This window comes from Ascidiella aspersa, chromosome 3 (assembly GCF_963924565.1).
Source record: "Ascidiella aspersa chromosome 3, kaAscAspe10.2, whole genome shotgun sequence".
Classification (NCBI taxonomy): Eukaryota; Metazoa; Chordata; class Ascidiacea; order Phlebobranchia; family Ascidiidae; genus Ascidiella; species Ascidiella aspersa.
The window spans coordinates 21,855,023-21,972,426 of NC_139449.1; the positions used below are offsets into that span (position 1 = coordinate 21,855,023).

General features: G+C 36.7%; 13 protein-coding genes and 1 non-coding gene across 15 annotated transcripts; 9 read left to right on the top strand and 5 right to left on the bottom strand.

The window, feature by feature from the left end:
* Nucleotides 1-3,912: 3,912 nt before the first annotated feature.
* LOC146160819 (glycine receptor subunit alpha-3-like) lies at nucleotides 3,913-9,047 on the top strand. Its single transcript, XM_083385025.1, has 10 exons — nucleotides 3,913-3,985; nucleotides 4,950-5,017; nucleotides 6,543-6,704; nucleotides 6,958-7,102; nucleotides 7,244-7,381; nucleotides 7,668-7,882; nucleotides 8,028-8,177; nucleotides 8,434-8,553; nucleotides 8,793-8,930; nucleotides 8,994-9,047. Exons 2-10 carry the CDS (start codon nucleotides 5,015-5,017, stop codon nucleotides 9,045-9,047), a joined length of 1,125 nt encoding a protein of 374 aa, XP_083241151.1. The 5' UTR covers nucleotides 3,913-3,985; nucleotides 4,950-5,014.
* A 1,659-nt stretch (nucleotides 9,048-10,706) lies between these two features.
* Nucleotides 10,707-17,876, top strand: LOC146160820 (glycine receptor subunit alpha-4-like). Its single transcript, XM_083385454.1, has 11 exons — nucleotides 10,707-10,849; nucleotides 11,022-11,130; nucleotides 12,076-12,196; nucleotides 12,339-12,406; nucleotides 12,891-13,052; nucleotides 13,512-13,656; nucleotides 14,063-14,200; nucleotides 14,763-14,977; nucleotides 15,605-15,754; nucleotides 16,118-16,252; nucleotides 17,303-17,876. Exons 1-11 carry the CDS (start codon nucleotides 10,794-10,796, stop codon nucleotides 17,369-17,371), a joined length of 1,368 nt encoding a protein of 455 aa, XP_083241580.1. The 5' UTR covers nucleotides 10,707-10,793; the 3' UTR covers nucleotides 17,372-17,876.
* Nucleotides 17,877-23,843: 5,967 nt separating this feature from the next.
* Nucleotides 23,844-29,072, top strand: LOC146160821 (glycine receptor subunit alpha-3-like). Its single transcript, XM_083385027.1, has 10 exons — nucleotides 23,844-23,899; nucleotides 24,127-24,250; nucleotides 24,324-24,444; nucleotides 25,010-25,077; nucleotides 25,157-25,318; nucleotides 25,409-25,553; nucleotides 26,027-26,164; nucleotides 26,469-26,683; nucleotides 28,411-28,560; nucleotides 29,007-29,072. Exons 1-10 carry the CDS (start codon nucleotides 23,844-23,846, stop codon nucleotides 29,070-29,072), a joined length of 1,245 nt encoding a protein of 414 aa, XP_083241153.1.
* A 4,425-nt stretch (nucleotides 29,073-33,497) lies between these two features.
* LOC146160822 (deoxyribose-phosphate aldolase-like) lies at nucleotides 33,498-34,724 on the top strand. Of its 2 annotated transcripts, XM_083383491.1 has the most exons (3): nucleotides 33,498-33,942; nucleotides 34,009-34,262; nucleotides 34,392-34,724. In XM_083383491.1, exons 1-3 carry the CDS (start codon nucleotides 33,693-33,695, stop codon nucleotides 34,710-34,712), a joined length of 825 nt encoding a protein of 274 aa, XP_083239617.1. In that variant the 5' UTR covers nucleotides 33,498-33,692; the 3' UTR covers nucleotides 34,713-34,724. The 2 variants fall into 2 exon arrangements, with proteins under 2 accessions (XP_083239617.1, XP_083239616.1); XM_083383490.1 differs by having other exon boundaries at nucleotides 33,503-33,942; nucleotides 34,009-34,724.
* Nucleotides 34,725-34,961: 237 nt separating this feature from the next.
* LOC146160823 (glutathione S-transferase C-terminal domain-containing protein-like) lies at nucleotides 34,962-38,993 on the top strand. The gene is made up of 7 exons (XM_083383489.1): nucleotides 34,962-35,976; nucleotides 36,106-36,253; nucleotides 36,496-36,612; nucleotides 36,676-36,830; nucleotides 36,901-37,053; nucleotides 37,130-37,233; nucleotides 37,305-38,993. The coding sequence occupies exons 1-7, from the start codon at nucleotides 34,964-34,966 to the stop codon at nucleotides 37,436-37,438; spliced, it is 1,824 nt and encodes a 607-aa protein (XP_083239615.1). The 5' UTR covers nucleotides 34,962-34,963; the 3' UTR covers nucleotides 37,439-38,993.
* LOC146160824 (aminoacyl tRNA synthase complex-interacting multifunctional protein 1-like) lies at nucleotides 37,442-39,970 on the bottom strand. Its single transcript, XM_083383492.1, has 6 exons — nucleotides 39,764-39,970; nucleotides 38,853-38,974; nucleotides 38,380-38,509; nucleotides 38,028-38,230; nucleotides 37,790-37,958; nucleotides 37,442-37,709 (listed from the first exon to the last, which is right to left on the bottom strand). Exons 1-6 carry the CDS (start codon nucleotides 39,900-39,902, stop codon nucleotides 37,543-37,545), a joined length of 930 nt encoding a protein of 309 aa, XP_083239618.1. The 5' UTR covers nucleotides 39,903-39,970; the 3' UTR covers nucleotides 37,442-37,542.
* A 7,708-nt stretch (nucleotides 39,971-47,678) lies between these two features.
* On the bottom strand, nucleotides 47,679-63,828 carry LOC146160825 (uncharacterized). The gene is made up of 12 exons (XM_083385028.1): nucleotides 63,613-63,828; nucleotides 60,482-60,552; nucleotides 59,020-59,228; nucleotides 57,682-57,807; nucleotides 55,571-57,001; nucleotides 54,616-55,439; nucleotides 53,117-53,328; nucleotides 52,371-52,506; nucleotides 51,335-51,472; nucleotides 50,146-50,289; nucleotides 48,803-48,957; nucleotides 47,679-48,192 (listed from the first exon to the last, which is right to left on the bottom strand). The coding sequence occupies exons 1-12, from the start codon at nucleotides 63,826-63,828 to the stop codon at nucleotides 47,994-47,996; spliced, it is 3,861 nt and encodes a 1,286-aa protein (XP_083241154.1). The 3' UTR covers nucleotides 47,679-47,993.
* Nucleotides 63,829-65,972: 2,144 nt separating this feature from the next.
* Nucleotides 65,973-73,478, bottom strand: LOC146160826 (septin-11-like). The gene is made up of 12 exons (XM_083384440.1): nucleotides 73,371-73,478; nucleotides 72,169-72,352; nucleotides 71,916-71,969; nucleotides 71,627-71,760; nucleotides 71,409-71,497; nucleotides 70,650-70,767; nucleotides 70,264-70,353; nucleotides 70,077-70,173; nucleotides 69,781-69,949; nucleotides 69,405-69,537; nucleotides 67,727-67,843; nucleotides 65,973-67,458 (listed from the first exon to the last, which is right to left on the bottom strand). The coding sequence occupies exons 1-12, from the start codon at nucleotides 73,428-73,430 to the stop codon at nucleotides 67,387-67,389; spliced, it is 1,317 nt and encodes a 438-aa protein (XP_083240566.1). The 5' UTR covers nucleotides 73,431-73,478; the 3' UTR covers nucleotides 65,973-67,386.
* Nucleotides 72,497-72,571, bottom strand: Trnaa-ggc (transfer RNA alanine (anticodon GGC)). The gene has a single exon. It is a non-coding gene; the product is annotated as a tRNA-Ala (tRNA).
* A 4,555-nt stretch (nucleotides 73,479-78,033) lies between the features above and the next one.
* LOC146160828 (dolichyl-phosphate beta-glucosyltransferase-like) lies at nucleotides 78,034-80,943 on the top strand. Its single transcript, XM_083384332.1, has 7 exons — nucleotides 78,034-78,174; nucleotides 78,427-78,542; nucleotides 78,604-78,696; nucleotides 79,219-79,332; nucleotides 79,690-79,901; nucleotides 80,034-80,119; nucleotides 80,358-80,943. Exons 1-7 carry the CDS (start codon nucleotides 78,039-78,041, stop codon nucleotides 80,465-80,467), a joined length of 867 nt encoding a protein of 288 aa, XP_083240458.1. The 5' UTR covers nucleotides 78,034-78,038; the 3' UTR covers nucleotides 80,468-80,943.
* Nucleotides 80,944-85,266: 4,323 nt separating this feature from the next.
* On the top strand, nucleotides 85,267-87,203 carry LOC146160829 (uncharacterized). Its single transcript, XM_083385640.1, has 5 exons — nucleotides 85,267-85,425; nucleotides 85,917-85,993; nucleotides 86,275-86,411; nucleotides 86,548-86,659; nucleotides 86,993-87,203. Exons 1-5 carry the CDS (start codon nucleotides 85,371-85,373, stop codon nucleotides 87,104-87,106), a joined length of 495 nt encoding a protein of 164 aa, XP_083241766.1. The 5' UTR covers nucleotides 85,267-85,370; the 3' UTR covers nucleotides 87,107-87,203.
* Nucleotides 87,204-95,702: 8,499 nt separating this feature from the next.
* Nucleotides 95,703-99,367, top strand: LOC146160830 (solute carrier family 49 member 4 homolog). The gene is made up of 11 exons (XM_083384529.1): nucleotides 95,703-95,828; nucleotides 96,611-96,779; nucleotides 96,871-97,045; nucleotides 97,112-97,251; nucleotides 97,771-97,903; nucleotides 97,973-98,108; nucleotides 98,191-98,322; nucleotides 98,392-98,459; nucleotides 98,624-98,757; nucleotides 98,887-99,066; nucleotides 99,125-99,367. Exons 1-11 carry the CDS (start codon nucleotides 95,775-95,777, stop codon nucleotides 99,235-99,237), a joined length of 1,434 nt encoding a protein of 477 aa, XP_083240655.1. The 5' UTR covers nucleotides 95,703-95,774; the 3' UTR covers nucleotides 99,238-99,367.
* Nucleotides 99,368-103,096: 3,729 nt separating this feature from the next.
* Nucleotides 103,097-105,249, bottom strand: LOC146160831 (large ribosomal subunit protein uL1-like). The gene is made up of 6 exons (XM_083383564.1): nucleotides 105,182-105,249; nucleotides 104,800-104,952; nucleotides 104,124-104,272; nucleotides 103,634-103,764; nucleotides 103,429-103,557; nucleotides 103,097-103,216 (listed from the first exon to the last, which is right to left on the bottom strand). The coding sequence occupies exons 1-6, from the start codon at nucleotides 105,184-105,186 to the stop codon at nucleotides 103,133-103,135; spliced, it is 651 nt and encodes a 216-aa protein (XP_083239690.1). The 5' UTR covers nucleotides 105,187-105,249; the 3' UTR covers nucleotides 103,097-103,132.
* A 919-nt stretch (nucleotides 105,250-106,168) lies between these two features.
* Nucleotides 106,169-109,472, top strand: LOC146160832 (cytochrome c oxidase subunit FA4-like). The gene is made up of 4 exons (XM_083385511.1): nucleotides 106,169-106,278; nucleotides 106,593-106,681; nucleotides 107,841-107,904; nucleotides 109,219-109,472. Exons 1-4 carry the CDS (start codon nucleotides 106,222-106,224, stop codon nucleotides 109,330-109,332), a joined length of 324 nt encoding a protein of 107 aa, XP_083241637.1. The 5' UTR covers nucleotides 106,169-106,221; the 3' UTR covers nucleotides 109,333-109,472.
* The last annotated feature ends 7,932 nt before the right edge of the window (nucleotides 109,473-117,404 follow it).

Here is a 117,404-nt window from a genome sequence, read left to right on the forward strand (position 1 = left end):
GTCTATGGACTTTGGAGAGATCGTAACCAGGGAGTCGAACCGGAACCGAACCGGAACTTTATGAACCGGTTTTGGGTCAATTTTATCCGAACCGTAACCGAACCCGAACCGGTTTTTATAAGATTTTAAGGAGCCGAACCGGAACTGAACCGAATAATTTGAAAGTACCTGAACCTTAACCGAACCCGAACCTGTAAATAAAAGCGGTTCGCTCCTGCATGACGTCACAACTTCTATTTTACAGAGTCAAGTTACGCCATATTCGAAATTTTATGAAAAAATATGAATATTGAATGAAAAAATCGTTGATTTTTTATTTTTTTAGTATTTCAATAATGAGTTGCTGTTTTTTTAATACATCACGTAACTTAGATTAAATGACTTACAATTCAAACATTATTCTCTACATTTATCGACCCACATTTTGAGATTTAATGCAAATTATATTGTATCTGAACCGGAACTTTATGAACCGGTTTTGAAATAGCGATGGTCGAACCGGAGCTGAACCGGAACTTTTAAATTCCTCCGAACCGAAACCGGAACTGAACCGGATTCCGAAAAAATTCTTGAACCCGAACCGAACCTGAACCGGAAAAGTCAAACGGTTCGACTCCCTGATCGTAACACGCATCAATGTTTATATGAAAAATTATCAAGCAGAACAAAATACATTTAGCTTAGGTTTAGGCTTGCCATACGTCAGAATTTTCCCTGACATGTCAGGGAATTCGTGTTAAAATCAGGGAGTCGAACCGTTTGACTTTTCCGGTTAAGGTTCGGTTCGGGTTCAAGGATTTTTTCGGAATCCGGTTTAGTTCCGGTTTCGGTTCGAAGGAATTTAAAAGTTTCCGTTCAACTCCGGTTCAACCATAGTTATTTCAAAACCGGTTCATAAAGTTACGGTTCAGATACAATTAATATAGTTTGCGTTAAATCTCAAAATGTGGTTCGATAAATGTAGAGAATAATCTTTGAATTGTAAGTCATTTAATCTAAGTTACGTGATGGATTAAAAAAGCAGCAACTGAATATTGAAATATCTAAAAAATAAAAAATCAACAATTTTTTCATTCAATATTCATCTTTTTTCATAAAATTTCGAGCATGGCGTAACTTGACTCTGTAAAATAGATGTTGTGACGTCATGCAGGAGCGAACCGCTTTTATTTACAGGTTCGGGTTCGGTTAAGGTTCAAGTACTTTCAAATTATTCGGTTCAGTTCCGGTTAGGCTCCTTAAAATCTTGTAAAAACCGGTTCAGGTTCGGTTACGGTTCGGAAAAAATTGACCCAAACCGGTTCATAAAGTTCCGGTTCGGTTCCGGTTCGACTCCCTGGTTAAAATCTGCTTATATTCCAGGATTTGCTGTGTGAAATATATCGCCAATATTTCCCAATATCAAAAACGATATTTGTTACAACCAAAATGTGTTTAAATCTTTGTATTGTTATAAATAGCTCAAATATCATAGAATAGAGAGTAACTCGCGAGTGCAAATACTGTTCATTGTTTGCAAATAGTGTTTATTGTTACGTCACACACCACCAAGTTTATGGTTTTTCAATCATTTTGTTTACGCTTTTGAAGAGTTTTTGCGTGAGAAACTTTTACCCAGCTTGGTTTTTCATTTTTGTACTACAAGTTGAATGATGGCAAAACCTGAACAAGCAAGATTATATATTTTTCTTTATCAGATACAAATAGTTATCCATGTTTAGGAAATGGTAGAATTTGAATGGGAAGCAGAATATTTTGTTTGCAACCCAGGCACACAAACCTCAGTTTCACACAAAAGCAGCGCGAATATAAAATCGCTCATCAGTTTTGATAAACATAATAAAAATGTGTAAAGGAAAACGTTATGTCTGGCCGGGTTTGTTGAAATCGGATCAGTCAGAATGCATCATGCGTTTTATCGCACAATGCGAAGTAAAATTTGGACAACCTAAACTATATACAAAGGCATGTTTCACGCAGCTCGCCAATGTTTTTCATCTTTTAATATAAAAAATACGCTACGTTTTAACATAACTTTTTGACGTCATTCCTGAGTTTTTTTAGGTCCCTGATCTGGACTTCCAATGAAACCGCGGTAAATTTGTCCAGGATTAGCGTTTCAAAATATGGCAACGCACCCTACGTTAATGGTAATGCTAAAAAACTTTTTCACGCTACGGTTAACATAAGCGGCCGACAGATTTTAATTAATAACAGATAAAGGAAATTTTTTTACGGGGGACAAAATGACAAATATAAAACGTTGCGGAGGGCCGTATTCCAAAAAATGTCGAACATATAGACAATATAAGTTGTTATTGTTTTTACAGAAAAGGCCATAACTACGGTAGCATTGTTTTCATAGGGTGGTAGAACTCAGCGACAAATCCAGCATTTTTGTTGAAGTTGGTCATGGAATTTTTTTTAAATCCTTAATTTACGTTGTAATGTACAGGAAAACCAAAACTTAACATTGCTATTAGAACTCAAGACATATGTGTATCAGAAATTGTGTTCAATAATTTTAAAAATAAACGTCACAGATTATTACAAAGAAGCTTGACAAAATCGGTAGCAATAGCAAAACGTTTAGCACATGCTATACGTGACATAGATATAAAGGTTATATATGTACATAGTCTACAGGAAAGAATCGTTTAAAACCAGAAATTTAAATAAATAACCGAGATTTATATAAATATTTCCCGGAAACAGGGACAATTATGTTTGCCTAGACTTGTTAGCTGCTCGATAACTTTGGTTAAAAACTGTAATCGTTTGTGTTTTTTTTTCTTACTAATTCAAACCCAACGTTTCATAAGGCGAAGTTAAATCATTTCAATAAGTATTTTTGTTTGGTTTATTGTTGATAAACGTATGCTTCGACGTAAATATTGTAACCAAATCGATGCAACCTGTCCTAGTTCGAACTCTCTTGATGATGTCCAGAATTACGCAACACAATGTGTCACTATATGCCGAAGTTTAGCACTCTTTCTCTACCTAAATCAAAGGGAAGAGGTCTCTGTGGTGCAATGACCATTGATCTGGTCAATGAGTAGTTGCAGTCCGCGATAATTAGGTAAGCACGCGGTCATTCGAACACTCCCCTTTCAGGCCAATTAATGTTTTTCATCGTCTTGATATTGACTAGTATTCCCAACAACGTAATTGTCTTGGTCACAATGGCCTACAAAAGGCAACACCCGTCGCATTGCTTCCTCACTTTTGTTGCATTCAGAGTTGTTTAACAAAGCTAACTGTGGAATTACAGGAACATGAATTGTTATCTACGTGCTTTAACTTTGCTCTTGCTTGTCAACACCGACCGCTTAACAAGGTAAGTTGCTCGAATGGCTTGTTGTTCGGATTTGTCAGTTGATTAACAAAGCAAAAGTTTTACGCGCATTTTAAAGAGAAAAGTAAGGGCCAAGCAGGCCACTTACCGGAGCATTTAGAGGGAAACACTAATGGTTGCCATCATCTACCAAGGAAATAATAATTGCAAAGTTTTACGACTAAAATTGTTTATGTTCTTAGTTATATTGACCGCATGGGATCTTCAGGAAATCATTGGAAATCCCAAGACATTTCGGTTTACAACGACCTTTCTTTTATGTTTTACCTCATTTTACAGTGGTTATCGGTATGCAAAAGACAAAGCGCCCACCAGCCACCGCCCATCCGACACCTTCAAATATCCGCAATCGTTAACAAGTCAAAAACAAGCCGCAAATAACCTGGACTCGGGCTTCTACCATGCGTATGAAGTGTGTCTACCTCGCAGTATTAAAAACATTTTTGCTGTTTATTATTTTACTATTTGATTATTGTATCCCAAAACACTGTTTTTATTAGGATGACGTTGAACAACCGCGACAACCATCGCGTAATCGGGCGGTCAGCACAGAAGAAGAGAAAGCCACGTACTTTCTGGACAATCTCTTCAACGGTTACGATCAGCGAATTCGACCCCACCACAAGAGTAAGTTGTTGTCTAGAATAGTGCTTGAATCAAGGACGTTTACAGAGATTCCCGCATATTTATCATGTTCTATTTGAAATTTGGTCCAGTAAAGATAGATTATTAAATCACCTGCCTTTGATGAAATGTTGTTAAAAAAAACAAAAAAAACAATACTTTAAAAAAACAAATTTTGCTTTTTTAGAAGCAGGATTTTAATACATTCGCTTGGTTGTTGTTATTCGTCGGCATTACACGTTCGTTTTTTTTTTTTTGCTTATTTTAAAAGTGTTCGGCAATTTTTTTGTTGGGGCACAAATTGCTCTTTCAAGAGCTATTGAAGGCCAACTACGTGAAACGAATAATACCAAAAAGTTACGTCATAAAACACTTAATCTTTAGAAATCTGCGTGTAATGCGAGAAATTTATAGTATCATTTAATAAAAAAATAGATTTCTAACGCTTATACCGTAAGTCACACGGCGCAACATAGCCTACCATAGCATGCATATCGTCTTTGCACTTAAACGATGTAATAAGGTATAGTTTTTTTGGGGGGTTCATAGCACTGTGGCCCTATGAAGCACTAATGAGCAAAAATAAAATTACAAAATCTCAGAACACCATATTTAAAAATACAGTACGCAGTGAATGTGCTGCACCACGCGCCCAACACCTACATGACAAAACTGCAATATCACAAAATTGCCCGCGGCTCACTAAAAATAGCTCAAAGACCCACATTATGGTCGCGGCCCACTGTTTGCCGACCACATAGGAACGGATTTTATCAACAATAACAATATAATCCAATTGTTTTTGTATCGCTTTCTAGTCTGCGTTGACCACAACTAAAAAAAAACAATTTTACCAAGATCTAGGTAGCCTACTGTATGCTTATTTGCATCAATAAAAATATTACAGGCATTAAACAGGGTATTATCGCATTTACGTCTGACAAAAAATATTTATTTTTTTATCAAGGGCGACCGGTCAACGTCACAGTGAGCATTTACGTCAACAGCTTTGGGTCCATTGCCGAAACCACAATGGTGAGTGAGCGTACCTTTGGAACAGAACTACACTTTAGGTTAGGCCGTCATTTATTTTTCAGTTGGAATTAGTTAAGCAATAAAATTATCGTCCTGCCACAAACCAAACAAAATATTTTACTTTTCCTGTTTGAAGAGACGACCTTAATATGGTACTACACGAAGTTTTGTATGAGTAAAAACAAGATTCACATAAAATACATCGTTATGTCTACGTTTTCCTTTAAACTTTTTTTTGAATTGTAAATTATAAAATAATTTTCAAGCATCGTTTTACGAACTCCTTCCAAATAGAGCAGTGCTTCCCAACCTTTTTGTTCGCGTGACCACCTTTTCAGTTTTCAAAGCTTACGCGACCCCCAAACTTGGCGTATTTCACATAAACCAGATTGCAATCGTATGTAATTTGGAAAAATGTTCACATTGCTAGACCGATTGTTCCCAAAATTTGGCAAGAACGTCCGGATTTACTCCAGAAGTATATGCACAGTTAAATGAAGTTGCCGATTAGGCCTCCATTGATCCAACAACGACTTATCCCAAAGAAGAAAAATGTGATACGTACTTATGACGTAACAAGAAAAAAAAAATTGACTGTGGCAAACTCGCTAAGTAACTTGAACGAAACAAGAAGGGTTGATTTACAAGTTTTTTTTCAATTCTAAACTAAAGTAATTTAATAAAGATATATAAAATATATACAGGTATTCTTTAATTTTTGTAGAATCTCGTATAAAAAAGTATAGAAAAGAATGTTGTTACAGAGAATTTAAATGTGTGTAAATGTTGTTACAAAGGAGTTATCCAATGCCTCAAAACGGTTATTTGGTGGTTGAATGACCAAGGTTCCTATTTATGGCATTTGACTCGAGCTTCGACCATCCATTGCAAACGATAGTATTTAATACAATTGGTTGACTGGCGGTGTTCTTGCTCACTGCTATAGTTACTGCTAAAGTTTTAGTTATATATTTTTTTCCTTTTTTCGTTTGACCTATAATATTTTCGTTTGACTTATAATATACCTGACAACGTCTTGTGACCCCAGGTTGGGAACCAGTGAACTAGAGAGCTCGTTTACAAACCCACATCCAGCAATTATATAGTTGTATAAAAAGCGTAGGCCGGTTTTGCGTTTATTTTCGTCTACTCGATTTAACTATGAAACTTAAACTGTAATACCGTAAAAACAAATGAAAACATTTTGTCGTGCAAACCATTAATTAAAAGGCAGCAAATTGCAGACCGTCCCAGGCGACATAATTATGATTACCTTTTAAATTCACCTCTTTTTCAAATGAAAAATTTTGTCGAAACAGTCTAATATCGCCACCTGCTGTTCGAGTAATTATACGATTTATATCTTAAAAAAAATACGTTTCTATTTTTTAAGAAATATTTTTGTTTGTATGGTTAACGTGAAAAAGTTGATTAAACGTGGAAAAGTTATTTTTACAGAATACTTCCCACAGGTTTGTTGAGCCCTGTTCAATCGATACGCTATGTATTTGTACAAAATTCGCAGGACTACCGTATGAATATATTTCTCCGGTGTCTCTGGAACGACCCGCGATTGGCATTTGATGATTATGAGGAGGACACTATCGCCCTTCACCCTTCCATGCTGCAGGAGATATGGAGGCCAGACATCTTCTTTGCCAACGAAAAGCACGCTAGTTTCCACAAGGTACGCATGTTGTTTTAATTGCGACCTTAACTGGAAAACCCCATCTAAAAGTATATATGTCAATTAAAAAAAGAAACGTCCAATGTAATTTGTAAAACGAGGCTAATCCCCGTATATTTTTTTAAACCTATTAAATCTTAAAAGTAGTCCTTTTACCAGTAATATAATTTGAGTTGCAAGGTTTGTCGCAAAGATAAGAATACAGAAGTTTTTACCAAGCTTGATAATATATATGTGATTACCTCTATTAAAGGTGACGACCGAAAACAAATTTCTGCGAATTTACAAGAATGGTAACATCTACTCGAGTATTCGGTTGACTTTGACCTTGGCCTGTGCCATGCATTTGCACAATTTTCCAATGGACATACAGAGGTGCAAGATGCAGCTGGAGAGTTGTAAGGATTTGTTTAGTCTGCCCACAGTTTTTAATTATTACTTTTTCAGACTCAATATATTGATCTTTGTGCTGATTAGTATTGATTTATGTTCATTTGAACTTACCTACATTCCCACTTATGCATAATTTATTATTTCAGTTGGATACGATATGAAAGATTTAGCGTTCCAATGGAGAAATGATACTGTCCCGGTTCAGCTTCCGGAGAGTTTAACCTTGCCACAATTTAAGATACTCGGTTACAAGCTTCGATCCTGCTCCAAAGTTTACCAAACTGGTAGGGATTAGTCCGGTGGTTAAAAGTCCTTAACTTCTAATGGGGGTCAAGTTTGTTTACAAAGGCATTTTGGGGTGTACGTAAACTTTTGGTAACTAACAAAATAGCCGCAACAATTCCAAAAAGGCACCAACCCAATAGTGATCAAGACAGTCCTATTCGTATTAAAGATTAATAAAATAATTGTGAAATTTATGAACCGTCGGGGTTTTTGCGTTCGTTTGATATTTTCAGAAGGCGTATTTTTCGTCTAAAAATGTTTTTGCCTTAAAAAAACACATTCTAGGCTCTTTCACGTGTATCGAGGTCACATTCATTCTAAAGCGCGAGATGGGATACTACATGATCCAGACGTACGTTCCTTCCACACTTATCGTGATCCTCTCTTGGGTTGCCTTCTGGATCAACATGGACGCCGCACCCGCCAGGACCGCTCTCGGCATCACAACAGTACTCACCATGACAACACAGAGTTCCGGAGCAAGAGCGTCTCTACCAAAGGTTTGCTAGTTAATAAGAACATAAAACAAAGGCTCTATAAAGCACAAAGTATCGCGATTTAACTTTAATAATTGACCCTTAAATATAAAAAAAAACTTTTTCTATGTCTTTTTGAAATTCTTTCCATCTTTTCCATAAATTTCAGGTGTCCTACGTGAAAGCCATCGACGTTTGGATGGCGGTCTGTCTGCTTTTCGTCTTTGCAGCTCTGCTCGAGTTTGCGATGGTCAACTTCCTTTCTCGTCAGCATAAGAGACTGCTCAACGTTCGACGAAGTTGGCTGATGAAGCAAAGGGTAAGAGCTTTTTTCCCTTTTAACACAAAAATAAAAATAATTTAAAAAACAGGAAGTCGAAAACGTACACTCATGAAAATGTAAATACAGATACGGGAACTTATTTCGGAAGGCCAATTGTTGTTGAATTGTCGTTTTTTTTGTTTTTTGTAACTAACTTACCTGTTTCAAATAGCAAGATAAGTAAAATAAAAAGTTTTTTTGTTAGGCTTACTTTTTGGTCGAAAACGAGTTTTAACACCCTAATATACTATAGATTCTGCGAAATCGATCTGCATCGCGTATTGACGTTCAAAACGTACCCGAAGAACCAACAGTTACAGAAGGCGAAGATACAATGGACACCTACCACGTTGTTGGCCGAGTGCCCTACAGGGTAGGCTTATTTCTTGTTATCCATTACCTGCCTACCATTTCGACTTATCCAAACAGAAACTTTCTACTCTGTCATGGTTAAAGTTAACTAAACTGCAGCTGAACTGCAATTCTTAAAAACATAAATTTTTAACAAAGCGATAAACATTTTTTTGTACACATAACGAACGTTTACATCATTCCTACAACTGTAACTACGTTCTTTTTTGAAATTCATAATTCATTCGTGTTTACTGCCAGGAAGAAAAAACTTCAGGAAAAAACAAAAACCTTGCAGATCAGTACCGACGTAAGGCTCAATGGATTGACGCATGCTCGAGGGTTTTATTTCCTTCGACTTTCATTATTTTTAATATATTTTACTGGACGACTTACAAGGTATGCTAAATATGTCTGGACCAAAGAAAACATATAATTATATATTTAATTATTTTGTTTCAGTTGAAAAACAACATCGAAGAAGAGTATATGGAGGGCGCTATTCCATTTGGCTAAGCTTTGCTTACAGTGCAATACTTTTAAGGCCAAACGTGAAGCCATGTCGTGTAGTAGTAATGCGTTCTTGGAAAATAAACAGCTAACTTTTTACCATCAGTCTGCGACACTGGACTGAAAGGTTACACTTTAAACGTGCAATACAGTATAAAATACAATTACCAGTCGATTAATTTGCAGTTTCTTCCTATAATTACATTCATATTCGACTAATTAATCCTAAAAATATTCTTTATCGGGCCTTATAGTTTTTACTGGAGATACCACAATGCTTCATCGATTTATATAAGATGTAATTAAGTAATCTAAGCCTAAAACTTAAACAAAGCTTGCCGTGGCCCAAAACGCTAAGCCAGTACGCATCGATTGGAGGTTAAGAAAGCATAAAAGGGTGTCCAGCAACACACCCGGTCCGGTAATTAAAAGCTTAGGGAGATTTAATTCGCCTGTGGAGATTCTTTTATCTGCAGCTTTATTGCATGCCTTTGGAAGGTCAAAGTAAAAGAGCGTATTGGACAAACAAACTTTTACGTGCAAGTGCCACTTTCTAAATTTTATCTTAGAAACAACAGTAGCGTTTATTTAGTAAAAATGTGTAATTGTGTGGCAGGTCAAAACACTTTAATATTTGTTATTCGTTTCAATATTAGCGGTTCGTAAAATAAATGATTAATTAAGACATACATTTATGTAGTGCGTCACCTTATACTGATCTACAGCGCAGGAGACTATGTAAAGTTTGTAAACAAAGCTCATATCAGATATAAAGCATTAGTTCCTTAAAACTCTATTTGACTTTCAATAGTGACCAACATTACAGTAGAACAAAACGTCAAGCTAAGCGTTAAGGGTAAAGTTAGTGATCAGATCGCTCGAAAATTGTTTCATGACGTAGAGATAAGTAACAACAACTGTGGAGCAGACAATTTATCGTAATACTAGAACGACCTAAAGGAAAACATATCTGTAAAAAAAACAAAAAGCCAATTTGAAGTATGCCGCTGTGACAAAGTTGTTGGATTAGTTTTTGACAAAACGGCGTAACAATTTTTTTCAAAATACATTTTGCCTTTCTGATAACCGCTAAAGTCTTGTTATTAAATTACGTGAAAATGGTATTTCATTTGAAGTCGGGAGGTTTTAATAACTTGTAGTTTTAACTACCTCTGATTTAACTAAAAATGTTTATAGCTTAAATATTTTATTATTACGTGGCATGTAAGCTAATGTACACAGCATTATATGGTTCAGCTAGAGATTGATTTCTTGAGTCCGTCACTGCTTTACAACGTCAGAGAAACCGAGAACAAGAGCTACAAACGCGTCACAAAAATAAAGCTTTCGTTGGGTGTTATCAGATTTCGCGTCTTTTCCGTGCCCGAAGAAAGCCAGTTTAAGTTCTGTTGAAACTGGCAATTTGCTAGGAAGCTTAATAAGACAATAAAACTCACGAAATCGTCTAATTATTTTTAATGGCCGAAATATTTGGCCTGAACTGGCGTTATTAAATGAATATTAAAGAGTTTGCGAGTTGCAATCTTGCGCGCGCCTTAGATTACAGCTTACAGAAGCGTTAACCGGCCAGAGAGACTGAAAAAAGTATTTGAGAGAAAGCTCTGTCATTAATATCTCCGTGGAGATGCCGTTGAAGATACTCCGATTAACATATGGTTGCTATTGACGTCTCAGGCTATTTAGTATAGATGTAAATTGTGGACTTAGCCTTGCGTCTGCTGTTTGCGCACAATGAGTCGACACATTTGCACAATTCTCTTGATGTTCAGCATCATCGGTTTGACACAGTAAGTTACTTTTGGTATAGCATAGCCGCAACTACAGGTATAGTTTTGAAATTTTGCTTGCTTAGTTTTTGTCCATTCAAAAAAGTCGACGAACGTACATTTATATGATAAGTGCAATATTCCGTCGAAATAAACCTTACATTTTGTGTTACACTTCCAAACAACGTTTTAGAGGTTCTCAGCATTCGAGTGACCAGCCCCCTGTCAGTCAGCGCCCTTCGTACACCCTCAGCAATTTACAAACCCTAATCAGTGAGGGAAAGGGTCCAAATAAGACTGAAGCAAGTATACTTTGTTTAGCTCAATGGTTGGAGTGAGTAGTAAGACACAGTAAAAATATAAACGCCCATACAGTAGTAGCTAGCATTTTTTTCATCTAAAGGTAAAAACGAATAACGCTATATTCGAAATGTTCGAAATGCTATGTAGCTCTGTTTGGGTTTTGATATTCTTACTACGTATACTTTTTTAAGTATATGTTAATACTGAACCGTGACTATATAACCTTGGTTGTTATTGTTGTTTAAGTATAATAATGCTTTTGCTGTTTTAATGGAAGTGTTCTAGATTTGTAGAGGCAATGTGATAAATAAGTTAGGAGGAATACACTTTCGTAAATTGTGGGGAAAATATGTCAACACCCCTTTTTGTAAGAATAGCAACCTAATGCCTCGAGCGATTAACTGGCACAAACAATTTTCCGTACCCGAAACCGTAAATCCTAAACCAGTGGTTCTTAAACTTTTTGAGACACACCCCCCTTTTACAGTTTTACCAAAACTCACGCCCACCTTGTTTCAAAATCGAAAAACATAAAGCAGAACACCAATTTATTTCCAGGTATGTTGCATCAATGCGAGGGATGTAACTGTTTTTTGGATACCAAATGTTTAATTCGAGTATTAGTAGCAGGGAAATATCACTTCGCCTTACTGTTTAGTCATAATTCATACAGAGTTTGTCAGTTTCTCGCGACCCCCAATGTGAACCTCACACGCCCCACAAGAGGGGCGCGCCCCCCAGTTTAAGAACCACTGTCCTAAACAAACAAGGTAACAAATGAAATAAGCCATAATGTTTTATGTATAAACTTGATTCAGAAGGTTTATAAAAATAAGCCGCATGTATGCATCCGCCAAAATTGGCGCTAGCCCTGGTAAAGATGCTCACTTCTTGAATTAGAAAAGAATAGTGTATAAATTCTATATCCGCGTATTTTATTATAGTCCAATGCCAAGGATTCTGTTCATAAGCATGCAAACTTTACATCAGCGGAAGAGAAGGCAACACATTTTCTTAACAACCTCTTTAACAACTACGATTGGCGGATCAGACCTTACCACAAAAGTAAGCCGAAACAAGATACATGCTGGATTTTTTTCCATCGCTAATACATTTAATATTCGATCTAAAAGTTTGTAAATATTGACTTTCTTTTTTAACTTCTTGGTCTATATTTGTGTAAAATTAATAATTTTTATTTTATTAGAAAAGCCGGTTAACGTCACAATTAGCATTTTCGTAAACAGCTTCGGATCAATCACTGAGACCACAATGGTGAGCGCAAGTTCGTTTAAATCACTGTTAATTAACAGCGGCTGTTAAGTTCCATTTCCCTATGCGCTGTAATGTAGGCAACTTGGCTGCAACATAAAATGACATTGTGGTCTTAATTTGAATTAGGATCCCTGATATGCCTTTTCTCCACACAGATTATATTTTGAGATGCTTAGAAAGTAACAAGTTAAGTAAATTAATACCGTAGGTTCATTGTGCATGTGCAAATTCACGATGCTTGTTCACTATTACTAAAGTGACTTCTGCTGGTTATATGTGCCATTCACTTTACGAAACATTGGTTGCATGGGTTGACAATTGTTTGGCATTTCCCGGCTCGACTTCCTTTCGTTTTGAGCTGCAAGGCAGGGTTTGATATTGACTAATTTAAAGTTAAATATATTTTTTTAAATCAAGTGCGTTGCAAACTAACATTCCCATGAGGGTCACATATAATAACGAAATTGGTTTTACTGCCCAATAGGATTATCGGCTGAACATTTTTCTTCGGAGTATGTGGAACGATCCACGTTTGACATTCGACGAAGGTGATGAAGACGCGATCGCACTTCATCCGTCAATGTTGGAAAATATGTGGAATCCCGACATATTTTTCGCGAACGAAAAGAAGGCTATATTTCATAAGGTTTGACAATAGAAACATACCTTTGTCTGTAGAGAAATGGGCAGTGGATGTTATAAAAATCATTTCATCATGCCACATATAGCCTGTGACAAAATCGCATAAAGCCGTTTAAGTAACATCTTCGGTCAAGTACTTTTGGCACAAAATATTTCAATGAGGCAAGTCATAGGCTGCTGCATTCTAGAATGAGTTAAGTCGTGAGTCGAATTTACGGGTACGAGACACACAAAATTTTGCTCAATTCCGATACGTCTATTTAAAACTTTATGTTTTTAAAATAAATTGACAGTTTGTTACGATACGCGAAATGCTGGCTACGAGAAATAAAGGTAATTTGAGCCTGTCAAAGTAGGTTTCCTAGAAAATGTAAACTTTTCAATTATTCTCTTTTGGTAGTTAACACTTTTTTATTTCACTACAGCCCACTTTAACTTTCTTATAATAAATATGTATTTTCAGGTAACAACGGACAACAAGCTATTAAGGCTCTATAAGAACGGCGATGTGCATTCGAGTATGAGATTGACATTGACACTTGACTGTGCCATGCATTTGCAAAACTTTCCAATGGACATACAGACGTGTCAAATGCAACTTGAAAGTTGTACGTTGTCGTTGAATCAACTTTCGAATCTTGCGGTTATTTTATTCGATAATAACTCAATGACCTTGTCTTGGGCTACAAATCATTAATTTTCCCTAAGGGGTTGAATGTTCTACGTAACAGCATTAACTTGTGACGTAGTTTAATCCCGCGTAGGCATAAAAATACCCTTTAAAGACATTGAGGTAGGCACGAAACCAAGACAGTGCATATGGTAATCAATTTCTTTAAAATATAATTAGGAATAATTATAAGTAATGGCAAATGACCTAAAGTATTGTTTACAGCAAACAAAAATTTAGCGGTTTGCTCGTAGTGAATGATACCCTTGGCCAGAATTCCTTAATTTACGCTGCCCACGAATTGGCCTTTTTGCGATGCTGTCATTTATTATTCATTTGCGCAGTTGGCTACAGCATGCAGGATTTGACGTTTCGGTGGAAAAACGATACTTTTCCCGTTCAGCTGGCGAAGTCCATAACTTTACCGCAGTTTAAAATTTTGGGCTACAAGCTTCAATCGTGCACAAAGACTTATGACACAGGTAAGGCAAATGCGTTAAACAAAACTAGTCCAAAAGGTTGACATTTAAGCGTCCTACAACAAAAACAGTAGTAGCGACAAAGTGATGTTGAATGCTGAATCAAACGAATATTTAAATCACAAAAATTAAATCTTTCCATGCAGACCGAATCGTTTTTTGTAAATTCATTTTTGTACGTTTTTTCGTATGTTTAAACTCGTGTAGATTTGGGGGATGTTTTTCGCACCACTGTCGTTTTGCGCTTCGCACGAATATTTACTGCTTTGTAAATATAAATAAAACTTCGAGACTACATACGATAAAATTCGATAGGCTATAAAGCACGGTGTGAGACTCTCTCAAAAATAATCTAGTTAATGCTTCGTGCATATCGCGACTAACGTCTTACCATATACATGGCCATTGTATCTTACGTAACAGTAGTTTTTCAGTAAAGTTAAGGCATCGATGACACCCCACAACTTATTTTCCCAATTCAGTGAGTATTAATCATGTGTCACGTCTTGTTCTCAATTAAACGCTTTGTCAATTTAATCTCAATAAACGTAATTTTTTAACACAGGTCGTTTCTCTTGTATCGAGGTTACCTTTATGCTAAAGCGCGAGATGGGCTACTACATTATCCAGACGTATTTACCCTCAACATTTATCGTTATCCTTTCCTGGGTTGCCTTTTGGATCAATATGGACTCGGCACCGGCCAGAACCGCCCTTGGCATCACCACAGTGCTCACCATGACAACGCACAGCACTGGAGCAAACGCATCATTACCAAAGGTATAAGATCGTCCCTCGGAGATAGGGGTGTCCGATAATATCGGATTGGAGCCGATACCCGATGTCGAGTGTTAGTATCGGTACTATGATTCGATAATAGGATGTTGTCAGTGCCAGTCCAATACAAAATTAATAAGAAATGTCAGCTATAATTTACGATTCAACGCAGCTAAAATAAATTAAAAAAAGTAGATTAATAACTCGTGGTAACTATCAACCTCTCAAAGTCACAGTAATTTGTGGCATAATAATATAAAATAAATATCTTTGATGAACGTTTCAACTTCTACTTTGTTCTTGTTTGAGCATAGTAACGTCATTTGGTATCGTATCGGATCGCAATATACAGTCATTTCAACTATACCCATGTATCAATTTAATTATGTATGATCCCCAATACACAAGAAAGTCTGCACTGATTTAAAATAGAAAAATAAAGCGAAAAATTTTATTACATCGTTGTCTCACAGCACGGGCCGCGGGCCACACGCTGTCCATGCCCGGTTTTAAATACATTTACTAGTGCTATATAAATTGCTGAAAATCAAACGGGCAATCTACATAAGAGGCAAATTATCTGTGAAGGATTTGACATTTTTATAATTTCCTCCTATTTAATCTTTTCAGGTGTCCTACGTGAAAGCCATCGACGTTTGGATGGCGGTCTGCCTACTTTTTGTCTTTGCAGCTCTGCTCGAGTTTGCGATGGTCAACTTCCTATCTCGCCGTCAAAAACGTCTGGTGACAGTTCGCACAAGTTTTCGAAGAAAACAACGGGTAAAATTTATGGATCTCAAAAATGGTTTTATTTGCGTTTGAAACTTGAGAGTACTATTGGCTCTCAACGAAGTATAACGTTATTATATACTAGCGAGAAGTATACCGGTACTTAACAACTACGTTTATTTACATTACAACAACAAAGACAATTGCATGTGAAAAACGCAACGCTGAAATAACAAAAAAAATGTAAACATAAAAACATTTTTTAATGCTTCGATTTAAATTGTTTTGCATAAATGAACGAAGGACTACAATGCGGCGTGAGAAAATTCTATCTTGCCTTGAGTTTAGTTAATGTAATTTGCTACCGAGTCCATTATGTTTGACAGGTAAAAATAAACTGTTTGGTTTACACAGGAAGAAACCCCAACAGATGAAAGCAGTCTCGGACATCAATATCGACGCAAAGCCCAGTGGATTGATAGATGTTCGAGGATAGCCTTCCCCACTACTTTCCTTCTTTTCAACATATTCTACTGGACATATTACAAGGTTCGGGTAACATCTACTTTAGCGCACACAATGCAAGCAGTGTTATTTACAAAATGCAGAAAATGCAATAGCAAGTGTGGGCTACTTATTAGGATGTAATGTGAATTTATGAGTTACCCTAAAATGTGAACTACATCAGTCGGCGACCCAACCAAATCAAACGGCGACCCAATTTTGGGTCACGACCCTTTGACTTGGGAAGCACTGAACTAGATTAGCAACTAAATTTATCTCGTTTTCCTCGAAATAAACCAAAACAAAACGCATGTTTTCTGTAGGCTAATTAGACCCATTTTCAAATGCAAAAAATCCTAGGTCCCTAATAATAGTTGTATTATAATATAATTCCTAAACCACATGTTTTAACAAAAGAAACAGATAAAATTTATTACGGCCCGCCGAGCCTTTTCAGATTTTGACTCAAGCCAACGCCTATAGGAAAAGTTTGCCGAGCTCTATAATATATAATCAACTTGAGGGTCGCGTAGGTTTTTGAAAACTGGAAAGGGGTTCGCGACCATGAAAAGCTTGGGAACCACGTTTCTAGAGAAACATGCTTGCTGACTTGGTTACGTGTTTGAAAGTAATACAAGTTGCATTGGAAGTTATTTACTGCTAGCTGGCGATCTGCAACGCGAATCCAGTATTCTGTTTGTAATTTCAATATTATATCACGAAATGTCATCAGCAAACGATTATATTTAAACAATTTACTATATTCGGCCCAAATTGTAGGTAATTGCCATAAAACAATGCTATATGTACATTTGACACATGGTTACCACTACAAAGCAAAACGAGTTTTTGTAGTTGTTGTTTGCTTTTTCAGGGTAATAAAAGTCAGTTGAGGATATTCCTTGATGTTTGTTCTTGGTTAGTTTTTGAAAAAAATTGTTAAATCGTTTACAAATATGGTGTTCAATTTACAAAATGCTATCTATGTACTAAGGTCCGCATTTGACACGACAAAGGTCTAGCTGAGGGCTTCATGTTAAAACAGTTCTGCGGTGTATAATAAAAATATGCTAACAGCATTTTATTACGTTGCAGTTGCAGAACAAGATCGAAGAGAAACATATGGATGGAGCATTTCCGTTTGGGACTAGCGGAGAACTTTAAAACAGAGGGATTTTGTATTAATGCATCTTGATATAGTAGTAAAAAAAAGTAAAAAAGTGGTATTAAATACGAAGTGTTGGACATTCCTAATCCACAGAATGGGCGAAGCGACATTTGTAAAATGATGGTAACATTGTAAAGTATAATCTGTTTTAAGAAAACAAATGATTTAAGAAAAAAATTATACCTAGGCTACTTCTGAAGTTTGGTCACAAATTGTCCTTCTCGCTTCATTTATTTTCTACGGAAACCATTGCTAACTATTTCTTGAGTAATCATTTAACGATATGTTTTTGATCATACATTCACGTTCCGCTCAAAAATGACATGAAATAAAATATCTTCTTCTTTTACAATAAGGATTATGTGACCCACGAAGCCCTTGCCGCCAGCGAATAGCTATCATATAAATATTGCAAAAGCTTTTTTTTAATAAATATGTAGTAGGGTGAAAATCAGTTGCAATTGTTAAATAACTCTATTCATCCAATTGTGTTGATGTTTTTAGTATTGCATTAACATTAAACACTCTTTTCGCTGGTTTTACTATAACGTGAAATTTTTTATTTCTTAGATCTTTAAAAACGTAAACAACATTACAATCGGTTTATATTTAAAAATGGCTTAAAAACGTATGCCACAGTTGTGTGTCTTACAAATGGAAAGTATCTGGACAAAGAGCAACATCCCATCAGAGAAAACAAAGCACGTTGCAACGTTTTGTTGTCTCTACAACAATATTAAAGATAAAAAAGAGTTCAGGTTTCCAACCGAAAATGGTAACAAGAGTTCCCTTACCTATAGTGATCCAAACAAAGCCACAAAGGTTATAAAAAGATCTAAAAGGTAGGGGAAAGCGGGGCAAAACGGACCCCTACCTTTTCTCGTTAACGAAAATTGCCACCGTCAATATTTGTTTACTGAACAGTGACTATCGTCGAAAAAACGTTTGTGGCTAAAAATTAGGCAGATTCGATTTTGCACAAACCTGGAAGGGTAGAAAATGTATTTGGGGGATATGGACATAAGGATAGCGCAGTAAAATGATGCCTTTGTTACTAAAGTTCAAGTAAAGATAAAGTTATTTTTTTGCTAAATAATAAGGTAAGGGTCTGTTTATTAGTACGAAAAACAGTTGTCGCTCTAAAAAAAATCAGGTGTTTATGCTATTGATAGTGTTGGGGCAAAACGGACCCCCAAGCGGGGCAAAACGGACCCCTCACAAGTTAATCCGTCATTACTAGCCTAAAACTGCACTTTTTTTATTTTTTTATTTGTCTTTCAGTAAGACATTTTGGAAATTGAATAAAATTAAAGAATAAATCATTATTTTATATGTTTAGATCAGTTTGACCGGAAGGCCAAACAATCAGAAATTTTACCAATATCTGTTAAAAAAGCTCGATTGCTATTTGTTTTAATACTTATGAGTTGGTATACATTAAGATAAATATAAGGCAGTTTTTGCCTATTTATAACCATTTAACTTCACGTTGTAAGGTAACTTGTGACAAATATCTCTGAAAAGTTTTACGCGCCACTTAAACACATATCCTTGATCCGGCATTTTCACACAACAAGGCAATTAAATTATATTTTATTAGTGGGGTCCGTTTTGCCCCGCCAGGGGTCTGTTTTGCCCCGTGAAAAAATCGACAACAAAAGTTAATTTATTCCGAAGGTATGCTTCTTTCAGTTGTTTTTTTTAGCATAGGAGTAACTTACAGTAAAACCTTTCAGTTGATACCCTATTCATCAAAAAATATTTTGTTAAACTCAAAATATAGCATTTATCCCTTACGGGGTCCGTTTTGCCCCGCCTTCCCCTATGTAAATTTATTGTTCAGCCGCAAGTATCTCACCAATGCACGGTTGAATAAATAATCTGATTTGAAATAAGTTCTGCTGTGTTTTGTTCTAAACCAGTGTTTCCCAACCTTTTTGACACTAGTGCCCCCTTGGGATCAATATTATTTCATATCGCCCCCCTCATATTGCTTTACAGTAAAGTATTATAATAATCGTTGCCTAACATCATAATGTCTTCACTTTCGTTTCGATAAGCTGTCAGTCTTATTTTAGGTTGTCTAACATACATTCACTATAGGAATTTATGGATACATTAATTCACCAGGTTATATAATTACCAGGAAAAACTCAACTTTCTGCACCAATACTTTAAATCAGGGGTCGGTAACCTTTTTTGTCACGGGAACCAATCAAACTCAAAAAGGTATCTGTGGGCCGCACAAAATGTAAACTAAGAATTGCGTTATTGGAATGTTAGAACAACTGTGAATCAGGCGGAACTCAGATTTTTTTCATTCATGCTACTAATGAAAAGTGTTATAAAACTAGTTTGAGGAAACGTGATAACCTTAGTGTTTATAGATAGTGTAATTCAGTGTTTGTTAAGCTGTTTAAGTCCTGGCGAGCGAAGCGAGCGCGATATTTTTGGTGTATACAAACATTTATTTTATTTCGTGCTAGTATTCACTACATTGCCGAAAAAATAAAAAAAAATGTAAAAAAATACATGTCTTACGTTTTACGTTTTCCGTTTGTCCACAACGGTAAAAAGGCGCTAATTTATTGCAAAGACAGCATCAAAACGTAAACAAACTGGACGTAGTAAGATCATTCGAAAAAAAAAAAAAAAAATTTTGCCCGTACTCAGTTAAAATAGTCAAAAAGTATTTGAAATGGACTCGTTTCTAGTTGTCAAAGAGGTGGCGGGCCGTAAGTTGGCGACCCCTGCTTTAAATATACAAACATGTTGCCGCGTATAAAACTCTGAACGCAACAACAACCAACAACTTTGCATAAGAAAGTCAATTATTACGTAACAATGGTCGGAAAACTACTACATGTTCGCAGTACGAAAATTGCCATTTAAGGTTAAAAGTTACCTACAGTCCTGTTTGTTACTATTGTTATGTAAACTTTTTATAAAATTTAGCCTATAAGTACTTTTATGTAACGCTCCCTTATGTGCATTCAGCGCCCCCCAAATTAGAAACAGACCCAAAACGGGCGGTACCGCCCACGTTGGGAACCTCTGTTCTAAACCTATTTTACAGTTTTTTCATTGATAAAAAAATGATTGGGCCACAGAATTTTTTTGCAACGTAAATGGGCTACGAAAGAAAAAAATATTATACAATACAGTCCAGGTGTAAACCGAAGCTGTAGTAAATAGAGTAAGAAAAGAAAGAACAACTATAATGAAATCGCAAAGACTGGAGCAAGAACAACGCCAAGAAGTCGCAAATAAATAATAAGGTCACGCAAAAGGTAGGTTACGTAAAAATAATAAAAACGAAATATCTAGGTCCTAGAATTACTTATAATAGTGGGTGTTATAATATGCTAAATATTGATGATAGCTCATATTTTGTTTAGCCTAATATCCTCTTGAAAATCCAGATGGGCCATTTCGGGTTGTGCAACGAACTCTACATTGTGACAGTCGTATATGGTGAGTTGTCTTTCCAGTAGACTACTTTGATGTTTGACGCAATGTCGTGAGAGGGCAGCTTGGTCATTTTTGTCTGAAATGTCTTACTTTTCCTAATGGTTTCTATGTGCAGTCCATCTAGTCGGATTTTTGTTGTTGTTTGACCGACATACTAGTTTCTTCATAAATCACATGTGACGACATAAATTGTTCAGTTAGCGCACGTAAGGTTACGTTAAAATCTGATGTATCCTTGTGGGGTGTAGAGCTGTTTAGAGGAGTTTGCCATTAAAATTTTGTATTTTCAAACATGCCATACAAAGCACATTTTCCACATGGGCCCGACTTCCATCATCAATATTTTGGCTATTTAACGCTAAAAGTCGAATAATTTATAAGGATTAATCCGAGTGTTAGTGTGTTTTTTTATACGTGAAAGTTGATGTAGGTACTAATTCCCTTTCTTTAGCCAACAGCCTTAGTATGTTTGGAAACTGGGAGGGCCAAACTGATATATGCTCTGTTGTTCTTTTTTATTTTTTTTTTCGGTGAACCGAAACGTTCTTTACAGGAACTAGCCTTCCGAAAGATATATCGACCATATTTTTAGGAAAACCTGATTGGTTCGCTTTTGAAAAAAGTCTGGATAATATTTCTGTTGTAAAACCTGGTGTATGATTATCTATTAATCAAATTCAGCACATCAATAAACTCTAACTGACCTTTGTTTGGTTGGTAGAAAATTTGTCTAAACACCAATGACATTCTAAATCTTCCACCATTTTTTATCAACTGTTTATTTGTGATAACCAAACAATTTATAATGAATCGTTTACAGATTTCTCTTATTTTTAGTAAGTTTGGCAATAAACGCACGATGTAGTCACTAGTGCATAGCAATGTTTGCCAAGCATACCGAATTGTTACTGTCTCCTGTCACGATACCTTCCGTTTAAAATAGCAGTTCTTATTCCAGTATTGTGCATTCAAGAAAACACATGGCCAATTCTACAATTGTGGATCTTGCTCTAGATGGGAGTGGTGAGTGGTGTTTCAATGCACAAGCGAGTGACCGCTTTACAAGTATACGAATTACATTTTGATAAAGCGTTTTTACGGCAGCCGCTACAATAATTAATGGTTGAGTGGCTATATTTCTTTTGTAATTCTTTTACGATTTTCGTTGTTTCAAGTGTCGACCTCCATCAAGTAGTTGCCTGCTATCTTTACAATACTCATTTATGATCTGCCATGCAAAACTTTTGGCTCACTGGTTTAAGGGAGTGCTTAACAAATGCCGTAAACCTTGAAGTGACGTTTCCAGCTGATTGTAGCAGTCGGACAGATATTTCACGCACGCATGTAGAAAGTATGTTTTCCTCGGACAATTTATGTGTTTTAAATAACAGGTAAGCATAAGCGGGTGTTGCACTAGCAAAATATTTTGCCGAAGGCCCAGTTGCATGCTGATATATACCATTTTTACCCTAAAATTGACCTTAATTTCAGTTGTACGAAGGATTTGTCATCAATGTTGCCAGCTTTGTGTAGTGTTTTCACCATCTCCTCACATCTACGGCGAACCATGTGCTTCTCCACTTGTATTTTCGCCAATTACAGTTTCTAAAAAACAAGTAGCCTTTTCTCAAAAACAAGTAGCCTGCTTTTTGAATATATATGCGAGGTCGTCCTAATCCACAATATGGAAAACTTCATAAAACAGCTCTACATCCCACAAGGAAATATCAAGACTTGAACGAATCTACGTAGCGACATGTATAAAAACCAGTATGACAGTTCAACAAAATATAAATTTTCGACCAGATGGACTGCACATAGAAACCAATGGGAATAGAAACCAAATTGACACGTCAGGCAATAATAACTAAGCTGCATAGTAATATACTAGAAAGAATAGCCCCCACCCCAAAATATCGTAAAAAAAGTATGTATCCTGACAGTAAAACATAATGTTTAATTTTAAACCATCTAGTAAAATCGCAGTATCAGACGTGTGTTTACAAAACACACGTATTTTGAAAAATATATCTTTTACTTTTTTAGTTTTACTTCATTATAAGCAGCTGTCAATGGTTTCGCATTCCATAAAAATCCAACCATTTATTTTATAGATATTGTGTTTGGGTTCACAAATGTTCTATTGCCCCAGCGAAGCCCATGTCCGAGCTCCCTTTAAACGTTCTCTAAGTTAATAGCATTATCCTGGTCTCGTATAAATCTATCAAAAGCACTTCCACGAACACGCTTGTGTTGCGGCCAGCGTATTGTTGGTATTTGGCTGTCTACCGTGTAATGGCGAAACGGTAACTAATTGCCATTCGCAATGCACAGTTGACGTTCTACTGTAGAGCATCAACTCATCGCTCATTTTATGGAAAACGTCTGTATAGGTAGTAGGTAGTATGTGTGTACTACATTATTTATATAAAATACCCATTTGATATATCATTATATATATATATAAGCTCAGCTTTCACGTTACTATTGGTGTCTAATTGGTAAAGATGAGTTTAAATTCAGGGGCTCGTATGGAAATTAGGTTCTACGAGGACAGCTGTATTGCAAATAAAGATTTGCGACTTTATGTATATTTTAAATGTTTGATCAAAATTTGTACGTTATAAATCAAGTTATTTATCACGCAAAACTATTACGCGTTCTCAACTTGACTCGTGTTTTGCTGTTCAGCCGTACGAAATAATTAATAAACCAAGTTACAAATGTGTGTTGATTTGCAAAATATCATAATCCATAGCCGTGGGCGGGCATCAGGCAAAATAGTTAATTTCGTGTAAGCACGCTTCAATTTGTTGCGCCTTCGATACCGGCTGAATAATTTATTTTCACTGTTGGCACTAAATCAATTGCATTACAACTGTAATGTTTTATACGCTCTTACTGGTAAATTCGTACGGTAACGTCCGCTAGTATTTTACTGTTGACAATGTTTATGTAAGGGCAAATACGTCGACCATAACTAAAGTGTTGTGCAAGATGATTCGGAATATTTTAGCAGTGCTTGTGCTAATCAACCTCAACTACCTGACATGGTAAGTAGACCCGACTTTGCAAAGTCGCCTTACTTATTAGAAAGAGCAAAGCAATGGGGTGAATTTATGTAGTATGAATAAATAATAAATATATGCATCGAACATATATGCTATATAATGTACAACTTATGTGCAACTATCTTAGAAAACGTTGTCTTGACCTCCATGTTTGTATTGTTTTCGTGCCAAGTTACCTTTAACGTTCACACCTTACCTATACGTTTTAGGGTGCTTTCAAATTATACTACCAAGGGAACCACAACGCCGCCTGCCACCAGCAACACGCAGAAGTTGCCCCAAGGGGGGACTGCGGCTGATAAACTTGTGGCAAGCTTTCAAGAGGATTTCATTGTATGACTGTTCATCGTTTCCATAAAGCATTGTTAAATTGAGCGGTGGGTCTTAGCATGTCTGTTTTTTGTAGGGAAATACCCAGCAACCGCCAAACACACGTATAACGGTCAGTCCAGAAGCGGAAAATGTGACGCGTTTTCTTGACAATCTCTTTAATGGTTACGATCGTCGAATTAGGCCAAACCACAAAAGTAAGTAAATGGAATTCGCGTTCATTAGATCTAAATAATTTAAAGGTTATACCCAGATATGCATATGATAGTTTAGTGACATTTGACAAATTCACATTATATTACCTCGAAGTTCCCCCGGTGTATAATTTGTTATTTCCCATGTCTATAATCACTTATAAATATCTTATGATATTTTATGATATTTTATGATATTTTATGATATTTTATGATATTTTATGATATTTTATGATATTTTATGATATTTTACGATATTTTATGATATTTTACGATATTTTATGATATTTTATGATATTTTATGATATTTTATGATATTTTATGATATTTTATGATATTTTATGATATTTTATGATATTTTATGATATTTTATGATATTTTATGATATTTTATGATATTTTATGATATTTTATGATATTTTATGATATTTTATGATATTTTATGATATTTTATGATATTTTATGATATTTTATGATATTTTATGATATTTTATGATATTTTATGATATTTTATGATATTTTATGATATTTTATGATAAAAGTTTAATTTTTCTCGTTTTTCATGTAAGAGAGCCCAGTGAACGTCACAGTGAGCATTTACGTTAACAGCTTTGCTTCGGTTTCCGAAACTACAATGGTAGGTAAACAACGGTTGGCCTACCTAATTTTATGTGTATGTATATATGTATGTATATACACAGCTTTTTGTTCAATAGGACTATCGCCTGACTTTTTTTCTTCGTAATTGGTGGAACGACCCACGCTTAGTTTTCAAAGACTCCTCAGAAGATGTGATTTCTCTACATCATTCCATGTTTCAGAACATCTGGTGTCCAGATATATACTTCACAAACGAAAAAACGAATAGTATCGACAAGGTAGTTGAAATGCCTCGCTTAATAGGCTACCTCAGCATGTAAAGTAGAAAAGATACGTGCAGCTTTTTTAATAAACATTATTTGTGGTAGGCAACAACCCACAACAAGCTTTTGCGGATATACAAAAACGGGGACATTTATTCACGAATAAGGCTGTCTATGTCGCTCGACTGCGCTATGCATTTGCAAAACTTTCCAATGGACATACAAACGTGTAAGATGCAACTTGAAAGTGGTGAGTTTTTTATTCGTTACAGTGGGGAAGGATTCGTTGCAACGCATGGGATTGTTATTAAAGTGGCTTTAGATGCACAGCGTTTTGCTTGGCGCGATATTGTATTATTGTTGTTATGTTTTGCAGCAGCTTTGAAAAATTAGGAGCTGTAATCGGTGCAATAGGGGCATATTATTAGGCAAGTGTTTTTTCTTCATATCATGTCACAATGTTGCTGAAATTGCTTAATAGCTAGAGTAAGAAATGCTCTTTATGCTATTTATCCGGATCTGTTGACCCATTTTGCGCAAATTCGAGGATAACTATGTTTTATAGCACCGAGTTAACACTTCTGCAATGTGTACCTTTCTTAATGGTCGTTTTTTTTAAGTTTTCCGCGGGCTTCGGAATTGCAAGCGTAGCCTACTCAATCAATTTTATTATGCCATTAGCGCTAAATAATAAAGGTTACAAGTTAGTTAATTTTATTATAGTTGGATACGAGTTAAAAGATTTAGCGTTGGAGTGGAAGAATGACACGGTTCCCATTCATCTTTCCAAATTTCTCGCCTTGCCAGAGTTTACTATTCTTGGCTACAAACCCCAGTCTTGCACAAAGTTTCATGAAGGTGGTAAGATTTCTTAGTGGATTTAAAAGTTTAAAGTATCCATAAAATACTCTTTATTGCTATGCGAACTGACGATATTTCAGACTATATTTTCTGACGATAATTCAGACTGTACTTCTTTTAAAACATGGAAACAATAGTTAACATACTTTGTATTGACCATGAGTAACTTTAGGCCACACAAATACCTACCACCAGGTTAAAAAACTTAGCAACACTATTTTCATGAACCTTGAAAAAGATTTGTTCATTTAGTATAGTATGTTTTTTCAAAGATAAACGTCATTAACAAAATGTTACGTTTCAGGCTCCTTTTCTTGTATTGAGGTCGTATTTATTTTGAAGCGTGAGATGGGCTCTTACGTTATCCAGACATACGTGCCCTCCACATTCATCGTGATTATATCCTGGGTTGCCTTCTGGATCAATATGGACTCGGCACCTGCACGAACTGCTCTTGGCATCACCACAGTACTCACAATGACAACACTAAGCTCTGGGACGAAATCGACGCTGCCCAAGGTAGAAACTCCACTCGTAGAAACGTAACTAAATAAATATATGATTTAAAAAGGTTTATCATTCGGTAACCATATTTTCGTATGGTGTACCATAACTAGGCATGCCGCCTTTAGGATGAAATTATTTCCTTAAACGCAAACATACTAGATGCACGAACAAGGTAGGGGTAAATCGTGGAATTTTCTCGTTTACGTAGTTGAAATAGACATAAAGTATAAGAAATGGCCTCGTGCCCACATATAAATAAAGTAGCGTGACGGACAATTTACATTGGCTTGTTGTTGTTTCGTGTGAGCCAAAATTTTCCAGTATTGCGGTCTAGATTTTGGGGTACATGTTGGCCAGCCAGTTTATTGTTTGGTCGTCCAAAGTCTTTAGACCATGCACCCCATGCGGTGCTCTTAGTGTTGGGCAATCGCTAATGATTGTTCTTAGCACCGCACTTACAGTCTTCTGACGTGGCCAGACCCTATTTGCACATTGATGAAAAGGCCAACACGGAGTGAAGCAAATGGTAAAAGTGCTCGACAGGCTATCAAGTTGGTCCTTGGCTGCGAAAATCATCCGGTCGAAAGGCTGGAAGTTTTGGAAGACAGGACGTTGGTGTTGGCCTCAGACAGCCTGTGACAATACGCAAGGCTTTGTTGAGCGTTGTGTCGATGAGTCGAATGACTACTACGACACCAGGCAGACGCACAGTACTCAGCGGTTGAGTAAACAAGGGCCAGGGTTGCTATTCGCAATGTTAAAGCGCATGTACTCCCACCTGTTCCCACCAGACGACGTAGTAACGCGATACGGGATGATAGTAGTTAATTCCGCAGTGATTGCAAGTGCCATCGAAAAGTCTGTCTCCTGTCCAAAGTTACCTTAATATATTTTGGCGTTGGAGAAGGGCAGAATGCCATCGTCGAGGCGGACTTCACGTTCACGCCTTGCTTTCCTGTTGTTAGATGGAAGGCTGCCGTAACAGTTACCTTTCCTGAGAGTCAATTTTTAAGGTACAGGTAGTCGGCGAAGGCTGTCATTTCTTGTGTGAGGGTTTCCTTCAACGACTGGCATCCACAGAGGAATGCAAGATGCTAAGTCGTCAGCATAAGCATACAGTTTTGAGATCATTCCAAGCAAATCACATGCGTAAATGTTGAAGAGTAAAACCATATTTTTATAGCTGTTCCCGCATTATGCACCATATCAGCAAAATTTGAATTGGGACTTGTCGGCTTTCCATATTTGAAGCGCCCGAGAGCGATAACAAACTTGTCCATTGTAAATTGGCCAGATGTGCTACCGCAGTCTGCCTCATTTAACTTCTAGATATCAGACACTTCTTTCGCGGCAAGTCGGGCAGACCTGGATTTGTCATTGTACATTACATTCTTGACAAGTTATGATGCAATGGAATTGGCTGAAAAGCAGCATAGGTGTGGAGGTTTCTTTGTTCTTTCGGTTAGATTGTTAAAAGTACTCCATGCCTTTCGACTTGAGTGAGAAAAGTTGATGGTTTAGACGGTCCCTTCCCAGTGCTCTAGCCTTCGTTGCGGTCAAGATATATCATTAGTTCCGATGCGGCACTGTTAGTAGCAGGATTATTCGGTGCTTCTAAGATATGGAGGTGTACAGGCGCTGGCACTTATTTGGGCTCTCAGTTTAAGACAGGTCGACGCTGATAAGGAATTGGCTTACGGAAGTAAAATGTGTTTCTTAGACAATCACGATGTGTTTAGGTTTCCTATGTAAAAGCGATCGATGTCTGGATGGCCGTCTGTCTGCTTTTCGTCTTTTCTGCTCTTGTTGAGTTCGCAATGGTCGACTTTGTATCGCGCCGAAGCAAAAAACTGCCATCAATTCGACGAAAAAGCAAAAATAATGAAAATGCAAGTAAAACATCTTTTGCCAAAAGTAACCTCTTTATTTGCCCTAAAAAAAATAATGAAACTCGTTTGGATAAAAAGTAAAAAAATCGACAAATCAACATGTTGTATACCTTATTTAACAAAACAAAAATAGTTTCCAAAACACATCTTACGTTACATTTGTTTATAAGCAAACTAATTTTCAATCTACAGCAAGAAACACCAAACGATGCCAAAAGCCTTTCTAGGCATTACCGACGCAAGGCTCAGAGGATTGATGCGGGCTCAAGAATTTTATTTCCCCTCGTTTTTATTATTTTTAATATTTTTTACTGGATATATTATAAGGTAAGAAGAGTTGTGCGTTATTTTAGTACAGGAACACCTGCCTGACAAAACATTAAGTTAATCCACTTTATACAAACATGTTTCTTTAACATGAGGCTAACATGTTTTTATTGTTTCAGATGCAAAAAAACGTCGAAAAAACCTATATGAAGGGAGCCATTCCATTTGATTCAGCACAATCTTAAATTTTATCAAATGTTTACTTTTATCCCCAACCTATTGTTATTTTATTCTAAATAAAGAAGTTGCCCTACAGTATTTGGTTGCTCTTCTGAACTTTTATCAAAGAAATGAAGGAAATACAGCTGGCCTCTAGTGTTAAAACAACCAACCACGTTGATGACGTGAAAAAAATTTCCCTAAAACTTGTAATCTTTCAAACAGGGTAGTACTATTTAATTTTGTGCAATATTTGCCTAATTTGTACAATCCAACCATAAATAGCCTACTATAGATGTGGTGCACTCGGTGACGACTCAGATGAAATAAGAAACAGCAAAACATACACAAAACAAAATCAATATTTGAAAGGTAGGCCTGTATTTAAATCAGTATGGGAAATAATAAGTCATTTCAAGATGAAATCTACTAAGCAAATATAGAAATAATATATGGGAGAATGAAGCATGCTTAGTGGTTCTCAACCTTCTATACTTCGTGACCCCTTCCAAATTTTGACGTAAAAAACAAATAAATATTGCCTTTGAACAAACTTGTAATTTTCATGTTGGAGTCAATGGGTAGCCTACATTCTTTGGATTAGCAATGATGATTAGCAAATGACATGTCATTAGGTATCGGATCGCGAATGCAATGTCGAAACGTGTATCTCTAGTTTTCTCTACTCTTAATCAGGGCTGCGGATTAGGTTAAAAATAACCCCGCCAATTTTCCTAACTAAAATAATGTGGATATTCAGCAATCCACGTAAAGGGGTGTCGTATAATTCATTCACTAACAATACATGTTGGAAAAAAGTTCACCATATGCTATTATACCTTTACAATTTCCAGTTGGCGGCCATATATGAGCTTTGAAATTTGGGACTGCTCATGCGCATGTCGGACTCGGGTAGTTTTACGTGGTCTTACCCGAGTCCCGAGCCCGACTCCGAATCCGCAGCCCTGCTCTTAATGCTGTAAACGTAACATTAAAAATACCTAAACATTCACGTGAATATATTTAGGACAGGCCTGCATACCTTAAAATGGTTCAAGGGCCATTACAAGCAAAAAAACATTGCAGGCCGTATACTGAAGGCGACAGATTATCATATAGTAACATAAATATATTGTTTTTGAGCAAAATATAAAAAAGTGCTTCTATTTGGTTAAAAAAGGCAACGCTTTCAATTTAAAAGCATATACCTGACATATTAGGCACATCAAATAATTTGCATAATGGTCGCGCTTCAAGTTAAAAAACAGAAATTTTACTGTAGCGCTTTAGGGCTGAATAGATTTCCTAAAAACAGACCAAAACGAATTTTTTAATAACAAGAATTGAAGTTAACAAAAAAAGTAAGACCTAATAGCAAAAATATAGTTTGTAGGAGGTAGCCTATTGTTTGCGATTGCCTCCTGGATCAGGCCTATGTTTTTTACAAACTCGCTGTGTTAATGACCCCACAATATTTTGATCCGCGTAGTCTGATGTTGCAAAAATTTCACCCCTGAATTGGCCTTTTACTAAATGATAATAGGCCTACACTTAAACTATTGTTGTTTTCGCCAATCATTACTGCAATAATGTGTGATCGCGCAATACACTAGCTGACTAGCATTAGAGTCCGCAATTATTTAAAATAGAAGTAGCGTTTTACATTCACCTTCTAAGCACTTTACAGTTACCTTGTTAAATCGGCAAAAATATAGTTTGAAGTGACCATATCGTCCGCTTTGGTAGAACCAACGTTTGTAGAACGCAAAAGTAGACCAGGCTTCAAATTCGTTAGGAAAAAAACGTTAACTGCATTAAACTAAACACGTTAGCTTTCGTCCGCACGACTTAGTTAAAAACCATTATATTGTGTTGTTAGGACTATGGAGCAGTGTTCCCTCTAAGCCACACCAGACAAATTGCGTAGTAAAATTTGCCTTTTGCGCACTTACATCATTCTCAACTTAGAAACTGACAAATGTTTACATTTTTTGCCACAGCAGTTTTAATATTTCGCATTGGCCATTATTTCATTGATGTTTGTTGCTAAAATCATGTAACAAATCTCCATTGACGATTATGACGTATACATGTTTTGTCTAATCCAGTGGTCGGCAAACTGTGGGCCGCGAGCTACTTTTTAATAGTTTAGTTTTATCATGTAGTTGTGGGCCGCGTGAATGCTGTAGATATATTGTATTGTATTTTAAAACTTGGTAATTTTTATATTGTCTCAGCGTGGTCCAGAGCCGCGTACCAAATGAGGCCCGGTGAGCGCCCGTCAAACTATATTTTTTGCCAACTTTAACTACGTAAACGCAAATTTTTTCGCGCTCGGCGCTTATATTCTTCCTTTTAAAATATGTTTTACATTATGGCATGGCAGTATTTTCGGCATGAAAACGCAGTGTAATATTTCACCTTTCTTGGTGAAATTTCCCCTACAAAAAATAATTTCTACCAACATAGAGTTTATGTAGTTCTTTCTTCACGATTTAATATTGCTGTTATATCGTGAGTAACGTTTATCCAAAATTTTATTACACGATTAAAAATGTATGCCTTTTTGCGTTACGTACTATTTACCGGTATATGATTGCGGGGCCGCCATACAGTGGTAATCTTTTATGCATTGTGTAGGTTATGTTAAAGACTTTAAGCCTAAGGTAAACGTTTCGCATTCTAGTGCCTCCAACTCAAAACAAATATCCGTGGTGGGCGTTCAATAGTTCTGAAAAGAGTTCTTTGGCCCGCGACAAAAAAATTTGCCGAACACTGGTCTAATCGGTTTTCATCATCCATTCTGTGTATGCTTTTCATCTCACGTAGAATTAAATGTCCACACAGGTAAACCAAGATTTAAAAAAATGAGTTTAGAGTCCTGAACACAGCCTTGGAGTGTTGGACAATATTTCGGGATCAAAAACTGAAATGCATTTTTGGGGAAGTATATTTTTACGTTAACATTGTGCAGACACAGCTGTGGGGTCAATGGCCCACACAAATTGGCAAAATCATTTTGATAAATGCCCATGAGCGAGTAGTTCACGAATCTTGATTGTGTGCTATGCCATCTTTCGAAATTAGACCCAAATAAGGGCATATTTTTTCGCGCGATCGCTTTGTTGCCATATATTTGAAGTATTTAAACCCGATTCTAGTTGCACATACAAGTTTCTTGAGAATATTTGTTTCACGACGTCACGCTTTGTGATGTCATCTCTAACATTTTTGCGACTCACCCCCATACATCGAACAATGAACTTCCGCGGGCCCCTGCCAACTCAGCCCTAAAATTTTCTTGCGCACTACAAAAAATATTTGCTTAGTAGAAAGTTTTCTTAGATAAAACTTAGATGAAACACTGCTATGGAGGTATATGTTGCAAAATAAGATATTCACTTTTAATGTTGCTCTAAAGCAGCGGTTCCCAAATTTTTCTAAAAATTCTGCCTGGCGGACCCGTTGCAATTATTTTGATATTTCGCGGCCCTATGAAATTTCAAGGGTCAGTTGACCTATATTTCATGTAATACACTAGTGCAGTCACGATTCTTTCTCATGTAACAACCTTCGAAATCAGGGTGGTCCACGGTTGACTGCATCGCGGGCCACAATATTTCTTGCATATTCTTTGCGGGCCACATAAAGTAGGCTAAATGCGTACCAGGAGCGGATCAACGTTTTTCGTTTGGTCGAGGCATGAAATGTTTAAAGATAACGTCACAAAGTAATATCAAAAGACAGATACGCTCCAGAAACTTACTTCTGTCGTCGAACTTGTGCGCAAATAAAATCGAATGTTATGAGACTGGGAAAACTGGTGTGCGCGAAGCGCGAAAAATTTGCGTATTTGACAAAAATTTTAATTAGAAGACTGCATTTTATAACCGTGAACGTTCGTGTAAAAGAGATGTTGCATACTCCCCAATCGCTAAATTACAAAGACGTTATCATTTCGCGCAAAAAGGTTTACTTAACCAGATCTATTTGGCTGAAATTGCAACTGGGTTTGGACCACCCTGTTCTAACTAATGTGAACGATTCGCTGATAGCAGGTAGTACAGCATAATAGATGCTTTATGATGTCACAATAGATATCATAAAACACGCTATGATCGAATAATAAAGCATAACTAAAGACAATAAAGATGACAGATAATGTTTAAAACATAGACTAATGTTTAAAAACTTAAAAGACTAATTCTCCTTGCGGACCCTCTGAAACTGCTGTACGGACCCCAGTTTGGGAACCGCTGCTCTAAAGTCTAAACAAGTCAACCATTTATGCCTTTAAGTTATATGGTTTAAGGATAGAATGCTATTTCCTAGAACTTTATAGGACAATGGCTCAAATATAGGAAAACTCTAACTCCAATAAAACAACGCACGTGAGCACTGTTCATTATAGGCTGCTTCACAGCACACACGGTTGTGATTGCAAGGCAAAGGAGGTTTGTGTTTACTTAGCCTAGTCGTCATCCGCAGCGCCACTTACTTCGATGAAGGGTCGGCCTGAACCAGTTTAATAGTTTTGTAAAACTTTAAATGCATTCTACAAAACGATTTTAACCGTATATTTTGCAATCTGTAAGACCATATTTTATATTTGTTAAGTACATTTTTCGATGTCATAAAAATACAGTATGAATAACCCTGGAATAGAGTTGGACTTGGGCTGGATTCAGAAAACCACCATTAACTTGCCTGCTGTTAACCGAAGAGCTGCTACTCTGTCAACAAGGAGGACTGTTAAAAAGTCGTGGCAAGCAGCATGGCTTCTTCGGGCAGTGACATGCATTGACCTAACTACTTTATCAGGTGATGACACGCCAAGCAATGTGCAGAGGTTATGCTACAAAGCAAAATACCCTATACGCCCAGATCTCTTGGAAGGTTAGGAGTTGGTTATATATTAAATTTGAATTTTAATGTAAGTAACAAATTTCTCTTGTTTTGCAGCAATGGGAATGCAGGACGAAGGCATTACTGTTGGAGCCGTTTGTGTGTATTCATCGCGTATTCCAGAGGCTTTGAAGTTTCTAAAGGAAGCAGGAGCCGAAAACATTCCAGTTGCCTCTGTTGCCACTGGATTCCCAGCTGGACAAACTCCATTGGAAACAAGATTGGCCGAAATATCTAGAGCAGTAAAGATGGGAGCCACTGAAATTGATATTGTTATCACAAGAACTAAGGCATTGCAAGGAAACTGGAAGGGAATTTATGACGAAGTTAAGGCTTGCAAGGAAGCCTGTGGTGATGCACATATGAAAACAATCCTTGGAACCGGAGACCTGGGAACCTTAACAAACGTTTACAAGGCAAGCTTAGTCTCAATGATGGCTGGATCTGATTTCATTAAAACTTCAACAGGAAAGGAGGGTGTCAATGCAACCCTTCCTGTTGGCCTTGTTATGGTCAGAGCTATCAGAGATTATTACCATCAAACTGGATTTAAAGTTGGTTTCAAGCCAGCTGGTGGGATTCGCAGTGCAAAGGATGTCTGCACTTGGTTGTCGTTAATAAAAGAAGAGTTGGGAGATGAGTGGATGAAAAACAGTTTGTTCCGTGTTGGCGCTTCATCCCTTTTAACCGATATTGAAAGGCAGTTATACCATTTTGTGACTGGGCGCTATGCTGCAGCTCACCAGTTACCTCTTGCATAAAATCAATAACTTAATAATTTGCCACTGTATATTGTATAATGTATATACATCAATAATATATATAAACTACAAAATGTTGTAAAATTAATCTTATGGAGAAATCATAATGGGTTGACAATGGTGTGGATTGTAAGTTTCAATTGATTTTGTAGCAATCGGTGTGCTTAATGTATTGTTGTCGATTAAATTTTTTTGAGTGCTAATTGTAAAAATAAATATGCCTATTTCTAGAAAACCAAAGTTAGGCCATAATGAAATCTGATACATTATATTTGGATCTTCAAAATAGACAAAGCCCTACTGGACATGGACACATGTTTAGCAATGCTACTCAAACGGTCCTTCTAGTTGCATCATACTGCTCAAAGCTTGATATAAATTTATGTTTTGTTTCAAGAGATAACAATTGTGAAAAAGTGGACAATTTACACTCAATTACAGAAGGTTTTTTGATTCCTGAAAACTGTTTTAACAAAGTTAAAACGAAACACATTTCCTCTATTCCCAAGTATGTTGTTGATTGCAGCTTTCCAGTTATATATCTCCATAGTCAAACTTACCTAGTATCTGGTCTGTGTCATGTTATAAGGCAATTGGTAAAACTAGCTTGTGTTTCACACAATCAATCATTAAAGTTCCTTTTAGGACATAAACAATGTTGCCTAAAGGCATCGTCAGAAATCAGTTCAAGGACTAGACTGTGTGAAGCTCTTGCACCTTTTGTTATTGATGAGTGGTATTCAGACAGTGGAAGGTTTGGTGAAACTCCAAAACCTATTAAAGATTTGGAACACGTATTTGCACAGCCAGTGGTAATACATAACATGGATAAATGTCAAAGAGTTGTACTGGACAAGTTAAAAAGAAAGGCACATGATACAGAGCAACCTGAGCCAACAAATAAATCAAAAAGAAGCAGTAGGAAGGAAGTAGTTGCAACCCAAGATTTGCCGCCATTGGAACATGTATTTGTTGAAGGAGTGGAATTTGCTTTGTCAGACTTGGCGCTTTTACCAATGGTACACGCGTTTCTTCTGGCAAATAAATCAAATTTGAAGATTGTGTATGATGAGATTAGACTTATCATGACATGGTATGAGCGTCTTCAAAGCATAAAACCACTCACTCTTGCAGTGAAACAATGTGGGGTGCAATTTATTCCTTTTGGCACCTTCATTAACAGTTCTTCCAACAAACTTGAAGCAGCTAAATGTCAAATTTTACAACTTGCAACAAATACACCAAAGCATTGTAAAAAAGAAAAGTATGCTAAAAGTATTTTTTACACATAAATTATTTTTCGTTTAATCAAAGCATACTTAAATGATAAAAATGAAATAAATAATCTTATGCTGTTGCCTGATGTATGATACCATAAATTTTGTGTTTACAGAAAATTGTTGGAGAAAACTATCAGAAGAGACCTACCAAACATCCTGGAAAAAGTTGAAAATTCTATGCCACTAGATTTTTTAGAATTTAAAACTAATGAACTTTTTGTTGACTGGAAAAAGATTCCCCGAGATGTCCACCCAACAACTGTAACTATATCCTATTGTAAAATACGTAAATAAAAGTGTACTATATAATTTTTTTTTCTATAGTTTGATTGATGACCAATAACCATTCAGATTAACAACATCATATTTTAAATATTATATGTTGTGATTTCACCAAATCACATACATATTGTTTTTTTTAAACCATATGGTTAAATTAGAGCTTAGATGATAAACACAATTGGTAGTTAATTTAAAACTGTACAGACATTTCTGCTTTATAGGGAGAACTCACTGAACTAAGGGCAATCCGAAAGTGTCGTCAAATTGAAAACATTTTGCAGGCTGTAAAGCTAATAGCAAAACCTGACAGCAAAATAGTGGACTTTTGTTGTGGTGGTGTAAGTATCTTCTGTAAAACTATATATTGTGCACAAAACACTAAACCTGTTACAACTGTATAGGGCCATGTTGGCATTGCCCTAGCATATTTTCTTCCCCATAGCCAAGTGGTTTTAATTGATAATAAGGAAGAATCATTGGATCGAGCAAGAGCCAGGATCATTAGTCTAAATTTGAGCAATGTGATGACATACCAATGTAATCTTGAACATTTCAAGTAGGAGTTTTTAATTTCAAAATATACAACCTGTGTTTAAGGTTTAAAATTATTTTTCTCTTTTTTAAAGGGGCAATTTTGATATTGGAGTAGCACTGCATGCATGTGGAGTTGCCACTGACATGGTTCTCAACAAGTGCTATAGTCAAAATGCATCTTTTGTTGTTAGTCCTTGTTGCTATGGCAGAATACAAAATACTGACAATATATCTTATCCACAAAGGTTTGTGTAAAACCTGTGCTGATGAACTGTATTTAGGTCTGCCAAATATGATATTAATCAATTTGTTTCATCTTAGCAAAGCGTTTGTTAATATTCCCGCTAATTTCGATGAAATGTTGGTTTTGGGAAGGGGTGGTGATCAAACAACTTGGAACTTTGACTCTATAAAAGCACTGCAAGGTTGTTGTCATATTTCCTGCAATGTTATCCAATGACAAATTAAATATGTTAATTGTACATTACTGTTTCAGGAAAAAGATGTATGGGAATTGTTGATACTGACCGTTTGCTCGCTGCTCAAAGCAGAGGATACAAAACTAAACTCTACACTATGCATCCACTCAATTGCTCCCCTAAAAACAATTTGCTGATAGGAATGAGATAAATTGACAACACAGCATACATTTTTTAATAAGGAATGACGACACCACAAATACAGCATGCATACTTTTTATCCACATGCTTGGTTTATATTAGTAGTGCTTTTACTTATTTGATTGGACTATCAATCATTGTTTGTGCTTTGCACACACCCTTTCCTTCGACAGTAAATGGAACTCCTTTATAACAAGCGATGCAGTCTTTGTCAGTATGGAGGTCAGGTTGTACTTTTTCAAATATCTTTTTCTTAGGGTTAAGCATAGCATCAGGTTGCCCTAAAGTAATAGTAATAGCAATTGATATGCAACTCAAAAGCTATAACATTTAACCATTAATTAGATGATCCAGCACTTACCAGTATAGCCTTCAAAAACAATACGGTCTCCTGGTACAGCACTGCTAGGCGGATCTAAAATCTCCACTTTGCTTGCAGTGTTTGCACACATTACCATGGCTTGTGAAAGAATGCCCCTCATCTTTGCCGGTTTTAAATTGCACATGAGCACCACCATACGATCTTGCATCTATCAAAAAGTTGGCACAAGCACCATCAGTGTATTACAATTGAAAGAGTGGTTTTCAAACTAACACACCTGATCAATTGGTATGTGATTTGCGACACCAGTTACAACTGTGCGCAAGCTTTCTTCGCCAGCATCTATTTCTTCAAGATACAATGTGTCTGCATCTGGATGCCGCTTGACAGACATTATTTTGGCAACCCTCATGTCAAGCCTGGAAACATCAATGGGTCGCTCTTCTGGTGCAGGTTTAGGAGTCTTTTTTGGTTTACCATCTACATGGATAAAATGTTATTCATATCCAAGAATATAGAAATATTTAGGAAACACAACAGAATTGTCTAAAAATGTTGTATTGAGTGCTCTTAAAACTATTTAGTAGCAAAGGGAAAAAGGAGATTTACAAACCCTCACAGTTACAAACCTTTCTTTTGCTTTGCTGGTTTGGTATTTAATTTTTCCACTGTTTTTACAGTTTCTTTTTTGGATCCTGTTTCCTTGTTGGGGTTAGATTCTACCGTTTCACTGCTAGCAGTCACTTTAGGTAGGGCAACCTATTTAAAAAAACGATAAAATTAAAGCTTAATCTATATAAACCTTTAAAACTAGGCGTGGTCAAGGCTGCACACTAAATGCATAGCAGGCATGATAAAATTAACAAGAAGAGATCTGAATTCTGAAGTAACATTCAGAGCTTATAGCAGAATCTTTGCTTTTTTTCACTTATAAAACCATAGTCAAATTAAAGCTCCTAATTTTTTTGCAAATTTTAATAAAATCTGTTAGAAAAGTTTTTTGTTAATTCTGATGGTAAGTGTGAGTGTATAAATTAAACACTTTCTATACTTTTTTTTAAGCTGGTTTGTTGTGGAAAATCACATATTATACTTTTGATACCTGTTTAACACCATTCAATTTCTCCAATGTCAATAACTCATTTTTCAGTTTTGCAAGCTGGTTTCTTAACTGCTCATTTTCAAGTCGTAACTTTTCCTCTTCTTGTGAAGCAAAGGAAGAAACTAAGTTGTAATAAAGTAAAATAACTAAACATTGCATTGTATGTTTTACACAAAAATTTGAATTAGTAATAATACAAATATGTCAAATAACGGCTTAAATAAAATGATATAACTCACATTTCAAAGATATTACTTTTATAAGCATTTTAAAGTTCAGTAGACACCACTCATATGGTTGTATTTTATAGAACAACAAACTTTTTTAATAACTTTTATTTTGGATGAAAGGTTTTTCATTACGTACCACAGTAAACTAAACTTCTATGTCTAGAATTGACAACTCGTTTTGTTTGTGTAAAAAATCGGTAGGATTCTAGACCAGCGCCCAGTTCTATATACTTTATTTAGGTGGTATAACAATCGATTTCTTGAGGTTTGTTGAACACTACTACATCGGGCCAATGATCACTAAAATGACCATACTTTTTATTTTGCGCGTTTTATATGTGTATCTTGCCCACTCTAGTTCGCAGTGGGTCTTGTTCGGGTTTACAGCGTTCGAGTTCGTTATTTATTTCACATGTACGTCGACGAAGCAAGCTTGGTTCGTGACTACGTCTCGCGTTTTACGGGGTAACACTAATTTACGGAATGATGAATGGTCGGAACGCTTACAGTATTATTATTAAATAAAATAACACTTGACCCACCTTCACCCAAGCGCTAAACCCCACCCTAACCCAAATATTGTGCGTTGGTTTAATAATTGTTTTAACGGGGTAACACTTAAATTTGTGAGCGTTCCGACCATTCATCATTCCGTAAATTAGTATTACCCGTTTTACGTACAGGTTTGTTCCTTTAATTTAGCCAGATGCTGTCGGAGCACTGTGAGCTTTTCCTCCGCCAACAAAGATCTTTTTGTAAATGCTTCCAAGGTATACTGGTCTGACATCCTTGTACAGTATTTAGCTAGAGCTCGCAGCATTAATGTTATTCCAGTCCAAAAAGTAATATTCAGTGCGAAAAAAACGCCGTGTTAGAGAAATTTAACAATTAAAACGTGAAACTTCTCAACCGTAACAAAATTATTCATCCGTATATTATATTTTACGGTGATTAATGCTGTTTTGTTCAAATCTTTTTGCTGTAACCCTAATGTTTTTAACTACATGCTTAAAATAGGCGTTGTTTAAACCAAATATACTTAAAAACTTGTCTACACATTGAAACTACGGAATGACAAGCTAAATCTACAACGCATATTTACTGCTACAGTCAACTGTCAGCAAATTGCTGGAAGCGTTTTGTCAATCGTCCGAAATTTTCTGTTTTCATTATTCGTGTTAAAGCGAGTTGTCACGAATTTAGTTTCCGCTAGGTGAAATATTTTATATAAGCGAATTGCATTTATGCCAAAAGCAGCAGTCCCACTGTTCACTTAGCTGGAGTCAGATCGCGTACGTTACGGAGGTAATTAATGTACGTTAGGGATGTTCAGATTTACCTTTTTTTTGAAAATTTATGCTTCCTGCTTGATTTCCCATTATGTGTTACATAAAAATCAGTTTCACAAGTTTTCAAAACAATTGGACAACATTTAGGGGCTCCGCAGGCACCCCAAAGTTATCACGGTAGATACTTAAACGTCCATAGTAGGATTCCAAATCCAAGCGTTTTCAGAACGCTTCCTATTGGCTGAAATTTTATGACGTAATAGATTCTTTTTAAGCGCAAATGTACTATAGTACTTGAAAAATAAAAAGTCAAAACATCGTTTATTGTCCTTTGACACCGTTTTGAATTTTACGCCGTAAAAGAAGCGCAAAATAACCACACCACTGTTCTGTTAAAAAACAAGCGTTAGCAGTATATGTCTCAAAAATTAGTTCAAGTGTGTTTAAACTTGACCAATAATATCCCTAGCCAAAACGAGTTGTGTGTGAATGCAGGTGTGCAAAGCCAAAACAGGCCATTACAAAAAAATTGCGTACAGTCTGCTTAAATGACCGTACGCAACTATGCTGGGTATACGTACTAAACTTAATAACTTCGTTTTGTTTATGATTTATTAAAATATAAATATTTTTTGTCATGTGCGTTTGAACAACCAACTTAATTGGCAATTTTTTTTGGCTGCCTTTTACTCATTTCTAGGTGCCATTTTAGTAACAATAGCCTGCAGTTTCCTGATTGCAAATATCATACAACTTGAATAAATAGGATTGAAAACTTTAAACTTTACTGTAAAAGTAATGATGATCAAATCTGCAATTGTGTGACAAACTTTGTATTATTTACCAGGCGGTGTGCCACTTTCCTTTAGGTTAGAATTAGTTAATTATGAACTCTAATCTGTTGTGGTGGTCTAAGTAGGCTAAATGAAGCACACAACTTTAAATGAGTTGGAACTATATTAGTGTAAAAAGTCAATTTTACCCACCATTAGTGATTGTTAAACACACCTTATGATTAGCTATATAAGACTGATTGACTTGATTGTATTTTAAGTTGGCACTTTGGTGCCATATCTAAAACACTTACAACTTTTGTTTCATTTTCTGATTTTCACTAAGATCTTAATTAGCAATTTTTGAGTATGATTAAAGTGCAACAAATTAAGAAGGATTTTCTGCTTGTGTTCAGTTGGTGTGTACTGTTTCAATCATAGTTACCATTTTTTCTAACAATAATAAATTAACTCAAAAACATCTAGATTTATTATAAAGAAATCTAAAAACTATTTTTGAAAATATTTAATACGCTTGGACATAACGGGTTTTGCCTTTAGCTTTAAATTTGCTGTTTTAAAAAACATTTTACTGAATATGGACCAGTTATGGAAATCTTGATTTATTAACTCACTAATTAATTGTTTTTCAATTAGCAAAAAATTTAAACCTAAAGAAATTACAAAATAGATTATCCTTGACATTAAATCTGCCACAATTTTAGATTACACAACATTTTTTTGTAATAATCTAAAGAAACATCTAAAATCTAAATTATATATTTAAGATCCTAAAGTCCTAAACAGTAAATCTCATTTAAAAAAATGCCTGATTGATAGGAATGGGATGTTCAAAGTAGAATACCAGAGGTATTATTAAATGGTAGTTTCAAATCCAGAATGTTCTAAGGTTTTTAATTGCAAATATTGATTTGTTGGTCCATAACATGAATGACATTAAAGCAATTAGGATTCAAATTGTAAGAATGCCCTTACATTACCGTTTGGTTACGACCTAAAAGGGTGAAAACTTAACTATGATGTTGTTGTATACATAATATTTCTTTTGTGTTCTAATGCATTTTATTTCAACTTTCTTAATTTGATAGGCATTTCTATTTATAACTAACTAGGTTTAACATGCTATGAATAATCTTTTAGATCATCTTCAATGGAGTTGTAAATGTAACAGAGGGAGCAGGCAATGTGGTATGGTTGTTCCTTAACCCGTTCCCATGGAGCCCTATGTAGCTCAGGTGAAAAAGTGACTGTCCCTGTTGAGCCAAGATCTTGGATGCAAGCCTCATGTCATGGCTAGATGTTGCTTGCATCACAGCCTGAATTACTGAAACTGATTTTAAATGAATTATTTCAAATATTACAGTTTAATTTTAATCATATTAATTGCAAATTCACATAAGCCGGAGAATGTGTATGCAAAGTTTAAAGTCATTTTTATTTAATCTGTGAAGTGTTTTTTGTGATTTTTTCTGTTTTTTTAATACCTAAGTCTCCTTATCTAGTGTTGTCAATTTTTGGTGTAATAAAGAAAGCATGGTCAATGCATGTTAGGTATGTGCACAACTAAAAACAAATACATTTTTTATGAAAACAGTTGTTTCTAGAATATATATATCAGGGGTGGCCACATGCGGCTCTTTACCCAGTTGTGTACGGCTCTTCCGTTCATGTTGCAAATATGATTTTTTAGAATGTTTCGATTTCGTTTGGTCAACTTTATGGTGTGGACTATTGCCGGTTCCGAGTTGGTCTGTTTGCCTTAAGGCCAACGTATCTTTAACAATACTTTTGAAACAAGATAAACGCAAACAAATTAAATAAAAAAAATACTAGGGAGAGGCTATTCTTTTTGTTTCATGTGTGTAAGGTGTGGCTCTTTGTAGTTAACCAAGTAACAAAATGTGCTTCAACATGTAGGCATAAATTAAAAGGGCCTTATTAAAAATCCCACCACAATGCATATTATTTTGGTTAGGGACTGGTTTAAGTTTTGGGTTGGGTTGGTTAAACATTATTAATAAATATAATAATACTTGACCCACGTAAGCCCAAACGCTAACACGAATAATGTTAGCAATATAAGCCCCCGGACGAAAATGTGGTACGACAGCATTGCAGCGGCTCGACGTGTCCTATTAACAGAGTTAAAAATATGTTCAAAATACCCGTTTGGTATTTTTCTTCTATAAGAAAACTAAATTATCTAGTAGGCCGTTCAGCTGATCGTCTGTTACGTCTTAAAATTTCATCTGTGACGTCATAAAATTTCAGCCAATAGGAAGCGTTCTGAAAACGCTTGGATTTAGAATCCTACTATGGACGTTTAAGTATCTACCAGTTATCACACTAAAATTGCTAAAATCAGGGACTTCCCCTAACACGCTACTGTACATTTTTTTAAAAAACAAAGAAACCTTGTAATTTTTATATTAAACAATGGCAAGAAAGCATCACTAATCTATTTTCCAGTTTTATGTAACTTAAAATGTATTCTTAAAGCCCCCAAAGCCCTACTTTACCCCATTTTTGTTTATGATCGCCTGTTTATGATCGCCTGTGATCTTCAACAGCCTGTAGCAAGCTTGCACGTTGCTGAGGATTGTCATTTAACATAGCAGCATAATCAGTGATTAATATTTTTAACAAACACATGGTCAGCATGATCATGGAACTTGTCCATAATTGCAGCTTTGTTTTTAGACAAACAACGGCTCCATCAAAGCAGGTTATGACGCCTTAGAAACGGCATGCTTCAGGGATCAGTTCTGGCTCCTTTGCTGTTTAATGTTTATTACAGTGATCTGCCCGTCACAGTCTCCAAGCATACGCTGATGACTTGGCGATCTTGCATGCTGAAGGGAATTGGCACAGTGTTGAGAGGACTCTTAGTCCACATCAATAACAAGGAAATTAAACGTGTGTTGTCCGTCAATACCAATGGAAGAACTTTGGATTTCCATGTCTACATACCTCGCATTGCATCTGGACAGGACACTCCCATTCCTACCCTGGCAGGCATCTAGCCCGCTGAGCTTCGCCCCAGAGGAGCCACAATACCAAAGGCTACTATCCTCGAGATGCTCCTTTGTACCAGCTGCACTCAAATCACTGCAGAAATGTGAAAGCTCTGGTGTAGGCGAATGGCTGGCCACCAAATGGAACAAGGAGCAAGATTATCCCTCTCCACCACTATTGCCCCACCACCTCCAATAAGCCTTAGGGTTTTGGCCTGTCTATTCGAGCCTAGACTCGCCTTAACAGGCTGAGAACAGGGGTTGGACGTGCTAGGTCTTCCATTAATAAATGAGGCTTCTGTGACTGTGGTTTGGAGGAACAGACTGCAGATCACATAGTCACACGGTGCCGATATATCGCCAACCAAGTGGGACAAATGGTCTGACACTCTTGGACGATGAGACTATCCGCTGGTATCTCGACTTCTGCCCGGACTTTTGAACTGGAATAATAAGATCGTCCATACGAAAGAAGAAGACGATCAAGCAGGTGCAACACACAGTACAACGTGGATGGGACAAGTTTTCTATGGCCAAAAATGTTTATGTGGTCTGAACAGATGGGTAATGATGCTATTTTTCTAGACAAACTTGTCACATTTTCCTTGTTTAGTAATCACCCACAAATGACCAAGGACACAAAGGCAGCAATTGCCCGAAAACTTCTTGCAACTGCAAAACCTTAAGATTTTCACCAAGGCATTCAAGTTTTGCATCATAAAATCAAAAGTTATACCACTTTAGAGGATTTGATTGGCACAGATTCCTGGTTTATTTTACGCTACTCAATCAGATATGTGATTGGTCGACGCATTCTCCCGATTCATGGTGCTCATAATGGGTACAACGAGTTAAAGTCTTCATGTACTGTTAAAGTTGTGAATGATGCCGCAGAAAGAGGGGTTAAAAGTAAACACAGATTGTGCTGCTATATTAACGGACAATCCACAGCAACAAACAACTTGCTACAAGCTGTTGAAGATCACAGGCAATCATACCCAGATTTTCTAAAAAAAAAGCTTTGCTAAAAAATAATAAAAGCTATTCATTGATGTTCCTTTTTACATTTTTTAACTATTACATTGGTATACTTTTGCTATATTCCTTCTTTATTCATTAAAAATACTTTGCTTTTCATAATAAATAATTTGTTAAAATATATTTTATTGTACATATGTGATAAATTGAATGACAGCTCCAAAAATGGGGTAAAGTGGGAATTTGGGGGCTTTAAGAATATATTTTAAGCTATGTAAAACTGGAAAATAGATTAGTGATTCTTTCTTGCCATTGTTTAATATAAAAATTACAAGGTTTCTGTGATTTTTAAGAAAAACGTACAGTATCGTGTTAGGGGAAGTCCCTGATTTTAGCAATTTCAGTGTGATAACTTTGGGGTGTCTGCGGAGCCCCTAAATGTTGTCCAATTGTTTTGAAAACTTACGAAACTCATTTTTATGTGACACATAATGGGAAATCAAGCAGGAAGCATAAATTTTCAAAAAAAAGTTAAATCTGAACAACCCTAATGTACGTATATCGTAAGTTCCTGTGTAAGTACTGTTTGTCGTTTGTTTGTTTATTTGCAATAAACATTCTTTCATTGTGCTTAAACACACACAAACTCAACAATAAGCCCGTTTATATGCACCTTTCGCGGGCAGATTAGATTAAGGTTCAATCCGGATTGAAAAGTAATGAACTGCACTGATATGCATTATTACGTAATATTCCAGTAAACCTCTGACGCACAACCGATTTTCGGCTTAGGCTACTCCTTGCGGGAGCAATCTATTGCTGCTTGTTCGTTTTTATAAACCTAAAATTGAAAAAAAACAAGAATTACTTGAGTTTGGTTTGCCGATGGAGTTTGGCTTGCCGAAGTATGTTTTTGACTGTTTAGTGCTTCAGTTTACCTGGCACACGGAATATAAGTGCAGGAAAGTTAAGCTTATGTGTGCTGGTCAACGCTATGTACAAGGCAGAGTGGAAAAAAGAAGGGGATGAGATGTACCAAACATGACTAATGAAAACTGTATTTGGCGCTGGCCTATAATCCTACCACAGCGTTGTGATAATTATTAAAGCAATGTACAATATTTGGGTGAGGGTGGGCCAAGTATTACTATTTAAACCTACCCAAACCCGCATCCTAATCCAAATAATGTTCGACTTTGTGGATTCTAGACCAGCCCCTCTGTCACAAATTAGTATCTAACGAGTGTATGTAATATTCTTTCCTTATGCGCTAAACTTGTTGTTTTGTTTACGACTGGCCGTTCGCCCCAAAAGTGGCGTGATGTTCACTGCGTTAAAGCAGGTCATTCTACATTACGATTTCGGCCGTCCGCAAAACGAACAGATGAAGCGGCGAACGGATTGAAAACCACTCCTTTTGACCGATTAAGAAACGAGAGAACTTAATTCATTCCAGCACCAAAACGAGAGAGAATGAATTAACGAAACAGATTCGAATATCCGGCTTAAACGTGCATATAAACGGGTTTAATGTTATTGATTCAGCCGAATAAATTGTCAATTATATTACTAATTGCCACTCTTTACAATTACATGGGCTCAAAGCAGATTCTTCTTTATGCGGAAGTAAAAGATCTAATGCAAAAAGGCGAGTTTCTTACCATTTTGTTAGTGCTGTGCAAGGAGGCACACTTGCTTTTCTAGGAGAGAATCCGCTAATCATGCGATATCAGGAATGTCTGCATTGTTTGGTTAAAAGCGGAAAACAGACATGGTAAGCTAGTCGACTTTCCTAAAAAAATTAATTTAGTCACAATATTGTAAAACATTTTCTCATTAATTACCTCAATGACTTATAAAATATGTTTTCGATGTGCTGCTGCAAAATAACGCGACAGAATATCACCCCTAATTATATCAAATGCCTATCAACACCAATGTATACGATTTGAATAAAGCATCAGATAATTTGTCAAGTGCTCGCAGTTAAAAAATAGCGCTTGACAAACTAAAAAGCTTTAGCTCATTTTCGGATTTCATTAAAAAAGATTGTCCACAGTTCAGCGGCCAAGATATCTAATATGCTTTTGCCGTTCGGTTTTGCAAATAGGCTACCTACTTTTTCGGCCTATACTTGGAGGTGAAAATAAAATCTATCTTTAAATGTTTCAATACGAAACATTCATAAGTAAAATGATTAAAACTCTGAAATAAAAGAATTGGTTTGACTTTACAAAAAAACGCAAAATGCAAATAGAATTACATTTAGGACTTTTTAGGTTATTTTTTATTAGGTGGCCATTTTGGATAATCCCTTTGTTTATGGATTTCCTGATTGGTAATATAATCTAAATCTGACGATAGAGTTGCGAAATTGCTTTTGTATTTTCATTGAAGCTAGAAAAATATTCTTATCTCGACATTAGGCTAACCTTGAATTGTTAATATTCTTAGCATTGTCATTACAATTTTGCTTTGTTCTGTAACACTACCACCGCATTTGCATGCGGAATTGCGATGTTTTGGCAGTGCCAAATTTAATGCATGTGCTGGCGACAATTAAAGATTACGAAAAAATAACAGAAAATCAGCACCAGAAATTCCGATACAAAAAATAGAAACGTTTTTGGTACCACGCAACGTAAGTTCTTGAACAACACAGAGTCTGTTAGGCCTATGACAAAAATGATATGTCGATACAAACAGTTACGCTTTACAGCCGCGTTGATGAAGAGATGCATGTTAAACCAGCAAACAAGACTGTGGATTAAAGGAATAGGTGTCGAATTATTTCGTAATGTGCAACAATGCGTTGCTGAAGTCTGATTTCTGCGGCTTACACGTCGGTCTCCAGCAGGCCGCCTTTTTGTCGACGAGTGTGTAGGACGCAATCGTTTTCGGTTGAGTTTTCGTCCAGGGCAGGTTCATATTTGTCAAGAAAGTGGGGCGTGCCGCTCACGTCGGCTGGAAATCCCTGCGGCAATTCCTCGCGCGAACGTGGAGTGAACTTGAAACCAGGGTCGCTGATGAGAAGCCTGTGAGTACAAATCGATAGCAAACATTTTCTTCAGGGCTCGGTCCGTTTGAATTGCTGAGATGAACTCAAATGCTTTACTATACTGTGCTATGTGATTCAGTTGGTATGAAAATACTGGTTACTTTGCGTTCAATTGGTTGATTATGACATTAAGTGATATCTTAAACATAAAAAAAACGATTGGCTGTAAACTAACGCACACTTTTTTTTTGCCCGCGATTTAAAATATTTGTTTATAATAGTCTTTGTCGACTCCTAATAAATAATGTTTTGGACAGGTTAGGTATAGCGCGCTATATAATTGCAGTTATATGTTGGTTGTTATTCAAATCCTTGAGGCGCAAATTAGCCTATGTTACAGAAGACGTTTCATTCAAAAGGATTATTAAATGCTTAATGACGTTAAAGAAAAGTGCAGTATACCCCGTATTGTATAACAGTCTCGGCTCGTCGATTGTTAAAACCATTCCATTTTTATCGTTCCAAAAATATTAATGGGAAACGATTGTGCTACCAGGTAGCAGCCAAAAGGCTCTTGTCAGCTCGTAAAACGTCAATAGGCTTTTTAAGACAAACAGCCACGCAAACAGATTTCGAAAGAGTTATACCTGTGCGTTGTCGGGCTGACGTTAATGCGTCCGGCGCTGCTGTGTGACTCGAAGCGATTGGCAAGCGTGACGTTGTTGCCGAAGAGACAGTAACGAGGCATGCGCGTTCCCACCACGCCTGTCACGACCGAACCTGTGTGCAGGCCGATCCGCATCTAACAAACAAGTAAATATATCGTTCGGTCAACCAGAATCCACATTCGGTAAACACTAACCAAATAATACAAGGTGAGTTACGTCGACGGCTTGCATTTATAATTCTATACTTACTACAATAAACAACAATGGTTGTTTTTAGGCAAATTTAACGTGTTCTTTAGTACATTTTGACTCATGTTCACCAGGTGGCCTCAAGAATTGAATGTGTCCTATTAACCTATCAGCTAGGGTTATATTTTTACCATAAATATAGATGGCCTGCTAACTGAGGTACGTCACAGGCTACTACAACTACACATGAACTGTTTTAGAATGTTCAATAACAAAATATTACTACGATCGGCATCATGGTAGAAAATATATTTTTAAACCGAGTACGACGAATCTTATAACACGACTTTACACTAACTAAATATTAAACCAGCTTTGGTTAAATTGTGTAATGATTTTTGTGCATGCTGGCATCTATTTTCGGTGCCGTTGCAGGATTTCGATTTTTCTCCGTCCGCCCATTTCGCTATGAGCTATTGATTTACTAATCTATTTTGGCTCCTTAAATGTTCGGCCGGAGATAGTGACAAAAGCTGAAGCTGTCAAGGGAAAAAATAAATTACATTGGAAGAATTTAATTGCTTATACTGGGCTCCCATGAGGTGAACGTTCAGGAATGCTGCTTATTGCTATTCGAATAAGGTTTTGCCTCAGTAAACGTCATGTTCTGAGTCGTTTTGCAATGTGGGCTAATTTTGAGATTCATAATTATGCGAGAAACTTCAATTATAATTAAATCTTGTTTTGTACGCAATACCTTCCTTTGTGGCTTAAATAGAGGCCTGTTTCAGGCATATGATAAGACTGACCTAAAACAATGTTCGTACAAAACCTTAATTCCATGTCAGGCATTATTGGTTTTAAAGCAATGTACGGAATGCATAGTGTTGTCAGCTTTCTGGTAAGATTCGTCCAATTATAACATCTTTGGTTGGAAAAAAATGTGTTAGACGAAGAAATCATCAATTTTTTTTTAACCAAACCATATTTCCGCGCATTAATCGTACGATTTACAGAATTGTTCTTATGTAGCCATCCTTACGAAAAATTATTTAGTAATAGCACGACTCGTGCTAATAACTAATCCACAAACTATCATTTTAATTCTATACAAAGCACAGAACGGCGATTACCGAGATGGCAATTCCTGTAGGTGTATAGACCGTCTGCGAGCATGTGATCATGAACAAAGCCATCCATGCGATCTGATGAGCATGCGTCTTGGTCGGCCGATGTAAGCCTCCCGCTACACAGTACGCGTCACCAATCGTTTCAACCTATGAGTGAAATACAATGCGGTATAAATAAGCAAAAGAAAACGCACTAGAAGTATTTCAAAAGGTGGTGGTAAATAACTCAATGAATCAAGGAGGCTGGTCGGTTATGTGAAGCAAAACCGGAAAAAAGTTCAGAAAATCGCCGAGTAAAAGAAGAGCAATGTAATAATTCGCCTTTGGTAATAAAACAACGTTCATTCGTTCAGTTTATGCTCTACATGCTGGTATATATTTGTGGAATCATCCTCCTTAAAAAAAGTTGAAAACATTCGCCGAGAAGATTTGACACCCAAATCAATATACTGCTTGTATTTACCTCAGATAAATAAGTGACAATCGATATTATCGACAGGGTCACCTAATTGCGGAAAATCTGAACGAGGGTGTGCAATCCGGCACTTGAGAAAACATATTACAGCTTTTGTGCACACCCTTGCAACATCTTACATGTCCAAGGATGTATATTTCAACGATGTAGGTAGCACGTTCGACCAATAGGTAATATTTGGGAAATATAGTTTCAAGATATTACTTATTTTCGAGCAAAATTGGTTAATAGGATTGACACATAGATCGACAAGTGTGAACAAACTTTCGAAGAATTGGTCGTTACCGGTTTACGCCAATTGAATGAGTAACGTCGTTATTTAAACTGATATAATAAACTGTATACCACAGGAGCTGTAACGGTTGCTCGTATCTGCATGATTAGAGATGCAAAAATGCTCACGCCACGATGTACAACAACGCGAAGCAGAAATCACATTTTTACTCGTCCAATTCAAACATTTCGCGTTCAACATATAATCTACTGTTGAAAACAAAATTTTCAATCACTTATATAAAACAAAAATTTGATTTAACCTGAATATATTTTATAATTGCATTATATAACAGCAACTTTATACTGATGCATAGAACAGCATCACATATAGATATAACCAACATGACTATTGGGCGATTAACCAAACAATGCCCTATAAAGCCATATTGGGTATCTGAATATATTTCCCGAAAATTCAAAAATGTACACACACAAGGCTACCTTGTAAACGTCGAAAATTCCGCATTGACGGTCGAACTGCACGTACAGATTGCTCAGCATGCTGATCACCTCCATCGGCGAGCAAGAAGAGCAAATCGACGTAAAGCCAACGATGTCCGAGAAAAGCATTGTAACGTCCTTGACGAAATAATCAAGATAAACCGCAGTCGTTAACAAGGCAAGCGCGACTTATTGGCTAGTTTAGCGTCTCCGCCGCCGCCGTTTTTTCTGTCTTTCACTCAAATCTGTCGTTTGGACGGGAGTGAATTTTTGTCTTGAAGGGCGCACAAGATTATAAACCGAAGAACGATTTAAAGCATTCGTGGTCCTAATATTTTTTAACATTATAAAGACCGCCAAGAAAGCGCCTCAACCTAAAAGCAATAGGAGAATTGTGCTTTCTGTTTTTAAATTTCCATGTTTTTACAAACGACAAATATGTAAGCGATGTCAACAGCTTTTCGAAGAAACGTTCTCCAATATTTACATTCTATAGTATATATACGAAAGGAAACACGAAGGAAAGACAATAAATCGCAACATTCTAATAAACCAAAAATAAACATAATGTTTGCTTTAATTTTCGCAACCTTTTGATTCAAGGTATGGCATTCAACACAAAGGATGTCAAAATACAAACCTTTTATGGTTTGTTAGCTTTAGAATGGCATAATGTATTAATGCTTCCAACAACAGGCCACAAAATACCCAGCATCAAAGACTAACACAACATTTATACAGAGTATGCTAGTCGTTTCAATAAACTATGTATTTTATTTGACTTTGGATTTTTTCATTATTGAAAATGCAATTTAATCAAACGACTAACAAAGTACAATTTTTGTGATTTTGCGAGTAACTAGTTCTATTTTTGTGCTGTTGTGTACTTTGACGTGGGCTACATAACCTTTTGTTATTTCTGTACACTTTGCTCGGCGTATTTCTTGAATTATTTAAAATTAGGACACGTAGTGACGAACGTAACTATAGGAAAGTGGAACGCCAACGTTTACCAGGTAGAGAATAGGAAGCTTACCTTTAGTTGTCTCGCGTTGACCTGTTTTCCCATCCATAAATCCTCGGCAATATCAGAAGGAAATATCGAGTAGAGAAGTTCGACATTCAGCCGTCGCTCCTGCTCAAGCGCGAAATTGTTTTCTTCCAGAGTTTCTCTGCGTGAAGAATCTTACGTAAATACTTAAAGAGTTATCAATGTAATGAGATAAACTTGAAGTGAAACCCTTATTTGCAAGAAAGTTACTGCCGTAGTACAAACTATAGGCGTGTTTATCAATAAGGTATTGTGGCACGTGTTCGATACCGTAAAGGGTGATCTAAGAAAGTCAGCATCCTGGGACACAATGTTATATTAGTATTGTTCGCGGCCCACCGATATAGACTGCATATGTGCCAAAAAACGTATACACGAAACCATCACGGAATAATTAAAAAAAAAAACGTTTTCTGTAGATTATTGATAGCAATCAAAACTGATGACACACCTACTTATGTTTCAAAACAGTATATTACAGCAGGGGCGCGCTAACTTTATAAAAGCCAACTATATAGCGACGTTAGGACGGCCATATTACTGTACATATGCCTAATTGGCATACACTGAAAAGGTACCATAATGCAAGTTATAACATGCTTTGAGATTTACCTAAGGTACATCCGTCCTATGTGCTACCGTTTGATTAATAAATCTTAGAAAAATAAAAATACGACGCACTTTCCGAAATTACCCCGGCAAATTGATCATCTCTGTAACGTAAACGTTACCTGAGCTTGCTCATCCGTCGCTTCAGGCTCTCTTGTGCCTTCGCCTGCTCACCGACCAGTATGACGTCACGCGTTGCGTCATGGATCGGGATGTCGGAGATAAAGATGCCGGTGCCGCGCAGCTCGTCGAGCTTGTTGAGGTTGGGCGATCCCATGAAGAGCAAGCAGTCTCGATCTTTGATGAAAAGCATCTCGCCACGAACTTCCATGCTCTAACAAAGAGAGAGCACCGTTTATTAGAGCTTTCGTACTTCATTTTTTTGTTTGTTTTTCTTTCTATTTTTGTTGATATATGCTCAAACAAAACGCATTGGTTTAATTATTTCATTTCTTTCTTTTTATTTATACGTTTAAGGGCGAGGAAATAGGCTATCCTCTTATTTTACACATTCAAATTGTCATTTCCCTTGACTTTTTATTATTTGAACTATACCAAATCATCCTTACTTTTTTGTGTTACAACTACAAGATATTATTATAGCTACATACAGTAATCTTTTGCAAGCTTTCTATAAGCTTATCTAAAATAAAACTTTATTTTTACCAAAAAAAAGTTAACTTTTAACAGCAAATTCATTTGACACCAAACTAAACCTTTTGCGTCCGTCTAATAACACGTTTGGGTGTTTGGTGAAAGTTTTAAAATCGGAATGACCTACCTAAAGCTTTCAAACCAGTAAATCTGCAGTTTTATCTGGCCACATTTTAACGGGGGTCGTGCCGCCGTAATTTGTACAAATGTAAGTGGTATGCAAACAATTCCAATGCAAACGCCATACTATGTTGACCGGTGTAGGTATTTATCGTTTTAGTATTTGTTTGTAGATAACCTGGGTTCATTAGTCTCCCAGTGATTAGTCGTGTTGTGTCAATGACTTTACCATATAATTAAGTCACCCATGTCGAACAACTTGACAAAAATCAAGCCAATTGGATAAGTGACTTGACCTAAACTTAAGTGATTTACATAAATCACTTGACATTACTTAGGTTTAAGTTTTGTAATTAAATAGATTATTTGTTTCGAATGACATGGCCTTATACTTGACTTAAACATTATTTTTTAGGAATGACTTCACTGGATTTTGGTCATTTTTAAATGCCTTGTTGACAACACTATATAGTTATTTGGCCAACAGTTGAAAGTTAGGTGGAATTTTACTATCGTCTGCCTAAAAACACCAATGTTTTACATTCCTGTTGGTATCGAGGGTTGCTAACGAAACGTGAAATCTACTGTAAAAGCTTTTTTATAATTATCATGAAAGCGATATTATTCGCACACTAAAAGAAGAATAAAACAAACAATCGCGTCACGTTATACTACAGCCTACATAGGCCTACATCAATTTGTCTGAGGATATACGCATTTCTGTCAAGTAAGCCTATCTCTCAATCCCTCATAGGGACCATTGCAACAAAACTGATAAAACTGCTAGTTACGCCACACAAGTAAAGATAAGTTTTACAGTACAAATTTACCAATTACTTCAACTGACCTCCATCATTGTTTTCTGCCGGTCGGAATCCGACGGGCAATCTTTTCCATGCTGGTCTTTGCGAAATTTTATTGTGAAAGGCTCATTAACCAGACCCAATATTTCCTGAAACGGCAGTGACTGGTCTTCATTTGTTGACAACTTTGGACTGGTGATTTGAAAGTGGTCGGAGAAGAAGGCCCTTTGTTGGCCCATTTTGGGGCCGCAAGCCACCCGGGCCGCTTTGTCTGAGTCCATGAACCGAAGAATTGCAATCCCAACTTGCAGGAGCTCAAGGCGACGGTTAAATACGATATGGAAAGGAAATGCTTTACAGAAAGTGGCCACGCCGATACAACTGGGCCGCGAACGCGCGGAAAAGTTGCAAGTTGATTTTGCAGAGGCCACACTCTCACTTAAAGAAGCGGTGCTACTGCTGAACGCGTTGTGTCTGTCAGCCGAGCTAAGGGATACGACGTCATCGAATTGGGCGACCATATCACGCGGGTTGATCCGCATGTCGTGTTGATTTTCCAGCAGTTGCTTTTCCACTTTGCGCAAATCGTTGGGGCTGATCTCCGAGCTTCGCTTGCATTGTCTATAGTACCACAGGGCAGGGTTGTCGTGCAGCTGCGAGAATGGACAACCCCGCGGCTTATCAACGACGCCTTTCGCCGATAATGCACCGTAATCTGGTTGATTTAAATGACCGCTTAGTTTACTGCCGATATTCGAGCACGGCGTTAATCTCAACGAATTGGCCCTTTGCGGCAAACTCTTTGAATTAACCTCTCGCATCATATCTTTTCCGTTTTTCGTAATGGCTTTGGACAGTAGCGATGCCCCTACAAATTAAAGCAGTGACCGTCGGTTAATATTTAACACACTAAAAACAGCTTTCGCCCATAAATACAAACGAGAACAATAAACGGACAAACAACAGAAAGACAAACAACTACATGGCTATAGCGCCCACCTGATTTTGCTCCCAGTTCTGTCATACGACCTTCCATCGTTGCATTCGTTTGAACGACTGAGAATGGACACCTTGACTGTGACACAAGGGTCGCCTGCGGAGAAGCTCGTTTCACGCAACTAGTCGATCGACTCTCTGCGGAATTCGATCCAATATCATCGGCCGTGTTCTCCGTGCCTTCACGATCGCCCGAGTCGCCCTGTTCGAGCTGAAAATAATGAAGCGCGCCGTTCCCAGCGGTGCCCGCGCGGTGCGACGTCGCATTTGGCATCCTTAATGAACGGCAAATCTCCCGCACGTCCGTGCAGCTCCTCGCCTCGGCCGACCTGCGATTTACAACGCATTCCGTCGGGCACTTGACGCTTCGCGGTGTCTCACAATGCTGACAGCTGCGCCGGGCGACGTTTTTTTCGGCAGCCGCGTTCTGTTCACATGTCGTCCAATATCGAACGCTTGGCATCGAGCTGCGACGGATGAGGCCAGAGGGCCGCGCCGTTACGCTCAAGCAATCGCTGGTCGTGTCCCACCTCCGAATTTGCAAGCCGGCCTTTTTCGACTTTCGCCGCTTTCGAACTGTTGCCTCGCTAGTATTTGGAGATTTACCGGCCGAATGTCGACGTGCGCTGCCTCCACGGCTGTCGACCGTTAAACTGTCAGAGGACTCTCGGGTTTCGCTTTCCGTCTCGGCGCCGGACGTTTTACTGCCGGCGTCAAAGATCTCCGAGTGTTTGCCTAATGGCGTAACGTTGGTCGGCCGGCTAATGGAAATCGTGTCGCGCCCAACCCCATCTGCTTGCTCGCGAATGCAGTACACGAAGACAGCGCTGTCACGCAAACACGTCGCCCCTTTGTCTGAACAACGTCGCTTATTGTTGCCGTCGCTACAATCGTTTCCTCTCCCTAAAAGTAGCTCGCCACCGCTCATTTGTGAACTGCCAAGGGACAAGGACTCCCCAATGAACTCGATCGAGGGCGGCGGGCCCGACCTCAGCTGAGCGCGGGTGATGTCGACGTCACGAGCTACGTGGTTGTGGACGTCGCCATGGTGGTCCGGCCAATCGGAGCAGTCAAGCCTCGACAGCACTTTGGACGCCGAAGCGGGCTCACGTTGCACTCGGACGCGCTTGCGGTACAGCGTCACGCCGAACTCCTCGATCATTCCGGCCACAAAAAGCGCCATGCACGGAAAGGGCGTGCGAAACTTCAGTATCAGGTTGTTTGAATCGCCGCCCTGTGTCACGGCGTCAGCGAAAAGCAAGACTGATTGCTTACTGCTGCTGTTGCCGGGGCGCGTAATAATGTCTTTGCGCGGAAAGCAAATGACCGAGTGGTTCCGCTTGACCGCTATGCAGTCCTCGCCGCCCGCATAGCAACTGTTGCCGGTCGTTTGACGTGAGGGGTGTCCGTATTCCAGCAATCGTGAAGCCAGGCCTGCGGAATTAACTAACGGCATAAATCGATGTTTGAATTACGATTTATCCAGGCTATTTCCAAAGCGCGATACGTTTGAGACAGTTCAAAACGGAAAAGATCAGTTCGGTTAAAATAAACACCCGTAAAAGTGTACAATGGCAACAATATAGGTGAACGAATTTCGGGTTTAGTTTAGGAAAGAAATTCTAGCATAAATTCATTGTATGTCTTGCTTTTGCCAAAGTATGTAAGTACGGCATTCTATATACGTAACCGTTTTAGGTCATTACAACTATATGGTAAATCAATAATAAATTTGCAGTTTATTAGGCGGTTTAAAACCATAAGTGTTGTCTTTTTATATACAGTGATTTCAAGTTGAGCATTCTTCAATCTTTTTTTTTAATTTCATCAAAATGCCTTTCTGTCACAGCAGTGACATTTATCATCGGATTAGACGGCGTTACTTCAGGAAATATCGGGCAACGTTATCAGACATCCTTATAGGCACAAGCCGTGCAATAACGTTTATACGACCACCTATACAAAAAACACACACCAAAGGCCTGCCTCCTGCCTTGTCTAAATATTTTATAGCGACGATTTACGTTTTGAAATAAAAAATAAAGAATGGATACATTTCTGTACAGCGCATGACGCATCTTGAGAGAGACTAAGAGAGGGAGAGAAATACGTACTATCGAGATTGTTGATGAAGTGTTCCAGCGAGCTTCCAATCGATCGCAAGGAGTGTCCGTCGGTCGCACACAAATGTGACGCCATCTCGCCGCCAAAGCGCTCCGCCACCACCACAAAATCGGTGTCTGCGTAACAGCAATAAAATCTCTATTGATTGTAGCAGGGTTGGTCGAGGAATGGATACGCGACGTCGAGTATGCGGCACGATAGCTCAATTGAGCTTAAGGCTCACACCCCGCGTTTTTTACTAGTTATTTTGGGATTAATAGCTTTTACCCCTCTTCGTTTGATCTAAAAAAAGCTTTATCGCATTATGTTTAAAAGGAAAGTATGCCATGCTATCGTTCATAGAGCTGATGAACAGTGGTGTTTATATGTCATCTTTACCTATTGGCTCAATTTTGGCCATAGTCATTTTTTGTCAAGATATATATCAGCCTTTGCATTTGATTATTTTTCAAATGTTTTAAAACTATTTACTTTAGATGAGTGATGAAAATCAAATAAATCTACAGCAATTGGACACATTTTTACTAAATATGTGACATATATTGCATTTGATCTAACCAAAGGTTCTATGACTCCAAAATATAAATACAAAAAAAAAATATAGTTTCTATGACTCCAAAAAAAAATATAGTTTAAGTTTAAGCGATAATGCTGCAGCCATTAAGTAATGAAACTTCTAAAAATTAAAACAAAGTAGCGCTCAAGGTTTTAAACACTCTATAGCCCCAGTCCAATTAGAGTAAACTGCGTATTTTTTAACCAGAGCGCCTTCGCAAAATAATTTATAATTTCCTAAACTCGCAATTCTTTTAGCCACCTAAGCATATGCTTTTGCACCAAAAATTGACTATAAAACATAAAACATATCAAAAATAATTATGTATTCATCGCTAGGGATGTCCAATAGATTTATTACGATACCGATAGCCCAAAATTATTTCACAAAAAGTATCGCGATCTTATCCGAAACCAAATAATGTCATAAATCATAACTAGCCTATATGCTTAAAAAAAGATTACATTAAAATCATCAAAATATTTTTACCGGTTTCTAGCCCAACTTTTTCTTTAGCGTTAAAATTTAGTTACTTCCAGTTATTTTCCAATAAAACTATTTTTTTTATAAATTTACGTTTTAGGATATAACCGCTGCGTTGGATCGCAAATAATGGATTAAATTCCTACAGTAACCTTGTATCGGATCGGCACCAATCGGAAAGAGTACCGATTCTACCACTTGGCACCTGGTATCGGCTTCGATCGGATATTATTGGACACCCCTGCTCATAACATGGACCATTAAAAAATAAATTTAAAATTTGTAATACTTATGATTTCCGCGAGGAATGTGATCATGTTCAGCAATCGCCGTTGGTTAAAGAACTTGTTGCGCAGTGCGGCGTCGCGCATCACTATGGGCAACGCCTTGGCGTACTTGTAGCGGTGTGCGTCGCCGACGCGCGAAGGATAGTGGTCCCGGTAACGCTCCGGATCGTCAAGTCCAACGTCTACCTTGCATCTCTGCTTTATGAGCGCCCTGGAGATTATCATTTCAATCTAACGTGGTGTTTGCTGATCACTGGTCAGCACACCCTTTTACCTATAGCCTACGTACAATTCTCGCTGTCAGTATGAGAATGTTCTCGTTCCTGCAGCCTTGAGATGTTTTTTTAAAAGTTTCGTTCGATGGTAAAAATGTGATATCGTTAACCGTAAATTAATAGAAAAGCTTTGGCGACGCAATATTATTTTGTTGTTTCTTGTGCATTTTCTTCAAATTGTAATCAGGTAAATACTATAGCCCAGTAATAGTATTATTTGTGAAGCATAATATGTTAACAATTATTATAAATTCAATACTATAGGTGATACTAATCCCAAGCCGTGATTTTGGCATGGCCTTCATTTATGAGAAGTTGTCGCTTAACTTTAATCTGCAAAGTTAAAGCGGTTATCTCACCAACCCATCCTAAAGTCAATGATGTTTCACTACTGATTCGGCAGAAGTGGTTGCGAAGAAAAACAGCCCGACAGTCACAATATCTAACAAGGCCGGGTCACCGCACGGGATCGCATTTACGATTGTTTTGCGCTGGCTGGTGAGACGTGACATAGAAAACGGGTTCGTTCAACTGCTGGAATCGCGTAGTAACGTCTGGAAAACGGAGGGCGATGGGTCCCGAGGGATCGGGCTCACCCTTTAAGGCTCCCGTCTCGTCACAAAAATTTCGCGACACGCGATATTTGTTGCTGCCGTCGCGCCATCAAGTTAAACGATCGAGCGCCTCAAGTTTATTCCCGCGCGCGCATCGCGGAGCCATTAATTATTCGATTAGCGTCCGCAGACAGGCCAATAAAAGTGAGCGATGAATTATTCACACACACACGGCTTTTGAACCCGGTGGGCGCTCACCCCCTTGTCGATATCGATAAAACGTCCCCCTCCCTCCTACCCTCGTTCGACCGTAAACATGAGATGCAGCAGCTATACAGCTACAACGTTCCCAATGGGTGAGGGTGTTTTATTTCATTGTTGTTGTTTTTTCAGAATAATACGAATTAGAGAGTTTAGGATAAAGTGAAAATACAGTTTAAAAAACGGCATAATATCTGGACGACACATATGTTGCCCCAGTGTAGCGATCTGTTTATATTTGGGGAACATTCCGGTGCATTAAGAAAGATGAATTGGAACAACGAGAGCACAAGTCTCGATTGCAAATAGTGGACTCCCCCTAATTTATCGGCTGACCCACACCTGAAGCGCACGTATTGCAAAGCGCGACTCACCGGACTTGATCGAACACGTCGTCGCTGTAGCGCTTCAGCAGTCGGAAGAAGATTCGCCTCACGAAGAGCTCCTGCGCAGAAAACTTGAACGTTAAATCGATTTTTTTTTTCTTGAGCCGACTGCTCGCGTCAAACGCGAAAGGTGAGCAGGCGGTGAAAGCTGGGCGATTTTGAGCTCGCGTTTTGCATCCCTGCACTTGGCGTTGTCGAATCGCGAGATTGATGAGGGCAATCCGTCAAATCCGAGCGAAATGTTATATCGTGGTTTTCCCGTCAGGGGTAATTTCAACACCGGGTGGTAATCTTGCCTAGGGTCGACAGCTGTCGATCTATACAGAAACGCATCCAATTTCAACCTATATTTTGGTGTTAATACAAATTGGTTTTCGCTATTACACACAAATTGCCTTTCGAAATTAGTGAAAGGCGTCATACAATGTCCTCAAAATTCGTTTTAAGGTTTGTTTACAAATATTGTCGCCAAGGATATTTTGCAAATTAACAGAGTTTAACGCTGCTTTATAAATACAATATATCTGCGCTAGAGGTATAAAAAGTTACGGATAAACATACGTCTGATCGATCATCTGTATTTGTGTGATAACGGTTGTACTAAGACTTTGGTTATCTTTCTGTTAATTATGAAACTTTGATTCAGTGGTTCCCAACCGGGGTGCTGCGGCACAGTTGGGTCCCAATTTTAAAGCAAATAGTGTCAAAAGGTATTTAAGAAACTTCAAGATTCTCTCTATTGTTAATAAAGCTGTACAAACCTTTTGAGGTTGATTAGGATACAATGTGTAGAATTTATTTTGATGTGCCCAGTTTCATTTATTGTTATTACCATCATTTATTTAATAATTATGAAGGGGCTCGCAAATAAAAATCGAGCAATAAAATGTTGGGGACCACTGATACAATTACTTAAGTCGTAACCTGTTGCTTAATGACGACTATTGTTAACTCACTGGATTGATCCTAAACAAATGATTTGAAGACACAAATATTTGTTTTTTTGTGTGTTTTTAAAACAAAATTATGTAATATAGCTTAAATGCCTAAATAATGGCTCGGATAATTATTTATATCAGACAACTGAGTGTTTTTTTTTTCAAAAATAAACAGCACTAGATTCGACAGCAAGCCTACGGCGGAATTTCGTGTGACAGTTTCGAGGTGAACATTGCCCCGAATTATTTCTACTATCCAAAGTCAGGCAGCACAATAGGGGAAGGTTGCCCATGACGGGACACGTTTTTTCAAATGATTGTAGTTCAGTTATTACAATAATTTTGAATAATATCATGCCTACTTGATACCTCTTCCCGTAACGTTTAAAAAACATATATAACTTTGCCTCTAGCGTTCTGACTTTTTTATAAAATCGTCTTAGAAAAAACGTTGTTGTGTCCCGTCTTAAGAAACCAGAGTTTCATATGATGGGACAGTGTGATTCGCAAGATGCGACAGGATGAATCCGTTGTTTTAAATTAATCAATTTGTACCACAAGCGAATTTGCTGTGGTAAGCGAAAATTAATATTTTCAAATTAACAGGACAAGTGCGTGACAAAGAGTGACTGTCTTGGAACTTTAGTTTTGTTGTGTCTATATTTTTACATTGAATACATTATACAAATATTCTGCCTGTGTTGATAGCTCTCAACACACACGACCTAGGCCAAATCTTGTCTGTTTGCTCGTTTGTTTTTTAGCGGACGTTTAAACAATAATTTTGTTTTAATTCGAGTAAGTATGGTTTTTGTTAAGTCAAATTTTACCTGCATTTGCAATATTTCTTACAAACCTGTTGATACGGTGATCCATTTTAACCAGGTGCATTTCTTAACGTATTTTATGGATAGGGAAACCGTATATAATGTTTTACGTCATACATCAAAATTTTAAAACTAACCATATTAAAATTTGTTAGTTGAAAACTTTTGAACTACGGTATAACAAAATGTTAGCTTCTTAAAAAGCGGTAATGGCAAGTCCATTTTTTGTCACAATAAGCCAAAATGTAGGTTGCAACAAATAGTTCCTCAGTTGGGAACGGCCTGTCTCATCTTACGCACCCCACATCACCATATACAGAAGATATACTGACTGCTTATAGGTACCAGATAATATGAAAAACTTGCCTGTATAAGTAAGCCTGGTAAATTACCCATATATTAGTAAAAATGAATTTTACTTCAACTATTAGTAAAAATGAATTTACAACTTCAACAAATATGAAATAACTCAGATCTAAAAATAATAAAACCAGCAAGAAAACACCCCTATTTTCTTTAGATTGATATGTTCTAAAAACGCCGTCAGCCTACTGAAATGTTTTTGTGTTAAAACGATGGCTACCATTGTGTGCTTCAAAAAATAATTAAGAATTGGCGCTACCTAATGGCACTTCGATGTAATCCCCAAGTCCCGACTCAGGCAACGTCCCATCCAGGGCAACTTTCCCCTACCTTTGTAAAGAATACAAGTGGAGAAAGGCACTGTTACGTATTTCACGGTCGTTAGATTGCGCCGTTTAAAGCCCGGTACTCCATCTTAATGATCCCTAAGTAAACCATAGTAAATACTTTGTATTGGCCGTGAGTAAACATATATACGCGGAAACCAACCTGTGATTACGTGTGCAACATTTAATGTGACGTTGCTGAAATAACTCTAGTCGTCAAAGATGCGTCAGATAAATAAATCATCAAATTGAAAACAAATGCCTGGAGAATCGCGTAAATCCGGGATAGGGTTAAAAACATACATTGTTGTCGAGTAGATAATGTGGTAAATGTGTAAGTTTTACTTTATTTAAATACATCTTTACAACAACTTAGAAATGTTCGGCGTAAAAAATGGATTTCACACTGGTTTAAAAAGGGAGCCTCGCAAGGAACCCGTCATAAATAAAAGATTAACTCCAACCGGTCCACAAACAAATAAAACGGTCAGGGCAGATTGAAAACCCAACGTGATCAGAGTCCACATCAATAAATTACGCGCTTCGAAAACGGTCGCGTGCGGTTGGCCGATTTCAACCTGACAACCGTTCAACCTACATGTTCAGACCGAAGATAGTGTACAAATAACTTGATATATAGAATGCTAATGTGGTTGTGGCCTTACCGAGGGCATTATGATGTTCAGCAAACATTCGCGCAGGCCGTCGACTGTCGGCTTTCGGTGCGAATTGCCGTCTCGGAATGCAAGCTGGTGCTCCAGTCGCAACTGTTGAAGCGACGGCGGGGTATTGGAGCTCGTTCGGTCGCCGCCGCTGTAGCAGCCACTGTCCAGGCTAATCTTTTTGCGTACCTCGCCATCGGGGGGAACGACCAGGGACATGTCTACGCGTGTACACATAGTTAGATCTCCCCTATAGTACCCCACTCGACCATGCGCAAAACGGAGTTCTTAGCACGAACGAAAACACCCATAAATTCTTGCGTAAACTGCTGGTGTTTGAAAGTCATTGTTTTAATTAAGCGAGTAGGGCTCAATCTGTTTGATTCATGTTTTATTTTTTATTTAAGTAACTATAGTTATTTAATAAGTAATTTCAACTTTAATAAGTACATGTAATGCTTAACAGTTTTAGCAAACATAGAAATCAATTTAGCCAGTGCTGCAAGTTTCTCCGGGGTAAGAAACTGAGCATATTTCACCACAGAAGAGCTAAGTCACCAAAACAACGTTCATTACTTTCCATATAATCTGACTAATAAGGATTACTTTGTGAGTAGCATAAACTATTTTTAAACATAACGTAGCCTAATTAGTATGTTTACGTCGGTGCGTTCCTGTCAAATAATTCGTAATACTCAACGCGTCAAAGCAGGAGTTATGTGCTTCACAGACAGTCTGGCGTTTTACTTCGGTGATTCGCTACAATAACAAAGCTCTAAAGTCTGTTTTTACCTCCCAAGTGGTTCAGATGAGGTGACTGCAGTAAGACTGCTTTCGTTTGCTGTTGTGAGGCCTGGCTTGAATGATTGATAGCAAAAACACTGCTGCGTCGTGGACGCGAACGAGCAACCAGTGCCGATGACTGTCCTAATGAACAGTCCTCACCCGTTGTTGGGGAAAGTACACTATCGTCTTTGGACCTACGCCTGAAAAACACAGGTAAAATATTTATAGTTGTTGTATGTCGCGTTATTCTGCCCAGGACAAGTCATCTATCGATTTCTTGCAGTGTTTACGTATGTGCGCAGCACGGTAGTTAAATGCTGGCCTAAAATTTATTGAAATATCTGCTGGAATAATCTAAAGTTTTAAATGTCGACAAAGGTCAACTATACTTGTAACAGACATATAGCCTTATACTTTAGAACATTAGGGTCTACACAGCGTTCAAACGTTTCCGCAACACAGGCACAGTAGCTTCCGAAAATCGTCATGACTCAGCCGTTACCATGAAGGCTGCCTGGCTGTACTACTAGTTCAATCTACTACAATAAACAACACGAGGTAAGGGTTATTACCATTCACATAGGCCTACTCCAGGTAGATGTACTATCGCTGTTAAATCGGTGGATCGATGCAGCGAATTTCCAACGGTGCCAACAGCAGCAATGGAAGCCCGCCTTTTATGGCATGCACGCCGTCTGCATAACAACGAAAAAGGTAAAATCCTAACAGGTCCCGATTGCAGACAAAACGTAGCTAAACCTGCTTGCAATCTTGGCGCATTTCGGTCGTAAAAATCTAGGCTATAAAACTCACGATGGCGTAGTCTGCATTGAACTGCTGTTGACAGCACAATTTGCCCGATCGACGGAGTCCCATTTAACACTTTTTTGTTCAAATCCAAATGTTCCACAATAACCTTCCTTTGGACTTGAAAACGGCTCGTAGTTGTCGTCTTCGCGAACATAATGCTTGCGCAAGTACTTTGGGCTCGCTCCCTCTCTGGTAAACGCAAGCACTGGCGGAGCTAAATGTTTAGGGAACAAAACTTTGCTACTTGAGCTCATGTCACGTAAAATTACGTATGGGTGTGTCCGTTATAAATGCGGATTTTGTCTGCGGCATTCTATTTATACAAGTCGTTCATTCCAAGCAAAGAACAACTTTTTTTCAAGAAAAACTAACGATTCTCAAATAAACCCGTATGTTTACCTGGTTATCATCCACGGGGGTCGGTTTAACAAGACACTAATTTATAGCGTCAATTCAGTACTGTTTGGACAGCGTAAATTCCTAAAATTTGCAGCTCGGGGATCAGACTGGGCAAAGCATATTTTAAAAAAGTCATTAACATTTACAGGTCAAATCATTACAGTTCAACGTTAGCAGGAACCACCATTAAATTACCAGTCGACCTGGAAATCCTATATAGATTCAAATCCGATTTCCTTTAGCAAAATGGCAAAAAAATGTTACACAACATCGCTTTCTTCCTAATTGGAATGCTTTAAAATGAATTCCTTGAATGTGTATCTATTAGGCCTATGCTGTTTTTCGAGAAAAAAACTTTGACTTAAAAATAGCGATTGCTGCCAAAGCAGGTAGATTACTTCCGTTTATTTTTTATACAGTTTATTTTATTTTGTTGGTAGATAGAGGGTTACGAGTGAACGTTATTTAAAAGGGCGACAAAATACAATCGCTGTGCCCCCAAGTTGGTGGTGATGATCGTTGATAAATACTTGTTAGTGGCGCAAGGCATGCAGCAGATAGCAGAGAGAAGGCAAGGTTATTACAGTAAGTGGTACGGTTGAAAACGAAAAAACAAAACACGAAGTAACGTTATATATAATCCGGTGCCTTAATAACTGCGAAAATGTATAATACCAAGAAAAAGGCGCTAAATATTTTGAGTGATGTTAAAAAACGTTCAGATTTAACCTATATTGCCCGTAGGCTTGTTAAATGATGTGAATCTGACACTTATACAAAGCCAAGCAGCGAAACAATTCCGCCCAAACAGATAGCAGGCACTTGCAGGGAAACCGTGCGAGGAAACAAGAAGTCTATAGGTAAGACCAGGAAAAATAAAGGGAATCGTCGCCGTGAGTATTACTTCCTTCCCCTTGTCTAGCGGTGTCTTTCGAAAATCCTCGGCATAAAATAACGCTTTTCCACTAGGTAATGATGAAATAACGGATAGAAGAAAAGTGAACGTGAATAGAAAACGCCTCTTCAAGGCAAGTGTGGAATAAAAGTGGTCCGTGAGAAAGTTGTCCGCTCTACATCTTTTAAATTGGTTAGCTGATAATTTTTAGCTCGACCACATCCGGCTTATTCATTGTAGCTTATGCAATTTTATTTTTGTAATTGAAGGCCCGTAATTATGTTATGGACGCAAAAGGGGTTTGCGATGTAAAAAAGTTTAAAAACCATTGTAATATTGCAATTAAAGGTCTGCCCGACAGGTAGCAACACTTACAACAAAGTTTCGTAAATCGAGAATGAAAATCAAAAGGGTTTGTAGACCGCGGAAACGTAAAGTAACACCAAGCGACATGATGTGACTTTGCAGCCCAGCAGTGCTAGAATAGTAAGCTGGTCGAAGTTTTTACAGAGAAACAGTGAAAGTAGAGGGCATGACAAATAAACCAAAATTTAGTAAAACTATTTGTCTTTATACAGTGCCATCTTTTTCCAAAAGTTTGCTCGTTTTCAACTTGGGTACCAAATAGGCTCGGAATGAAGTAAAACATAAAAAAGGCGGCAAATGTGGGCGTTAGGCTTGGTCGGAACAAATACTCAGGAGTGTCGAAACAAAATGTTTATCGGTATGCAAAACGCAATCGCCGAAAAAAATGGTAAGATGTCGCAGAGTCTCGCTCGATGTGTTTTTAGGTGTAGATGATTGATTGGACTTTAAAAGTTTTCGGGAAGACTTGATGAAGGATACTGCATGAGAACAGTCCAAATAAGGACTTTTCCAACATTCATTCACTTCTTCTTTCCCGCTTTGTTCTGACTCTGAGATAGGTGATCCTTCTGCGCGTAATGCTGCATTTCCACCTTTCACAAAGCAAAGGATTTTCGTAAAGTCAAACAAACGCGGAGATTACTTGTAAGTAAAGGCACTAATAGCGATTGGAGAAGAAACGTGAAATTCAGCGATATTTAGCTATACAGCTGTACAATACGATACGTTATTTGAAGGCAACTTACTACCATGAGCACTCCAATTGCCTGACTTTATTCACAAAATGGCCTTTTTACTTTTAATGTCACCTCGAACAAATGAGCACACAAAAAAACAAATATATTTAAAAAAATAATTTACCTGTTGCTTCCGCTTTTCAAAAACGGCAATTTCATCTTGCAAAGACTTTTTCTTATCTTCAAGCTTTTTCTTTTCTTCAAGATGCATCTTTTTAAGCTTGTCGAATTTGTCGTGCAGCTGTAGTTTAAAATAAAAAACAGTCAGCGTGTAAAAATACACCAAAAGCTATGGGTCGGTGTGGGATCAAGGTTACTAGGAAATCTAGTTTGAATACATTTTAAAGACGATTGAATCTGGAGGTTAACTCATGTCCCGAAGCTAAAATGTTTTTAATGTTTGAGTCAAGCAATTTTTTTTCTCCCGAGTGCTTTAGGATTGGCCGTGAAACCAGTATATATTTTATTTATAGACCAACAGTGAAGGAAAGAGTTTATTATCATTATTGCAAGTGGAATTGGCAATGCATGACGCGTCAACCCTATGGGCATTACTCCGTCAGCTGCTATTCGTTAATTGTTTTTTTTATTGACGAGTGTAAGAACCGCAGCAGGTGCCGCATAAAACTAAACATATTTTTAATTACAAGCACATTTCAAACTGCCTAAAATACATTTGATTATGATGGAAAGGTGCAGTTTTTCTATACTGGTTTGGGAGCGTTTTATAAATATGAATTAGAAAACGGGAAATTAGAAACCCAAACACTCTTCTATCTTTTTACCCTCGTTGTTAAGAGAAATTCTACATACGATGCTTCTATTCGAATAGGTAAATCAATCACATGCACTATCTGAGACATTGATTAAACTTTGGTTAACAGTTCAAATAGACGATTTCAAAATTTAAGACACGAAAACTATTTGCGCCTAAAGATGTTTTGCCTTTAAACGATTTCCCAAACAATATTTTTCGTAAATAATAATATAAGGCAGGATCGTAAAGCGGTAGGCTCTTCAGTCTTTATGTAGTTAACATGTGCAAATCCGGTGATTAAGCCAGTTAATTTAGTGTGGCGTTTTCGTTGAGATTGCTATGTAGTCCTCTGGTGTTTCCACTATAATTCTACAGGCGTATGAAACAATTAGGGTCAAGTTTTCTCTCCGAAAATTGCGAACTGTTGGTTTAGATGATGATAGTACCATGCTAAACTTTAGTGGGTTTAAATTTTATATATAAGCTTTCTGGCTACGCTTTTACACCAGAACAAGCTAACCAAGAAAAACTAATGAAAATAGACAATGTGTCAGTTTTCATGTTAACCTATCCATGTAAGTTGCAGAATAGAATTTTAGTTGAAGTAACAGTCAAAAATAAAAGAATCATTTTTCATTTTGTTTTCCAATCTCTATATAGCTTTAAATCTGTTTTATGCTTTTTATATTACCAATGCATAACATAGTAATACAGTTCGGTTTAATCAATAGTAAATCCATCATCTTTCAATCTCCGCCACTACATAGTCGTGTCATACAACAGGAAACGTCTTGCAGTTTATAAACTCCTTACTTGGGTAACCCGCAATTGACGAGTGAAATGCGTAACGGTGTAAATATAGATATCTTGGAGGTGGCATGGGTTCAATTCATGTATGTAGCAAATTAAAAATGGCAAAAAAATAGTAGTTGACCAAATGTAATCGTTTTCCAACAAGCCAGCATGTCAGATTAGTTTTAAGATGAAACATGACATTTTTTACAGGAATCAATTTAAATGACTTAGCTTAGTTATTTTTTATTACCTCTTTTTCTGATTTCTTCAGTTCCCCTTCTTTGTCTTTAACCCGAATAACAAACATTTGCCTCATTTCATCCTCTTTCCTCTGAAGTTCATTGAGATGTTCACTACGCTTTGCTTCATAAACTTCTTGTAAACTGTAAGCCAAAAGGTAACACTTTTTTCACTAGTCTTTTTACAGATAAGGAACCAACCATTACATGTTGAACAAAAACATACCTAATACAAACAGGCATGTAGCTGAGATTTTAGAATTGGAAAAAAAAACAAAAACAAACTTAAATCAAGGCTACGAAAAAATGTTTGAGATTGTCTTGTGGGCCTCTGTGTGACAGTCTTTTCAGAAATCCTGCATATTTTAGGTAACAGAAATTACTTACCTGAAGTCTTTGCCTCCTGTGGTTTCATCCATGAAGCCCATCTCTGTGAGTTTTGATCGTCTGTAAAGCTCATAGTGCTTGCTGTGGGTCTTTTCTCTCAGGTCTTCCATGTTAACACGTACAAGCATTTCTCGCAACTTAACAAAGTCGCAGTGATTCTCATTTTCAACTAAAAATTTAAATATTTTCAGCTTAAAACTGTAAGTTTTATTGATAAAACAAAAGTGATGGGACATATAGATAAAAAAGGCAAATTAGGTGATTGATACCCAATAATATTGTTATAAAATCTTTACCTTGCACAGTTCCCCAAGGGTATTGTCTTGCTTTAACCATTTTGTTTCCCAGTTTGATTTCTTCGGTGCTTCCCACAACTGCAAATGGGAGGTGACTCTAAAAAATATGAACTACATAGTAACTTGGTGAAATGTTAGACCAAAGTCTACCTTTATTGTTCTAGTGATGTTACTTAATAGCACTTACATTCATGGAAGCATTGACCTCCGCAACAGTTTCATCGTCTGTGGGAAACTGATATATTTGGACACCACTTCCAACCAATTCGTTCATGATCTAATCAATGATCAATTAGAGTAAGTAATGACTTCTAGGCTAACAACCAAACCAATATTAAATCACACTTAGTAAAGGCATTTAGCACATCTCCCTATTGTTTTCATATTGAATGAAACAAAACATAGGCAAATCTACTTAAAAATGTAATTCCTCTTAACATTCCAGAAATGGAGGACTGAAAAGAGAAAGGTTGTTCTGGCTAATTTACTTTCAAGCATGTATTTACAATTAGGATAATTACATAACAGTTTTAGCACTTTAATGTGAATTAGCAAACAGAAAGCATTGCTGACCTTAATCTTGAACTTGTGTAGTTCACTTTTGGATACAATGTCAGCCTTGGCTATGACTGGGATAATATTAACCTTGTTGTCCAAGTTTTTCATTGTAAGCAGATCAAGTGACTTTAGGCTGAAATTAAAACATAAATTTTATTTAATAATTTATGATAAAGCACCCACTCAATCTGCTTAGCAGGTGTTCGTTTTTAGTAACTATCAATCAGATATGTATTTCAATGTTTATTGCTTAAACCTAGTTGGCAATTTGTAACAAATATTTACATTCTAAAAATAATTTTATTTTTAGCAATACGTTTTTTGAATAACAAATAAAAAAACTTGCTATTTAATGTTGTGATGGATATTTCAGTCACATAGTTCGTGTATGGACATGGACTAGTTTGTATTTAAGCCAGGCAAAAAGTTCTCAGCAAAAGAATGTTTAAAGACATAGTAAGGTTTAACTTAAGAACATGTTTTCAAACTTAAATAGCTGTTTCTGATTTTCTATCCATAAAAAACCTGACTAATGAGATTAGGGTAACACAATCATTGATATATACAACATGCTTCATTCAGTACTTCTGATCTACATATCTTCATAAAAATAAAAGGTCATAATTCATAAAATATGTGCCTCAGGGCTAAACTGGCAGTTATATGAGCTGATAACTGCAATATAATCATAGTACCAATAAAAACTGGACTAGGCTCCATGGCCAGGTAATAAAGATGTGTCCTTCCACGACCTAATTATAGCAGTAAACTTACCCATGGCCTGTTGGTGAAATGAAGTAAAGACAGGCATGGATCCTGGTGTCATGGTAATTGAAAAGTGAACGACATATTTTAAGCTCTTCCTGAAATTAATTAGTTGAATTTTACTTTGTAAAACAAAGAATTGTTACAAATAGTGCAAAAACTCATAAGTATGCATAACAATTGTAAAATTCTGCATACCATGGACTTAATATCTATATGATAAATACCTGGAGGTAGTTTTCAAACTGTTGATTAATGTACTCAACAACAGGTTGGAAGCTATCTTCTTTGTTAATTTGATCACCAAAACCAACAGAGTCAACAATCGTCAACTTCAGCCTTACATTACTTTCTTGTAGCTCTAAAGTATATTCGTAATTTGTATGTTTGGTGAGAAAGTAAAACAAAAAAGTCTACTGGATTAGGATATTTTAATTAATGAACAAACAAAGCATTAATGACAAAAATGTGCTTCCCACTACAGATATATCTATAAACTTCAAATAGAAAAACTACCATAAGTGTTTGCTTTTAGCTTTACTCCAGGCATGTTGTGGTGCTGAGGCTCATCTGTAAAAGATTTTGCATTGTATAGGCACTGTACATGGTATACATGATATTTTTGTAACAACATCACACAAAACACATATTATTAACTACTTAAAGCTAAATTTATTTGTTCATCAGCATGAAATATATAGGAATAAAGTTTAATGCCAATAACAATTCAATTTATAAATGAAACTTCAATTTGGTAATTTAAAATTACTTTCAAAATTTGTGTTGAAGAGTGTGTTCATTAAAGTTGACTTTCCAATTCCTGTTTCACCAATGCAGAGGATATTGAAGCAGAAACCCTGGTTTGTCGCTTTGTTAACAAGTTGATCGGGAAGGCTGTCAAAGCCAACATGCCCAGTTAAACTTAGGTTTCTCATCTCCTCAGGTATTCCATCCTGTAAAATATGTAAATCATCATTAGCTACTAATTCGGGAAGGATATTTTGAAATGCATATTTTATTAGTACACCGAAAAGCCATTGCAGACTCACCGAATCTGTCGATCAATGATGCAAGCAGAGCAGACTAGAAAAACAACTAGCCTGCAGTGAGGTTCGAACTCACGACCTCCGGTCAAGCCGGGACCGTCGCTCTACCAACTGAGCTATGCAGGCTCAGAAGGGAACGAGTCGAGAAACAACCATACGCCAATGCTTGCTCAATCTGTTAGTACAAGCAGCTTCATAACGAAGGGGATCGCCAGTATCATATCATAATACAATGAAACATATGTACACACATATATGTGTGCTTACAACTGAGATCTAGCCCTTCTGAAGCTGCTTTTTGACCAACGATAACGGCTTACGTATTATTAGTACACCGAAAAGCCATTGCAGACTCACCGAATCTGTCGATCAATGATGCAAGCACAGCAGACTAGAAAAACAACTAGCCTGCAGTGAGGTTCGAACTCACGAGTCTGCAATGGCTTTTGAAGGGCTAGATCTCAGTTGTAAGCACACATATATGTGTGTACATATGTTTCATTGCATATTTTATTACCGTTAATAATATATTTTATTACCGTTAATATATTTTTAAATAATATAAATTGAGTATTATTATGTATTTTAGGTATAAAGCTTTTTAGCACTGCACAAATTAGGCATGGTCTTAGCAGTATGTTAAAGAAAAGTAGATGATCCCTAAATTGTTAATAAACAGTTTGACAACAAACGTTATGGTAAAACAAAAGAAAAGGTTTGTGCAACTGCTGGTTAGGAAAATAGGTGTTGGAATCAATATGTTTGTCTACCAACAAGTAAAAGTTGAACAGATATAAAGCATAGTGTTTTAAAGCAGTTGCCTTTTGCCAAGTAAGGATTTTATAAATTATTTTCAAAAAAAAAAGAATGATAGGTAATTTTTAGGGTTATATAGAAAAAACAAATGATTAGTTTTATAGATTACCGCATAATCATAGTGATCTCCAGCAGCATTATCCACAACTTCACCATCCATTTTCACCATTGCTCTTAGTTAAATATAAAAATCTCAACTAATGTTATATTCTGTTTACTAATGTTGTACCTATTTCCTAACTTTAAGATTAAAATAAAAATGTTTTTAACAAGTCACTGAATTGTATTAGTGATCCTTCAGCAATGTTAAGCGAGTTACAATTGTACCAGTATCTCAACTGCGTTGCATAATCTTTGGAAACCAGAGACTCTGAAATTCATTTTTTTGGCTGAATCCTACAACAAAATTCTGAGAATATATTACAGACATACTATTTTTCACTATACAATGGCGATAAATCACGCCAAATAACGTCACTTCGTGGTTTTGGTTAAGCCATTCCACGCCAAATTTATTTGGCGGAAAGGTACTGAAATGCAATGGACCTGGTTTCCATTCCATGACACCAAAAATCCTGGTGTGATTCTATAATTTGTGACCACCAAAGACTCAAGCCATTTTTTTTACAAAATCCTATGATATATAGTCCAAAAATGGCTATTTTTATTGTAAATTATCTAGGTCGGGTAAATTAACTAGGCCGGCAGTAATTTACAAATGACGTCACTGCCATTGGTTTGGCCAAGCATTCCATGTCAAAGATCTTTGGCGGCAAGGCACTGGGATGCAATCATGTTAAATTCAAGTGTGCAATCCTGTTTTTTTCCATCTTAGGTCTTACCACAATTAAACTTAAATTTAGGTGTGCAATACTCTTATTCAGGTGCAGTGCACTCAATAAAAAAAATACTTTGGTGTCCGAGTGCATGAATATAGCCTCTTTCATAAAAATGGGGCGTACAAAAGTCTACATAATGCAGCAGGTGTACACCCAAAATTTGTTTAAAGGAATTTTAGTGCACAGCTAAAGTAGTAAATTCTACTTAAATTTCGGCAAAAAAGGTGGTGGAGTAGTGCCAGTCAAGTCTGGAAAGTATGGCAGATTTCAACGAGATCTCGCGGGTGCACGGCCGAAAAAATTCGGGTGACCGGGTGCAACAAAGGTCAAAAAAGTGCACCTCGGTTATGATTTTCCAAATGCACTGTGTATTGCATACATTGCACTGTAAATGTATGCGGCACAAGCTTTTTGCATCTTTGGGGTGCAGTTTAGATATTTTTCGGGGTGCACTGTTAAAGGGTTGAAAAAAACTCGCGGGTGCACTTGCCATACTTTCCACAGTGGATGCCAGTGGTATAGGATTGTTTTGTTACAAAATGCCGACTAAGTTGCCTGCCTCTTTAAACATAATAAACTAGGTATGTCACTGTTTGTAAACAAGTAAAACATTAACTGAATCCCTGCCAAAACAACTTTAAAAAATATGTTTATGGAAATGTAAAATAAAAAATCTAGCGAAATTTACTACAGTAATTAAATAATATTTCACAAAAACATCGATTAACACAATATTTTTCGCATTAAAGCTGAAATATGCTTTATTAATATAATGTCATTGAAAGCTTTCCTGCTATAGTAGACCACACTTAAATTCCTCGTAGTTAATACAATAATCACAACAACTTCGAAAGCAAAACTTGTGAAAAATCAATGGGCGTTGCAATAAAATATCTTTGGAAAGTAGTAAAATAAATAAACACAAGCCACTAGTGGCGCAACTTTTAAAAACAAATCAAAGGGGATAAAATAAATCGAAATTATAGCTTGGCTATTTCTTTATTGCACCGCTCTTGTTCTGTTTAGGTTGTTATCTTTCGGTTTTAGTGGTATTTTTTTCTTTTTGGAAACAGGCGCAATAGTGACGACGTCAAGAACAGAACTGGTCCTCGGCAGCCGATTCCGCATAAACAATTTTACACTTGGCGTTAATTTGCACTTTCTAAAATGTTGGTTATATGTATTGCAGAGAGTGAACCGTTTGATATTTCCGGTTCAGGTTGGATTCGAGTTTAAGGATTATTTCGGTATAGCCTACGGTTTAGTTCCGGTTTCGGAGCAATTCAAAAGTTCCTGTTCAGATCCAGTTCGACCATGGTTATTTCAAAACCGGTTCATAAAGTTCCGGTTCGGATACAATTAAAGTTGCGGTAAATGTAAAATTGTTAATCAATAAATGCAGAGAATAATTAACTCGCATTAAACTTAAGTTTCGTGACGTATTAAAATACAAGCAGTTCATTGTTAAAATATCTGAAAAATTTTAAAGCAACGTTTTAAAAAAAAAATTTGAACATAGCATAATGCAAAAATGCAACTTGTGACGTCATGCTGGAGTGAAACGATTTTTTGACAGGTACGGGTTTGGTTTAGGTTCTTTCAAAATAAGTCCTTTCAAAATATTCGTTGCAGTTCCGGTTCGGCTCCTGAAATTCTTACAAAGACGGTTTAGGTTCGGTTACGATTCGGAAAAATTGGCCCAAACCGGTTCATAAAGATTCGGTTAGATTCCGGTTCGACTCCCTGATGTAGGGACGTTGCCCGTGATGGGACAACGTTTTTTTCAAAAGATTGTAGTTCTCAGTTAAAACAATAATTTTAACGCTTAAAAACACTTAGGCTTATAACTTTGCCTCTAGCTTTTTAACTTTTTTATTAAATTCTCTTAGAAAAAACGTTGTTGTGTCCCGTCTTTGGAAATCAAGTTTTATATAATGGGACAGTGTGATTAGCAAAATGGGACAGGAAGAATCCGTTGTTTTAAATTGATCAATTTGTACTACAAGCATTAAAAACAACTTTAACTCCACCTGCTACACTGACATAAGTTTAAAACTAACGTGTTTAGAACAATTTCAAAGAATCTTAAAACGAATTTGAAGTGGTAAGCGAAAATTAATATTTTTAGATTAACGGGACAAGTGCGTGGCAAAGAGTGACTCTCTTAGAACTTTAGTTGTGTTGTGTCTATATTTTTACATTGGATACATTATACAAATATTCTACCTGTGTTGATATAGCTCTTAACACACACGACCTATAGGCCAAATCTTTTCTGTTTGCTCGTTTGTTTTTTAGTGGACTTTTAAACAATAATGTTGTTGTAATGCGATTAGGTATCGTTTTTGTTTAGTGAAGTACGTTTTACCTGCATTTGCAATATTTCTTACAAACATGTTGATTCCATTTTAACCAGGTGCATTTCTTAACGTATTTTATGGATAGGGAAACCGTATAAAAGGTTTAAAAGAGGTAATGGCTAGTCCATTTTTTGTCACAATAAAAAAGATATCTAGCTGCTTATATGTACAAGATAATATAAAAAATTTACTTGTATAAGTAGGCCTCGTATTAAGTTACCCATATCACTTAAAAATGAATTTTATACAACTTCAACAAATATGAAATAAAATAGATATAAAAACAATGAAACTAGCAAAAAAATACTCCTATTTTCATTAGATTGATATGTTGGAAAAACGCCGTCAGCCTACTGAAATGTTGGTGTGGTAAAATTATGGATACTATTGGTTGCTTCTTAAAAACATAATTAATACTTGGCGCTACCTAATAGCACGTCGATGTAATCGCCAAGTCCCGACTCAGGCAAGGTCTCATCTAGGGCAACAACCCCTATTGTTTTTTTCTTCATCAATTTTTCCTGTACGAAATATTACACGGCGACCCTATATAGTATTCCTCAAGGCTACCATTGTAGCCTCCTTGGTGGTCGCGACCTCCAGCTGTGTAACCACGGTTTCGAGTTCAAGTAAATTAGAATCCATGCAGTTCATCCTAGCAAAACGTAGTGGCTGTGTTGATCCTTCGGGTCTTGGCGATCCTTACAGAGGATGTTAAACATCCTCTAAACCAGGGGTTCTCAACCGAGCCCCTCGGCCCCCTGGGGAAAAATAATAAAATCAGACCGTTATAAATTATTAAAACTAAGGTCTTAAAATATACCGCCTGGACAAATTATACAATAACAGCAAACCCGCCTATGCTTGCTTGCTGTTCTGCACGCGGTTCGCAGTAGAGCGTTTTAAGTAACATGCAAGAACACCCTGACCTCCCAATGGTAGTTTTAACAATAAAATTGACAAAGCACTCATAATAAATCCTTGTTTCGAAAAAATTCTGGACTCGTGTAGTAAAAGATTTACGGGGGCTCGTGAAGTAAACAATTATAAATACGTGAACGACCATTCACAAATAAATGGTAATATAAATCTCTGTTCTCTCTATCACAATAAAACAGGGAAATCCCCAGTAATGTCAAAAGGAACGCGTCACCAACTACTGCAGGTGTCACTGTCAATATTTTTTACAGATTTATAAACTTTTAAAAAAAAGTCCGTCTCCTGTGTGTTTTATAACTGTGCTGTAAAAAATAAATTGCAAAATGTGGCATGGGCTTTTTCAAGTGCTTAGGCCCTTTTGGCGCTGGTCTAGAATCCTAGCATATTTGTCCGGGAGGTTATATTGCTAACATTATAAAGTGTTAAAGTGTGGATTAGCTGTCGGTGTGCTAATTATTGTAATTATATTTATTTATTTCGTGCAATTTTATTTTTTACAACTCGTTTTGTTACTGTACAAAAGTGGTAGGATTCGTGGCTAGCTCTACAGTATTGTCACATTTTGTTTTCCATTTTTTAATCTACACTGTTAAACAATAATTATCATGATAAACAAATTAATATTTGTAGAAATTAGATATGCCTTTGATTACACGATATGAATCTGAAAAGTTCTTTATTGCTAACAAGGAAAAAAAACTATTTCCAAGCTTGTTTGACGAAGCAAGTGTTGACCTCTCCGTCATAGTGCCAGCATACAATGAAGAAGAGAGATGTAATTAAATAGGGCAAATCTGTATCCTACCATACTCCTATTTAGTCCTTATTTAAAGTTTCACCTTATATTAATAACTCACTATTTAATTCCACACTTACTCGTTTTCAAAATGTCCTAAATTCTTTAACAAACAGGATTATCATTTTTTTTAACAATTTACAAAAAGTAATTTAAAAAAAAAAATTGAAGTAAAAAATGCAAATTAAGACACTTCATTTGGAAATTAAAAACATTTGATTTATTTTGCAGTGCCAACTATGTTAGATGAGACATTGGAATATTTAGAAGACATGCAATCAAGGGATGTGAAATACAAATATGAAATAATCGTTATTGATGATGGGAGCAGTGATAAGACAACTTGTGTAAGATACATAAAAATTCAAGCTTTTATACTGTGACTTTAATTTTCGACTTAAAATTTAGGTTGGTCATGACTACGCCAAAAAGTATGGACCAGAAAAAATAAGAGTTTTAACACTGGAAAAAAACAGAGGCAAAGGAGGAGCTGTTCGTTTGGTAACTGCAGCCCAGTGAAAATTTTTTGCATTCAAATGTGTCTAATAATTTCTTGTAAAAGAGTAATACCATTTTTTTTTATTTTACTTTTTAAATGTTTGCATAGAAACATACTCCAAACCAGTGGTTCTCAAACTATTTTAGCCTGCGACACACTAAACTAATCAAAACAGATTTGTGGCACATAATTTACCAAAAACATGTACAATTATAACTTACAATCAACCTGCCTACTTGTTAAGGTGAAGTTCAATCTAATAATACTTTGAGCTATCTAATGGGTCGTGTTTGTTCAAGTCTCACATGCTTGGCTGCATGCCTATTTTAAATACAAATCAGTTATTTCTTAGAATTGGCTGCATGCCTATTTTAAATACAAATCAGTTCTTAGAATTACCAAAAAAGTTGCACGCCACACTTAAGAACCATACGCTTTGAGAATTACTGATCTAAGCTATTTCAAATACTATATATATTACATGCAAATAGATAACATTTACTGAACCATAAACAACTTTTAAGGGTATGTTAAGTGCCAGAGGAAAACTCTTGTTAATGGTGGATGCAGATGGTGCAACACGCTTTTCTGACCTGCAAAAAGTTGAAGCTAAGTTAAAGGAAATAAATACAAACAAGGTTACTTTTTTAAATATCTATACTCTTCCAACAATTCCCCTAACATAAAACTGGCTGCATTTACAGCACAGTGTTTATGTTTAAGTTTCTAAAAATGACATGAAGCTTCATGCATTATTTTTTCTAAAAGTATTTGTGGTACTAGTTTTAAACGCTTCTATAAACAATACAGATGAAAACAAACTTGGGTAAAGCAGTGTGCTGTCTTGCCTCTAAAGCAAACATTTAGTGCATAATGTAAAATATTAAAGGAAATTTAATATGCAGCCTTCATAGGATATAAAATATATGTGACCGGGTTAAATATATATTTTGTTTTAGCCTTTAAATTTACCAGTTTTACATTTTTTTTTCTAGAGTGGTATGGCAATTGCTGTTGGCTCTAGAGCTCACCTTGAAGAGGAATCCATTGCCAGCAGATCAGTTTTTCGCACATTTTTAATGAAAGGATTTCACTTTATTGTGTGGTTGCTTTGTGTGAGGAGCGTCAAGGATTCCCAGTGTGGTTTCAAGTTGCTAACTAGGGCTGCTGCGGTTCCAATTTTTACCAATTTGCATGTTGAACGCTGGTATGCTATAAAATTGTAATACCTAACTTAGATTTCAAATTTTTACTTAGCATACTTGTTGTCAACAAAAACCAATAAACTGACAGTTTTATAAAGATTTTTTCTAATACAAGTTTAATCCATTTCTTTCAGGGCTTTTGATGTTGAAATGTTGTATATTGCCGAAAAACTTCAAATTCCCATTGTTGAAGTTGCTGTGAAATGGACTGAAATAGAAGGTTATTTACTATATAATGGCTAGTAAATATAACAGTTTATATATTGGGCACCCATTTTAAGTTGCTTGTAACATTGATTATGGGATACATTTGATTCTCTACATATTTAAAAAAAATAAGCCTATAGTATTGTATAAAACCTATAAAAACTTACAAAAAAACAGGGATTTACTATTAAAAATTTACCATAATTACCTAAATTGGCGTGTTTTTTAAGCATATTGTTATTACTTTTTAGGTTCAAAAATTGTTCCGTTATTTAGCTGGTTGCAAATGGGAAAAGACATTTTTTTAATATGGTTACATTATGCTGTTGGTAACTGGACTATTAAGAAATCTCAAGAATGAGTTCGACCTTGCTGTGGATAATTTATCTTCAAAGCAAGTTGCCTTCGGTAGATTGGACATTCACCTAAAGTGTCTTGAAGAAGGGCTACTTCTAGTGTGAGCTTAAAAAAATAACTTTTACCAAACACATTTGTCAACCAGCCTAAAATGTAGCTCATACCTTTTGTTTTGCAGTACATTTATATTTCGTAGTAGGTTTTGTAAAACGTGTTTGCGTTTAATTAATTGCACTATATATTTTTTATTTCATTTGTTTCTGAAAAATTCTCCATTAAAGATTTAGTTGTAAATATTTATATATTATTATGCAACTAAATAATGTTCTGATAAAAGTTGAATTTCATTTACTTGTATTTAGATTTTGTGTCAATAAAATTTAGTAACTTTAGTTGGTTATTTGCTTTTCAAACTTTTGACATTTGTTTAACCTTTAACGTATCGTCCCTATGTTCGGAAATAAATTTCGCCTGGCAACGGAAGGGAAAGTAAAATTTTAGAATATTGAAAAAAAATATATGTTTTAATAAAAATATCATTCACAGATCGTGAGGTATTCTCTCACATTGCATTGTTTTATTTTAGAAATACGCACGACTTTATGTGTCTCTCTTTATTCGGGGTACCTTGGTAGTTATGACTTCGCCCTATTCTAAATACCTTTTAAAGATTAGGCCTTTTTGTAATTTTTTGAATAGATAAACCTTGTGTATACGACCCGTAAAGTGGGTTTGATATTAAAATTAAGCTTTAAGAGTTCGGTAACATTGGGTTCGCTTAACGACGCTACAGTCGGCATAATGCATCAAAAGTTTATTGTGACTTTAATTTAAAATTAAATCGATTGTTGTCTGTGACACAACAGCATAGTAGGCTATTTATGTAAATGATTATGAACAACAGGCCTTCATGCAGAAGTAACTTAATGCACAGGGTAAGGTGCGTAGTGTTTTATAAAATGACATTTAAAGGTAAACAGCTGAGAGTAATAAATCATACAACTTAAATATATCGCCTATCTGTCCTCATTTTGTGTTCATTCAGGTATGAGGCGAAGACGGATAATATTTTGTTGCACGAAAAAAATTGGCCTGGCCGATTTTGCACATAAAAGTATTAGCAATATTGACTGTGTAGCGTAGTGGTCGGCAAACTGTGGGCCGCAAGGCAGTTTATGGTGGACCGCGAGTAACTTTTAAATAGCTTAGTGTTATCATGTAGTTCTGAGCCGCGTGATAGCCGTACATTAATTGCACTTTATTTTGAAAATTTGTGTGGCTTAGATTTTTTAAATTTTCTTTGCGTGGTTCAGACCCACGTGCCAAATGTTGTCTTGAAAGCTTTTTGAACTATATTTTTTGCCAACTTAAACTATATGTAAACGCAAACAATTTTGCGCTTCGCGCGTATATTTTTCGTTTTATAGTATGTTTTGCGTTATGGCATGACACTGTTTTGGGCATCAAGTCGCCGTGTAATATTTCACTTTCAAAACAAATATCCTGAATCCACCACTGTTTTCGTAGTGATTGTACATAGTGGGCCTTCAATAGCTCTGAAAAGAGTGCTTTGGGCCGTGACAAATAAGTTTGCCGACCGCTGGTTTACCGTTCGGAAGTAATTTTTCCCGACTGCTTAGCCCAACTTGACGTCACTATGCACGTAACCGTTGTCCACTGAATTGTGACCAAGAGCCGAACCGAGCGTTATCGGCGTCGCGATTGGATTCCAGGCTACTTGATGCTATTCGACTTCATGCAGCTTTTATACTAGAGGCTTACCGTGTTATTTTATCCTGTTTTCGAATTTGTGACTATATACTCAACGAGCAATATCAACTGAATGGAGTGACTCTGCCTAAACTAGAGTTTAAGGAGATAAGGACAGGTATGCGGCGATATTACACGCCAATGGCTGCCCAAGTCTCTTACATGTTCCTTGTAGTTTAAGTGCCTAGGCGAGGGATGGCGAACTTATTTATCGCGCGGGTCACAAACACGACTTTAATCCTTACAAAATGCACAAGTGGGTCATACATTTAATTATTTGCTAATTTTATGCGAAACTCTGATGCGTCGTTTTAAGTGTTATTGTCGTGGTTGATAATTCAAGGTTATTGGATGATTTCCAAATTCGGATTCTCACAAATATTAAGAGGCTAAATAGTTAACAAATGCTGTAGCATTTTTTATTGGATTACAGGAGATCGGCAGAAAGCTTTTTAGCGTGGTTTATTGGTCTAACCAGGGAGTTAGAACTTTTCAGGCCTACTTACCCGGCGATATTCCACACTAAATTTATTTTGATTGTGGGCAGGTTATGCACGGCGCCTTTTCAGGCTGAAATAATTTCGTCAAATCGCAAACATACCAGAAGTATAAATAAGCGTGCGCAAATTGTTTTACATGACGTGGTTACAATATAAAAAAATGGAATTGGCATCCTCCCCTTATTAAAAAAGAAAAGCAGCACGGATTCATTTCATTGGTAAGCAGATCCCTGCCGTGTATAGAAAAGGCGACAATACAACAAGACACTGAAAAAATTCCCTTGCTATAGGCAAAACTGTTATATCGGCCAGGGGCGTCACATCTGCGGCCCATGTTGTCACTCGTGGCCCGCTAAACTCGTTATATTAATGTAACAAGTTTGTACTTAACATGCTAGTTAGGACAGTAGCAACGTTTTTTTTGCTATACGATGGTTTTTTGCCTAGTGTAACAAGAAGTACAACACCAGATGTTTAGTCCATCTCGATATGGTTGTTATTCTGATATAGCAGTGCTTTTCAACCTTTAAAAGAACCGTTCGCAGTTTTTTATTTCGGAAAATTTCTATCCGCACGAAACAAGCACAGTAAGTTCGCAACCTCTAGATTTATTTGTAAAATAACAACGAAAGGGTTTGTGTATTAAAACTGTGAGCCTTAACCGATATAAAATAGATAGCTTAAGCTGCATTGAACCACTGAGAGACTATAGATTACTGTACCTGTAACGCATAAGGGAGCACACCAGCTTATTTAATTATTCTATTCCACATAATAAAAATGCACCATTTTCATCCACACATTTACCCGCATGACGTTTGTCATCCACATTAAGTTTTATTTCATCCACACCAGGGCTGAGGAGTCGGTTAAAAATAACCCGAGTCGGACTCCCGAGTCCCGAGTCCCGAGTCCGACTCCGGTCAAATGTACGGTTTCGTCGAGTTCCAAGTCCGGCCATGACTCTACATCCTGTATTCCGCCAATTTACGTGACTAAACGTGGGTATTGAGCAATCCACTGATAGGGGTGTCGTATAATTCATTCACTCACAATACATGGTTGGAAAATATTCCACTATAGGCCTATGCTATTCACCTTTAAAATTTCCAAAGAGTCCCGAGTCCGACTTCAGAAAATCAAACCGCGCGACTCCCCCAGATTTATGAAACTTTTGGGTTGATAAACTCTTTCCTTTTGCACATCATATTTTTATGAAGCGGCATTTAGAATTTAGAATTAAAACAAATGCTGATCCTCTTCACAAACTGTTAAATGTTCTTTGTTCTGCATTTTCTTATATCAATCCACGTTGAAGAGTTAGATTTCTCGCCCCTTGTTTACTTCCCAACGTGTTGTACGAGTGCCACGAAGGTTGTCAAAAGTACGCCTGGCTCACGTATTACCAGTGATTTTGATTGTAGCCTACGCTAATTGTTTAAAAATCATTCACGTGTATAGGTTATGCCCATCAAGGAGTTGTTTCATAGAATTATATTTTTTGTTTTTCTAGAATGGAGTCCCAGAGCAAGAAAGTTTGAGAAGCCCTGGACTGGGACACTGGTTCTCAAACTATTTTGCACCGCAACCCCCTTACCTAATTTCTGATTTACTGAATACCATCAAATTATGCTTTGGAGTTTTACATTCTTCTTTTTTTGCAAATTTAAGGCCTCGTGCACATACTTTGACGTACCCCCCAATGACTTTCTCTTTTAATCCCCTTTGCCTGATAAGCGCATTCTTATATAAATATTTGGCCAAGCGAAACGACACTTGCATAAAAAGTATGACGCTTGCCCTTGCAAATTAAAAAAAAAAGAAGAAAAAAACAGCATTAACACCAAGACAAGCGATAAAAAATCACAATATTACGATTTCCCACCAGTTGCAAAATATCTCACTAATATTCTCACCTAGTGAAATTAATGTCCATGGTAATGTGACCTGATGTTGTTAAATATAGATCAGCAGCTAAGGGCTTTGTATCAAAAAACAAACCACTAATTTGGAAAAGTGGATTTTATAGCACTAAATATCTTTAAGTAGTGCCTTATGTGAAGCCAGCAAATATTTTGCACTAATATGACTTTGCTCAAACGCAAAACTTTTTTATCACTTAGTTTGTCTTAGAGGGAATGCTGTCATAATATCTCTTTCCCGGACTACGTCAATAAACGCACATATAGCAAGAACGTGCGAAATTGAACGAGAGTTATCTTGCTGTTTGTCCATTGCAAACCTTAACGGGAAGTTAACTGCTTGGTTTGTTGTTTGCAGCAGTCGGCAAACTATAGTCGCTGTCAAACAGCTTGCTATTCACCTAATGCCAAATTGGGTAGTTTGGACTGGTTATAAACTGCGTAACCGGAAAAATACAACCAAGCCACGACAATAAGGAAACAATTTGATTATTGCTGCACGAAACAAGATTTATTTTAGGATATTTTGCACGAAGCAAATCAAACCCAGCAGTTGATAGGAACCTAAGTGAATTTCAAATTTTGTAGGACAGGGGGCAGTTAAAAACTCTGTCAAATGTTTACAAGTACGTATAATTAAAAGACCAACAATTGTGTTAGCAGGTATTAATCATAAAGTTGAAGTCATTAGTTGAGTGTTTTTCTGAGGATTACAATGTATCTCCAAATCATCGGTTTACTTGGATGGCTTGCGTGCTATAGTGTGACAGGTAAGCTGCCTACATTTTTGCGTTTTTTTATCATTTCATACTTAAACACTACTAAAAACCAGCTCGGCTATATTAGCTTAGGATCGTCGAAAACAGCATTTTTTATACTGTTAAAAATAAATTGAGTTTACTGCTAATCCAATGAAGCAGAAAGTGGATGTTTAAACTTATGGGTGGGTCAAAATTAGGCTTACAGTTATTCCACAGCGTTGGCTTGGAAGAAGAGGTAGCATTGAATGGCCACCACTCTCACCTGACCTGACACCAATGGATTTCTTTTTGGGGGTGTTGTAAAGAACAAGATGTATGAGAAGAACCCAAAAACAATAAATTTACTTTTTTACCCAAACCTCCTTCTATAACTGTAAGCCTACTTTTGGCCCACTCTGTATATCCTATTAGTTTCCTATTGAAATTTTATTATGTGTAATGCTGAGTTTATTTGCTTTTATGATTTCCAATACCTCTTATAAGAAACATTTCTCACATAGGTCACCATGCTGACAACCATTACGGACATTGCATGATTCATGGAGACGCGACGGGACACATATGCTTCAAGCAGCTGGTGTTACGCAATAACATATTGATCCAAATATAGTATAAAGATAGCATCGATTTCAAAGTTACAGATTTCACAGGCTTGTTTTTTTTAAACGCAAAATCACATATCGTCGATGCCTTTATAATTAAAGTTAACGTAACTTTAAAAATGTTGCATATCGATACCACTGTAGCTGTTTTGCCGCATTTCTCCTTAAAAGGAAAATTAAAACATAAGTCATGGCAGTTTATTCGTGCTGCGTTCAGGCCCGGGCGAATGTTTAACGATGTATTGATGTTGTGCAGCCAAACGAAAGAGCAGTACATGTCGATTTGTTCGTAAAGACTGGTAGAAAAACAAATTCGGATCGCGTGAATATTCATGTGCACGAAAATGCCCTGGATCAGAGTCAATGCAGTAACTTGGGCAATCACTTCAGAGGGTAATCGGTCAAATGTGTATTATTTATTTATGGTTTGTTTTGTCGAAAAATAATGGCACGGAAAAACCGAACAATATTCCTTCATGCGTTCAAATTAGTCCGTGAGTAGTGACGCACATTTTAATTTATATGACAGGGCCGACGGAGACTTGGGCGGATTTACTCCAAATCAAAATTGCGTCATTCAAAAAAGTGACAAAATATTGCCCAGATTGTCGCTTCAGGACATAATAGGCCGTTCCGTTAAGGTAAGTTGCTGTTTAATTTTGTATAGTGATCTATTCATTAACTACGTAAAATATGGTCGCTTATAGTAATGATTTGTATTTCCTCCGAAAGTTAAGTTCCAAAAATGAGACTCCTATATCAGATTCTAATAGTTTAATTTCGCATGGTAATTTGTTTACCGGTAGTCGTTGTTTAACTTGAATGGTCGTAACACAGATACACCAGTCAATGTTAACCTTTTGATTGGGTGAACAAACACATGCTACATGTTTTATGGGCCTACTTAATGACACAAGTTTGCAAGAACAGTTTAACTTACAAACACTTTTTTATAAAATATCGATGCTTTTCAGATTCATCTTCCAGGTAATCGAAAGGCATGTTGCGGGATTGTTAGTTTGGATGAGGCAACTTATCAAAAAATGATCTCAAAAGGAAACAGTGACCAGTCAAATCATTGCGAATAAAACAAGCTTTTGCTTTAACATCTCAATTAAAACAAGTATACTGTAAATAGGCCTACATGACATATATCTATATATAATCGGACAATAAACTCCAACAACGAAACAGTGTTTAGCTTATACACACACACTCAAACAGAACAAGGATCCCAAGTTTTATCTTCGATTACTTTTTACTGGTTTTTAAAGAATGCACGATTTCTTTTAAATAAGTTAGCTAAATTCCCAGTTGAGACTCATAACGAAAGAGAAAGATATAATTTTATAATCCAAAACAAACCAATAAATAATTCTTATAGTGACACTGGTCTTCAAAGAGTGACCAACACTTAAAATAATTAGTGAGTATATAGTGCGAGGAGCAGTTTCATGGTGTTTTGTCGTCAAAACGTAAAGGCTAGAAATCAGTGATCAATAAACCAGTGCTCAGCAAAGAGACCATGCCAGGTGTGCCGCGGGGTAAAATATTTTTTTTTTTCAAACACATTTTACAAACTTTAGTGCTAAGAATATCCAAAACGTATAGTTTAGGCGAGCATTTTGATTGTGTGCAATATTTCTGGTAAGCTTACTTTCCTTATACTTAATTTTTAAAACCTATATAAGTATATAATACATGTAGCTTTTAAAAAACATATTATACATATTACGTAATGTTCAATCGAAAAAATACGCAATTCTGGAAAAAAAAATGGAAACAAACTAAACCATTTACGTTATTTACGCGTTTAAACTCTAAACCAGTGGTTTCCAAACTTTTTTGGCTCGCGGCACACAATCTTAGCTATTTCGCGACACACTTTTAACAGAACAACAATAGAGTAATTTTACAATCGCCCTTGAAACACGAAAAACTATATGTAAATGTCTTAATATTAATACCTGGCAATGAATAGTGCGTGTTTAAGTCTAAAATGCTTGCGTATATGCTTATTGGTAATAAAAATCTCTCTTTTCCGAAATTACAAAAAGTTTCGCGGCACACTTGACAATCTCTCGAGGCACACTAGTGTGCCGCGGCAAACAGTTTGGGAATCACTGCTCTAAACAATAGAACAAAGGTTTTTTTAACTTTTGTACAGACGCGAAACCCGCATATATTATCCATAAGCTCGAAGCCCCCTGCAATTGTAAAACAATAGGTATTTTTGTGTATTAATATTGTCCTCGGTTCGCGCGGTAATTTTTTTATCTTGGTTGTTATGGCACAATTTTATCTTGGTTTGTGTTCCAGAAGACTATTCGAACATTAAAGTACGACAAAACACAATGTTTTCGTGAGTTTTATTTTCCTAATTCACGTTTTGTTCTTAATGCCAGAAGCCCCTAAAATTATCTGATTAGTCACCGTGAGGGGAAAGCGAGGCAAGTCCCAAGACCTTGAGCGGATTGCTTTAGAACTTTAAAAAGTCTAAAATTAGATGATAAGGTAATACAATACGAAGTTGGTGCCTTCGGCGCATACAACTATCACAGTCTATCCTCCATCGGCTGCATTGGACATTAGCATATGTATTTATCGTCGTTTTGGGAATACTTTTATAGGTATGCCGCCGAAAATTTTAAACAGCGTTGGTGTGCCGCAAGCGAAAAAATTTTTCGGAGCACTGATCTAAACAATTAAGTGCTCTTCCATCGAGTATGCTGTAGTTTGTATACCAGATTGCAGTTAGGGTTTAGGGCAGGGATGTCCAACCTTTTAGCAGAATGGGCCGCAATTGCCACTTTAAAAATTTCGATTGGCCGCAAAATCTCTCAAATTAAAGGGGTGACGTCATAAGTTGCGTCATATCGTGACGTCATAAAACAACCTAACTTATAAACACCCGTTCTTCGAGAGTGAACTTATGCGCAAATATGCAAAAATTTAAGTTTTGACCTGTTTGGGCTGACATATTTCCTTAAAACGGTCCGGAAAAACACACATTCAGAAAAACAAACATCTTACTTAGCAATGATGGGTGCACAAAGTGCTCGATGGATGTTGAAATGCGACATTAGACTCGATTATAAAAAACACAAGATTATGCCTACATCAAATGCTGCGCGATCTTCACGTTTTGATGATATTCGAAACAACTGTTTTTAATAAAGGTTACTGAAAGTAAGAATTAGTGGTGGGCCGCACGTAAATATCAGGCGGGCCGCAATGCGGCCCGCGGGCCGCAGGTTGGACATCCCTGGTTTAGGGTATACAACTGAAGAAAGGTATACGAAAAGTAGGCCTATACAGATTAGCTCAGTACTATAGTGCAGCACGTCATACACAAGCTATATGATGTTTAATTGTTTTAACTACGTAAATAGATTTTTTCGAGGTCTGAGGCCATCCTATATGTCTATTTATTTTTTTACACGAGTTGAAAAAACATTTTCTTCTAAATTGCACTGTGGAACTCCTTAATAATTTTTTTAGCTTTCGCGATAGTCGGGCTGTTGTATAGCATTTAAGACCACTCTAAATTGAAAGTTTCAAAAGAAAAGGGCATAATTTGTTTTTTTGTGCGCAGCACTTCGCGCGAACCCTTCCCTCCTTGAATGGTTTTAGGTTCGATTGCTATACCGCTTACGTGTTTAATCGAAAACCTAAAGAATTTAAGCTTACTTGTTTATTGCGTCACGATATGATAAATAATTTTGATGTTATCTCTTAAATTTTCTCAACTATTCTTGGATTTCTTTTTGTGAGTTATACGAAGTCAGTAATAAGTTGTTAAAGTTATATACAACGAAGCAAAATGGACACCTCGCAGGCGCGCTTTACTTCCGAAAAGGAAACTTTATCATGTCAATCTGCCATTTGATTTAACAAACAGTCAAAGACAGATGTACAGATAGGCACTTTTTAATCAGGTTAAAGTTAAACGAATTTGTCGGCATTCTTCAGGCTATAGATGAAGTATTTATCAGATTAGATATATAAATCTATTGCAAAATGGGGTGTGATTAAGTTTGCAGCGGCGCCTTGTCATCCATACGATTTGGGATATCTCCCTAATTTTCATTGTATGTTTTACCTAGTCACGTAACGTAACTTTACTGTTTATTAACGACCCTTTCCATTCTCGCTTTGCACTCCTACCGAGTGACAATAGAAGGCAACTTCGACGTTAAATAATTAACTCTCTCTAAATGCCCGCAAATAAACTATAGCGGTTGCGCTGTATAGAGGCAGGGCGGATTAATATAGTAGCAGATGATAGATGCTGCTACGGGCCCCGCGCTTGATGAGCAAAACATTTTTTTTTGCAAAACAAAACATAGTTTGTAAGTAATTTTTGGCTTGCAAACTGGAATGGCATACCAATGTTATAGTTGTAACTTTAAATTATAGTCCCAACGTCTTGTTCCTTCATAATTATTGCAAACTTTGAAAAACAGTAATTTCCGCTGGAGGGATAGCCTTAATCGAGTGCTGTCACAAAGTGCCCGCTACTTAGTCAATACTTAGACGCTTTTCAGCCTCTTTACCCAGAATTGTTAACTATTAGTTTAGGTTTTAGCTTGGTTTCCAAGTCGCACAAAAAACACTTGTGTTTACCTTGCAACTTTTTTTCTATCGAACGCTCTGCTTTTAGTCGTCATTATTCGGATTTATGCTGCAGTCAAATTGTTTGGCGGAATACGAAGATGAAAACACTTTGCAGACGTTTAACAACTGGTGCATGTTAACGACGTGTTTGTCGAAATCTGGTAATGGTTGTACTACATATAACTAATACCTATTGTTGGTTTATCCACGACTTCTACAATTTGTTACTTATTTGTCTATGAATGATGGTAACTACTTGCTCCGGAGAGAGATCATTTTCAAAATTGAAGTTGATTAAAAACTATCTGAAGTCACTGAACTCATCTGAAATAATTGCCGAATTTGCTCAAAATGCTTCGAAAATAATGAATGATATTGCTGAAGTTTCAATTTCTCCTTGCAAGTAAAACATTAAACTTTTGTTGTTGTAGTAGAAGGTAGATCAAATCTATAAAACATTCAATTACTTCACGGTCAATAAATCAAGCATCTGCTACAGGCCAGCACTGTATAGAGCAGGGGTGTCCAACCTTTTAGCTCTTGGCGGCCGCATTGACAGTCTTATTTTCCTCACGGTCGCAAGTTAAATTTTTTTAGGGGTGACTCAAAAAGTTGTCAAATCGTAACGGCATAACATAATTAATCTTAAAAAGATGTTTTGTTGTCTAGCGAACTCGTGGAAAAAATATGGAGCCTAAATGCAGTGATCGCGCGAAGCGCGAAAAAAAATGCGTTTATTAGGTTTGGATTTGGCAAAACTTTCAATTTAATCGAAATGGGCTTAGGCACATAAAATAATCACATATTGTTATAAACACAAGCATTTATGTAAGAATTGGATTTTATTAGTAATGCGGCGCAATATGCCATGATATAAATAACACTTTTGATATTAACGGATTTACTTCAAAGGGACTAAAATACAATAAAACAGATAGAAGAAGTTCGCGCGAAGCGCGAAAAAATTGTGTTTGCATTGAATTTTGTCAAACGTAATATTTTTTGGGACATGGCCAGGTGCCCCCTCTGGATCCACCACTGCTCTAATGCTCTTAGCCAATCTAATGACCAGCAATGATAGACGAATGTCTGGCTGGCTTGTTGTTGTAGTAGAAGGTAGATCACTAATTTAATTTTAGACCTGTCTCAAAGTTCCAATTTTAGCATATTTTTTCTATACTGGCATTTGTTTTAAATTTCGTGCAAGTTTTTATTACATTGCTAAAAACAAAAAATAAAAATATATGTCCAATATTTTTCAATACGGTTTCCATTTGTCCGCAACCCATTTGTCAACATTTCACTGTTCAACGGTAAAAAAGTGCTGATCTAGTTCAAAAGACTGCCTCAAACGTAAACGAATTGCGGACGTATAAATTTTTACGCAGTTACCTATAGTTAAAATAGTCAAAAAGTATTTGTAATGGACTCGTGTCTAGTTTGTCCAAAGAGGCCACGGGCCGGATGAATTACATTAGCGAGCCGATCCGGTCCGCGGGCCGTAGGTTGCCTACCCCTGTCATACACTGATTTCTTTGTGCATCAATCAATCAATGAAATCAAGTTTTTTTAGCGCACATAAGAATTTTTTGCATTTATCATATCAACAATTAACGCATGCCAGCAGGTCACGGCCGCCAACACATGCTTATTAAAATACGTGTTAACGGCCTCACAATTTTTCATCGACGGCCGCAGGTTGGACAACGTTGGTATAGAGGTACACATCAACTTCACAAATATATCACCCTTTCAATTGCCTCACAAAGCCCCCGCCAAATAAACCTCACAAGCCATTCGCGGACTCCGTTCTAATAATTAAGTCCCTAGCATTAATTGGTGGGTTGGATGTCGCGAATGCCAATTGACTGCTGACTTATAAGTTGCCGCGACGCTCGCTTCGGATCCTAACAACACAAAAGTACAGCTAGCAATTTGGGGTGTTGCCAATATCTTGACCTTAAACGTGAAATGGTTTGGAACACCATTTGCTTATGTTTTCACAGTAGGCGTCGGAAGCCATACATGTAAATCCTTATTACTTAATGGCTGAATGTTTCAAGTAAGACGGGACTTAAATCAACGCAAGAGATGTACAAAGTCTGTGAGGTAACAGGTAACTATAAACTATACAGCAACACAAACAACCTAAATAAATCAATCACTTCGATCGTATTTCCCGTACATCCAAGCGATTTTGTGATTGATCCTAGATATATCCTTGCGATTGAATAAAGTTATCCTTGCGGATACTCGTAGGAATCCTTTTTTTGTGAATAAAAAATGACAAAAGACACGAGGAAAACAAAATTGAAAAGCTCTCACACAGCTAACGAGCACTTACTTTTGTATATCGAAATACTCCCTCTTTTTAAAACCGAATATCGCTCGGAAGTTCGCACAGAATATAACATTGCGTAAAATCGTAGCAAATTCGGGGCACGTCTGGCGTATTTACATTGATAAATAATAAAAATCAAAAGTTAAAAAAACAGAGTAAAATCACAGAGTAAAATGATCAGATATTTTTTAAAAGAAAATATATTTCGCCTATACTGGAATATCGTCAGCCATGGTTTTGGATTCCATAAGATACGCCCTTCTATATACATAGATAAATGACACACCTTGCATATAAAAGAATGTTGTTTATAAGTGTTTTACACTGTTTATCTTTTTTTTTGCACTCTGAAGAGTATCTGGGGACCAAATCACGATATCCTTAGTCTCATACTTAACCACGCGCGCTCACGTTTTTCCCGTATAAATACGTCACGGGACTGCGATTTGAAGAAAGTACAGGGGTTCGATTCTATGTTATCAAACGAATATAGCAAATCATTTCTACAATTGCGCACAATTAAGGTAAATCTTATCTGGAAGATTCTTAGTTTGTTATCGATTGTTGAATTGTATAGGTTGCGATAAACGCTTTCACATGGCAGATGTGCACTTACGCAACTTAAGGTCCGGTGGATAGATGTTGTATTTGCTCGTAAACGGTTTGGATGGAGTTGTACTGGTGAATAAATACTTGCAGTGTAGCGGTTCTAGACGATCATGACGTTGCGCTACACGCCCTATTCTTCTGGAAAATTGGATATTAATTTTATGAATTTGACAAAATCTGTGTTGTTCGGTGGAAAGTTAAATTTATTTACCAATGCGCTTTATTGTAGGTAGGTTAAACCATTATTTCGCCATTTATATTCGATATTTTCTGGTGAAAGATGATTTATGATTCTATAATTGATGGCATAAAAACTTTTGAATGGTAGTTTATTTCTATTGGTTACTCAAAGCGGGCGGGTATGCTTGCTGTGGGATCTCTGATCTCCAGAAGTTGTTTGCAAACAGTTATTGAGCAACACAATGTTAGAAAGGGGATTGTGCGCTTTCGAACCGTATTATATGTATATATGTCCCCATTAAGCAACGATCTTAGTCTGTTACTTTAAAGACAATAACCTTATTCGATTTGTTTCCAACTGACCTCCGCAATTACGAGTAGTTTACTGATCCATTTGATATTTAATGCTAAAAAAATTGATCATGCCTGCAACCCATTTACATTATTTGCACTCTTAATATCTATTTTTGCCACCTCCCGTTTGGATCTCTATAAGAATTTAAAAAGGATTAGTTTAACTATTGGAGAGCATTTGGGTACACTATAAGCGGGACAATTCTGTTTTAAATGCTAAAATTGGGGGGGGGGGGCGGAAGTTCTTACCCCCCTTTGTGTAAGTGATATTATCGTTTTTGTCATTAGTTTAACAAACTGTTCGAAGCGGCGTGCTTTTTAAGTAATTGGTTATTTGTTTAGGTTGACTGATTAGCAAGTGTGTATTCGACAAATGACAACGCTAAGTCAAAGCTTCTTTCTTTATTTCTAGCTAAAAAACGTCGAGTTATAGGCGCAGTATGTTCCTCGCTGTTCGGTCTCTGCGCTAATATCCGATGTTGGTGTAACAACGGCATGTTTAACTGAAGCAGACTTTTAAAATCTCCATTTTTAAGTAATGATAGGTAACGCAAAATTATGCTCTTTAAGCATACTCTATGACCACGTGCTAAGTATGCAATTGACACAACTTATTTCCCCTCAAACGCAGCTTGTAATTTTGCTAACTTGGCACACAGCTCGGCGCAGATGTTGCGCTAATAGTGGCATGATAACACCCGGGAAAAACGTTCTTCGTTTAGTGTTGCAGGTGGCGAAAGGCGTGCTTGTAATTGAGCGCTAGTTCCGTTCATGGAACTTGAAAACTGCACTGCTGATAGTCGAATTATGTATGATTCTACCACAATTAATCACACGTATTTCACGGTCTTGGTTTATTTTTTCGCCTGAAGTTAACGATTGCACACTGTGGTTTCGCAGCTGGCGCCTGACAGGATTGTCGATGACGCACGTGTTCGCTTTTGCTGGACGTATTTGACTGTTTCTGATTAGTTTTTATGACGTCTTGCAATTACCATTCTATGACGTCATACTGTCACTGTTTTATGACGTCATTATTCATTACCGTCAGACGAAAAATAGGGGAATTCCCTGAATTGAAAATTCAGGACCCCCTTTTTTGATTTTCTGGAAACACCCCTGATTGTCACCCCTCTGGAAAATTTTCTGCGGGCGCCTTGTCGGTAATATCGAATAAAATATGGTTATTAGTGACTATATAGGCCTATGCATCTTTTGGGAACACAACCATTTTGAGCAGGAAAAATAATGTGTCACAATCCCGCTATAAATACAGACGGAAAAGTCAAACGGTTTGACTCCCTGGTCCAGAATGATCTACTGCAAAATATGTTTTTCCTTTTTGCAAATCTGTATTTAACACCGGTATTTCCCCATTGAAATACCAAAAAATATCCTATTAAAATAAATGCGCTTTAAAATTAAAACTATAATATATTTTTATAGAATATTTTATTCTAGACTGCACTTTAATATGATTTTCCTGTAGAACATTTATTCTAGTTAAACATTTAAGCAAATTAATATTTCATTTTATTGTTTGTTTATTGGCACAGTTGCATAGAACTTAACAAATTCATATCCTTGTTTGTTAAGGTAGGATTCTAGGATTGCATGTCATTTAAGGCATTTCAAGGTGATCTTTTTGCTATAAAATGACCGATACTATACTTAAGCAGCCATTGATTAATAACAATAAAAATGAAAGGGTAAGTCAACACTTTGCTTATAGTTGCTAACATCATTCATGATTGTGCGCTGTATTTTGTGGCCATCCCCATAAATTTAAGCATAGCTAGGTAAAATCCAGAAAACCAAGATAAACTCATGACTTAAACACAGATACAATGTAAAATATTTGAAAGAGGCTACTCATCATTTCACCCGACACCAAATAGTTGAAATTGACATATAACCACAAACAGGTGCAAGTGTAAAAGAGCGATCTGGTCAAGGCACCTGCTGAGGCTATTTACCTGGCTAACAATTTAATATAAATCTATTTCCAAAAAATCATTGAAATTATGCAAAATTCAATACTCCACCACCCAAACACTAACCCCAACCCAAATCAATAATTAATCATGTATTCGTGCAAATGTAAAAGGGCGATCTGATTGAATAGCAACATACAAAAATGTATTTGCCTTTCCAGAAAGCATGGTAGATCTCAACAAGATCTTGCATGTTTTCAGCCAACAATATCAGGGTTACCGTGTGTACCAAAAGTCAGAAGTGCGATCCCTTGTCTAAAATATAGGACAGTCAGGTTGCATATTTTTGGCCCAGTGCTCTGGTTGGGTTTGTTAAAAAAACTTGTGGATGTACACTTTCCACAGTGGTGTATGTGACTTTGTTTTGATTAAAATTACCAAGTAATTTGTTATGTACTGTATATAGTAAATAAATTTGACAGCATAACACATAATTGCTACAAGAATCAGAATTTATGTTATGACCAACTAGTTTAACCATTTACTTATTAATTCAGGAACTCCCAAACTTTCTAGAAAATGATGAAACACACATGCATCAAACTTATTGGTACAGATGGTACATCCTCATTGTGTTTTGCTTGTTTGCATTTGTACAAACGGCTGTAGCAAACACCTGGGGGCCTATCAGTGTTTCTGCCAAAGCTGCTCTCCAATTTACTGATCGTAAATAGCAATATTATTTATTGTGTTTTCATTTCCTTTGTTTCAATTTGGTGCATTTATTTTTCATCATTTTGTTATAATTTTATTGAAGATGACATTGAACTTTTTGTCAGCTTGCCATCTGTGGTTATGCTGATTTCAATGCCTTTCTTTATCTACCTTTTGGATTGGAAAGGACTGCGAGTGTCGCTCCTTATTTCATCATTTTGTGTTTTCCTTGGTACAGGGTTAAGCTGTATTCCATTTCTAAATCACAACTTTAACATGTGGGTTTTCAAGCAAAAAATAGCCATTTAAACCGCAATAACTGGTATGAGTGTTTTCATGTCTAGAATAGCACATGCGGCTTTATGCCTAAATGGAATTGCATCCTCCATGGTTTTGGGTGCTCCCCCATTGCTGTCTAACATTTGGTTTCCTCCTAATGAGAGGGTAACAGCAACATCCTTCATGGTCCTACTTGGCAGTATGGGTGAGATATGTATTTTTATAGGTGCAAAACCGGATATTTACAATGGAAAAATACATGTACATTGTTTCACATATCACACATTTTATGTAATACAAAATTTACAAAAATAATATTTAAGGCAGACCATTATGTAAGTTAAATTTATATTTGTTACTATTCTTATAATACAATGGTTAGAAATGTATTAATTGCATCTGTTTACATTTTCAACTGCATTTTTATGTTTTTTGTTTTTAAATCTTATTTTTGTTGATTACCATTAAATAAATATATTACAATGTTTTGGTGGATGATTTGCCACGGTTTAACACTAATATTTGTTATCGGTATGTGTGATTTTAAATAATTATTTTTAAAATTTTTCGGTAAAACTATTTAACATTCTTTTTCCCTATTTTTGAATCGTGTACTATAATACCTTCGATATATATACATACCCTAAACTGCCCTCATATACTGTATATACATTCCTAAATCTGTCTATCTTATAGGTTGAATAAATATTTGTTTGTATTTTAGGAAGCGTTTATAGCTCTTTTGTTGAATCAGCTATTGTTCATAGTCCAACAAATTCAACAAATAGCAGTGAAACCAGTTCACAGGGGATAGTCAAAACTTATGTTACAAACATAACTAACACCGCTACCATAAGGTTATATTGCCAAAGTTTGCAGTGATTTGATTTGTTTATCTGAGGCACAATACAACTTTTTTTAAATAGGGCGGAAATCAGTTTGGTACTATATATTTATTGTGGAATGGCTGCTATTGTATTTGCAAGTATGTTGGTGTTTTACCCAAGTAAACCACCAAGGCCACCAAGTTCCAGTGCACATACAACCCGTTTATCATTTAGAGTTGGTTACGTGGTTAAAACATAATTGTTGTTTATTCAATTTAAATACCTTGTTTTATCATAATATTTTTTGTTTGTTTCAGAATTCTATTAAGTACCTATTAAAAATCAAATCCTACTGGGCAATCAACCTAACTCAAGCATGCATTGTAGGCGCATTTTTTTCATGGACTGGTATCTTTGCTGATCTTTATAGCAAGTATGGCATTACACAGGCAATAGAAATTATTTTTTTCATTTATAAAAGATAGTTATGATAGATATTTATTTTTTCAACCTTTTAGGTTACAAGTGGTTATGTGTTAGCCACAATGAATTTGACTGGTGTATTAGCTGGTTTATTGATTGGCTGGTAAGTAGTTTGGATTTACAATTTCAAAATGTGCCTAAAGAAACATTGAACTATCATGAACTTAAAACAATATTTTTTAAATAGCTATGTCATCAGTGTTTCTTAGATTAAAAAAAATAATGAAAAAATTGTTTAATTTTAAAATACATATTTTTATTTTAAAGGTATATAGACCGCTTTAAGGGTAAAATCAAAGTTATAATATCAATATTACTTGTCATCATATTTCTGTCGTTCTTATTTCTTGTGACTTCAACAATGGAATGGATTAAGTCTGTCCCTTTTGTTTTTACTAATGGTATGTCAATGCAAATTATTTTAAATACAGTTACTTTTCAGCATGTTGATTGTATAAGGTATATAATTGGCAAAAAAGAAACATTTAAAAAATTTAGTAAGTAAATACAATTATTTTAATCTTTTTTAGTTACTTTGTGGGTATGTTGTGTTCTAATTGGAACAGCAGTAAATGCTTTTCTTCCTCTTATTATTGAAATTGCTGTTGATCATGCTTATCCTGTCAGCGAGGGAATGTCAAATTTAATCATGATGTGGTTTTCCATGCTTGCAATAACAGGATACATAACTATATTATCCAACTCAAACGGTATTTAATTTTTACTGTTAACAGCAGATTCCAAATTTTGACCAATATTATTTTTTAGGTCAGACAATTGCTAACTATTTACTCTTGGTATTCACTGGCGTTGCAGTACCGACTTTTACAATACTAGTGCCTCAGAAAAACATCCGTTTAGCAATTGATCTGACTAACTGAAACCAACTAGACAAGGATTGACCAATTCCACATAGTGTTATGTTTAATGTAGTTTTATGTAACATAAGTGATACCTCAAATATAACTCTTTTAATTTTTGCCTCATATATAACTGCTATATTCATTGCGTGTTTTTTCAATCACCAACTAAAATAACGTTTCAATTTGCCAGGTTTCATAAAAAAATAAAAATGTTAAATTAGTTAGTAATATTTAAAAAAAAAATTCAATGCTGTATAAACATGTAGGAATAATATTATATTTTTTAAAGCAATTAAATGGACAAACATCATAACGGACTTTTCGAGAACAACTGCCGTAAGCAAACCCCTTTCTTTCTGTATCTAATGAGAAATGTTGTTTTTTTAGTTTTAACGTTACTACAGTAACCTTAATGCGAAAAGATTGAGAAAAATATGACGTACGGATAAAAATGCCTTTTTATGCAAAATTGTTTAATGTAATTAACTGAGCGCCCATTATTATGTGTACTTCATACTTGTGCAATAAAAATCAGACAGAGAGCTTACCTAATCCAAATCTGCATGGTTACAAGAAAGCCACCAGGTGATCTGAGCATACCTACTTAACAAGATAACAGCTTTTCAAATATACGATTCGGCGGAAAAAGCAAGGAAGAGACTGTTTTTCATATCAGCGATATTATGTTGCAATAAATATTCTAACGAAAACAATCGGACTTCAGCCTATTAGTTTTTTTCTTTGTTCTTGCATATAAACTAAGAAATAGCGATGAATTTTGTGCTGCCCGAATGAGAGGACTCACGACCTTATAACAAAAGCAATTAATAGGCTACTTGTGTGTTAATATCTTACGCTATTTCTAAGTTTTACATTAAAAGGATGTTATTAATTCGAGTAAAGCGAAAAAATGGCTTCAACAATTTCGTCAAGTCTCTAGTCCGGCTCTGACAAGACGGGGGTGCAAACATTTTTTGTAAAATGTGCGCTCATTTTGCAAAAAAGTACGCATATTTTTAAACACATTGAGCGAAAAAATTTCTTGCATTTACGTAGTTAGAATAGGCAAAAACTACAGTTTGAGGGACATGGTCAGTGATCACGTAAACTTCTTAACCCTAAGGAAAATTTTTACCTGATAGCACAAAAATGGGTTTGAAAGTTTCAAATTTATATGGTTTGCTCGTTTTAGCTTGAAAAAAACCTTAATGGGTATCGGATCACGATACTTTGTCCAAAATGCCGTGTATCGGTGTCAACTTTTTGATATCCCCATTAGCCTATTAGGGTTAGTCCTAGCCATAGTTGCCATGATGTTTTGGTTTGAATCTAGATGTAGGATTATACCAAAGAGATTATAACCCTCTTTGATTATACAATCTAGATGTTAGATGTTTTTTTAGATTATTATAAAAAAATATTGTATAAGCTAAATTAGTGACAGATTCGCTATTGACAATAAATATTTCAGTAATTTCAAAAGTTTTGAGATATAAATTCGAAATTTCGGTAACTCGTCATGTCAGTAAAATGTTTTATAAAGCAGAAATCTTAAACCTAAAGCATCAAGCAAGTCCCTTTATGGAACTTTATACGGCATTAAGCTTTTAATGTTGATTTTTTGTCCAAAAGTATTGAATGTGTTCAAAAATCATTTTTAGATTATTTTTTGGATTTCTCCATAAAAATCTAGATGTTTTTAGATTATTTTTTTGGTAAATCTAGATGATTACTGTCAGAAAAATATGGCAACTATGGTCCTAACGGGAGCAATGGATTAATTAGGCAGAGGCGGAAGTTGCTGCATCCCTAGGCCCACCAAGAAAGTAGGTCAACCGATACCACTTTACTAAGATCAACTGTAAAATACCGTAAAGATATCATTAAAGGTACCGGTATCGTCAAAAACAGGTTTCGAGTAAAAGACCAATTATTAAATTAACCTGCTTTATGTCCCCACCTATACCTCCAGTAGTTGTATCGGAGAACCAAAATGTCACTAATTAATTATTTATTCATTTGATCATTATAAATATAGTGCAGAAAAAAAACTTTTGAGGACAAAACAGGTATGGGATGCTGGAGGGAAACTTCTGTTTGTTTAGGATCTTAACCGCTTCAAAGTTGTTGTTCAGATTTTAAACATCGTGTTGCAGAGCTTTTTACTCCGACAACATGCATTTTCTGCTTCGAGTGTATTTTTTTGGCATTTGATTCTGACAAAAGCAGACTGCATGGAATCACTTGATTACGGCGATTAGAAGCGTGTAGCCTACGATTGCACCTTGGCCCGGTAATACAATTTAAAACTCGCTTACGTTGTTTATCCACATAGTCATACATCTCTAGAAGAGCAAAAAAGAGTTATTCAAAACAGGTTTATGAAGCAAAAATAATCTGTCGGGAATATTTGGTGTGTGGGAAACTTGTAGGGTGGCAGAACCATTTTGGATGCAGGTCAGCAACTTTCTTTTCTTTACTTTAATCATTTTAAAAATGAAGTACCATTTCGGGAAGAAAACTTGATAGAAAACGTCCCATGAATATTAGCCATCCCAAAAGAACGTAATGATACAAAAAGTTAGATATATTTAAACTACGAGTTACATATGGACGGATGTCTGGCGGCCATTTTGAAATCTAAAATAGCGGCTTTCTCTAGGCCAGATGAGCTGGAACATTTGCGCCCAGTTGAGTGTTCGTCTATGTGAGTGGTTTTTAAAAGTTACCCCTTCAAGGGTAATTTGACATTTTCGGAGTTAACTTTGACATTTTTGGAGTTTTTTTATATTATGTTTTGGGAACAATTCAACAAAATAACAGTATTTTCAACCCTGTAAATTATAACGTATAGATCAGATAAATCTTCGTGTGCGTTTGTACTTCGTTTCATTTTACCATACCTTTTCAAACGTGATGGCACCTTGTGTACTGTAACCGTTGTACAGTTGCGAATGATAATAATTGCTACTAAGTGTAAGCGATCAAAACTTTAAAAATGCCTCCCTAAAAACGAAGCTTTACAAAGATATATTTGCAACGTTAACAATTTTAAAACTTTTTCTTTTATTTATGAACAGGAGCCAAACATACTTTCTCTGAATTGCAGTCATTGCTTTAAAAAGGCGGTGTTTACACAGGCGTCCGTGGTTGCTGAATTAAACGAAAATGATTTTTTTAGCGCTTTGATTTTGTTTAATAACGTCACGTCATGGCATTACTTTGCGTCGCCATACCTGAATAATGCGTCTCAACTCCAGAAATATTTTCGGAGTGAGTTGCCAGAAAAAGTTTCGAGAAACACTGCATTCCAGTTGGAGTCTGCCTACTAGCAAAAATTCAAAGTGCATTATTCACAATAAATTAGGATTTTTTACGAATTGTGAACTTGCCCTTGTGTTGTTTGCATTACGTACGTAGGCCTGCCATGTGTCCTCTTTTCTCACGAAAAGTGAATGGTCCTCCGAGGACGCTAAAAAATGCCCAAATGTCCTCCTTTTCGCATTTCGAGTAGCTGCTTATACTTTGAACGACTTTTAGGCGAGACGTTGTATTTATTTACAAAGAATTACTGTCTTAACGGTTGTTTATAAATTCAATCATATTTCGTGTAAACAATTTCACGATCTCGTTAAAAATGACTATTTTTTGTTGGCAATATTCGTGGGTCGATTCTGAAAAATAAATATGATTTCAAGTAAACGTCAAACGCAACAATTCTACCTTAGTTTCACTTTCCGGCCAAAAATGTCCTCTTTTTGGGTGCTGAAAATATGATAGCCCTACATTACGTGATGTAATATCTTGGAAATCAGGCTGTTCTGTCAGACTGCTAACATTGTCAGTCACCTTAATTAATAGCAGTAAACAAAGCAAGTGAAATTTGATCAGCAATTTATTGCAAAGTGAGCAATTAATACAATCGCTGTGGCCTTCCCATGGTGCTCTTCAAGTTAAGGGAGCGAACATTCTGCCAGTTTTTCTTTAGTAAAGACACCTAGGAGAAAAGAAAAACAGAATAATTAAAGACATTTTTCAAAATCTTATGAAATTTATGTCCCACAGGTTACTATCAAACTGCAGGTATAGAAGACCTGTTGTTAGCGAAACCTTGATTTTACTTTAGCTCACACTCTTCACCAAATCAACAAGAAAGGTTGTTCAGTTCTAGCAATTGTGAGCTCTTCTTAAAGGGTATAAAACACTTACTAAAAAGTTAACAGCTAGGTTGATGTTTTGAACAAGTTCATCCTCCGACATGCTGACGTTGCCTACAGCTACAGCCAGACAAAGGACCTTCTTCATTTGGAACTTTATAGTACACTTGATGTCCTTCATCTGTTGAAAGACAAATATTTAAAAATTTAGATCTACAATCTATTGTTAATAGCATGAATAACATTTCGATTCTTACCTTTTGGACCATAGATTCTTGGTGAGTAATGAGAGCAGGGAACTTTCCTGCCTTGTTCAAACCTGGCCCAAGAAGTCTTGGAATCTGTTTGATTAGAGATTCAGATGCCATGAAGGCATCATACTTCTTGGCTGCAACAAAAATATAATACTTTCAGGTTCATATAAGGAGCTTCATCTTTATTATTGCCACAGTAGTTGCATTAAAGAATGACACTGGTGCCAAAAGATCTACAAAATATATATGTCACAGGGAGAAGTTCTAACACATTCTTCTTTACTTTCCGAATTATGAAAGACAGCACAAAACAACTTGCTATATAGCAGGCTTTTTAAATGACCAACCAGTTAAGATATTATTTACCACTAAAGCAACCAAGCATCTTTAGCAAAATATTGTGGATTGTAGTCCAGTACAATATAGAAAAAGTATGCAGAAAAAGTAAGCATTGTTCTCGATCCTAAAATTCTAAATGAATATCAAGACATACCTAGCTTCTTAACAAGCTTTTTGTCCTTGTTTAACTTTTTCAAGGCCTCGACATCCATGCACGGAATGCTGTTTGCATTGGCCTCGTCACAATGCTGTGCATCACCAAGTACACATACACTGTACTTGTTACGAGGTATATGCGGCAACCTGAAATGAACTGGCTATAATGGTCTGCATAATAAACATCTGCGGCCCCCATCCTAAAGTTTTGACACTGGTGTAAAATCCTTCAAGTTTATTTTCACAGAAATCAAAGTAATAACACTTTAACCCCCCCCCCCCCCCCCAGACAAAACACAATATTTGGGTTAGCTTATGTGAATAATACATAATAATACTTTTGTATGTAGAGTATAATTTATAGATGGTATGTTTTTGCCAACCAAATAGAACCAATATTATTGTTTGAAATTTTTCTTTGTTTAATGGAGGCTATTATAACTTGTTCAAAGTGCAGAAAATTTATTTCATAAAAATCTATTGAACAGAAGTTAAGAACTCAGTTCACCTGACTAATAAATAATACTAACCGAGAAGCAATTAAAAGCAATGCCTATAACTAGCATTTTCCCAATATTTAAGACCCTGGGTAAAGGTCCGTTCAACAAAATACGTTGAACTTCCAATTACGCTTTAGTAAGAAAAACGCATTGGTTGTAGCCAAAACGTCATACTTCACAGTTCCGGAGAATCGCTTGTCCTTCTGTGGATCATAATTTTTCAAAGAAATTTGAAGCTCGACTGTTTCAAGGAACTTTCGAGGTTTTTCCTTGGAGCCTTTGATAATGGCCTCCACACACTCGTACAACGTGTCTCGGGACAACTTACTGCATAAAACAGGTTTCTATTAACTAAAGTATTTTTTTCTGGACACGTAAACATGAGAGTGGGTAATTGGGTATGCCCTCAGAACTTAGTGAAACAACATTCAAGTTTTCAGATAATACATGCATAGTAAAACATCATTGGGCATATGATATATCAAAGTTCTTCAAAATCATTGAGAATATTTAATCAAAGGTGTAAAATGGAGCGATTTAATAAGATTCAGTTTACCTCATTATTGAGCAGCCAACTCTTCAACGTGCAAAACGAAAAGATTGAGAACATCAACGCTGTGCGAGTCGAACTTTAATCCTGAGCGGTAGAGTATATTACCAACAAACTTTAGTTGAAGATATCACCAAGAAATATGTTAATCGGAACGATATAGAAGTGAATCTTTTTAATTTTTTTAAAAACACACATGTACATTTAGGCAGGAATGATAACCCTATTGATAGCGAGCCAGAATAATTGTTTGTTTTACTTCGGGCCAATGAACCCCGGAACTTAGTTCACTGCAAAATGTAATTCGTTTTATTACATTTTACCAATTTTAAGTTAATCATAATTTTTTTTATAAATAAATTTTAGATAAGTGTGACATTTACAAATTAAGAGCTTGTTTTCCTGATAAAAATAAGCCATCTAAGGTTAAAGGTCAAAGGCTTCGTTTCCTCCGCCATTGCTTTTGTTGTTGACTTTGGTATGACTTGAAAAATGCAGTTTGCAGAATATAGTTATATGGGCACAGTAGTACGTAGGCTATATACCAAATGTTTTAGTACGTGATGAAATGCAATGATTTAATTGCATTGCTGCACAGCGTTAAAAGTTATGTAAAACTGTAGTTTAAACAACCCTGCTCACATGTCAACAAATAATACGGCGCTGGTCTATAGAATCCGCATTTTTCGTCTGTTTACATTGCTTACATTATTTGAGTTAGGATTAAAAAATACATTAGCGAAATCCAAAGGTCTTTTCCTGGGTAATTATTGCCCAAAACCACACCCGCAATGTTATTCGGCTTTAAATGTCACCATCAGCCTACGGTGAATTAACAAAGAAAAAATAGCCCATTTTAAGGTATATATCGTCCTATTTTGGGGAGAATTTAAGCAAAAAAATGTTTTGGTGTAACTAGTTGGCAGTGACCAATCATGGAATGCAGTGAGGGTTAAAGCTGGTTGAAAAGTTAGCATTAGTGTCCATGGGTTTAGCTAAAGTATTTTTCATCAATAGATTACAATAGAAAATCTTAAACTGCAATCATGGTTGTTGGTGCATTTGCCAGAACTTTGGTAGGCCACATGCAGATGCATTCTTCGGTAAGTATTTAACCAAAGCCATTTCATGAGGTATTGATGTTTTTTCTGTCCGTCATTGTAAAGATTGTTAGATTCATTAATCAACTATTATTCTGATGTCAAGCATTTTTTTAAATCTTATTTTATATATATATAATTTGTTCTTTCTAAACTAGTGTATTTTTAAAAAAAAGAACTTGATATATACTGATATGATATATGAACTGTTAAGTAAACACAGGTTTAACTAAATAATTACCTAATTTTTTATATGTTATCCTGTTTAACAAACTAAATATTAATTGATTCAAAAGCAAGAATTTTTGTTTTTTTAGCTTGTTCCTCTCTTTGGGGCCCTTGCTGCAGGAGCTACACTAAGTGCATCATGTATGTTGTATACATCATTGAACAAGGCTGATGTTTCGTAAGTTTTTCGCTTGTTTGTTGGTATAAATTCCAATTGAAAAAATGGTTTACTTAATTTTAAAATCTGATGCGTAATGGGTTAAAAATAACCAGAGTCTGACTCTGGCCAATAAATAAACCAGAGTCGGACACCGGCAAATGTGCGATTTGTCGGGTCGGGAGTCCGGCCCTGACTCTACGGCCTGTATTCCTTCAATTTACGTAAATCAATTAATGTGTACATTCAGTAATCCACTTTAAGGATACCATTTAATTCATTTAATCACAATGTATGGCTGGAAAATATTCTACCATATGCTATTCCACCTTTACAATTTCCAGTTGGCGGCCATATCAGTTTTAAAATTTGGTACTGCCATGACGGATCGGGACTCGGGATTGTTTTATGTGGTCTTACTCGAGTCCCGAGTCCGACTACGGCAAAACAAACTAGAGGTTGACCGATATCACTTTTTGGGATCGATACCGATACCCGATTTTTTTACAATTTTTTTAAACAATACCCAATACCGATTTTTTTATATGCCTGGGAAATGTTCAAAACGTGAATTAATTGAAAATAAAATCCAAATAACGGCGTAGATTATATACCTCGCTAAAACCAAAATTTTTTCATCAAAAAATGGGTAAGTTGTTTGTTGTACAGAAAAAAATATATCATATTTTATGCTAAAATATCGGCAAAAGTATCGGCATTTACCGATACTGATATATCGGTAGAAGCCAAATATCGGCCAATATTATCAGTAAACCGATATATCAGTCTATCTCTAAAACAAATCGACTCCTCGAGTCGACTCCGCAGCCTTGGCGTTTGACGCATAGGGTTAGGCTGGACAAAGCAGGATTGTTTAACATTCTTGTGTTAATATGTTGCGTTTTGGTTTAATTTTGTAACATCAAGTCTTTTAGCAAAGCTATTTTATTAAAATCAACTCTTTAAGTACTTGGTTCGCGAGACCTTGGTACTAGTAATTTTGGGTCGCGCCCAAAAGTATTTGCAGACCCCTGCTCTTTAGGTATGAACTAACAGTCATCACAATTTTTGGAATCTTTGTTTTTTTTTTCAAATATAAATTTTAATTTCAAATCCATTTAATTTCGGTTGAGCAAAAAACTTTAATTACTAATTACATTTTCATTTACCTTTATTTCAGTTGGAACCGGTGGTACAACCCAACACCATATGACAGAGTTGACCCGACCAGACATCAACAGAAGGTATTACTTAAGACAGGGTGGTCCAAACTTAGGCCCGCGCCATCATTGTTCATGGCCCGCGAAGCACTGTTGAATTATTGTAATGCGTATAGTTGAGGGTTTAATCCAAGAAATATAAGTGACCAACGATCAGCAAGCATACTGCAATTGTTTAATTATGATTACATTTTTTTCTGGTTACACTATTAAATAAACCAGATTACTATCGCTTATCAAGTTCGAATCCAGGGGGTTACAAAAAAACGCCTAATTTTTGTTATGTATTAGACCGGTTTGAAAGTCGCACTACGTCCTATATGGGACTTTTTAAAATGGCTGTTTTGCGAACTTTTAAGTTATATTTGCTTTTTGTTTTCCGTCTTTAAATGAGCATAACATAAAAATACAGCCCAATATAAATTACTATTTCTTCTACTTCAAAGTAAATAAACGATAAAATATGCCGCACTTCTGGAAAGTATTGTTTTACAGCAGTGGTTCTTAACCGGGGTGCCCTGGCACTCTATAGGGTGCCATTTTTGACGCTCAAGGGTGCCAAAAGATATTTCAAATTGTTTAGGATTTCAATTTTTGCTCTATTAGTAAGCTACTTAAAACAATTTTTTGTGTAGGATAAAAATTCCAAAAATGGGTTTTGTCAACCTTATTGCAAGGGTTCTGTTTTAATCATCTCGTTTATTGTAACGTTACAATTAACCACTCAGCAAAAATACGAGCAAGGGTGTCGCGAACTATTTTAAATTTCCGTAGTGTGCCGCAAGCCAAAAAAGATTGCGAAACAATGTTTTACAGGTTTTCACCATGACTAAAAGCTGACGCTCTCCGTGATGCAATTTTAGCCAAAAATTTAAAAAATTCTACGCTTATAAATGCAGTAAGCTTCTTCTAAATTGAAATTTTGTCAAATGCGCAAATTTTTTTCGCGCTTCACACGCACCTTTTTGCCAGTCTCGTTATCACTCGATTCCATTTATGCACAAGTTCAACGATAGTAGCAAGTTCGTGGACCTTATATGTCCTTCGACGTGACTTTTTGACGATGCTTTGCGGCGCCATCGTTAAAACTTTTCATACCCCGACCAAACAAAAATATAGCCTGCTTTGTGTGGCCCGCTAAGAGTATGCAACAAATAATGTGCCCCGCGATGCTGTCAACCTTGGACCACCCTGACTTAAGATATGCATGGGGGTAATAAAATATGTGTAATTCTCTTAATATTTTATTTTTTTACAAGCATAGCAAAATCATACAGGGTATAAAGTTGAACATCAAATAAAAACTCTTGGTTTAAAATAATCATGTTTGTTATCAAGGTTTTTTGCCCGACTGCGACTGAAAAGTCCCTCTACAAGCATGATTTTGTTGTGGAGGATCTGCGCAAGGAAATCTACAAAAACTTCAACCCTTCTTTAAAATCTCACCATTAAACTTGTGTTATTGCTTTCTGGATATATTTGTGTGGCACACTTACAAACAAACAAAAAATATTTTTTAGTTTGGACCGTTCATAACAGTAACCGATTATTTATATAATATGGTTGATAATAAATAAAACATATGTTGTGAATGTGGGTATACCTATGTATGAAACTAGAGAGGTTTCTTTGCATGACACAACATTTAGTTCTGGTGTCGGCAACCTTTTACTAGTCGCGGCCAAAACCAAGCTCAGAAAGGTCTCTGCGGGCCGCACAAAATGTTAACAAGAATTGTGTTAGGCTAATTGAAATGTGAGAACAACTGTGAATCAGACAGGCCTCGGATTTTTTGCACTTAAAAACCTGTGCAATAACATTTATCGAAACAGTAAAGTGTTTAGCGCAAAAAAATTAAAGTTTGGTCCACACGTCGTCATCTATACCAGTGTTTCTTAATCAGTTGAATGGTTCATCCCTGGGTGAATCAAATTTTTAGTTTTTCTCTCTCGTTATTTGTTTATGTTGACTGATTAGCAAGTGTGTATTCGACAATTGACAACGTTAAGTCAAACCTTATTTTTTTTTTCGCTAAAAAACGTCTAGTTAGGCGCAGTATGTTCCTCGCTGTTCGGTCTCTGCGCTAAAATTCGATGTTGGTGTAACATCGACACATCGATCAGCAGATTTTTAAAAGGAGGCTTAATGGTGACTGTCGTGCTCGTTTCAAAGTCTCCATTTTTAAGTAATGGTAGTTAACGCAAAATTATGCTCTTTAAGCATACTCTAAGACCACGTGCTAAGTGTGCAATGGACACAACTTATTTCCCGTCAACCGCAGCTTGTAATTTAGCTGACTTGGCATACAGCTCGGCGCAGATGTTGCGCTAATCTTGGCATAAAAGCACCCGGGAAAAACGATCTTCGTTTAGTATTGCAGGTGGTGAAAGGCGTGCTTGTAATTTAGCGGTAGTTCCGTTAATGGAACTTGAAAACTGCGCTACTGATAGTCGAATTATGTCTGATTCTACCACAATTAATCACACATATTTTACGGTCTTGGTTAGTTTTTTTTGCCTGAAGATAACGATTGCACACTGTGGTTTCGCAGCTGGCTCCTGACAGGATTGTCGACGACGCACGTGCTCGCTTTTGCTGGACGTATTTGGCTGTTTCTGAGTTTTTTTATCACGTCTTGCAATCAACATTCTATGACGTCATACTGTCACTGTTTTATGACGTCATTATTCATTAACGTCAGACGAAAAATAGGGGAATTCCCGTTGAAAATTCAGGACCCCCTTTTTGATTTTCTGGTTACGCCCCTGATTGCCCCCCCTGGAAATTTTCTTCGGGCGCCCCTGTACAATACTACTTGGATTTTTTTTAATTTTGCGCTCTCTTGGCCTGGAAATGTGTTGTCTTCTTTATAAGCCTAAATGGCGGTAAAGTATTTGTTTTCGGTTGTTTCAATAGCAAAATTATGTTTTAAGAGTCGACCAGTGCACCGCTTAATTGTTGTAGCCGTCTAAGCCCTATACACGCCAATACAGGCCCGCATTAACGAACTACAGTAAATTACCAAATATCAAAGAAAAAGGTATGTTCCGTACACGATTAAAACTGCTGTAGGGCAACAGAACTTTATATGCTCAGTTCACATTCACTGTTTCAGTATTCTTGTTTGTTGTTAATTTACTTTGTAACGGGAGCTATAGTGACCTATTAAAAACACATGACGAACCATAATAACACGGGCGTTGGAGGGTGACACAGTGCCGGTTAGACTCTGAGGGTGACACAAAAGTTAACTGACGAAAAAACTAACAAGATTACGTACAGTCCAGAACTCATTCGTAGTAAATTAAGGAGCTTCAACTACAAGTGCAACCAGCACAAAATAATTAGGTTCAATGAAATGAGTCTTGACGGAAACATATCCAACTTGATTTTAAGACTAGTAACATATTTATACAAAATGTTTATTTAAATGAAAATTATTTTTTTTTTTTCGGAAATCACAGGTATGTTTTATATAAAATCTTAAAAAGTGCCAGTAAATCTAGCAAAAACAAACCAAAACAATATGAGACCATAAAGTCACGGTAAACTTTCATAATTGTTCGTTGGGGTAAAGCACCATAAATACAAATATCACTTTAAATTTTTGCGAATGCGTGCATTTTGCGCTACGCACGAATATTTTTGTTAGTTAATTTGGTCAAGGTGCATAATTAAACTTGAGGTGACTTAGTCTTCCGGTATATCTTTCATTGCATATACTGTTTGTCAACTTTATGTTACACGAAATGTATTTAAAGTTATTATGCAAGTTATAAGCAATTATTTGCGAGCTGAGTGCAAATATGTTATTCTTTCTTCGCCACAAATCGAATATATCTGAACATGATTTTAGTTGGGAATGTTTTTAGGAGTTACTTGGCCGAGCATATAGGTTTACCTTACTGGTTTAAACTTTACTTTTAAAGAAGTATCTGTTTTCGGCGTAATTTCGTGACGTCATGTTTAAAAGTGATAATGCTTTAATAACATACATCTTTGTAAGAGCCTTGTGATTGTTTTTATTCCATAGGGCCTACTTAGTAGAGTTGCCTACAGAAAAAAGTCCCTGCGTGTTGTGACTGACGCCGCCATTGTTTCACAGCGCCTGTTGCGCAGGACTTTCCAGCTATAAAGCTACGTAATTTTCCTCGAGTAAACTTAATGAAAGCTACCTGTCCGAGCTGTCTTTCGAATGCACGGGCCACCATGAAAAATTTATGAGCACAATAGTGGGCCGCCAGCAGTCGCACTTCGCGCAGCTGCTGCTGATTCGATTCTGAGTGACTCATAAAGTCGCTGCACCAAAGACTAAGCCGTTCAAGCACGAGGGCAACATGGCGGGGTTTCAAAAACCGTTATTTGCCCTTTCGTTTATTTTAATTGGATAGTTATGCAATAAAACGGGATACCTAACATGGGAGTTCATGTTTGAAGAGCGTTTATTCATATAATTTGTGGTCGCGCGTTTTGTTGGGGAACGAGGAACCAAGAGTTCGTAAGGAACCAATCACCAGATAAATACCGAGGGTGACGAACTACTGACCTATAGACTAACTATACGATGACAAGAACTTGTGACTTTACCGAGTGTTCAGTATTGGTTTTATACCTATTTTATACTCATGCCTTAAATTACTACGCCTAAAAGAACACGTTTTATTGAATAAATTAGTTGCTATAAGGTATGAAAGATTTAGAAAACAATCCACATTTAGCTAAAAACATGTGTGATTTTTTTCTATCGGCTAGAGCAGCGATTCGCAAACAGGGCACCGTAAAAGCAGGTAAAAGTTGTTACGTTTTTGCGGTTTTTGATTTCATACCTCTCTCTCGTATGCAGTGTGGTGTTTCCATCTATTGTAATGTTTTTTTTAAGTTAGGAACACTTTTGTAATTTAAAAACCTTGTGAAATACCAACAAATTCGACAAAAGTTAAGTTACGTTACGGCACAGCCTAATAATTACAAGCAATCACATATATCTCATTTTTACTTATTTTAGTGTCAAGTTGGGATATTTTTGAACAACACACCCTTGGTAATACGGACAACAAACTGACGAACGAACAATACGCACAGATCAACTACATGTATTTTTAAGTTAACGCACGATTCGTGTATTTTGTTTGTTCTTGGTTACTTTTTTTCTGTTTTTTAAGTTGTAGAACCTTGACAAAATGTTATTTTCATTATCATAACGGTAGATTTACTCAGCTAAAATCATATGCGCTCTATTTAGGCCTATTTTTGTGCAAAGCAAATAAGTGTTTGCAGAACAGCACATATAATGTTCCGCGGACTTTTTGTGTGGCTAGTATCAGTCATGAGTAGGGCGATTATTTTTTGACCTAAAAATTAAGAAATTTTAACCTGAAAAATTAAAATTTTGACAAATTTTGACCTAAAAATAATTTATTTTGACAAAATTTTGACCTGTTAGAAATACATTGATTTAAATAACCTATAGGCGTCGTTATTCACACGTTTTTTATACCGTATATTGCTCTAATGAAGATATAACACGGTTAAAATGACTTTAAATATAAATCAAAAATAAATGTTTTTGATAAAATTTTGACAAAATTTTGACTTTTTTTGTAAAGTCAAAAAATAATCGCCCTAGTCATAAGTTAATTGGACGACTAGTTAGCCAAACTATCTTAAGTCAGAATGACAAAGTATGTTATAATTTTCAATTCATTATGGCGCCGCGATTATTAATAAGTTTTGAAAGGGCGATTCGACAAAAGAGTTTTGGAAGCCCTGAGTTAAAGAGTAAAGTTAAACTAGTTGTTGCAAGTCAAACACTACTGCTTTTCACGATTGACGAATGCGATTGCTGTCGTTCATGTCTGAGGAAATTGCCGTCAAATGTACACGTGTAATTATAGCAGGCGTGTGTCAATTATTGTCCGTACATGCCACAACATTGTAGCGGACATCCTCTTGACCGGTATGTTATAATGTAACTAACTCTACCAGATTTGGACAAAGATACAATAGACAGTGCACATCGTGGCGGTGGTGCGACCTTTGATGTTTGCGTCTGTAAAAGTGAAACAAGAAGCAGCTCGTCGAAAGCGTCTGTGCGGCGCTTCAGTGCACCGAGCCACAGTACAGCAAGTTGCGCTTTATAGTTGCCCATTTGCGGTTTTTAGTAAGATCAAGTCACCAGGGCTGCTGTGCGCGGGCGGAAATCCCAAGCGTGATGCGTGATATGAGAGCGCGGCTGATGCGCGCGGAACAGGAAAGCGTGCATTTCCACCACAGAGATGCAATGTGGCTAGCCGGCCACGACGCATCTCATGTAAACGAGCGATTGCCGTCCCACTCAGAACATCAGCTTGTTCTCGTGCGCTACTATACTGCTCCTGCTATCGCAGTAGGCTTTCTAACAGTCGCCGAAGGCTTTCTTAGCCCTTCGCCAGAAGCAGGAGTAAATTGCCGTCCCGACAAATTGCGAAAAATTTGCCCTAAGGAGAATAAGAACTTGGCACTTAGCGGTGCCGTGTTGTAAAGGCGCACCAAAGTGGACGCCGTTGACTTCTTTAAAATCCAATTTGGTATGGTCACATCGGACAGTTAAGCAGTTTGTCTAGTTGGTTGAGAGGAAAGCACTTAACGTTCTAAACGCGTTTACGTCTGACGTAAAGTATTCTTCGGCTACAAATTTGGTATAATGCGCGCATGAATATTTAATGTGACTCCGCCGGTTCGCTTCTGGCTAGCTTTCGCCTTTAAGACCTTGGCTAGACAAGGAAGTGGGCCCTCCAAAGTTAGTAGTGTACGACAACAGGCCATTTCCAGGTTTCATGTGAGACATCAACTTAGCCGCTTAGGAATGCCGAAGCGATGTAAGTGTATAAATGTCAATAAATATATGTAACTTTATATATCTAACATTCAAGTGTACATGATAATATTAGGACCGCATGTGCGAAAACCATGTACGTTTAACGCTTTTTATTGATACAAAGGCTTATCAGTGCATCCGTTATTCATTGTACTTCGCCCGAACTACCGTTTTGTTTCTAAGCATAAACGCATACCAGAAATGACACACTTCCTTTTAAGGTTTAACAAAACAACTTTTATAAATGCCTCATTGTACATAACGACCAGTTTGATTTACCAAATATATACAAAAAAGGAAAAAAATAATAAAAAGCAATCGCATGATACTTTGAATGTTAACACTGGTAAAAGTCTAATTAAATTCAAACAGCGACAGAAATTCGCACTAATGTGCAGAGCAATTATGTGTCACCAATGTACTAGAGAGATTGCTTGTGATTTAAACCATGTAAGTTAACGATATTGTGGACCGTTTAAATCGTCCGGGCACAAAGCAGGGCGTCCCGTTTTACCAAATTTGCTTTTTCGCACAATCGCCGACTGGTTTTAGCGAAACGAACAGCTCGATGCGGGAGGCAAACCGCAGTCGATACCAACTCGATTATGCTACGAATTCCCGAAGTTCAGTTCAAGCTTGGCTGCATCGACGGCTGGTGGATTGTAGCATAGCCTCTTACAGGGAGTGCGACTCGAAATTCGTGCCTCTCGAGCCATTACGTCATTCGAACAGGACGCTCGCGCGGAAGTGGGCGGTCTGCGCGCTGTGAGTTGCCGATGGAGGAAAATGCCAGTAGTTCGTTGCTGGGCTTGTTGATACCTTTTTATGGCACGAAACACCGCTTCGTCGTTTGGAAACTGACGATGGTTAAGGAAGGAAGTAGGATGCACGAATCAGAAGCGCACCTTCGCTTGTTTGCTAGGCGCGGTTGTTAACTTTTATAGATGACTATTTTTAAATCAGCGTTTCGCAATTATTTGTTCGCTAGGCTTAGCACAGATAAAATAGGTCTACTAAATGCGCCACTTTAACACAAATCGGCAGTACTTTTAATTAGGAAAAGTAAACACGATAAGTAATTTAATAGCCGTATGTAAACCGGCTGAGATAGTTATTGTATTTTTCCGCTTATCAATGTTCTTAGCAAAACTAATAGGATTAAATTTGCAAGCCGTTTTTACTATAGTTGCTTATTGATAAGAGCTTAATGCAGCGCAGTTTTTTAAATCGTTAGAACGGCGCGACTGGTTAAAATTTACGGCAAACCTATGGCGTGTCACATTCGTTCGATTAATGTTTAACTTCACTATAGGCGTGGCCTTATATATTTTATTTGAAGATACATTCCGCTTGGACAACGACCGTGTCCATTTCGATAACGTTGACTTGGTCGAAGCGTGTTTGAGAATTGGCCTGTAACTTCAAACGTTAAACCAATACTTTGTTGCACGCTTGCGCGTTTTCACAGCAAATGACTTGGTTGGTAATTAGTTTTTAATTATTCATCCGCCGCATTGCCGGACAAGGCCTGTCAAGGAAACCCGCAGTTTACTTTAAAACAAAGACGTTAACGTAATTTCCCCCATCTTGTGTACCGAATTATCTGAGCTTTTGTCCTCTTATCGCCGTGTTTATTATGCTTTTCTATATGCGTGTGGCAGATGGGTTGCTTTATTTACTTGTAGGCGTAAACCAGATGTCGTTGTGTTAAAAAGAATGCCAACAAGTATTTAAGCGTTGAGTAATACGGTTCGGACTTGTACGTCAGCTCATTGTAAATAGCGGAAGTAGAGGCGCGATTTACGGTTATCTTTATGGTGGCACAAGTTTGACTTCGATTGAACCTCAACCAAAAAAGTTTATTTATGGGGGCAATAACTCTGTAAACGAAAGTGAACAATCGTGTATGATTAGTTTTGTTCTAGGCGCGCTTCCCTTGAGATATATACCGTTTACCGACCACTTGACAGTCATTGCTTAAATATGTTGCCAAATGAATACTTGCGCTGTTAACCGATTGAATGAATTCCCCGTTGACTTGATTTATTTTTTCTTGTTGTCTGGTCTGGAAACCAGGCTTATTTGGTTAAATCCATCATTATTGCAAAGTTGTGTTGTCAGATGTATTTCTCTTCTCAACTAAGAGGTGGTGGGTAAAACTGGCGAAATAACTGCATTGTGGTGTTCGAAACACTTACAGTTTGTTTGTAGTGTCTCGTAGGGATTTCGTGAACGTGACAACAAAACTAACAAAAGAGAATGGTCTTGTTGTTTGGGCGGATATGCTGGTGTGTCGTGCACAAAGCCACAGCTCGTATTGTCACGTTTCTTAGTGATTGCTAAATTGTTGCCTTGCGCTGTGTAATTATGTTCCAGTGACAGTAGCACACCGCGGCTTCCTCATGCAATTGCTTCAAGCTATGCAAAGAGAACTATAGAGAAAAAGCAAACTCATTTCATTGGCAAACAAGGTGGCATTTAGGACCGACAAGCAGATGCTGATATTTAGTTTTACTTCATAGTCCACTGACGTTCAATCGAAAGTTTAACGTGAACCTCAAAAGCGGAACAGTTAGCCACGCTCGAATGGTGAAAGATAAATGTTTAAAGACTTGGTAAGGCGTCATGACCAATGATTTTAACCGCGCTTAAAGGCGGCATAGTGAAC

Excerpts from the sequence above, each read along its gene's own strand:
- LOC146160819 (XM_083385025.1), top strand. Across the intron at positions 6,705-6,957 it reads AGCACGCTAGTTTCCACAAG|GTGACGACCGAAAACAAATT; the intron begins GTACGCATGTTG and ends CCTCTATTAAAG. Across the intron at positions 7,103-7,243 it reads CAAGATGCAGCTGGAGAGTT|TTGGATACGATATGAAAGAT; the intron begins GTAAGGATTTGT and ends TTATTATTTCAG.
- LOC146160820 (XM_083385454.1), top strand. The coding sequence starts at position 10,794 with ATGAGTCGACACATTTGCACAATTCTCTTGATGTTCAGCATCATCGGT. Across the intron at positions 11,131-12,075 it reads AGGGTCCAAATAAGACTGAA|TCCAATGCCAAGGATTCTGT; the intron begins GCAAGTATACTT and ends ATTTTATTATAG. Across the intron at positions 16,253-17,302 it reads TCTACTGGACATATTACAAG|TTGCAGAACAAGATCGAAGA; the intron begins GTTCGGGTAACA and ends ATTACGTTGCAG.
- LOC146160821 (XM_083385027.1), top strand. The coding sequence starts at position 23,844 with ATGATTCGGAATATTTTAGCAGTGCTTGTGCTAATCAACCTCAACTAC. Across the intron at positions 25,319-25,408 it reads AAACGAATAGTATCGACAAG|GCAACAACCCACAACAAGCT; the intron begins GTAGTTGAAATG and ends TATTTGTGGTAG. Across the intron at positions 25,554-26,026 it reads TAAGATGCAACTTGAAAGTG|TTGGATACGAGTTAAAAGAT; the intron begins GTGAGTTTTTTA and ends ATTTTATTATAG.
- LOC146160822 (XM_083383490.1), top strand. The coding sequence starts at position 33,693 with ATGAATAACCCTGGAATAGAGTTGGACTTGGGCTGGATTCAGAAAACC. Across the intron at positions 33,943-34,008 it reads ACGCCCAGATCTCTTGGAAG|CAATGGGAATGCAGGACGAA; the intron begins GTTAGGAGTTGG and ends CTTGTTTTGCAG.
- LOC146160823 (XM_083383489.1), top strand. The coding sequence starts at position 34,964 with ATGAAATCTGATACATTATATTTGGATCTTCAAAATAGACAAAGCCCT. Across the intron at positions 36,831-36,900 it reads TGTAATCTTGAACATTTCAA|GGGCAATTTTGATATTGGAG; the intron begins GTAGGAGTTTTT and ends TCTTTTTTAAAG. Across the intron at positions 37,234-37,304 it reads CTCTATAAAAGCACTGCAAG|GAAAAAGATGTATGGGAATT; the intron begins GTTGTTGTCATA and ends TTACTGTTTCAG.
- LOC146160824 (XM_083383492.1), bottom strand. The coding sequence starts at position 39,902 with ATGCTGCGAGCTCTAGCTAAATACTGTACAAGGATGTCAGACCAGTAT. Across the intron at positions 38,231-38,379 it reads ACCAGCAAAGCAAAAGAAAG|ATGGTAAACCAAAAAAGACT; the intron begins GTTTGTAACTGT and ends TTATCCATGTAG. Across the intron at positions 37,710-37,789 it reads TGTTTTTGAAGGCTATACTG|GGCAACCTGATGCTATGCTT; the intron begins GTAAGTGCTGGA and ends CTATTACTTTAG.
- LOC146160825 (XM_083385028.1), bottom strand. The coding sequence starts at position 63,828 with ATGTCCCTGGTCGTTCCCCCCGATGGCGAGGTACGCAAAAAGATTAGC. Across the intron at positions 60,553-63,612 it reads TGAACATCATAATGCCCTCG|GAGCTCTTCGTGAGGCGAAT; the intron begins GTAAGGCCACAA and ends TTTTCTGCGCAG. Across the intron at positions 59,229-60,481 it reads GACGTGTTCGATCAAGTCCG|GGCGCTCATAAAGCAGAGAT; the intron begins GTGAGTCGCGCT and ends GATAATCTCCAG.
- LOC146160826 (XM_083384440.1), bottom strand. The coding sequence starts at position 73,430 with ATGGTGAAAATGGATGGTGAAGTTGTGGATAATGCTGCTGGAGATCAC. Across the intron at positions 72,353-73,370 it reads GAGATCACTATGATTATGCG|GATGGAATACCTGAGGAGAT; the intron begins GTAATCTATAAA and ends CATATTTTACAG. Across the intron at positions 69,538-69,780 it reads ACAGGAGGCAAAGACTTCAG|TTTACAAGAAGTTTATGAAG; the intron begins GTAAGTAATTTC and ends TTTGGCTTACAG.
- LOC146160828 (XM_083384332.1), top strand. The coding sequence starts at position 78,039 with ATGCCTTTGATTACACGATATGAATCTGAAAAGTTCTTTATTGCTAAC. Across the intron at positions 78,175-78,426 it reads ATACAATGAAGAAGAGAGAT|TGCCAACTATGTTAGATGAG; the intron begins GTAATTAAATAG and ends TTTATTTTGCAG. Across the intron at positions 79,333-79,689 it reads AGGAAATAAATACAAACAAG|AGTGGTATGGCAATTGCTGT; the intron begins GTTACTTTTTTA and ends TTTTTTTTCTAG.
- LOC146160829 (XM_083385640.1), top strand. The coding sequence starts at position 85,371 with ATGTATCTCCAAATCATCGGTTTACTTGGATGGCTTGCGTGCTATAGT. Across the intron at positions 86,412-86,547 it reads TTGGGCAATCACTTCAGAGG|GGCCGACGGAGACTTGGGCG; the intron begins GTAATCGGTCAA and ends TTTATATGACAG. Across the intron at positions 86,660-86,992 it reads TAATAGGCCGTTCCGTTAAG|ATTCATCTTCCAGGTAATCG; the intron begins GTAAGTTGCTGT and ends GATGCTTTTCAG.
- LOC146160830 (XM_083384529.1), top strand. The coding sequence starts at position 95,775 with ATGACCGATACTATACTTAAGCAGCCATTGATTAATAACAATAAAAAT. Across the intron at positions 95,829-96,610 it reads ATAACAATAAAAATGAAAGG|GAACTCCCAAACTTTCTAGA; the intron begins GTAAGTCAACAC and ends TTATTAATTCAG. Across the intron at positions 96,780-96,870 it reads TGCTCTCCAATTTACTGATC|ATGACATTGAACTTTTTGTC; the intron begins GTAAATAGCAAT and ends ATTTTATTGAAG.
- LOC146160831 (XM_083383564.1), bottom strand. Across the intron at positions 104,273-104,799 it reads CGATTCTCCGGAACTGTGAA|GTTGCCGCATATACCTCGTA; the intron begins GTATGACGTTTT and ends AGTTCATTTCAG. Across the intron at positions 103,765-104,123 it reads AAAGCTTGTTAAGAAGCTAG|CCAAGAAGTATGATGCCTTC; the intron begins GTATGTCTTGAT and ends TTTTTGTTGCAG.
- LOC146160832 (XM_083385511.1), top strand. The coding sequence starts at position 106,222 with ATGGTTGTTGGTGCATTTGCCAGAACTTTGGTAGGCCACATGCAGATG. Across the intron at positions 106,279-106,592 it reads ACATGCAGATGCATTCTTCG|CTTGTTCCTCTCTTTGGGGC; the intron begins GTAAGTATTTAA and ends TTGTTTTTTTAG. Across the intron at positions 106,682-107,840 it reads TTGAACAAGGCTGATGTTTC|TTGGAACCGGTGGTACAACC; the intron begins GTAAGTTTTTCG and ends CCTTTATTTCAG.